At 37.2% G+C, this 144179-nt stretch overlaps 4 protein-coding genes across 6 annotated transcripts; 1 reads left to right on the top strand and 3 right to left on the bottom strand.

Moving 5' to 3' along the window:
* Positions 1 to 9678: 9678 nt before the first annotated feature.
* On the bottom strand, positions 9679 to 14440 carry LOC125241038 (ephrin type-B receptor 1-B). The gene has a single exon (XM_048149317.1). The coding sequence runs from the start codon at positions 14123 to 14125 to the stop codon at positions 11096 to 11098; it is 3030 nt and encodes a 1009-aa protein (XP_048005274.1). The 5' UTR covers positions 14126 to 14440; the 3' UTR covers positions 9679 to 11095.
* A 1313-nt stretch (positions 14441 to 15753) lies between these two features.
* LOC125241040 (rhythmically expressed gene 2 protein-like) lies at positions 15754 to 17627 on the bottom strand. Its single transcript, XM_048149318.1, has one exon. The coding sequence runs from the start codon at positions 17457 to 17459 to the stop codon at positions 16731 to 16733; it is 729 nt and encodes a 242-aa protein (XP_048005275.1). The 5' UTR covers positions 17460 to 17627; the 3' UTR covers positions 15754 to 16730.
* A 276-nt stretch (positions 17628 to 17903) lies between these two features.
* LOC125241335 (selenoprotein K-like) lies at positions 17904 to 24587 on the top strand. Its single transcript, XM_048149752.1, has 4 exons — positions 17904 to 18066; positions 20188 to 20260; positions 22659 to 22736; positions 23254 to 24587. Exons 1-4 carry the CDS (start codon positions 18048 to 18050, stop codon positions 23342 to 23344), a joined length of 261 nt encoding a protein of 86 aa, XP_048005709.1. The 5' UTR covers positions 17904 to 18047; the 3' UTR covers positions 23345 to 24587.
* A 12937-nt stretch (positions 24588 to 37524) lies between these two features.
* LOC125241225 (acyl-coenzyme A:6-aminopenicillanic-acid-acyltransferase 40 kDa form) lies at positions 37525 to 143425 on the bottom strand. 3 transcript variants are annotated; one of them, XM_048149593.1, is made up of 10 exons: positions 143400 to 143425; positions 51402 to 51496; positions 50136 to 50330; positions 49431 to 49538; positions 47686 to 47787; positions 46923 to 47055; positions 45767 to 45859; positions 44594 to 44735; positions 38535 to 38728; positions 37525 to 37667 (listed from the first exon to the last, which is right to left on the bottom strand). In XM_048149593.1, the coding sequence occupies exons 1-10, from the start codon at positions 143407 to 143409 to the stop codon at positions 37555 to 37557; spliced, it is 1185 nt and encodes a 394-aa protein (XP_048005550.1). In that variant the 5' UTR covers positions 143410 to 143425; the 3' UTR covers positions 37525 to 37554. The 3 variants fall into 3 exon arrangements, with proteins under 3 accessions (XP_048005550.1, XP_048005548.1, XP_048005549.1); XM_048149591.1 differs by lacking the exon at positions 143400 to 143425 and adding an exon at positions 128265 to 128367; XM_048149592.1 differs by lacking the exon at positions 143400 to 143425 and adding an exon at positions 66209 to 66334.
* Between the last annotated feature and the right edge of the window lie 754 nt (positions 143426 to 144179).

Genomic DNA, 144179 nt, shown 5'->3' with positions numbered 1-144179 from the left:
AATTATATTATTATTTGTCATGGTATGGTTTTGTATTTGTTATGGTTGACTGGTAGAGAATGCCTTAAGGCATTAAGTCCGCCATTTGTACTTTTTTTTTTCAATTGTGCAATAAAGTTTAAATAAATAAATGATTTAATATTGTTGGTGCCCAACTGCCCATAGGGCACATTTGTCGAACCAAGATTCCTCTACATGCGACCAGACCCTTTAGCACAACTTTCCTTGTCGCGCGCGAGTCCATACATCAAGCGCGACTTCAAGTATGGACTCGCGCGCGACAAGGCAAGTTGTGCTAGAGGGGCTGGTCATACTCGGAAATGCCTTGCTTTCAATTTCAAGCTCCCGCCCCCTTTCTAGCAGCGACAATATATTCCATAGTATCAATATAGAATGGACAATTAATCCTACGTATCTTACATTCGTAACGTACTATGTATCAAAAATCTTAATATATATTTTTTTCAATTTATACTAACTAATCTTTTAAAAATATTGGATCATAAATAACTTGATTTCGACCCTCTAACATATATTATAATCTAGTGTCGATTGCGCATTATGTTGGTGTTATGAAATGGAGGCTACATCTACTCTAAAAGGTAGGTACGTAATGGTGTGTATGTTACGGCGAAACACATTGGGTGCGGATTGAGAGAGCCATACAATTTTAAATGTCTCAAAAAGTCACAAATAATTGAATAAGATTTACAATACACTTCAGCAGTTCGATTGATTGAATTGTTTGCTGATGTTTAGCCAGAAAGTATCTAAAATCAGGTGCTATTTCTTGCAACGTCTGGTAGAAGCATTAATTACCTCAGATAAATGAACTAATGAAACGAAGAAACGGGACCACCACTAGATAGCGCTTACGGAATTGTCAAACAGATTATAAAGGTAAAAGTAAGGCATTTCTTTAATGAATATCGTCTAATCACTCTTTAGTTATGAGAAAAGCTGAAGTGTATCGCACAATCTATAAAAACTGCATGGTGTTTATTACAAGGAAATGTATAGTAAAGGCAAAGATGGACTATGAGTATAAATACGTATGTAAATGTCGAAGAGATCTTTAGTTGGTACAAAACAAAGATGAAAAATGAAGTAAAGTCAGCATCGAATAGCGCGTGAGGCAAAGCGCCAAAAATAAGGACGTCTTCCAGTTTATTTGGCGCTATGGGTCTTCGGTGCTGACTGTACCTACGAAATACCCTTGGAATTCAAAAACTAAACACAAACCAATTTTTTTTTAAATAGATATAGATACGTCATAAACCACAATAAATGTTTTTTTTTAATGGCGCGTAACGATACTGAATTCGACAGTTGCACGGATCAATAGTGGTTAGTGGCCAAATACCCCAGCGCTGCGTAAAGGCACGTACCAAAACCATTGACAATAAAGGACCATTCAAACAGGATCGTCGCAAATATTCCTCTAATCGCCCGATCCTGTTCAAACTATAATTCAATTTCATTGTTGCAAATTTGGTAGAAGGGCTAACAATTTCGAAATATTTTAAAAACGCAAATTAGGTCTGCCCACGATAAGTTAGCAACGATTTTGATAGCCCTGCCTCTGTAAGGGTTAAGTAAACGTCATCATATCATCGAAGTTTGACGTTTAAAATAACAGTTGCACCGGTGAGCCTGTCAAAATTGTTGCAAACTTAACGTCGGTGGACTTTATTTGCAGAATTTACATATCAAGTGGAAAAAACATGAAAAAACTTTTTTTTAATAAGCGTGCAGCGTGTACTGAAAATATAACTGCAATATATTACTACGTTATTGTATTATGTTATGTTATAACGTTTTTTGCTGTATATCGGGATTTCGAAAGCATCGGAATTTCCAATTTCCAATGTAAAATTAAAGTTATTTATTAACAGATATTAAACTCAAGCTTATGAGATTTAATATTTACCAATCGTAAAACTGCACTGATTGAAACTTTCAAGAGTTTTATACTATTATATTTATCAATCGTAAGGGAGATAGGTACTGATGTTAATTCTATATTTAACTGTATACCTCGAAACGTAATAGGAGGTAACTTTAAAAACTGAATGACTTGTACCTTTTAGTAAATAATAAGCTTGTTTGCAATAAATAATTAGTACGTTATAAATCTATATTCCAGGTTGCGTAGCCGAATGGCACAAACGCTCACGAAACGAAACGCTAGTAGATATCTATCTCTATCGCTCTTGCGTATTGGCGAGACAGAAACTGGCATTCGGCTAAGAGTTTCACTATTTGAAAACTCAAAGATTGGAAGAACGCTATAAAAGATTTCATAGCGATACGTTACTGATATAAGTCAAGTGAGCTTTTAGTTGAAGAAATGTCAAGTTTGGCAAAATTGTTATTTGGCAGCATTATAAAAAGAGAAGATCATATCGCTGTAATATTCCTTAGGGCCCTAAAGGGTTTTGTGCGAATCGGGTCCTCAGTGATTCGATTACACGAGCTAATGCGGGCAGCGGGCTCGAAACTAACTGGGACGTGCTAACTCCGATGACTACATTATGGACGCATGGCCAGATTCAATATCGCATGACTGGGGAATAACTTTGAGTGGACACTAAACGCAAGTGCATATTGATTAACTATACGCGTTCAACATCTACACACTTACGCGATCAATAATATCTGGACACGCTTAAAGGGGCATTTTCAGAATTTGGGACCAACCAATTAGCGTAAGTTGTTAACAAAAATTTACTCACTGTCAGTTTTAAGCACGAAATTTCGATAAATTAAGCATGAAATTTCATAAAAATATTGTTTTTGTGCTATTACATAAACTCTAAGCGATAATCTCGATTCAGAATGTGAAAAATGTAAATTTTTAGACAGATTTTATGTTTAATTGTCGTCACAAAACTGACAGCGAGTTAATTTTTGTTAATAACTTACGCTAACTGGGGGGACCCAAATTCTGAAAATGAACTATTATGGTATTGCGAGTCGTGTTCAGATATTTTCGGTCGCAAGTTGTGCGTACATGTAACTGAATGCCTGAATAAGGTGTAAAAAATAGTGAAGAAATGGGGACGAGGAAAAAGTAGCACAATTTTAATTTTCAAAAGGAAAAGTTAACGAATCAGTATTATTAAGAAATTATAATACTTAATGCAAACAAGTATCATCTGTACTAAATAACCATAGCATAAATATCTGTTGTTTTATTCTATTTTAAAACGCCCTCGGTCGATAGCGCCATCTAGGAGTGGTGCCGCAAATTATTAGCTCTCAAATTGATAATTTTTAGAAATGTTTATCGATTCTCAATTATTTGTCTTTAATGACAATTTTTTTATGGGATAGGAGGCAAACTAGCAGACAGGTCGCCTGATGGTAAACGATCTCTGCCGCCCATGGACACCCGAAACACTAGAAGTGTTGGAGGTGAGTTGCCGGCCCTTAAGATGGGTGTATGTCAATGTTTTAGTATGCCATTTACGAAAGCGCTAATTTGATATATACAGAGAAGTGTACATAATGCAGTTATTTGCAATAAAAAATAGCTTCCGAAGACTAGAAAATAAACTAAAAACGGTATTTTTATGAGTAAAACCGAAAATGGAAGACGTGAAAGAATAGTCATAGAATATAATAAGTGATTATGATTATAAGTACTAGTCGATGTATCAATGAAAATATGGTGTATGGAGAGGATATGTGTGTACGTGTTTATTTTTTTATGTTTATCATGTTGGCAGTAGAAGTGCGAATGGATTTTAAATTACTTTCTTTACTACACATGAACAATTCACATTCACAATTAAAAGTATACGGTTTTCCAAAATGGGCGAATGAAAGTATCGTATAAGGGGCGTAGCCGAATGGCATTTCTGCGACGCGAAACGCCACCGAAAGTACCGAAACGCCGCAGAAATGTAGTCTGGCTCTGACGCGCCAATACGCAAGAGCGATAGAGATAGATAGGTACGAAAGAGATTATCGTGAGCGTTTGTGTATTCGGCTACGCACACAGACCAGTAAGAAATTTCTCAGAACACATGGAGATGTCAACAAACATGTGATCTAAGGCTTTCATATTTATTGGCCAAGGTGTGTTTTCATTTTTCCGTTCGACGGAGCCGGGAAATTTGACGCTTTCCGGCCAGAGGACAGAAAAAGTATTTCTTGAAATAAAATGTCATGAAATTGTCCATGCACAGTGTTACATAATATTTCTTTATAGATATATTTATTATTTAATTATTGCTATGTCATTGTATTTAGTATAATAAAAATTTGAGACAGTCACATTATTTACAGGTTACACTTATTTAAACAAAAAGATATATTGATTCAATACAGAATTAGGGCAAAAATACGCTTATATGCTTGCTATGTGTTTAAATCATCAAAATGTGTGAATAACACACATAAATAAAACCGGCCAAGTGCGAGTCGGGCTCGCGCACAAAGGGTTCCGTAGCAGCAAATATAATAAACCAATAACTTAACCAAAATTACAGTTAAATCAACCTATCTCAAAAACTATAAGAGATACTTTGATCAAACCAAAAATCGTTGAAAGAGTTAATTAGCATGCATCACCTCTATTTTTTTTAGAATTTTATACCCCGTAGTTATAAAAATAGAGGGGGGGACATACTTTTTACGACTTTGAGAGCTGATATCTCAAAAACCGTTCACTTTAAGAAAAATGTTTTTAGAAAACTTTATATCATTTTAAAAGACCTTTCCATTGATACCCCACACGGGTATGTACATCGAAAAAAAAATTTTCATCCCTCAGTTACATGTATGGGGGCCCCACCCCAATTCTTTTTTTTACTATTTAGTGTCATAATTTTGTAGCGGTTCATACAACACATATTCCCATCAAATTTCATCACTGTAGTACTTATAGTTTCCGAGTAAATCGGCTGTGACAGACGGACAGACGGACAGACGGACAGACGGACATGACGAAACTATAAGGGTTCCGTTTTTGCCATTTTGGCTACGGAACCCTAAAAACAATTTTGTTTATAGTTTAAAAGCACTAATTTAAAAAATAATAAGATTCACATAAGATCGCCCTTTCGCAAATCAAAAAAAATACCGCGTAATCTCTAAACAGGATTTATAAAGCATATAAAAAAGGGAAAATTAGTCTTGTTTATTAATTATGGCAGTCTTCATAGCTGATTGATGATTGGAGTATACTCTGTCAAACAAGTCTGTCAGTGAATAAAAGAAAACTATAGGTATCCTTTTCTCTAGCACCCTAAAGAAAAGGATGCATATAGTTTTCTTTGTTCTTATTTACTGACAGACTTGTTTGACATAGTATATTTTATAATTATTGCGGTTTTCCATTTTCATCTAAATGAATAACATAACCAGAAATTCAGGATTTCTAACTATTCGCTATGTGCACGACTTTATGCTGTCAAATTAGTTCCAAAGGCCGCCGCTAGCAAATATTGGAAATCTTTTTTTTTTATTGTTATAAATGGGCTCACTCTTGGCCACAGCCCAGCCAAAGGCAACGACGTGGCCTACGATGGAGTGAGTTCGCCCAGAAGATGCCTGTTCACTCTTGAAGGTTGCAGGGTTATATGAGCTCGGAAATATAGCCACTATCAGCGCCACTCTGTCACGTACGTTGCCAATGGTAGCATTTGTGGTTGGCTTACAAAAGGGTCTATTACTGCAGTATTCTGCCACCAGAGGGCAGTTTAAGTACTTTTTTTGTACATAAATAAAATACATAACCGAAATTATTTCTAAATAGGTAGTATTAGATTCAATATTAGTGTGAAACTGACAAATTCGTTAACTCGCTTTCTGTAAAATATGCTTAACCCTTAAATGAATAGTGATGTATACATATATGCTTCATGCATTTTTGACTCTATTGACAGCATGTCAAAGTTTAAAATTAAAAGCGAGATGCAAAGAAAGTTGCGCACACGATTGCAAATATGTAAATGTCAAACTTGTGATCAAGTTACTGGTGTATCAGTTTTGTTTAACTTGAACTTCTGGTGATGTTTTACAACTGAGCATATCGACAGTGATTGGTACTTATTGAGCATTATTATTGCGAGTTTTTAATTCTATCAAAATAAATGCGTTTCTTTTAAATTACAGTCAATATTATAGTAACAAAAAATAGTGATTATATAAAATAAACTTTTTTACATAAAAAAATATTAATTACTGAAATAAGATTAACTGTTCGTGGTCGTGACGTGTAACGTGTGGGAATAAATGTGAGTATAATTTAGTTTTCCCCTCACTAGCTCGGAAACACGTGTTTTGTCCTTTAATACCAGCGGGTAAAACGCATTTTATCCACTAGTGGGTAAAGTAATTTGACCTTGAATAAAGTCAATTTAACTGCTTTAATATTGATAAAAATAGGTGAATCTAGTAATAAAGATGACTTACCACCTGTGGAACTACTGGAAGCAGTGATAAACGCATTTTTTGCGTTGTAGTTTCCTCGCTATAGTGAGGGGAAAAGCTTTGTGTTACACTCGGATGCAAATGTATTTTACTTCTCGTGTGTTAAAAAACTCGCAAGTTCAGGATTCTATTCTCGAACCACTCGCTTCGCTCATGGTTCAACTATAGAATCCTTTCACTTGCTCGTTTTTCAATTCCACACTCGGCGTTAAAATACAACTTTGCCCCCTTGTATAACAAATAACTATTTTACGAATGGGGTTTGTCATGGAACAAAACAGTATTGACAATGTGATACAGTGCTTGCCTGTACAACCAATAGGGAGTATTATTAATCTTCAAAATAATATATTCAATCATATAGATTTGCCTCGAGTCTGAAACCGACACATTCTTTAAAGTCTGTGAAGCTTACTTTCTAGACCGTGTTTTTTTTTGTTGTTTTCCGTTAAATTCGACACGCAGTTAGGTTCATCAGGAACCACCCTGTAGGCACAGTATAATAAAGAGTACTATCGGACAGTATGGCCACTCCCGCTCCCCGCTGAAAGTGTCGCCCACACCCGCTCGGTTACCTCACAGTTACCGCCTGTCAAAAACGCGAACAGTCGATCTGTCATATCTCACATACAAGCATGGAACGCGTTCACCTACACGAGCTTAGAATGTGTGCTAGGAACGCGCCTCTTTCATATATATGATCACCAGTGTCCGAGATGTGATGTAGGTATCGCTTTTCACTAAATTCGAAAAAAAAAGTTTTTTTTTCTTTTCCATATATAATAAATGAATTTATTAGTGTGAATGAGAGGACCTTAATTATAACATTATAGTCAGTGTCAAGTGTCTGACGGCAAAACAAAATAAATAACATTAAGGAAGTGGTAAAGGATGCCACACACTTGTTCAGTAATTACATTTATTTTTCTAATAATTTGATAACCGTAAGAGTTAGGACGATAGTTTCTTAGAGAAATTAATTGTGTTTGACCTAAAGAACCTTCCTTTTAAGTTAACGGAATTTAATAAAAACACGGTGTATAAAAAGTATAGGCATTTCGCTCTGGAGCAAGATACATACAAAGTTATGCAGACTGTAGCAGATATGTCATCTTTGATTTATTGCTCTGGATACAGCTCCCAAGCAAACAAGCAAGCACCGTGTATAAAGCCTGACTGCATCGATACCGTCCCTATCGCACTTATAAATAGTGCAAAAGGGACAACCTGATGTTTTATCATTTATCGCACGACCAGGCTGGCCTGCCAGGAAGATATGAGCATTGTCATTGCGCTGTTAATCTCATAATACTCATACATGTGGTGACGTGACAGTTCAAAATACTATGAAAAACTTAGTTCCCTTGAAATTCCGCAACATGGCGCTAGTCATATTTCCGGTCAGGCTTTAAGTAAAGTAATATACTCTGTCAAACAAGTCTGTCAGTAAATAAGAACAAAGAAAACTATAGGTATCCTCTAGCACCCTAAAGAAAAGGATGCATATAGTTTTCTTTGTTCTTATTTACTGACCGACTTGTTTGACAGAGTTTAATAATTGCGTGTCATTTAAGTTATCTCAAAATACGGTTTATTCCATAGAGCCAATATGTAAGGTAACAAATTAATTTAAGTCACAAATACAAGAATTATATGCTTAAGCTGAGTTTAGACCAGCAAGTTATTGCTGCAAGTTTTGAGTAGCGATGAAAAAAGCCGGAAAATTCCCGGTTTTTTTCCATTTCACTTGTTTTTTTTTTCAGAAATTTATAGAAAGAAACCGCGAAAATTTCGGCTCGTATTTTTCGGAAAAAACTAATGTAGTTTTCAATTTAAAAATTTCGAGTAAAAAGTATGTACTTGACTTTTTAAAGGTTTTGAAACCTTTACACATTGCTTGCAAAAGAAGATTTTTGGGCAAAAGAAGATTTTTGGGCAAATGAAGTTATTTGGCGGCCTGTCATGAACATAACCCAACTGAGTTGGTGGAAAGGGTTATGTTCTACCAAACTGCTGTCAAATATTGCGGTTAGATTGCTCAGTATTCCTCCATCGTCCGCCGCAGCTGAGAGAAATTGGTCATTTTTGGACGGACACATACCAGAGATAGAAATCGGCTATTGCCAGAGCGTCTTAATAAATTAATCTTTATTCGGGCGAATTTGCACCTACAAACGGACTACACCGACCACATGGAAGAAGAAATAACTGAAGTATATGATGAGAGTGACAGTGATTTGAGTGACTAAATAAATACTTATATTCATAATGTGCTCGTTTTTTTCCTAAAAAACCCGAAAAAAAAAAAAAATTTCATAAACTTCTGAAAAAAACATTTGATTATTTCCGGTTTTATCAACGCTAGTTTTGAGACGCAACTATAAGTAAGAGTGAGTGGCAAATATCTGCATCTCTTTCTTGCATATACTTCTGTTTCAAAACTTGCTCGTCTAAACTCAGCTTTAAATTAGACGAAACATTGCATGAACATTTACTAAATAATTCAATGTCATAATCTGGTACAAAATGTTATTTCTAAAAACATATCAGGTCTGTGTAAATAATTTATTATTTAACACTTAATAGGGCAGAAGAATTTCAGAAATTAGTCCAATTTGAATTCTGTCAAATTGTCAAATAAAGTCTAAACTATGGTGGTAAATATATGCCCCCCTGCCCTGCCCTATTAAGGGTTAAGGTATTTCTGTTGTTACCTTACAAATTAGAAAGGAACTAGATTTGAAGATATACAGACATTCCATGACATACGCTGAAATGATTACTTTTCGAAATAACGCGATTCGACAGTGAATTTATTCAAAACTAATGAATTAATTAGTAATAAAATAATCTGTTTTATTAAAATTATCACGGTAGTGCAGTATGATATAATACAAATCGTAGATTTGTTTTTATTTCACATACAATAGTTATGAAGATAGACTTTTCTTGAAATGATGTGTGGAAGTTTGTATGGAGAAAAATGTGTATCTCATTACAGGGAAGTTGGCCATTATCCAGAACATTACTAAAATATAATAAATAAAGAAAATCACTGTCTTTGTTTTATCCCTTGTTATAATATTTAATTTTGAGACTGTATATCTTTCAATCCATTATTATATGTCCGGCGCTTCGAACATAGCATAATTCGCATAGCATATATAAAATAATCTCGCAACAGCCTTAAGTTAGCAGAGAAATACCAGAAGATGGCGCCAGCAACCAAACAGAAAAACAGTAAACTGATTTATTTTTTATTGGTGTTCTCTTGTCTGTGGTAATTATAAAAACGTTCGAATTTCAAACAAATTTGAACCCTGGGCGTAGTCGTACGGAATTTTTATTCAGTTTCCGCACAAAATGGCAGGTGTAAACAAAACTAGAGTACTACACCTGTCAGTACGGACTGAATATAATTTCCGTATGTTGGTGCCTAGGATAACTAGCGTTGGATGAAATCTCGACCGATTTGACCCAAGTACATAGGTATACAATTGTTTTTATAATAGATAATCATTTCCGTGAAATCAATCAGCAACAATCTAGATAAGATTAATAAAAATGCATTGGTGACACATCTTACACGTTAGTCATACATACTATACAGAGACTATTATTTTAAAAGTCTGTGTTCATCCCATTAAAAAAGATGTTATCTATGATTTAGTGGGTCTCTGGCGCCCTCTGATGGCGTCATTCGCAAAGCTGGTGACCATGAAAAGCCATAGAAGCCTTACACTAGTTGGCAGTTTAACTATATACTAGTAACTATTTACAGCTGATATATCAACTAAACGACCATGGACAAGAGTGTTTAAGACTTTAAAAACAAAACAATAAACTAAGTAACTCATTCATTGTATGTTCTTTTTAATAGAACATAGTTATTGTATATCATTTTTACAAGACCATAAACACCCTCGCCAAACGCTCGTCCGTTAAGGCAGACATTCGAGTCGACACAAGAAACATTTACCCTGTGAGCACACAGAGCTACCTGTGTCGTGTATATACCGCTTAAAATAAATTCAGCTGCCTTTAAAAAGTTAAAAAAAAAGTTTAATAAGGCGGACATACACATTCATTTAGAATTTGCGCTTATCAAAAAATATTTACAAAATTAAATGCACGCGGCAAGTTACGTTAAGTACTCGAATTTGATCACATAATATAGTAAATAAGTCATAATATATCATCTACAGGGATTACACTACTTACACATAACATCTTTATACTATGTCCCGATATCAAAAACCATGAATATACAAATACGAACATCGAAATGTGAACCGCGAAATTCTCTAGCTACGATTAATATGTTTGAGATATTTAGAACACAAGCTCTTACTTTGTATTGTACTTCGCTATTCGTAAAATAACTATAATTAATGATTTAATAATAAAATAAAAGATCACAAAAAGAGTTCAGTCGAGAGTAGAGTAGGCCCAGTCTCTTGATATAGCTCTAAAATAAGTATGGCTCTGTTTCGTTGTGGTTAAGACGGTTGCCGGAGTAGGCCGATAGTTAAAGCCAGAAAAATAAATACAGCAAAATAGTTAAATTCTCTTAGCATATCAGTATCATCCTAGCACTACGAGAGTTTTAGAAAAATATACAAAATGCATTTCGAACGATCGAGATCACTTTCACTCACACCAAAAACCCGTAGGGGCCGCTGACGCGGATCTGCGCCCGCATATTTTGGACACTGTTCATAATTTTCTTCTGATGACCCACCAGGGTCACCCCGAGCGACGCCAGCTGGTGCACGGTCAGGTCCACCACGGCGTCCATGTCCGCGATGCCCGCCGCGCGGAACTTCTCGATGTACCGCGACATCTTGATGCATTCCAGCCATTCTTCTACCGACGAGAACTGGATCATGTCTGGCGTGTCGCCCGCAAGAGGGTCCGCCGACCGATTCTGCGCTATTTTACGTAGCGTGTCCGGACAACGTATGAGCTTATCCAGCGTCTTTACGATACTGGAAAACGTAGGCCTATGCGTCCTTTCCTTTTGCCAGCAGTCGAGCATCAACTGGTAAACTGCTTCTGGACAATCCATAGGCGCGGGAAGGCGATAGCCTTTCTCTATAGATTTTATTACGTCCTGATTGCTCCAGTTCCAATATGGTCGCTCGCCGAAACTCATGACTTCCCAGCAAACGATGCCCATGGACCAGACGTCGCTGGCCGATGTGAATTTTCTAAACGCGATGGCCTCTGGGGCCGTCCACCGTACTGGGATCTTGCCGCCGCGGGTTGTGTACGCTCCGTCGGCGGTCGACTCTATTTCGCGCGACAGACCGAAGTCCGCAATTTTGCAGACCAGTTGAGAATTAACTAGTACATTTCGCGCCGCAAGGTCACGATGTATGTAGTTCATTTCGGACAGATATTGCATGCCGGTAGCTATTCCTCTCAGCATACCGACTAGCTGCAGCACGCGGAATTTTCCGTCGTTCGCTCGCAGGAAAGTGTCTAGCGACCCGTTTTCCATAAATTCAGTAATTATCATAATAGGGTTGCATTTAGTCACGACGCCTTGTAGGAAAATAACATTAGGGTGTTCAAATTGCCCCATAATGGATGCCTCGGCGAGAAAATCTCGTCTAGCTCTCTCGGTCGAGCCGGGCTTGAGTGTCTTAATAGCGACGTCTATTTCTTGTCCGCAGCTAGCTGGCAGCTTTAGCTTGCCGCGGCAGACGTCTCCGAATTCTCCGCCTCCGATAATCGCCTCTATTGTGATACAAGAAGCGTCGATTTCGCGTGCGAATTCTCTGACTGCCTGATTAGGGTCTTCGTAAGTGTGGGGGTCAATGTAGGTCCTGGACCCGGTGCCGGCGAAGAGAGGAGTGGTGGCGTTGCTGCTAGTCTTGGCTGGGCGTTCTGGGCCCGTGTATACTTCTCCGTTTCTGTAGTTGAGTGCGTTGCAGTCGTTCGGCTGTTTCTTGTCACACTCGTCGTCGGCTCGTGAGCGTAGGAATAGAACCGTCGCAATGATGGCTATCACAGAGAGTACAACGACGGCCACCATGACGCCGGCGACTAACCTGACTTGGGCACCCTCCTCGTCACCTACGAAGCTTGTCTCGGTCTGCTGCACGGCACCAGTTCTAGTGTACACGACGTTGCTGAACTCCCCCCAGCCTCTCTTCATTTTTGCTCTCACTCTGATTCCATATTCCGTGTCCCTTTTTAATCCTGTTATAATCACGTGAGGCTCTTTCGTAATTTTAAGTGTTGTGTTACCACTTTTCTCAGAATTGTCTTTAGGGAAGCATTTAACTTCATAGCTCTCAATAGTGTCATCTGGATCAGACGAATCAATGGGTGGTGCATTCCAAGCAATAGACAATTTATCACTCTCAGCATTTAAGACCCTAAGTTTTGTCACAACACTGACAGAAGCTTCGGTAATTGCAGTTATTTCAGCTTTCTTTGGTGGTTCACCAGTCAGCTCGGTGACTCCATTTTCAGCAAAAACTTGAAATTTGTATTCAGTCACAGGCTCCAAATTGCTGATGGTAACCTTTGTGGAATTAAGTCCAGTGGCTGCAGGCCGGTACTCAACATTAGGGCCACAATTAGTACAATACACCCGGTATGTGACATCATTCCGCCCTCCATTCTTGTGTGGGGGCTTCCAAGTGAGAGAAATGGAAAACTGATCAGCAATCAGAACAGTTAAATTGTCAGGTGCTGAAGGTGGCTGTGTGCATGGTACATTCTTGGGGTCCTTTTTAGCTCTGTAAAAGCCAGGAACACACTTACATTCCACTGATGCATAAGCTAATGTTTCAGAGTAGTCTGGGCATGGCGCACAGGGATCATCTCCTGTGTAGGACTTGAATTTACCTGGCTGGCACTCGTTACATTCCTGGTTGTGATGGTCAGGTTCATAGCCAGCCCGGCACTTGCAGGAGCCACTGGGCAGAGTCCACTTGCCATCACCTTTGCATAAATATACAGGGGCAGCCTCACCAGGAGCAGTCTCTGCATTCTCAACACAGGTGCCATTGGCCTGTTCTATAACAGTGACTTCTCTTCCAGTAGGAGTGGCCGGGAACCTCGCAAAATTTATAGTTGTCTCCGGGCATGTTATATAGTACACTTTAACGGCAAGTAGTGATATACAAGCACCTTTGTCTCTGAAGGCAAAATAGACACCTCTTTTGGTGACAGCTATGCTTTTCACTTCGGTGTTGATGTCGACCTCGGAATTAGTGTTAAAGCGCCCTTCGCCAGCGGCGATAGGGCCGACTAACTTGTAGCTCTCGGGTTCCCACGGAGGCTGCTCGCGCGTCGCGACGTCGAACTCATAATACAGCAAACTGAAGGTCTCTTTGCAGCTCAGAGCGTTGCCCGGGAACAGCGAGCAATCGCGAATGGTGAACTTTATTTCGATATAAATACGATTGGCGTTCCGTCTCTCTATGAACGGCGTCCACAACCAGTTGTTAACGTTGTGATGCGCCACATCGCACACCACGTACGAACGCCAGTTAATCTGCTTCTCGAAGTTCGTGTATGACTCCTCCAACCACCCTGGCGTGCTCGCCTGCGGCCCGTACGGAAACCTCGTCCACGATAATGTAGCTTCTGTGGTCGTGTCCAAAAGCATCACCTGTTCCCCGCGCGCTCCCCACGCCGCCACAAGGATCACCCACAAACTAATCATCGTGTCATAATAACACGATCCGACGACCGTCCACAACAATGTACAAAAAACAGTTCACTACATAACGAGAGTGTCTCGACACTTCACTAAAAAGGCCCCGTCATTTTGCCTTCGCAATGGAGGATGGGTCGCGATAAAACAACACGCCGCGGCCCGATGTGCGCGCTACAGTTCCCGCGGAGCACTACCATTTACGGATGATCACGAATAATGTTGTTTTAAGTGAGGATTCCACATTTTTAATTTATATTGATCCCAAGTTGCACTCTCTTGACATGGATAGACGCGCAGCAGTTTTCCGTGTTGCCTGCCCGCTGATCACGGGGCCAGTGTTGCCATCGCTACGTCACACCGATGCACAGATAATACTAATTTTCCTCTACCTGCGCAGTTCGAAGCCGCATTCTACGCATGTGCAGCATTATGCTTATGTTGGCTATGCTGTGTTGTGGTGATTTTCATACAATTTAGATCAATGAAATGTAAATATAGCTATTTGTCATACATTGCGCGCTCCAACATTGAACATTCCTTTGTTCTCAAGTTGATATTTTGAGAACTCCTTTCACTTTAGTTATGGTTGCTGACCTCAGGCAGTGTTAGGTAGCATACAAAGCATCCCAAATATCTCATCAGGAATTCTTATGAGCGCTTAATTCACATAAAAAAGTACTTGCGAAATAAACATCACAGGTTTAGGTACTAATAGTTAAGTTGAGATTCGTCATTGCACTTATCTTGCTTTGTTTTTATAGAGGAAATAATACAAAGTGAATCATTTTAATGACTGATTCAAAGATTTTTTTGGAAATTCCATGAAACCTGTAGATTATGAAGAGTTAAACAGCCACTAGACATAATTATAATGTCATTTGCCAGAGCTTACAATAGGGGATACTTATTTTTGTCTGTATAGTGGTACAATTATTAATTGGTCATGGGCATGGGTTTTTGCTTCCTAAGTTTTCGACGCACAAAATTTCTTACTTCCTTTGACACTGAGAATTGGTGTAATAAAAAACCGGCCAAGTGCGAGTCGGGCTCGCGCACAAAGGGTTCCGTAGCAGCAAATATAATAAACCAATAACTTAACCAAAATTACAGTTAAATCAACCTATCTCAAAAACTATAAGAGATACTTTGATCAAACCAAAAATCGTTGAAAGAGTTAATTAGCATGCATCACCTCTATTTTTTTTAGAATTTTATACCCCGTAGTTATAAAAATAGAGGGGGGGGGGGGACATACTTTTTACGACTTTGAGAGCTGATATCTCAAAAACCGTTCACTTTAAGAAAAATGTTTTTTAGAAAACTTTATATCATTTTAAAAGACCTTTCCATTGATACCCCACACGGGTATGTACATCGAAAAAAAAATTTTCATCCCTCAGTTACATGTATGGGGGCCCCACCCCCAATTCTTTTTTTTTACTATTTAGTGTCATAATTTTGTAGCGGTTCATACAACACATATTCCCATCAAATTTCATCACTGTAGTACTTATAGTTTCCGAGTAAATCGGCTGTGACAGACGGACAGACGGACAGACGGACAGACGGACATGACGAAACTATAAGGGTTCCGTTTTTGCCATTTTGGCTACGGAACCCTAAAAAGCACAATGTTGGGTATAAATTTTATTACTGTAACACAAATATAAATTGTATGAAATTAATAGGAACTATTAGATAATTGACTATGTTCAGAATGCTGTGATTCAATTTTATATTTAGATCCAAACATGGGGAATAAAATGGTGTGCATACTCCAGTCAATGAGGATTTTTCCTTTATAAACTACATTTTTTAACTTACATTGCATTTACAGATATGTATTATAATAAATATTCTGCTTTCAGTATATAAATAGATTCTTTAAAGGTACATGTTTAATGTGATGTAGTATTTAAATCATAATAGATAATCACAATAAATAAGTTTGTAGGAAATATTCCATTAATGTCTTACCATTGTAAGATTCAATTAAAAGGACAAGATTTAACAAGTAATTATAACAAGAAATACCAATGACTGTTTGTTGAGTAAGTTTCAAGTTTATAAACTTTACAATATAATTAAATGAATGTGAGAATAACAACTCTGAATGTTTGTATAACAACATTAGCAACAACCAGACAGAAAATATATAAACACTTGATTGTTAACACAAGTATTGTCAAAGTCTACATAACTATACAGCCAAAAGAAAATTAGACTTTAACTGGGATGAATGCAGATAAAATAATACATCCCTGTCCTTATTTAATCCAGCCATCCCTAATTACGCCAGAAACTTTTTTGTAACTAACTACAACCAAAACACGATCATGATCAGATCTTTTTTGAAGGAATATCTTAAATTTTGATTATAATATTTCAAAATCTGAATACATATTTAAGATAACATACATGAGAAGAAATAGAAGGATAAAATGAAATGATAAAGTTGATAATTTTCACACCTACAAGAATAAAGAGAGGTGATCTAAAAATAACAAATTTAAAAGTTTCAAAAAAGTTAATCATCTGTTCTTTAGTGCCAATTACAAATTTAAATTAAAATGCATTAATTATATAAATTCCACTTAAATCTAGTTTTGAATCAGAGCACCAACTCATCCTTTTGAATGGCCAAGTTTAGTGCATTTAGATCCTTGAACACATGCTTCCCAGCTGGTGGTGTCTCAGCCAACTCCGCAGCGACCAGCACGGCGTGCCAGCCAGCTGCCCGCGCCCCTTCATAATCCTTCTCCACGTCATCCCCAATATGGAGACACTGCTCCGGCACCAAATTCTTGTTCAGTTGCATAGCGTGGTTAAAAATATTCTTGTCAGGTTTACTGAACCCGACATCATAAGATGTTACAATAAAATCAAAATGATTACCAAAATTTATATTCTGCAGTACTTCACGAAGTCTGGGATCGTAGTTAGAGATGACACCGACGGATACACCTTTGTCATGCAATAACTTTAGCAGTTTTTCACCACCGTCTGCACGTTTCCAGCATTTTGTAGTTTTAAAGTCTTCTATCAGCCTGTTTGCGATGTCATTGACATTTGTCGATGAAGGCAGCAGTCCTGTAAACGATGATTGTACAAGTTTTCTCCACCACTCCTCCCAAGCTATAGTATTTCTACCGAAATTAGGGTGATCTTTTGACATAGATTTAAAGCCGCCTAACATCTGCTTTTTAACTTGTTGCGCGTCCACAATAAAGCCAAAATCCTGTGCTACTGCTGCATAGTGCTGCCAAGGGGGTACCCGGAACTTTAATATTGTATTTGTAGCATCTAATGTGACCAATTTTATACCCCGGAGGCTCATCATGAATTTTATTTGCCGTTAGTGTTATCGCTTATTGCTAAAGTAGTCTTTAATCTCTTCATCATCAGCAAATACTTCTCTGTCTTCTATTTTGGAAGCGACGTTTTTGTATAAAAGAAAAGCCGAATACTTAAAAAATAGCACGGTACAAAAATAAATACAAATCAGATATTTTTTCATTTTATTTTTTCTTTCATGTCAAAAAGACTATGACTTGAAAAGCTTTCTGCCATAACTTTTTTAATTAATGACAAACTAAATGTTACACAAATATTACACATTTAACAAATAACCGTTTTTTAAATCATATTATGTATTAATTTACATGTGTCTTATAATAATTTCCAAAAATTAAAAAAAATATGCCCGATTTACTTAGTATTAACGAACACAAAATTAATTGCTAGTTGTGAGAATTGTGAGCAATGGAATGGAACGTCTCAAAACTGTCAGAATCATTATCAATCACACAAGCAGTTCTAGTTTTTTACATATTATCTTGTTCTAAACTAAACTAACACGAATTTTATCAGTGTTTGGTTTTAGCGAAATAATAGGCTAATTAAGAGATCATCTTAGTGTGTCAGAGCCATGCCATACATCAGTTCAGGTATTGTAGAGTTCATTTACATTAGTATACGTTTTTTATGTTAAGTTCAATAGAAATTAGGCCACGTCAGTGATAATATTATGGTAAACTCGGTTTCCGAACTATTTTTGATTTAACCTTCGATTTTGTTCTTGAATATCTAGACTTATCTACCCGATGGTATAGCCAGAGGACTATTGCACACCCCATTTTGTTAACAAAATACATAAACATTTCGCCAGACTCATTTGGCTAATGATGTTAGGGATGAAACACCGATTTCGAGTGTGTATGCAATACTGACGTCATATTACAGTCTTACAATCAGTTACGTAGGTGTATTTGGAACAGGAAATTCAAATGAATTATCTAATTTTAATGTACTTGTCAACCTCTATTGGTATTTTAGGTAATTTTTGCAAGGTGTATAAAGCAAATTCCAAATCATTTATTTGTCAAACATACATATGTAACAACATGGTTGGTCTTAAACATATAACAACTATTTTGTCCGCGCAATAGTAGCCTATGTCACTTTCCATCCCTTCAACTGTCTCCACTTAATAAATCACGTCAACTCGTCGCTCCGTTTTGCCGTGAAAGATGGACAAACAAACAGACACACATACTTTCCCATTTATAATATTAGTATGGATATATAGCTACAGAGAACATGTAGTTTGCATTTATTAACTAAGTGTTAACAATTAGTCTTAAAATATACATATGTATAATACAATATTTATGTACAAGTTAAAATGTAAACGATGGTTCCAGCGGTTTCGTAGTGGCGACTTTTCATTATCAGATCAACCTAAGTCTGGTCGACCGGTGAAGATTGATGTAGCCAAATTAAAAACCTTAATTGAAGGAGATCCGAGGCTAACGAGTCGTACTCTTGCTACCGAGTTAGGCTGCTCTCATGTCACCATAGAAACACATTTACACGAGTTGGGAAAAAACTAAAAATACAGTGTTTGGATACCGCACGAACTTGATAGAGATCAACTAAACCGCCGTGCCGATATCTGCATACAACTTCTGTCTTTTCGCCGCACATTCAACTGGTTGGACCATCTTATCACTGGAGATGGAAAATGGGTCTTATATATAAATCACACACGCAAACGTCAGTGGCTAGCTCCAAACGAAAAAGGAATAGAGGCACCAAAAACAGAGCCTCACCCGAAAAAAGTTATGCTGTCCGTTTGGTGGGATATTCATGGTATTATTCACTGGGAACTCCTACCAAGTGGAATGACTGTTACCGCATCAGTATACTGTAATCAGCTTGAAAATTTAAACCAAAAAATCTGTCAGAATCGTCCACAGCATGCTAAAGTTTTTTTCTTACACGACAATGCTCGCCCACACATTGCAAAAGTGACTCGGCTAAAGCTAGGTTGGAAAGTGATACCTCATCCACCGTACTCTCCAGACTTGGCACCTACGGATTACGCATTGTTCAGATCGCTAAGCAATGCCTTGAATGAAAAAAAGTTCGATGATCAAGCCCATCTACGACAGTACATAGCTGAGTTTTTTGAATCTAAACCTAAGAACTTCTTCGCCGATGCTATTCATTCTTTACCAGAACGATGGAGACAAGTAGTAGATAACGAAGGCCGTTATATTTTTGATAAATGATTAAAATAATAAATTAAATAAAAATTACAATATTGGTTATGATTCGCTCATTACTTTCTTACCAACCCAATAATAAAATTTTCTGAATCTGACAGAAAATCTTGCACACAATTTGATTTAGTTACCTACTAAGAACTTGTACAATTCTTTAAAGGAAAAAGTGTTTAGATCTATTATTACTACAGAGGACACAATAATATTATCATTTATGGCAGTGGTTCTCAACTTTTCTTATGTGAAAGTGCAAGCCAGCCAATATAATCCGGAAGTTGGCCAGGAGCCGGAGGTGTGAATTTTTCTATTTTTCCTTTAATTTAAATATACAGAATATTGCTTGCAGACGATTCTGCATGATAAAGAACAAATCAATACTATCAGACTTATGCGTACTGATGAACTCATGAAAAAGTTGGTTTTTGACTTAAGTAACATTTGGCAGACAGCAATTGCTGAAATTTTAGATATGTAACATATATTTTTTTACGGGTGTTCCAGATGGTCAGGTCGGCAAGCGGCCCTTCAGCCTCTATGGAATATTTTGGGCAATTGTCAACTTCTTTTATCTGTTGTAAGTATTATTTAATGTAATTTTAATTTATTCAGTATCAAAGGTTTCAATTGCAGTGTACTTGTACAGGGTCAATCCGCAGCAAGAGTAACATGAGTCACGATTTTATGGCATGTTCCATTTATTTACTATGCAAGCTCAGGTGATAATCTATCTCTAAATAAGTGTTACTTTCCCTATATATGTATAGATCCTTTCATTTGCAGCTGTAGTTAAAATAAACATTAAATGAAGTCGTGACTGACGTTACGTTTAGGTGGACTCACCCTACTGTCAACTATTTGGAACCCTAGGCCACTCTACAACCATGTCAAAATGACAAGGAGTAAGAGATTTCTTAGAATCTGATTTATAACGTCACTATGACATAGTTCTACAGTGGCCTATGATTCCAATTGGTTGACTGTGCATGTGTGTACAGTACACACATGAAAGTACAATAAAATTATAAAGCTATATGATAAAGTGTAGACATGCTGTTGATATTTACTTTTTGGAACAATGCAATAATGAAATAACTTACGAGTATATTGTTTTGTTTACTTACCATCAATTGGGGTGACTTTAGGAAATTTTGGGGTTACTTTGATGGTATTTGAATGGCTTTAAAATTAACATTATTCATTATTTACTGAAACTGTTCATATAACTAGTTAGATCAATAAATATTCTTGTAAATGTACCATAGAAAATCCCGAATTTACTTACAGTATGACTTTAAAATTAAATTTCCAAAGTAGCCCCTGCGTTTTAAAGTCACCCCAGTTGACCGTACATGTTCAGTTATTCTACTCATTCTCATGGAAAAAAATCTAAAATTTAAGTCTCTAGGTATTTACTTTATTTATTCAATTGCACTTACATGCTACTGAAAAATTAGTATACCAGATTAATGTTTGACGACCGGTCTGGCGCAGTCGGTAGTGACCCTGCCTGCTACGCCGCGGTCCCGGGTTCGTATCCCGGTAAGGTCATTTATTTGTGTGATTAGCACAGATATTTGTTCCTGAGTCATGGATGTTTTCTATGTGTATAAGTATTATATATTATATATATCGTTGTCTGAGAACCCACAACACAAGCCTTCTTGAGCTTACCGTGGGCCTTAGTCAATCTGTGTAAGAATGTCCTATAATATTTATTTATTAAAAAAAATAAAAATATTTAAGCATTATTGTTCTGGTTGTGCCCAAACAAACATTGAACCTTCCTGCTGGGGCCCATTTCTCATAACTGAAAGTTACAAGTTACGAGCGGAAGTCTCTTTCCAACTTGTCATATTAGACATTGACAACCACTTGAAATTGTAACTTGTAGTTTTGAAAAATGGGCCCTGGAGTCCATTGAAACCTACCTACTTTCTTGGCGCGATGACCAAAAATGAGTCTTGGGCTCCAACACAAGAGCACGCCACATTACTTTCTGATGGCGCGATACCGCGAGATAGATGACACGTCTTCCTCTAAAAATGAGCACGCGGCACATTACTCCCGCGGTCATGTGCAGAGCGACATCACGCCAGCCCTCGCCGACGCCGAGTTCACGGAGATCTGCCTCCACTCAATCCGCCCAACGACATTTAGGATGGCAGGACTGATAAATATTATACCCTCTTGACTGCCCTATCCTCAACCATCCTTACGAAGTGGCCAAGCCGGCGGAGACGATTTGTTTTGGTCTCAGCTTTTATATTCGGTTCAATTATTAGATGAGTAATTCCAAGTAACAGAGTAATGTAAGTGACCAATTATTTGCATGTTTCTTTATTAATGGTGCATATTTTAATATCAATATATTAGGATTAATATTAAGACATTTAAAAATATTTTAAGCACTCACGTAACCCGCCCGCCTGCCAGTCGCGCGCGCAGAGCTAGCGCCCGCAGTATGCTCTCAACGTGTAGAGGCGGGGTCCTCGGAAATGGAGCGAAACATGTCGAGCGTTATATCGACTTAATGCGTGAGAAACCCGCTTAAAATATTTTTAAATAAAGTCGCCGTCAATAGAACTTGTGAATAATGTAAACAAACCTTGTAGTCAAAATGTCTTTAATTTTCATTCTAACTCATCAGATGCTGGCTAAATCCATGTGTTATTTAATCAATTCATCTCACATTATGATCCTCAACCTTTAAAGTAATAAAATTGTGCTAGAATATTGATATTTTATAGAATGGTTTGTTTACATTGTTGACAATTTCTATTGACGGCGATTTTATGTCTGAGTCTCACGGGAGTTTTATAGTAAAACATATTAAGACTTCAATTTGCATCCTAAATAAATAAACACGCAATGAAGCTTACATTACAGTTACGTGGATCTGCCCAGACAATTTTGGCATTTTTGCGGCTTAATTGAAAATCACAAGCATTAAATAGTATCATTCCAAATTTCAGCTACATGACTCTGATCAACGCGGACTACAACAAACATGGCGAGAAGTACACGCGCGAGTACAGGAGCCCGGGCAGTGGGTATGTATTACCGAAGACCTAAAACTCCGTACTACTCCATACAGACAGATAAAGTCAAAGAAAAATAACTGTTCCAAAGTTCAAAACGATAGCATATGATAAGTAGTTCTCGAGATATTTAGTAATGTGACTGACGGACCGACAGACAGACGATAAGAGCGGCACCGTAAGGTTTACTTGTGTACCCTTTTGGTACGGAACCCTAAAACGTATCTCCGAATCATCAAGAAAAATGTACGGTAGTCTAGATTGTGCTATACCTTTGGTTGATTCTCGGCTAGATGGCGCTAATATTAATATTTGTCAAAAGATATTTAGGAACTAGAATGTGCATTGATCGCCTGTTTGCTATCTTTGTTCCGCGCTATCGACCTAGGGTAGTTCAAATCGATGTTCCACGCACATAATTATATTAATTATATTGCTGCTCCAACCATGATGCCAGTTGTCTTCTTTATATTTTACCGCTATTTGTTTTACTCTGATAATTCTAACATTACACCACCTTTATTCACAGGCCTCCACGCCCGCCCTCCCGTCGTTTCGGGGGCTTCAACTCCGGCTCAGGGCCCGCGCCACCGCCAGCCGGGGGCTGCGGCTGCGGCTAGCGGAGCCCTAACACCAAACAAATGCTTAACTTGACGCCGACTTGCGACTGTCTACCATTCACCGATGCAGATCATATTGAGTTCATACCAAGACCTGTGCCTAGCTATCAATACATCTTAGATCAGCCACCAACAAAAATACAAGTACTCGTTTTAGATGAAATGTCGATTAAGTCACTTTTGGAGTTGAGAAAGAAATTAACCAGTGCTAGTTATGGGACGTTGCAATGCTATTTTTATCGGGCGAAATCGTTACGGCGTAAAAATAGTCTTTTTGACTGTCGTGATTTGTAATTATTGTCTATTATGCACTTTTATCGTTATTTTCATCGAGCTCAAGATAGGGCTATAGATTTTTGACAAGATCTTGTATCTGATGTCATTAGCCGGGTCCACACTGACCAAGCAGCCTCGCGAGGCTTCGCCCGAACCAATTTGCTCGACAAGATGGCGGCCCTCAGTCAGCTGTTCAAAATAGGCTTCTCGATCAGTGTATAACCCATCTATTAAAGAAAAGGGCCTGTTGTGTGTTTAGCCTTAGCATAGGTTAACTATAGAAATTTTGTGTCATACAGTTGTACGTAGGCGTCAAGTTTGGGTCCCTTTTCGTTAGGACCGGTACATTTAGTATTTAGTACATATACAATAAATTAATAGAATCTTACTTCAAGCAAAATAATTAAACCAAGTTTTATGATGTGTCATGGTTTAGTTATTTTAATTATACATATAATTGTTAAGGTGTAAATAACATATAGATGTTTTTAAATGTTCTGATAATGTATGGTATATATCTAATTGTACAAGTTATTATAACTAATTTCACATTTACAAGCTATGTAACAGGAACCGTGGAATTTGTAGTAATCAATTAGGCTTGTATTAAAAAGAAACTAATATTTTCTAACTTACATTCCGAACTCAATGGGGTTAGGTCCAAAAAGTAGGTTTAAAGATATTTATTTTCTCAAAAGAATATTAAAATATTCACTAACATGAGACATGCATTTTAATAATATTGTTTTGTTTTTGTGGCGAGCGTTCACTTAACAACTTAACTCAGTAGATACTTACTAAACTTAAATACTAACAATCTTAAAAATAACAACTAAACATTAACAATTATCATTCATTAGTTTTTGTCGGGTAAACTACAAATAAAGTAAATTCCAACGTTCCCGAACGTGGTAGTGCGGGCCGATGCGGCCGGCTCTTGGCAACTGAGATAATATAAGGCCTACGTATACATTAGGGTGTGCAAACCGGTTAACCGGTTAACCGAAAAACCGGTTAACCGAGACTTTTTGGCCTCTGTTAAAAACCGGTTTTTATAGTCTCTAACCGGTTAATAACCGAAACTGTATTTCTCAAAATTTGGAAAATTAGGCATTAAAAGGTTCAAAAATACATAATTATTTAATGTTTTGTAATAATAAAGATTCATTCATTACGTTTCATTGACAACATTATTATCATACAACTAGGGAACAAATCAAATTATTTTATTGAATATTTTTGATTTGTTGTTTTTGTTGTTGTTGTTTTGGTTTTTTCTTTCGTGTATGATATCTATTTCAATTTAACATTATTATCTGTAATGATTTTATTTTAAAAATTAGTCCCGAGTCTACTCAATTATACATTTTATACAATACAGTAGATTCCGGTTAGTATATTACGACTCCGCAATCTCCGCATAGACCTAACGTCCAACCTCTTACAACGACATAAGCACAGGTATTTATTTGGTTTTCGTATGTGATAGTATGGAAGTACATCCGTTTATTACGACTCCGATTTTAACGACCAGCCGCTTTTTACGACACATTTTACACAGAATCCGTCCATCAAGTCCGATTGCAACGACGAGCGACAACGTTTTTAGTTTTACTAGTAAACTGAGGAAACAAAGCTACTTCCGCCCAAGCACGGCCCCCTGTCTTGCCTACAACAAGTAGCAAGATTACATTGTGGCCACGTAACTTTTTGGAGTATTGCTTTTAAAATTTTAATAATTTGTTCGCCTCGGGTAACTTATAAGCTAAATAGAACCCAATTTGTATTTTTCGATTGCGTATAAACTAGCTTTACTTGAAAATGATGAGCAAGCACGAATACTAAAAAGGACTTTTCTAACTAAACAAGTCACAATAAAATAAGGTATTAATACTATGATGATAATAATAACCTATAAATAAACCTATTGATTGAAATGTTTTAGTAATAGGGATGTAGATATTACTTTTAATTAAAATAAATGAAATTAGTTTTGTACGACATCCGGTTAGTACGACGTAATATCAGTGGTCCCTTGAGCGTCGTTGTAACCGGAGTCTACCGTATATTTCAAACTATATTTTTTAAAAGAAAGGTAAAATGGAGATCTTGGTTTTCTTACATAAATTGCTTGTATTACTAGGGGCTCTGGGAACTGTAGACCTTCGCGACATGCCTAGAAAACGCAACTGACGAATCACATTCAAACCACACAAGCCTTTTTTAGCAATTTCCCCATTTACCAAATTTCCAAAAACTGGATAAAAATGATCTTCATCGTGCAAGTAATACCTGTTACGATATCATCAACATCAGAATTCTTAAAGGTAATGGTAATTATTGCGTAGTACGGTCATTTACTAAAAATCCTCAAAACCGGTTAATAACCGGTTAACCGGTTTTGAAGGAAAAGTCTCGGTTATTAACCGGTTTTTTAAGTTAACCGGTTTTTGCATACCCTAGTATACATACACGGATGTAATGAATCTGGAGGTGACAAAGCGCTTCTCGCGTAAATTGAGCGTAGTTGATTATATTTTAGTGTAAAAGTGGAAATGGGTTATATTCTTATGTTTTATATGTTTAATATTTATTTTTTATGCTAGATTTATTTTTCTGTTTTGTTGTAGGAGGATATGAAATAATAATTTGTATGAGTATGTTCCCTCTTTGTTTTATGTCGATATTAATCTTGTTTTATGTTTTCCATAATTATGTAACAGAATTTTTTTATTATCTATATATTTTAAATTTATAATTTTAGAAATTTTATTGCTATTTTACTTTTTATGTTTTAAGCTGTGGCGTATTTGTTATTTGTTGTTTTAATTGTATTTTGAATGTACGAAATGACGTGGAATCCTTTATGGTTTTAGGCAGATTATTGTACAAATTTGCACCTTCGTACACTATACTTTTTTTACCATAATTTGTACGTGGAGGCCTGAGAACCAAGTCATTAGCATTTCTTAGTTTGATTTTTTGCACGTTGTATTTTTTTGTAAAAGATATTTTTATATGTATTTTTTCCTGAATAATTTTACGTATGAGCAAGCATGTGTAGTAATTATATGTTTGGCATATATTCATTATTTTAGTTTTTTTATAAATTTCATCAGTTGGCGTTAAGGGGTCGTAATTAAACAAGACTTTAAGAGCGTTATAACATTTCGGCGTCGGGCGAAATTAGGTATTTTACCCGCCGCGCGAGCCCAATATGCCGACCCTTTCTAGCACGTCTTATCACTCGCTCGCACTACAATAATGGACAAAACAATCTTGATCCTTTCTATGGAATTTTGATAACAACCACAATCTACTATCTCGATATAAACTTTTGGTTTCTAATAAACATTATTTTGTACGAAAATACGAGAATATAGCGCGAAATAATATCAATTATGTTAAAATTTATTTAAAAAATTAAAGTAATAATTATAAAAGTAGATCCCATCCCAAATATTTGCTTTTGTTATATGATAAGTATTAGATTAAAGTATATATTAATATGATGATAAAATAAGACAAATACAATTCTAATTACTTCAAGGTGGTGCTCAGGGTCTGATGATGGAGCCAGATGGTGGTCACCAATACCAATGAACAATATGACTATACAACTTCGTGGTTTACATGTAATTCTAGCATTTTCACTTTCACATTTCAAGTGCATATACCACGAGTATAGGTTTTCGGGTGTGCTGATTTAAAAATTAATGACCGATTTGGAATCTGACATTGCTGACTGTCACTTTGACACAAAAGTCGTCATGGGTGTCGTCAAATAGGTTTGCGGGGGTGCTGATTCCAAAATTAATGAACAATGTGGAATCTGACATTGCTGACTGTCACTTTGACACAAAAGTCGTCATGGGTGTCGTAAAATTGGTTTTAGGGGGTGCTGATTCCTAAATTAATGACCAATGTGGAATCTGACATTGCTGACTGTCACTTTGACACAAAAGTCGTCATGGGTGTCGTCAAATAGGTTTGCGGGGGTGCTGATTCCAAAATTAATGAACAATGTGGAATCTGACATTGCTGACTGTCACTTAGACACAAAAGTCGTCATGGGTGTTGTAAAATTGGTTTTAGGGGGTGCTGATTCCAAAATTAATGACCAATGTGGAATCTGACATTGCTGACTGTCACTTTGACACAAAAGTCGTCATGGGTGTCGTCAAATAGGTTTGCGGGGGTGCTGATTCCAAAATTAATGACCAATGTGGAATCTAACATTTCTGACTGCCACTTTGACACAAAAGTCATCATGAGTGTCGTAAAATAGGTTTTAGGGGGTGCTGATTCCAAAAATAATGACCAATGTGGAATCTAACATTGCTGACTGTCACTTTGACACAAAAGTCATCATGGGTGTCGTCAAATAGGTTTCCGGAGGTGCTGATTTGAAAATTAATGACCGATTTGGAATCTTGACATTGCTGACTGTCACTTTGACACAAAAGTCGTCATGGGTGTCGTCAAAAAGGTTTCCGGGGGTGCTGATTCCAAAATTAACGACTATTTTGGAATCTCACAGTGCTAATTGTCATTTTGACACAAAAGGAATCATGGGTATAGTCAAATAGTTTTTAGGGGGTACTGATTCCAAAATTAATGAAATGATTTAAAAAGTAATGACCGATTTGGAAACTGACATTGCACAGTACCCCTGGAAACCTATTTGACGATACCCATAACGACTTTTATGTCAAAGTGACAGTCAGCAATGTCAGATTCCAAATTGATCATTAATATTGAGATCAGTACCCATGAAAACCTATTTGAAGACACCCATGATCACTTTTGTGTCAAAGTGACAGTCAACAGTGTCAGATTCCAAATTGGTCATTAGTTTTCAAACACCTCCGGATACCTATTTGACGACACCCATGACGACTTTTGTGTCAAAGTGACAGTCAGCAATGTCAGATTGAACATTGGTCATTAATTTTGGAATCAGCACCCCCTAAAACCTATTTTACGACACCCATGACGACTTTTGTGTCAGAGTGACAGTCAGCAATGTCAGATTGAACATTGGTCATTAATTTTGGAATCAGCACCCCCTAAAACCTATTTTACGACACCCATGACGACTTTTGTGTCAAAGTGACAGTCAGCAATGTCAGATTCCACATTGGTCATTAATTTTGGAATCAGCACCCCCTAAAACCTATTTTACGACACCAATGACGACTTTTGTGTCAAAGTGACAGTCAGCAATGTCAGATTCCAAATTGGTCATTAATTTTGGAATCAGCACCCCCTAAAACCTATTTTACGACACCCATGACGACTTTTGTGTCAGAGTGACAGTCAGCAATGTCAGATTGAACATTGGTCATTAATTTTGGAATCAGCACCTCCTAAAACCTATTTTACGACACCCATGACGACTTTTGTGTCAAAGTGACAGTCAGCAATGTCAGATTCCACATTGGTCATTAATTTTGGAATCAGCGCCCCCTAAAACCTATTTTACGACACCCATGACGACTTTTGTGTCAAAGTGACAGTCAGCAATGTCAGATTCCACATTGGTCATTAATTTTGGAATCAGCACCCCCTTAAACCTATTTTACGACACCCATGATGACTTTTGTGTCAAAGTGACAGTCAGCAATCTGAGGTACTACATATTCGTAATCTGAAAGTAATCAAGTCAATAATTTCAGTTATTTTGAATCGACTATGATTCCGAATTATTGGTAATAGTAATGATTGTATAGATGATTAGTGATTCCTTTACATGTAATGGTAATTTACCGTTTCACTTGATTACATTACAAGTAATCTGACACCCAGTAGTGTCAGATTACAAAGTAAAATCAAGTAATCGTGTAATCCGGAATCGATTACGATTTCCCCATCTCTGGGTTTAGTTATATGGTTCATTGGTACTGGTGACCACCATCTGGCTCCATCATCAGACCCTGAGTACCACCTCTTGTCAAAGGTCTTGTTGAGACGAACCCAACGAGCCTAAACACGAAGTCGTTTACTTACATGGTTCACTGGTACTGGTGACCACCTTCTGGCTCCATCATCAGATCCCGAGTACCATCTTGATGTGTCTTATCATCTTGACCGTATTGTAATTTTCACATTTTTATCATCACAACGTTGTAATACTTTAACATTCAAACATAACAAAGTATTACAAAAGCAAATATTTACGGATCTAGGATCAAATTCGTTGGTCGCTGTTTACACACACACAATGCGAGGATAGCCCGTGTAGAAACAAGGCGTCCGACCCACACAACAATAAATATTCTCGACGTTTGCGATGAAAACTCGGAGACCAAAGCGACATACGTCTTACCTGCTCGAGCTCCGGCGCGGCACTGAAATCGCAGGCGTCCGTCGCCGGTAAAATAGCGACAGGAAGGCTAGTTTTCAAAAAATTGGCAAAAAATCATGATAAAATATTATAACGACAAATGGATAACAGCAGTTTAAGCACATTGTGCAGATTATTTATATACTAAAATAACTTCGATAACATGTAGATTTTCGGAGAAATGATCACTTGTTTCGATGTATTTTCAAGACAAAATTGAGTTCGTTTTACTTTCAATTTCTCAATTTCAAAGGATTAAATGATAAATATTGTTTAATGGGCCTTAAGTACAAGATATTTGGAACTTAAATTTACCTCATTTATGAGAGTGATCTTATCAAATTGTACATAATAAGAGCTCCGAATTCTGTGCTTCACGCGGTTTTTCCTAAACGAGCATCAGAAAAACAATCATTACTAATTGAAAAAGCTTTTTTTTTCATATGTTTTTTATTTAACCGACAGTTAATAAGATGTTCTAACTGAAACAAGTACTTTCACTGTCTTTTAGTATGAGTAAAGTGTACAATTTTGTCGATAAATATTGTGCATTTTACAATATATCGCCTTTTTTTGTCATAGCGCTCTTAATTAATTTATTTTGGGCTCTTTGGACTGTGTTTATTTGAGTAGTTGCAGCCGTACCCCATACCTCGATCAGATAGTCGATATGTGGCTTTACGAGAGAATTATATATAACGTAGCGCACTGTATTCGGTAGACACTTCGCTATACAGCGTAATGCTCCAGTAAGTGAGGTAATTTTTCGTTTAATTTTTTCCAGGTGCGGTTTCCAGGAAATGTGTTTGTCTAAGATAAGACCTAGGTACTTCTCACTATCGATTTGTTTTATTTGTTGTTTGTTTATGGTCAGGGGCTGGTGGTAATCAATTTTTTTGTTTTTAGGTGTGAAAATTATGTAATTGGTTTTTGCGACATTTATTGTGAGTAGATTATTTTGAAACCACTTGTTCAGAATATCTAAATCAGTTTGGGCGTCAGAAATGATGTCTTGTATGGAGTTGCCGAAATAAAAGAGACTGGTGTCGTCCGCATAAAGAGTTGCTTCCCCTTTGAGGCCAATTTGGTGGATGCTATTAATATAAATTAGGAATAGAAGTGGCCCTAAAATTGAACCCTGCGGAACACCGTGTGTAACGGTAAAGGGCTACTTTCATGTTCACCAACTTTAACAACTTGCTTTCTTTCTGAGAGATAAGATTCGAATATTTTCAGCGCGACACCCGTGATTCCAGCGTCTCTCAATTTCTTCAGTAGGATTTCGTGACTGATAGTATCAAACGCCTTTTTTAGGTCATTAAAGGTCAACAAATTTTTCCATTTCTTTTTTAATATCCGCAAGTTCGCTTAGAATGTCTGTACTGGAGTTCTCGTGCTTACGCTTGACGCTGCGTAACGTAATATTTGAGTCATCAGTAAATTTGACTTCCGCGGACAAGTTTGTTTGTGAACCGCCCGGGTCACTTCTAGTTGGGGAGTGAAACGTCGACATGATCTGTGTCGTATACGTGAAGCGCTCGGACTGCACTGGCGACTCGACGATCAAAGGACGTAACCGGAAGCACTGCTTTTAATCTTTTTTAAACTTTATGTATAGTTGTGTAAGTGTCAAAATAGTTTAAAGGGAATTTAATATTTAAAATAAAATTTTGCAACACGTCTGCACTGAACGCTCACCGCGCGGGCCTTATAAAGTCTTAGTATATGCTGACTAATGACTATAGAAATATACGGTTTTTTCTTTTGCCTTATGTGGCATTCTATGCCTAAAGAGTCCGTAAGAATTATCTGTAGTACGGACGAATTTCTGTTAGAACTTCTTATGATAACGTCTTTTTAACACATGGAGGACCGTTCTGTAACGGAAAGCCACTTATTTAATCGTATTAATTATTACATTCTCAAAGTGGATTTCAACTTCTTCTGTTAGAATCATAATTATAATATACTAGATCTTATATTTAAATCCTTAAGTGTAATATAATATTAATTAAATAAAATAGTCAAAATGTACGATTGTTTTAACATTTATCTTCTTTTTACCTGTAAATTATTAGCCACATTGGTGAATCATTTTTAGCAAAACTCCCGTGGGACTGAGACTTGTCCCATCAAAAGCGAGTTAGGGCCCATTTAGACGGTTCGAGTACTCGCATACGAGTTTTATTACATTGCGGTATTTGATGGCTGTGCAAAATTGTATGTAACCTCAACAGCCCGCAATGTAACTAAAATCGCATGCGAGTTCGCACGCCGTCTAAATAAGGCCTTAGCTATGAGCTATCGGCGAAGAGGAACAAATGCCGTGTAAATAAAAGAGAGAGCGAGCGATTTATTATAACAAAGACATATGTAACTCCGTATAGACGGATAAAGTCTAAGAAAAAAACGTACCTCAAAGCCATAGAGAAAAAGGTACCATGGCCTAGATGGCGTTACACCTTTGGGGGACGCTCGGCTAGATGGCGCTAACATTTATTTTGACATTTTAACACATATCATATCAAGCTATAGAAATAGGATGACAGCGTAAGCGAAATGATAGGTCTGTGAGCCACCTGTGAGCTAAGCATATGGGCCAAATTGTCAACTCTGACGTTCAAAAGTTGTAAGCCTGTGTCGAGAGATGGCAGTCTATGCACGGTGATTACACATTTTACTTTGACAGTAACTCTCTATAATACTCGATCCTCTTTGATTATAGTTTGAGCTTAGCGATTAACTATAAAACAACATCGCGTCTCTTCTCTTCTATTTACACAGAAGCGAAGCGATATCACCGATAACTCATTTATGGAAAGGAATGGATTCATTAGGAAAGACAAATTAATACAAAATATTATGCTAAAATACTTTTATTTTGAACTACAACACTACACACATCAAGTCATAAGTTAAGTACTCTTATAAAATAATAATTATCTTATTACAATATTGGTAACTTTCGTCGATATCTACTTACGTATACTAAGTACGTTATTATAAACAATTAGGCGATTAACACTCATTACATTAATCTTGTTGAGAGTGCACATTTTTCTACGGTTTTCCTACAACTTTAACCTTTTGTAATATGATACAAAACGTTTCACGCTACATGAAAGTAAAAAAAAAATAGAAGACAACCAAATAAAATAAAAAAAACATTAGTCGCTAATAGTATTTTATGCAACAGGCGTTTAAAGGAGGTCAAAAAAGACGAGTGGCGTGGGTAACAATTTGAGGCGAAGTACTTTTTGACTCAGTTAAACACCGTTGCATACAATACTTTTTCTACGACCATGCACTTAGTTTTCTTAAATAACTTTCGTGAAATTCACACTGTTTCCTGTATTTTGACGCAAAGGTTTGCACTGTCAGCTCAGCTGCCCAAAGCCTTCCCGCGCACGCACGCAGTATCGTTATGACAATGCGTTGCCATGGTTACAGAGCCAAACAATGCGTTTTCAGTTTTTTCGATACTGCACGCATGCGCGGAAAGCCGGCGGACGCTGGATTTGCGGAATAGACTTTTATGTAGGGTTTTAAAGATCTATGCACGACCCTGTAAATGACGAATAACAGTTCGGGAGTAGAAAAAATAGGTTTTCTGTGCGGAACCTTTTCGCCGCCATTGACTTGATATAAATTCTTACGTTCCTCTATTTGAACCCTTTCGCCGCCATTGACTTGACATGAAGTCCGAGCATTTGGTCCAGTCCACACGACACGACTTGATATCAAAGAGGATCGAGTATTATAGAGAGTTACTATCAAACTAACATGTGTAATCAGTTAATCACAGTTAGTGATGTGCAAGTTGCGGAAACTTTCCAAAAAAATCTTAAATTTCTTGAAAAATTCACGAAACTTTCACGAAAAATAAAGGGAATTTAAATTTATGAAATGGAAAGTTTCTATCCATACAATTGTCCATACAAAGTATGGAAACTTTCCGAAGCTTTCCTATGTGAAAATTTCAGAATTTTGGAAACTTTCCGTCGGCACATCAGTAATCACAGTGCATAGACTGTCATCTCTCGACACAAGCTCAAAACGGTGCCCGATTGATATTCCGAAATAAAATACGCCGATTTTCGTTACGCCGACAACGATTCGCCGACGTCTGTTTTGGCCGAATAACGATTGGAAGATTCTCATTTCGCATAATATTCGTTCGTAAACGGAGTCGGTAAGCAGAAATTTGATACGCCGATTTACTTTTCGTCGATTACTCATTTAGTAGTTGTAAAAATTAGCCGACAAAAAATTGGTCGAAACACAATAGGTCGAGTGATCATTTGGTATTTTTTTTTGTGAGTTGGCTGGAACTTGCGTACAAACTATTCTACTGATTCAAAAATCTAATTGTTAGATCATTTATAAGAGGAAGTCAAATTTAATTCAACTACTTATTTATAATCCTCATGTTCTGATTCTAAGGATTAATTTGAGTAAATTACGTATTGTTGTTTTCAGCTCACCAAATTTTTACTTTAAAATTTTTTTCACCACACCAACTGGTAAAGGCTCTCTTTGCTTCAGATCTTCTTTGCAACAGATAGCAAAATTGTATTGTAGCCACAAGAGAGCAAAGTAATTTCATACAAATTTTAACTTGATGTCTTAAGCTGGCTGGTAGATTTTACCTATAAATGATGATTTTGAATAATAAATATTGGATAAATTGATGGATTTGATTTAGTTTGATGTTTTATAGTCAATATTTTGTTGATGTTGGTGTGTTGAAAAAAATTGTGTTTCACTCGGTGGCAAAGTTTCTTTAACATTCGCGCCTTGAAACCCTCGCAACGCTCAAGATTCAACTTCTTGAACCACTTGGTACGCTCGCGGTTCAATATTGGAATCTTTCGCTTGTTTGGGTATCAATTTTGGCATGTGCGGTTAAACATCAACTTTGCCCCCTTGTAAAACAAATAACTATAGTTCTCCTATTCGGAAATTAGCAATTTTCTGTTCAAGAATATAATGTAGCCAGTATATGTAAATTATTACCGCAACTAAAAGAAGTACATTGATTAAGAAAAAACGTGTCTATTAAGTGCGTATTTTTTTTACAACAGCGATAATTCATTCATTCGTAAATATTTTAACAATGTATGAAATGTGAAACGTTATTCGACTAAACATGGCCTAAACGAAAATATTACTTTGCTAAATGAAAAATGTCCAATAATAGTTCGGATAATTTGCACAGAAGCGAACTGAACTGTATGTGAACCAAGATTCTACGTAACGTTATTCGACCAAAAGTGACAGCGATAGTTTGATTATTCGGCTAAATGGCATTCGGCGAATCGTTGTCGGCGAATCAATAATCGGCTAAAAAATTGTCGGAGAATCATTAGGTAGCCGCTCAAAACTTTTAAACCTCAGTTTTAACAATTTGGCCCATATTGTTAGCATGATATGTGTTAAAATGTCAAATATTAATGTTAGCGCCACCTTTGACGACCGGTCTGGCTCAGTCGGTAGTTACCCTGCCTGCTAAGCCGCGGTCCTGGGTTCGAATCTCGGTAAGGGCATTTATTTGTGTGATGAACACAGATATTTGTTCCTGAGTCATGGATGTTTTCTATGTATGTAGGTATTTATCTATTTAAGTATGTATATCGTCGCTTAGCACCCATAGTACAAGCTTTGCTTAGTTTGGGGCTAAGTTGATCCGTGTAAGGTGTCCTCAATATTTATTTATTTATTTTATTTATTTACCTAGCCGAGCGTTCCCCAAAGGTGTAACGCCATCTAGGCCACCGTACCTTTTTCTCTAGGGCTTTGAGGTACGTTTCTTTCTTAGACTTTATCCGTATATGTCTTTGCTTTGCTTGATATTAAGTTGGAAAATTCAAAGCAAAACACACCTTCAGTGGACAAGACAAAGTTGACAGTTGACGTGCAATTTGCGATACAGTGCGTGCATGCGATGCGCTTGGCGATGGTAGCTCGCTATTACTTTTTTGACGTGGCGGCGAAAAGGGTTAAAACGTTCTAGTTAATACGATGTAAGTGTGTGAATCGCCATCAATTATTTATTATTTAAGAATCCATAGGAGGGTGTCGCTATTACGCTATTAGCTAAAACGAATATTTGCATTCTTCATTCTTAATTAATTAGGTTAATACTTCATATTATTAAATTAAATATAAACATAAGTTTTACGCGATTAAGTCCCGTTTTAATTTAATAATATGAGTGAAGATCGTGTTAGTTTAAATTAATATATCTTATTAAATGGCCCTCTTTAAAATACTATTTTTTTTAAATAATAGTTTGTTCGATATAATTAACACATACAAAACCTTCAGGAATAGAAAACAAGGGATACCTACCAACCTATGAGTCGTGTTCGTACCCCTTAGCAGCGCAGTAATATCTGGCGTATTCGTACAAAATAATGAGAAAACTAATTTCCATATAAAGTAGGTACAGTCAGCCAAAAAAGTGGTTTACCACTTTTCGACCTTATGTGTTTAAAAATAGAATCCAAAAGTGGTAAACCACTTTCTTGGCTGACCGTACAAAAAAATATAAAATTTTAATTATTGTAGTTCGTGGAACTTTTAAAATGCTTCATTCTTCCTTGATGAAAATAAGATGGGCTTGTAGCAGAACATTGGAGTGATACTCACATTTTCAGTAATATCGGTATCCCATACAAATTATCTCTAAGAGTTTTGAATGCTTCGCGGTTATTTTCATTAGACTTATATTGACCGGGATATACACCGTGATTACCTTTTTGATTTTTGTCTCCTTTTTTGGTTGTTGCCGAGCTCCCGATATTACGTCTATATCCCGGTTAATATAAGTCTAATTTATCTCTAGTTCAATAGTCTACACTACACAAAGGAATAATAGAAGCATTCCAAGAGAACTTCCCTAACGAAATGCGATTTTTCTAATACTTCAGGCCCCGTAGCCGAATGGAATTTGTGCGACGCGAAATGAAAACGAAACGCCGCGAAGGGTAGTCTGGCTCTGTCGCGCTAATACGCAAGAGATAGATAGCTACGAAAGAGATATTATCGTGAGCGTTTGTGCATTCGGCTACGCACACAGGGTACGTAGCAAAATGCACAAATGCTTACGATTATCTCTATCGCTCTTCTGTATTTGCACGACAAATCCAGACTGCGTTACGATCGGCGTCTAGCGTCCAAGATTGTCATTTCGGCTATTATCCCGTACTTTACGGATATAAATGAAGTACGAGTATATGCCATACAAAAAGGATTTCGTAAAGGACGTTCTCGTTGAATGCACTAATAATCAATCGCACACATAACACAACAGTATAATAAACATACATCGGGGTTTTGGGAGCGGGAATGAATTCGTGTATTTATAACTCTGAAATATAGATTAAACTATGTATCTGGCTCCAAATGTACCTAAAAATGTTAAAGTAATGTCTGTTGTTCATCGTTTTCACCCTTTTTAGGCTAGTGTAAATCATTCCCGCTCCCAAAACCCCGATGTATGATAATAAACGATCGTCTATCCAGTCCGTGTCCGGTCCGCGTTCGGTCCGTGTTAGGTCCGCGTCCCGTCCGTGTCCGGTCCGGTTCAGTTGACTTCGCTGAGCCGGGTGAACCGGATGGGCAGCACGGCGACCGGCTCCGACTCGTTAGCTTTGCCGATGTACATGCTCCACGTCCGCTTTTCAAGGTCGAAGATACCTGAAACAAATGTACGTAAAACTTTTTTCTGACCTTTGCCGACAAAAGCACATATCTATTCTATTCTATTGACATAAGTATGACGCTACTTCGACGCCGATCGAAACGCTGTCAAACGTAAGCATAATCTGCGCTAAAGGAAATAATATTCGGTTTAGGACTCCATTGCGCAGATAAATATTTTAGGACAGAGATAAAGCCTCAGATCATATTATAATTTATATCTATATCCTCGCATTTGCCTCGGTGATTCATTTACATGTTGTCTGAGGCTTATGCGTGTTTGTTTACCTTTTCCAAGCAATGAGTCCCACTTTGTTTAAATTGGAAATTTTGCTTTGGTGGGTCAGATCAGAGCCCATTCAACATTGGGAACTTCACTCATACGCCAAAGACACGGGCGCAGGCAAAGTAATGTTAAACCTTACTTGAAATACTAAAACTTACTTCAGCATACAGTATAAGTTCCGTAACACCTTTTTTTGTAGTCCATGGGGGCCATGGGGCTATGAGCACAACTAGGTAGGTATACGTATTTAGAAGTTCTTGGCGTTCAAGAGGCTGAAGCTAGGAACAAATTATGGAACGCGTCACACGGATGCGGCTGACGACCGCGACTGATAAGTGTGCACAGTACCTCTATTCTCCCTGGTGCACAGTCTTAAAACATCCTGCACACCAGATGTCGTCCGGACGTCCACCGTGCGCTCAATGCCACGTCCACGGCTTACGTTGATATGATAGTTTGCACAATTTAGTGTATATTATGCATTATCTAGATCGCGGAAGTGGACGGCGTCCGCCGGACGCGTCCCATATTTTGTTCCTTTCTTAATTCTCATGTAATTTATTTAAGGTGTCACATACCAGTAGCTATAGTCTTGACGACGGCTTCGGGTCTGTTCTGCCACACTGAGAAGGTCTTCCCTTCAGCGTCAGACAGGATATCCGCCACGTCTTTCCTAGTCTGTGGCGGCGCGTGTTTTTGTATGGCGCAGAGCCGGGCCATACTGCTGTCCACTATCATGCCTACTACTTCGGTCACGTTCAAGTTTTGGTAACTGGAATTATAAATGAGAAACATTAGATAAGCAATAATGAGTTCACTTAATATGCAAATTACAGTTTAAACTTTTTAACGCCAGACGAATGCCTGCCCCGGACGCCAGGTGATGGCGATTATTTAAGCGAACTGTACTTCAAGTTCGCTTTAGGTATATCGAGTCCTGCGTAATTAAGACGCTACGATACCCCTCATTTCTCCATACAAACGCTCTCGCCTGTTTCCTCTCTGGTTTTTGAAGCTAGATCAATGGTTTTTTCAACACAGACTTTTATTATCAATATCTGTGTCGGACCGTTTTGCTTTTTTTGATATTTTTGTTTTAAAAGGAATTAGAGCCTCTCAAAGTTGGCCAAAACGGCTTAATTGAATTTGCCAGAAAGAAAGGCGTGGTATTCAAAACTGAGATCAATTATCCAAAAAAACGAAACGGTCCGACACAGATAATTTCCTTGTCATTCTGATTTCCAAATTTCGTAACGATTGGTTAAGTTTTGGAGGAGGAAACAGTCGAGAGCGGAACCTCGATTTTTGCAGTTTTTACGCGGGATTTCGCGCCTGAGCTGCAGTTGTCCCTATCGCACCAAATTTAGGGGCGGGGCTAAGTTTTTATATACGTACACTGAAATAAAGTGATGGGAAATACTCGACATCTAATGTCGATAATCTAGTGATGTGAAAAGTTATCGATATACTACGTCGCAATATCGACATACCGTGTTTGACGAACTTTTTAGTTAGAAATACGTACTATTACATGTTCATATTTAAAATTGGTGGTCCAAAAAAGACCAGTCTGCTCCGAGACCACGGGGACAATGCCGTCCATGAAACGACGGAGGTTAGTGTTTAAAACATAGTAAATACGCGATTAAGTCCCGTTTGCAATTTTAAATATGTGTAAAAATCGTGAAAGTTTGAATCTGTATTATATATTCTGTGGAAATACTAAGTCCATATTTTTATAAGTATAGGTACGTAACAATTGCATACAGGTATAGGTTTATTTTATACATGCATAACTTTTCTCGTCATTGGTTTATAGTATGAATTTTCTGAGATGCACTTTTCGCTTTTGCCCTAATCTGTTAAACAAAGGCCTTTGTTTCTGGTTAGCTCCCGTTTAAACGGCACGTGCTATAGTCTCAGTGTAGTTAAAAAGCAACTAGGTATCATGATAGCAATAAGGTTCAAATCCATAAAAAGCCCTTTCGGAGATAACACGTTTTGTCATCTTCAAAAAAAGTTACCTGCACACTGCAAACTGTTTAATAAATTTGAACCTTATTGCTATCATGATAGTTGCTTTTTAACTACACTGAGACTTTAGCACGTGCTGTGGAAACGGCAGCTAACCACCGCGAATAATAGAAACAAAGGCCTTTGTTTAACAAATTAGGGCAAAACCGAAAAGTTCATCTCAGAAAATTCATACTATACTAGTAACAATTATAAAGTTATGCTGTATTTTACGATAGATTCCACGAATATTAGGCAACTATTTTGTATTCGGTCTTTTCAGCCATTTTGCCGAAAATTTGGTATTCGGTCATCATTGTTTATTTATTACTATTCTGCCGAACACCAATTAGGTAAGTAGTTATATTAGTCATATTATATGTACTTATTTACACACAATAAAAACAGACATAATATTAATAATTTAAGTCATGTTTTAAAATATTTAAAAAAATGATGGGCCTTATTTAGTAATACATAGTTTGTTCAGGTTGGTACCAGTACCTGCCCTTAATAAGGCCCAGTGCTTATATTTCTTCTAAGTTTTATCAATCATGCCGTTTTGTATATTTTCTTCGCAGACATAGAATCACAAAATGCCCTAAATAGTTACTTCTCTAAATAAGGCCCATCGCTCGCTTCTTAAGTTTTATAACTTTGTGTAAACATTGTGTTCATGAATTCAATCATCAATTTTTGTGATAAGTATTTATACTACGGTCTGTCGTCTAAAACACATTTATTCAGGACTATGCATTTAGGATATGGTACTCTAAATTAGAGGGGTTCAAGTCTTAACAAGCAGTGCGTCAAGGTCAATGTGGTCAAGATATGCAGACTTTATCATATTAAGTTTAAAGGGACAAAATTAGGTACTTAATTAAAGTAGTGTGGGGTAGCCTGCTGTCCTACGGGGCAATATATTATATTATAATGTATTGTGTATCATAAGTACTGGGCGTTTGCGGGGTCGCCTTCCACTCTGAGGCCACCTCTCAAATACTGGCGCTGACGATAGCTCATCTTTGAAGATTATATCCGATCCATCTCTATTTCCGCAACGCTACTTCTTGGGTATCGAAGGTTGTGAACATGTGGACACATGGGCGGCATGGGCCTTATTTCATACCTGCATCAAATAAGACCCATAGTTTTTCTGTTTAATAATACTTACTTTTTACTTTTTTACTTACTGCACGAAATTTTTGAACCATTTACACTTATCAAGTTATAAAATGTACATAACATTTCGAAACTTAATAGCCGGGCCTTGTTTGCACAAGCAACATTACATAATTATGCCCTTAGTAGGTAGATGAAATGAGTATTACCAACGTTTTAATTCTGCGGTAACAAAAATGCTTTGCCGAAAAGTATAAATAAGATCTAAATAATAAAAGTATATAAAGTATCTATACGTTTAAATAGCCTAGGTTTAAATTTAGCTGGCAAATTAGTTAAGCATTTTTATGGTTGGTATGCATGTTGGTAACCACGAAAAAATGCACATTTTATTACATTATGATTATGGTAAGTAATTAAATAAATATTGGGGACACCTTATACAGATCAACTTAGCCCCAAACTAAGCAAAGCTTGTACTATGGGTGCTAGGCGACGATATAGCGCAGGACACCATCGCGAGCGCAGACTTCTGGCCGAAAGGTGTGGTTTTTCGGCGATTCCGGGGCAACTTGCCGAATCCTACACCGGGGCAAACGACGCAACGGAGCCACGCTGTTACGTCATCGCCCAAATAAATTGTTTAGTTTTAAACTTTATTGTTTGTTTTTTTTTTTCATGTTCTTACCTACTGTTTTTTTTTCTTTTTGTTATCTAAGTTTCGTGACGCATTGGTTTTACTGTAATGTCATGTAAACATGTTTTTACTAATAAATAAATAAATAATACATACTTAAATAGATAACATACATACATACAATCACGCCTGTATTCCATAAAGGGGTAGGCAGAACACATGAAACTACTAAAGCTTCAGTGCCACTCTTGGAAAATAAGGGGTTGAAAGAAAACGAAACTGTGACATTGCAGTGACAGGTTGCCAGCCTCTCGCCTACGCCACAATTTAACCCATATCCCATAGATAAATACAAAACCATACTTAAATAGATAAATACATACTCAGGAACAAATATCTGTGCTCATCACACAAATAAATACCCTTACCGGGATTCGACGAACGACGAACGACGACGGGAACCGAAGACAACATTAAAATTAGGTAGTTAATTAAAGTACTTTGAAGTAACCTGCTGTCCTACGGGATAAATATTATAATATATATAGGTATCCGTATATTTTTATTCTTTTCCTTCCGGCGACCGTCCTTTGTCACCCATGTTTCACAACTAAAGAGTAAGACGAAATTGACGAGTGAAGATGCTCTGACTGAAACAATTACTTTTCATATTATTAATGTTTACCATTGACACACAGAGCACAATCTCATCGGTAAATATTGTAAATTTTACTTTATTTCGACGTGCGTTTATCATAGCGCTCTTGAATAATACGATTTTGTAAAGAAAATATCTCCTAGATACATACTATCAATTGTGTCGCTTAGTTTCAAACTTGGGTACTTAAATCCATTCTGCTTTAAGATTGAACATATAAAAAATATATATTAACCTTGTAGCAGAATGGATTTATCCAGGTTTGAAGTTAAGCGACACAATTACGCTTAATTCGGTATGTAAATACCTTATTTTTTGTTAAGTTACTGATGGGCCTTATTTCATACATGCAGCAATTTGGGAAAAGTGCACCTACTTAATGCACAATTGCACATGGACCCAATTTTTTGACCCATTTACACTTATCTAATTATAAAATGTACATAACATTTTGAGACTTTTAACCGGGCCTTATTTGTATGTAGATTACAGATGCCCTTAGTTGGTAGATGAAATGAGTGTTATATACGTTTTAATTCTATGGTAACAGAAATGCTGATATGTAAGTATAAATAAGTTTTAAATAATAAAAATATCAATCAATACGTTTAAGTACCGATACCTAGGTTTAAATTTAGCTGGCAAATTAGTTAAGCATTTTTATGGTTGGTCTTGTTCTGTGCTAAACCTTGTATTTCTAATGCTAGGTAGGTAATATGTATACACAACCCTAGAAAATTAGAAATATAAGATGCATATGTAGCTTTCCATCTGAAAAAGGTCCTTATGCTTTGGCAGATTTTTTGTTAGAATTCTGCTAAAAAGTTCTAATTACCTTGGAACATAATCCGGTGTCTGGTAAGTATAATAGGTACCAAATTGTTACCTAGTTAAATTTTCCTGCGCTGTCACTTCTGTCAAACATGTGCAAAAAAAAAGAATAAGATTCACATACATTTTTGGTAGGTAGATACTGTCAACCAATTATGTAGAATCCTAGGCCACTCTAGAACACCGTCCTTTATTTGCTACAGAAGTCAGTTTTACTTTTACTGTGAAAGGGTCTAGATTGGCCTATGACCTAGGATTCAGATTAAGGGCCTCTCTGTGGGTTCCACCCCCGTCAGCGCGACGGCGATAAAGACCTAAAAATCTCAAATTTGAATTCGTGCTTCGGTATCGTATCCTCTTAAGTCTTTATTGTATTGGCGAAGTGAACTTCATATGTAGTTTCTGACAGGTTGGTGGGCGACACTGATGAACTTGAATTAAAGTTGCTGGCGCGAAATCTACAGCTCACAAAGCCACTAGTATAAGATTGTTTTTGAGTGTAGGTATTATTTGACCACTTAAACCTTTTCTTTTCAATTGTTCACTAGGCACTGGATGTTGAAATAATAGATGAAAATTTCTCGGAATTTCAACACCTCTTCCACCCTTAGCACTCGCCTGAGTCATAAAGCCCCACGCTGACCGAAAACTACCCCATCCCTTCTGTGTGTGAATTCCTCAAATCTTGAATGCCTATCAAACTGCTATGTTGATTGTTTTTCGAAATAAATCTCGAAAATCGAATGTCACCAGTTCTGGACGTGTTTGGGCTCTTTCTTCTTAGAATCACGAACTGGGGGCCGATTTTTGAGTCTCACTGTTACTAAAATACCGGTTGAAAACGGTGACTTGCCTATTATTTTCAGTGACAATTTTCTGAATTCGAACGCGTGAGACTCAAAAATCGGCCCGCTGATTCGATCCCGACGATAAAAAAGTGTGTCCCAAATTTTCCATACAAAATTCGAGTTTTCAATACGCCACGCTCGCTAAAATCGTGCCGTAAAGGAAAAAAAATGAGGACACATTTATTTATCGTCAGGATCGAATCAGCTCGTGATTCTGAGAAGAATGAGCCCAAACACGTCCAGGCAGGCAGTTATGGTCGCGCGATAAATGATAAAACATCTGGCCGTCTCTATCGCACTTACTAATAGTGCGATAGGGACGGCCTGATATTTTTATCGTCTATCGCGCGACCATGCTTCCCGTGCAGATGGTGAAATTTGATATTCGAGATTTATTTTGAAAGACGCCAGACATTTATCACATTTACCTCATTATTCATAAACGTTCACTAAACTTATCAAGCCGATAAAAATCGTCTGTCTCTTTCCGACGTGTTGGTGTGATAGAAAGGGACAAACGATACTCACATGTTAGTGTGTGCGAGGGAATCCCTCTCGTACTTGCGAACGCTGACGGAGGAGTATCTGTTGTTTAGGTCCGGAGCCACCTCGGCGTTGTAGAGGCGTCGTGCGCCCCAGGGTTCCGACCAAATCATGTTGATGTTGAAACCTGAAGGAATACGTTACTATAGCCTGTCAACCAAACTAAAGTGTGGTATCCCTATGAAACGAACAAAAACCAGCAATGTACGTCGAACAGCCACAGATATTTTTTTTTCAAGGGCCTCGCTCCTTCCTTACGAATTAGATAATGTATTAAAAAGGGACGGATATGTGCTAGTTATTTCTCTTTTTGGTAGGGTGGAGATTTCCACAGATAAGATACAAATGACACGCGAATTTCCACCGATTTTCAAAACTAGTGTTGCTAGCCCGCGATTTTTCAAATTTGCCGCCTTTTTCTAGTGACAAGATTTGGTTGACGGTCTATAATATCAAAGAGGATCGAGTATTATACATAGAGAGTTACCTACTGTCGAAGTAAAATGTGTAATCACAGGGCATAGACTGCAATCTCTTGACACAGGCTTAGAACTTTTGAACCTTAGTTTTGACAATTTGGCCCATATTCTTTGCTATGTGTCAAAATCTCGATATGTGTCAAAATGTCAAATATTAATATTAGCACCATCTAGCTGAGAGTACCCCAAAGGTGTAACGCCATCTAGGCCACCGTACCTTTTTCTTAGACTTTGTCTGTTGGAGTTACATATGTCTTTGCTAATAATTATAGTGTAGCTTAGCGAAAACTTAAAAGTGAAAATGGGCCATTTTTTTTCAAAGTTGTCCACCACTAGTGGCATTTTTTACGCGATTAATACTCAGAATCGCGAGGTCTTTCGATCCTGATAGGAGAAAAAAAATATCCCAAGATTTCCATACATTTTTTCGAAACTTCCATTCCATTAACGCCTTACAAAATGTATGAATGCGACATAGTAGACCAATTTTCATGAAAAATGGCTAAGAACACTCCCGACAACTCAGCTTTCAGACAAAAAAAACTAAATCTAAATCGGTTCATCCGTTCGGGAGCTACGATGCCACAGACAGACGCACACACAGACAGACAGACAGACACGTCAAACTTATAAGACCCCGTCGTTTTTGTGTCGGGGGTTAAAAATACAAAAACCTCACCGTTGCCAGCTCCAAGTCCATCATCCCGCATGATCTTCTCGGCTTCAGCGAAGTTTCTGGCCGTCAGCAACGCTCGTGTGATGAACACGCGTGCTGAAACATAATAGTTATTTGTTATACAAGGGGGCAAAGTTGTATTTTAACGCCGAGTGTGGAATTGAAAAACGAGCAAGTGAAAGGATTCTATAGTTGAGTTCGAGAATAGAATCCTGAACTTGCGAGTTTTTTAACACACGAGAAGTAAAATACATTTGCACCCGAGTGTAACACAAAACTTTTCCCCTCACTATAGCGAGGAAACTACAACGCAAAAAATGCGTTTATCACTGCTTCCAGTAGTTCCACAGGTGGTAAATTATCTTTATTACTAGATTCACCTACTTTTATCAATTTTATAGCAGTTAATTTGACTTTATTCAAGGTCAAATTACTTTACCCACTAGTGGATAAAACGCGTTTTTACCCGCTGGTATTAAAGGACAAAACACGTGTTTCCGAGCTAGTGAGGGGAAAAAAAATAACTACTAAAACAGTCAACGCGTACTGGAAGAGCCATCTCGTGGTCAATATCGGAAACATAAACTTGCTTTGGCGTGAAGTGTCAATGTGCAAGTACTACCATCTGCCGGTTCCATACGTTGAGTTGTGCCACAGAGGGTGTTCTATGTGTTGTGCTTAGGAGGAAAGTGCTGCCATCTTGTGGCTAGCAAAATTTTTGCTTCCGATGTAGCTCGCTTGCACGCTCTAGTACTTGAGATATTTAGAATGATTGTAAAGAATACATATTTTGGTTACACTCTGCCAATTAGAAAAGCAATATTAGCATTTTTCTGGCAGATAGGCACCGGAAATGTGCAGTGACTGCAGAATACCTCCTACCTATACGTACATGTAGGTAGTTAATTGGTCCATGGGGGTGACTTGTACCACAGTATAAAACCAGTAATAATTCTTCTAACAAATTTTGCGCCGCGCGGTTTGTCCTTGAGTCCTTGAGTAGCGCTCTGCGCGAGCGAGGTGCAGAGAGTACATGTGGGACCGGAATGATGCCGGTCGCGTCAGTACGCGCTGCGTGGCGCTGCCAAGGTCGCGCGCGGCGCGTGCGAGAGAGCCTAATACCGATCGCGGGAGATTAACACACTGTCCTTGTACTCACGTGTGCCTCCAGGCTTCAGTCGCAGCGGGCTGAGTGTGTTGATTGAGAATACCAAGCCGTGTTCATTGAAGCCCATAGTGTAACCTGGCATGTTGCCTGCGTAGCATAGGGACGAATACCGCTCGTCTACTGCCTGAAACATATGAACATGAGCATTCAACATAAAACTACCGTATTGAAATAGTTATTTGTAAAACAAGGGGGCAAAGTTGTTGCTTAACTGCACGGCCCAAAATTGATACCCGAGCAAGCGAAAGATTCCAATATTATATTATAAATAAATAAATATTGAATCGCTTGTGTAACGAGTGGTTCAGAATGTGAAATCTTTAGCGTTACGAGGGTTTCAAGTTTCAAGGCACGTAGGTTAAACAAAATTTGCCACCGAGTAAAACACAAAATTTTTCACCACACCAACATTATAACCATTGTAAAACATCAAACTAAATCAAATCCATCAATATAAAATCTTAATTGGTTCATCCGTTCGGGAGCTACAATGCCACAGACAGACACACGCAGATAGACAGACAAACAGACAGACACGTCAAACTTATAACACCCCGTCGTTTTTGTTAAAATTTTCACATAGGAAAACTTCGGAAACTTTCCATACTTTGTATTGACAATTGTGTGGATGGAAACTTTCTATTTCATAAATTTAAATTCCCTTTATTTTTCGTGAAAGTTTCGTTAATTTTTCAAGAAATTTAAGATTTTTTGGAAAGTTTCCGCAACTTGCACATCACTAGTACTAACTCACCCCATGTTTCCTGTCCTCTTCAGTGGGTGTGACGTGCGCTGACACTATGTACCAGTGGTTGAGTGTGGACGAGAATGCGTCTTCATTGTGTCCCAGAACCGTCTGTAATAGATAAATTAACAATATCAAAGAAGATCGAGTATTATAGAGAGTTACTGTTAAAGTAAAATGTGTAATCACAGTGCATAGACTGCCATCTCTCGACACAAGCTTAAAACTTTTAAACATCAATTTTGACAACTTGGACCATATTCTTAGCTTGATATGTTATATATTAATATTAGCGCCATCTAGCCGAGCGTCCCCCAAAGGAGTAACGCCATCTAGGCCACCGTACCTTTTTCTATATGGTTCCGAGGTACGTTTTTTTCTTAGACTGTAGCTGTCTATACGGAGTTACATATGTCTTTGACAATATCAGTACCTATGTAAAAAATATAAAAGTAGGTACGGTATGAGGACCAGAGATCGCCTTGGTTTTACTAGAATATGCAGGAGCGCAGAGCAATAGAGAGAATGCACAAACCATTAGGGCAAATCGCAATTGCATTGGGCTGTGATGCGGAGGGATGAAAGTCATAATATGATGAGACAGAAATGTACGTGAAACTGGAAAGTAAAAGGCAAAAGCGTCGCAACGCAAGGGAGGTCAGCTAAAAAAGAGATAGGTAGCCATATACATTTTTTTCTGGGTTGCAGTTGTTACCCCTTGTGGCGACGCTCCCGAAGATAAATGGAAATGTTTAAGTATATGGACTCGCACAATATTTTATCTATGAAGCTACTAGCTTTTGCCCGCGGCTTCGCTCTCGTTAGAAAGAGACAAAAAATAGCCTAATATGTCAGTCCCCATCCCTTCAGCTATCCATATCTCCACTTAAAAAATGACGTCAATTCGTCGCACCGTTTTGCCGTGAAAGACGGACAAACAAACAGACACACACACTTTCCCATTTATAATATTAGTATGGATGCATGCTAGTTTTTACAAGCTTTTATTCAACATGCCTTGTTAGTGCGTTTTCACATTATCCGATCCGATATCGGATGTAGGACCGATATCTCATACATTACAGGCGCCATCTTGGATTTTTTCCATTGAAATCCTTCCGACATCCGATATCGGATCGGATAATGTGAAAACGGTCTTAAGTACCTAGTATGTTAGTTTGGGTCAAAACATAAAAGCTAATGACCCAATTCCCGATTGAGCTGAAATTTAGCACACATATTATGTAAATTATGATGATGATGACAGATGTCAGATACCATAGATCAAGCAAACTCATCTACTTAGCGTGTCAAATGAACTCAGTGAAATCCACTGAGTTGTCCGTCTTTAATCGCAGCTCGCAGCTTTCGGGCGTCAATTTTTGTAAGTTGAAGTCAACCAAAACATAAAAAATGCCTCGTTACATGATATTCAATTGCAACAACACAAAAATTATTAACAATCAAGAGCCTGAGACATATTTAAAATTACAGGCAAGAAACAACTTCAGTACAAAATTTGACACGCTCGGCCCCTATACAAATAGATGAACTTGTTTCTTCTATCTAAATATAGTTCTGTGATAGAGCAGAAAGGTGGTCATAAACACTCGGCTATACGTCGTATCCCCATCGAGTAAGGGGTTTTTAGAAACGTCTCGGAGAGCAGTAGATGACTGTCGAAAAAAAGGTACAGTCGGCGATAAAAGCTTGTGCCAAAAATGAATTTTGCAAAAATACTTATTTATACTAACGTAGTCATCAGTGTTGATTCCGATGGACGTGCAGCCGCCGTGGTCTGGCCGAGGCGCGTGCTCGTCGTTGGCCGTTAGCACAATGTCGTCGCAGTGGAGAAGGAATATCTGAAACCGGTAAATTATTAAGACTCTGAAGACGCTCGTTTCATTGAGCTTGATACGAAGCGTCAGATACGGAAATCTCGGCAGAAACCCTCCTATAATTACACCTATACAATGGTTCTGGATAACTTTACTGCCCCACGTGCGACAGAGTTTTCAAGACCAAGCTCGGCTTTGCAAGCCATGTCCGAGCACACGCTCGTAACGTAACTAGCTAGGGTCGCTGTTGCCGATTACGGCATGGATAGTATATAATAGATTATGATTGTATGACTGTCAGACAAGGACATAATCTCTTCAAGGACTAAATCTAGGGGTAGGTACCTAGTATAGCTCTGATTCATATTGTCTTCTCTGTGTCTTAAACTAAGTACTAGGACTAAGTCAATTTGAGCTGAAGAAACTCCTCCAGAAACTAAGTAATGACACGAAAGATCTATAAGGGAGTCTGAGTTGAGAGCCAATCGCAATTCCTCTGACCTTTTTAACGTTCGTTAATCTTGTAAAAAGAATGTTTGGGATCTATTCGAGCTCCCTCTGATCTTCTTCACCTTCAAGAGTATTTATTGAAGACTGTCTTCTGTGTCTTTGGAGACTCACCTTGTAAAATGGCACTTGGGACCCATCCGCGATCCCCTGAATCTCCTTCACGTACCACGGGTACCGCTGCCTCATATTGGCGAGTGTCTTTTCGTAGGCAGCGCGGCCCTTTTCAGTGGCGTATTCTTCTTCGAACGGCAGCATTTCGAAGTGTCGCTTCACGAACGCTTGGATAACCGATGCGAAGGTACGCCCCTGGAATTTGTTAACAGTTGATGTATGTTACTCAAGTCAATAAAAAAAATATTGTGCACATACTCGTCTATGGTCTTGCCTATTCTGAAGGTATGATACACACACTGACTAAAAGTTAGTTTTATGCTGTAATTTGTAAGACCATCAAATAAGTTATAATATATACATTTAACGCCATCGCCACATAAAGTTTCTTCTTAAAGCTTCCAATATCAGATTTTGGATGATTTAGGAAGAAAACGGTCAATACGGTTAAGTGTGTCTGGCCTTCACATTTTGCCTTTTTACTCATTGTCACAGGTGGGTTTGCGAGTTCATACTTTTGCTACTTTGCTACTCACGATTAGTGGTAGACGTATTGAACTCTCAATAAACACTGATCGTTTTTAAAACAGGCCAAATGTGAAGGCCAGACACATTTCCGTCGCAATATTTATTGGCGTCAACACCCGAGTGCGATCTGATTGCATGGCGATGGGCGGCTGTGAGAAAGGAATGCTCGAGGTTTTGTGAGGTTATGGATGCTAGGCCATCGAGTGTAATGTGATGTACTTAGTGTTATATTGTGTACCTATCTAATTATATACGTTGTTATGTGTTATTTAAGTTTCAAGGCGTATTAGCTCACTGTAATGTCATGTTAACGTATCGACAAATAAAATAAATAAAAAAAATTCCGCCTATGACACACTTACCCTTATCTCTAGATCCGTCAGAATCGTGGCTCCTAGGACCAAGGTTCCAATGACGAAATAGAAGGAAATGACACTACAAATCCTCTAAAAATTGTATCGGGTCATATTGCGAACATCCTGTAATTCTGTATACCATACCACACCTCGGACACTGGCGATCAAATATATGAAAGAGGCGCGTTCCTAGCACACAGTCTAAGCTCGTGCAGGTGAACGCGTACTATGCTTGTATGAGTGAAATATCACAGGTCGACTGTTCGCGTTTTTGACAGGCGGTAACTGGGTAACCGAGAGGGGGTGGGCGACACTTTCAGCGGGGAGCGGGAGTGGCCATACTGTACGATAGTACTCTTTATTACACTGTGACCATACATACCTGGTCATAGCCAATTTCGTAGTGAGAGCCCTGGAGGTACAAAACGGGCACGGCGTTTCGCCGGACGAGATCCGCCGCCTGCGCTCCATTTGCTCCTGGAATGAGACAGAATCGAGTTAAAATCAGTGCGACGCCAAACGGCTCAGAAATGTAGACTGGCTCTGTCGCGCTAATAAGCAAGAGCGATAGAGATAGATAGCTATGAAAGAGATATTATCGTGAGCGTTTACTGCATTCGGTTACGCACACAGGGTACGTAGTACTACGTAGCCGAATGGCACGTTCACGAAACGAAACGCTCAGTACTCCTTGTTAACAATTAAATTAATGGTTAAAGCTTACCGGCGTAAAAGTCTGTCTGACGTGTTTATTTTCGCCTTACAAGGTTTAAATGATGGGAAAATGAAGTTTTTACAAAACATTTGCTGGGGTATACCGTTTGGGGAACTTATTTATGTTTGATAGCGTCTCTAGGATCAACAGTACTATGAAAACAAGCTAAAATTTAAAAGAGTTTTCTAATCGTAACACGTTACGGTCCTTATAAGTAATCATGAGGTGGGGTAAAGATAGGAGGCTGTAAATTGAATAGATATCAGCGCCATCTGTATATTTTGCGTAACACTACGTTTTGCAGTGGACAAGCTCGTCTAGTCTAGTCCCATGCAAAGCTAAAATAGTTGTCTCGATTCCTGCAGGACTGTTCGCTTTCATCATAACATACAGCGGTACGGTTTGAAAAAGAGCTGTGTCATTTAAAAATCATAAACAATTCGTAATAATTACTTTTCGTTGGTGAAATGTGTTAAATTGTGAGTGACAGTTGGTAATTAGGGTTTACATAAATTATTATGAATATTGTCTAAAGGCAGTAAAGACACGAACCTTTTATGTCGAAAAAGTGTATTTAAATTTCTGATGTTCTTCGGAAAAGACACCGACGGTTTGAATATTAATCTGTAATACTAAATAATAAGCTATTTTAATCAGACGAGTGATATATGGACAGAGCCGGTTAATTAAAAAGGAAACAGTGAAGAAGATTTATCAGTGCAAATTCAGTGTTTGGTATATTTATACAGTTTCCTGCATCTTTATATTGAATAAAACAAAAATAGCAAAATGACAGCAATCGATAATGATGGCGATAAAATACAGTACTTTGCGACGTGCTGTTTGTGTCGAAGCAAACTCGTCGGAGAAAAGTCCAGTTTGACTCATGAAAAAAAAATAAATGGGAGAGGGGTAGCCAAGAGGCTGCTGTGTTGTATGAAAACCTGCCATCGATATTGAAGAACCCAAAAGTGATCGTTAACATCCCTACGGAAAATGCTTTTGATGCTTTAGGCAATCTCGACAGCTCTGAGGGAGAATTAAGCGAGAACTCCACAGATGATGACATTTATCATGACGCCGCAACTCACAAGCCCTCAGGATTTGAGCCAGATTTCCAAGAAATAACAGCGTCATACCTCGAGCTGAGCTGTCTTCGGAAGAAAATATTGAAGATTCAAAAGAAGTGTCCGGAGGACGAGGAAGTACGTACCTTGCTTGCTGAGAACCACGCTCTGGTCTTGAAGATTAGGTCCCACGAGGCTACAATTAATCGAAAAATCGATGCTTGTGAAATGAAAAGGTTGTGCCGTAAGAAGTTGCCGAAGCAAGTGCGCTTTTTGCTGCCAAGTCACAACGACGGCAGTGCCGTCGCAACGGCGGTTACACATCTGTAAATGACCGTTAATCTTATCTGCAGATATTTTTTGAAATAATGTTACCTACTTCCATAGACTTAGAATAATACTCTATGCCTACTTCAACGTCTTTAACAAAGTGCAATGTCTATTTACTTATTAAACAGTGTGAGAAAAAAACCTGCAAAGGTATTGATAGTTAAAGAAAACAAATACCTACCTACCAAAAAGTTAAAAAAAGGCTAGACGAAGTTTGGAAATGAGACATACATATAATTACGTGGTAATCTATTTAATTTTCTTGTAAAATTTTGGACAGATAACATGTTTTATAAAATATGCATTTTTGGTTCGTAAGATTACCAACAGATGGCGGTAGTAGTCTTTACCACTGCCACATAGTAGTGCAGCGCTTTCGTATCAATTTTTACTTCACATGTTTTGTGAACAATATGTGAGGCTAAACGGAGTAAAATATTAATAAATGGGCCATTCATATTTATTAAAGTTTTTGAAAATAGTATTCATTGTATTCTTGTGGACATCTTTTATTCGCTTTCTGTGTTGTATTTTAATATAAGCATTTGTTTTTCCTTGTATCGCTGTTGATGCCCTCAATAAATAAAAAAAAAAAAACTTTAGTAGTGTAGAGTATTTACGTAAATGTCTTAAATGTTGTTTGTAATGGTAAATTCAAATTGTAAATTTTAAGAGAAACTTTTGTATGTGTTAGATTAATTACCTGTATGAACTATAACTAAGGTATTTTGTTAACATTTGTTTTTACATCTCGATTAGTTGTAATTATCTTCAGTAGGATTCATCTATGGACTTTATACTTTTTGGACAAGTTTCCACGACGCGACGTTTTTAACCGCCGCCTCAAATCTCTCAAGGAAGGTGGTTCTCAATTCGTCTGTATGTTTTTTTTTAATGTTTGTTTCACGATATCTCCTTCGTTACTGGACCGATTTTGAATTATTATTTTTTGATTGAATGTATATGCATACAGATTGGTCCCATTTTTCTCAGAACCCAGTTCTGATGATGGGATCCTGCAGAAATTGAGGAAACTCCTCAAATCTGAAAGGCTCACATATGGTGATTTTTGTGTTTTTGAAGGAACAGCATGCATTTACGTACGGAACAGTGACATTTGGTGCAGTGGAACTGCTGATGATGGTCAGAACGGAACTCCTCAAATCTGAACGGCACACTTATAGTGACTTTGGTATTTTTATAAGAACAGCATGCACTTACGTCCAGAACAGAGACATTTGGTGCAGTGGAACTGCTGATGATGGTCAGAACGGAACACCTCAAATCTGAACGGCACACTTATAGTGACTTTGGTATTTTTATAAGAACAGCATGCACTTACGTCCAGAACAGAGACATTTGGTGCAGTGGAACTGCTGATGATGGTCAGAACCGAACTCCTCAAATCTGAACGGCACACTTATAGTGACTTTGGTATTTTTATAAGAACAGCATGCACTTACGTCCAGAACAGTGACATTTGGTGCAGTGGAACTGCTGATGATGGTCAGAACCGAACTCCTCAAATCTGAACGGCACACTTATAGTGACTTTGGTATTTTTATAAGGACAGCATGCACTTACGTCCAGAACAGTGACATTTGGTGCAGTGGAACTGCTGATTATGGTCAGAACGGAACTCCTCAAATCTAAACGGCACACTTATAGTGACTTTGGTATTTTTATAAGAACAGCATGCACTTACATCCAGAACAGTGACATTTGATGCAGTGGAACTGCTGATGAAGATCAGAACGGAACTCCTTAAATCTGAACGGCACACTTATAGTGACTTTGGTATTTTTATAAGAACAGCATGCATTTAAGTTCAGAACAGTGACATTTATGTGTTATGAGATTTGTTATGTTTGTTAAGCATATTGAGATTTCAAGTCAAATTTGGTTAATCTTCGATTTCTTACAATCGGATTCATGAGGAATTGAGGAAACTCCTCAAACCTTAACGTTATACGTATATTCATTTGTGTTGCCATCAAATAATTAAAGCATTAAAAGTAGTATAAAAAAATACCTACACATTTCTACATAATCCAACATTCGTAAGTAGCTTTCACCAGAACTCCAAAGGCGGCGATTTTTTTTTCTTAAAAATTATTTTATTACGATTACATAATTTATTTGATGTGTAATAGAAGTTTTCACCACACTAACTGTTAAGGTCTCTCTTGATACTTCGACAACGGATGAACTTATGATCCCTTCATACGATAAGAAGAACAACGGATGAGAAATATAGTTGTATTTTTAACCCCCGACGCAAAAACGACGGGGTGTTATAAGTTTGACATGTCTGTCTGTCTGTCTGTCGTTCTGTCTGTCTGTCTGTCTGTCTGTGTGTGTGTCTGTCTGTGGCATCGTAGCTCCCGAAAGGATGAACCGATTTCGATTTAGTTTTTTTTGTCTGAAAGCTGAACTAGTCGGGAGTGTTCTTAGCCATGTTTCATGGAAATCAGTCTACTATTTCGCGGTCGGGGGTTTTTTCAAAATTTTAATTTTGTGGTTATTTGATATAGAATACGATTTCGAATTAGGTATAAATGTTTTCTTATTTAATTTGTGAACTAAATTTATTTTGAGGTTTTACAGTACTATTTTCTCGTATTCGTATGGTGAAATAGTACATTACGATACAAGTGCGTAAAAAGGAAGTTCGAAACGAGTGGCGATTAATTAAAACACGACCGAAGGGGGTGTTTTAAATCGACACGAGTTACGAATTTCCTTTTAGCACGTATATCGTACGACGTTTTTCAGTACAGGGGGCCGATTTTTGAGTCTCACTGTCACTAAAATACCGGTTGAAAACGGTGAATTGCCTATTATTTTCAGTGACAATTTTCTGAATTCGAACGCCGTGAGACTCAAAAATTGGCCCCCAGATGACCCTCCGAAGTTTCGACCTGGCATAGAATGAACCACTTCTCGCACTAGTGCGTAAAAAACAACAACATCTGTACTGAAAAATATTAATTCAATCGGGGGTATAATTTGTTTAACCTTCGTGTACTGAAACCTTTGCAAATCTCTGGCTTACTCAAATAACTATTTTCATATGTATATTAATGACTTAAATTACTAATGTAGTGTTATTAAACAAATTTATAAACTGTTAATTCTATAAGAAGTAAAAGTCAATTAACTTATTGTTGTTACGTGATACCAACGAGGATCGAGTATTATAGAGAGTTACTGTCGAAGAAAAATGTGTAATCACAGTGCATAGACTGCCATCTCTTGACACAGGCTTAAAACTTTTGAACCTCAGTTTTGACAATTTGGCCCATATTCTTAGCTTGATATGTGTTAAAATGTCAAATATTAATATTAGCGCCATCTAGCTGAGCGTACCCCAAAGGTGTAATGCCATCTAGGTCACCGTACCTTTTTCTGTATGGTACCTACTGAGGTACGTTTTATTCTTAGACTTTATCTGTCTATATGGAGTTATATATGTCTTTGGTGATACTGATAGTGATAACAAAGTTTTAAACTGTTTGTTAGTTATTTCAAATGATGATATGATATGCATTAGAAATTTTTCGAAATTATATGTGGATCAAATGTTTTGCAAATAAATGTTACTGGATAGAAACTATGAGTTTAAATCAATAGAAATCATGAGTTTTCCTATTTTTGCATATTTTTTAACTTTTTATTTTACAGACAAAAAATAAAGTTGGACTATGCTATGTAAGTGAGCAGCAATTTTGATAGCCGACAGAAACGCTTTTTAATTTATTTTTTCTACTCCCGAACTGTTATTCGTCATTTACAGGGTCGTGCATAGATCTTTAAAACCCTACATAAAAGTCTATTCCCCAAAGCCAGCGTCCGCCGGCTTTCCGCGCATGCGCGCAGTATCGAAAAAAACTGAAAACGCATTGTTTGGCTCTGTTACCATGGCAATGCTTTATAACGAACGATACGGCGCGCGTGATGGCTTTGGGGAGCTGAGCTGACAGTGGCAATCCTTTGCGTCAAAATACAGGAAACAGTGTGAATTTCACGAAAGTTATTCAAGAAAACTATTAAAACCTAAGTGCATGGTCGTAGAAAAAGTATTGTATGCAACGGTGTTTAACTGAGTAAAAAAATACTCGTGTTACATAAAATACTATTGAAAACTTACGTTCATTTTCGAAATAATTTACGCAACTATGGGAACAAATCAAATTATTTTTAAGAAATATTTTGATTTGTGTTTTTTAAGTAGTCAGATGTATAAATTAAAAATCGAAATAAGATGTCATATATTAAAGAAAAAATGACGAGCACCACCAGTGGTGAAGGCCGGATTCGAACCAGCGTCTTTAGCAATCCGGCGTTCACCACTGGTGGTGCTCGTCATTTTTTCTTTAATATATGACATCTTATTTCGATTTTCGAAATAATTTGTTTATATTTGTAATTTTTGACGGGTCGTGGAAGGCCCCACCCAGGTCAACCCAGGTATTCACTTTACCGCTCTAGGGCGGTAAAATTTCTCATTACGTAGGTATCAGTAGGCAGGCAGGCATGTATAAGTAATAACACCGTTTACGAGCGATGTAATGAAAAATATTGACAAAAACAAGCCTTCGTCCGTCGTATGGTTGCCAATTGCCATGTAACAATTAGCTGTCATAAAAACGAGCGATTATGACAGCTTTGACTAATTCCACGTGTGTGGCAACGTGATGTCAGTGTCATTGTCATGATAATTTCAGTGACCATACCACGAGTCATTGTCAATGCCAATATTCGCTAACGTCTGTGTAAGCACAGTATAATAAAGAGTAATGTAAAATAATAAATACCCTATAATGGACGGTGATGCCATTATGGACAAAATTATCACAAATCCTTAAAAATAAGTATCTAAATTTAATTTCTAAAAACTGACGGCATTGTACCACAAACAAGAGTCATAGAGCTGCTTAATATTGAAGTTTCATTTAATTCGGTTATTGCTGAACGATTTGGCGGCAAGATAAAAGTCATCAGTTTACATAAAAAATATCACGACGAATTCTTAGTAAGTAATGTTGTTAAGAGAGTTGAGTTCATGTATAAAAAAATAACACTCGGTGTAAACTTGAATGAGTTTTACTTACTACATTAACCATGAGATAAGGTATAAAACATACTAGTTTGTTACTCCAAAGATATAAAGAAATAGTGTTATTTTGCGAGTGTCCATAACTGGAACCGGAAAACTGCCTACCTCCTATGATGGACAAGGAACAGTTTACGAAACCAAAATTTACAAGAAACAATCCTATGTTAAAATAACCTAAACTAATTTTATTTGGGGTATATAAAATTGACTAATTAGGTATCAGCTGGCTTTAAAAGTAAAATTTTAAACTTATTTCACTGTCCATAATGGGGGATCCATTACTGGAGAACTGCCGTCCATGATTGGAGAAAAAGCACCTCATTTTAATTTGTTAACTGTGAAGAAATCAATAGGAGTATCTATTCGCAATACGCTTAAAATGTACAAGAAGGATAAGACATTCAAGTTTTAATACGCTTAGCTGTAAAATTTATACATGTATCGATATCGGTGAAATATCAAAAATAGCCAAAATTTTATCTTAAACTGTCCATGATTGGGTCCATTACCTTACTATCGAACAGTATGGTCACTCCCGCTCCCCGCAGAAAGTGCCGCCCACCCCCTCTCGGTTACTTCACAGTTACCGTCTGTCAAAACGTGAACAGTCGACCTGTCATATCTCACTCATACAAGAGCATTTTCAGAATTTGGGACACCCTAATTAGCGTAAGTTGTTAACAAAAATTAACTCACTGTCAGTTTTGTGACGACAATTTAACATGAAATTTCTATACAATTATTGTTTTTGTGTTAATTAAATAAACTTTAAGCGATAATCTACATTCAGAATGCGAAAAAAGTAAATTTTTAGCCAGATTTTATGCTTAATTGTCGTCACAAAACTGACAGCGAGTTAATTTTTGTTAACAACTTAAACGCTAATTGGGGGGTCCCAAATTCTGAAAATGCCCACAAGCATGATACGCGTTCAACAAGAGCTTATAATGGGTGCTAGGAACGCGCCTCTTTCATATATTTGATCGCCAGTGTCCGAGATGTGGTAAGGGTCTCCTCAAACATATCGACCGAGTTCCCTATTCCTGTACTCCTAACAGGTACTCAATTTTCTGTATGTTATTATTTTTTTATTTTTTATTTTTGTTAATGTTTGTTCATCGATATCTCCGTCGTTACTGGACCGATTTTGAAATTTTTTTTTGATTGAATGTATATGCATACAGATTGGTCCCATTTTTCTCAGAACCCAGTTCTGATGATGGGATCCTGGAGAAATCGAGGGAACTCCTCAAATCTGAAAGGCATACATATGGTGATTTTTGTGTTTTTAAAGGAACAGCATGCATTTACGTACGAAACAGTGACATTTGGTGCAGTGGAACTCCTGATGATGGTCAGAATGGAACTCCTCAAATCTGAACGGCACACTTATAGTGACTTTGGTATTTTTATAAGAACAGCATGCACTTACGTCCAGAACAGTGATATTTGGTGCAGTGGAATTGCTGATGATGGTCAGAACGGAACTCCTCAAATCTGAACGGCACACTTATAGTGACTTTGGTATTTTTATAAGAACAGCATGCACTTACGTCCAGAACAGTGACATTTGGTGCAGTGGAACTGCTGATGAAGAGTGAGCCGCCCCTGGTTAGAGTTCCGTTCTGATAATCATTCTCATCTGTAAGTACTTCAGAATCATCCAGATTTCAAAATTGGTTCAGAAATGACGGAGATAATCGAATAACAAACATTAAAAAATATACAGACGAATTGATAACATAATCCAACATTTGAAAGTATTTATCACCAGAACCCCAAAGAAAGGCGGTTTTTTTTTTCTTAAAAATTATTTTGCGTTGTACTTTCCTCGCTATCGTGAGGGGTAAAGTTTTGTGTTACACACAGGTGCAAATGAATTTACTTCTCGTGTGTTGTAAAACTCGCCTAGTTCGGGATTTAATACTCGAACCACTCGCTTCGCTCGTGGTTCAACTATAGGATCCTTTCACTTGCTCGTTTTTCAATTCCACACTCGGCGTTAAAATACCTACTCGTACAACTTTTCACCCTTGTATAACAAATAACTATTATCATAATTTTTTAGGGTTCCGTAGTCAACTAGGAACCCTTATAGTTTCGCCATGTCTGTCTGTCCGTCCGTCCGTCCGTCCGTCCGTCCGTCCGTCCGTCCGTCCGTCCGTCCGTCCGTCCGTCCGTCCGCGGATAATCTCAGTAACCGTAAGCACTAGAAAGCTGAAATTTGGTACCAATATATATATCAATCACGCCAACAAAGTGCAAAAATAAAAAATGGAAAAAAATGTTTTATTAGGGTACCCCCCTACATGTAAAGTGGGGGCTGATATCATCCCAACCCCAACGTGTGATATATTGTTGGATAGGTATTTAAAAATGAATAAGGGTTTACTAAGATCGTTTTTTGATAATATTAATATTTTCGGAAATAATCGCTCCTAAAGGAAAAAAAAGTGCGTCCCCCACCTCTAACTTTTGAACCATATGTTTAAAAAATATGAAAAAAATCACAAAAGTAGAACTTTATAAAGACTTTCTAGGAAAATTGTTTTGAACTTGATAGGTTCAGTAGTTTTTGAGAAAAATACGGAAAACTACGGAACCCTACACTGAGCGTGGCCCGACACGCTCTTGGCCGGTTTTTTTTATTAAGGTCTGCCAACAGCGGTTACAATGATACATGGTTAGGTTAGGTATACATGCATTAGCATTTTAAGCTTATTGCACAACTAATTATAGGCAAACACCACTTGTGTAATCTTAAATTAAATTAACATTGAGTAGTTAAAAAACCGGCCAAGAGCGTGTCGGGCCACGCTCAGTGTAGGGTTCCGTAGTTTTCCGTATTTTTCTCAAAAACTACTGAACCTATCAAGTTCAACATAATTTTCCTAGAAAGTCTTTATAAAGTTCTACTTTTGTGATTTTTTTCATATTTTTTAAACATATGGTTCAAAAGTTAGAGGGGGGGGGACGCACTTTTTTTTCCTTTAGGAGCGATTATTTCCGAAAATATTAATATTATCAAAAAACGATCTTAGTAAACCCTTATTCATTTTTAAATACCTATCCAACAATATATCACACGTTGGGGTTGCAATGAAAAAAAATATCAGCCCCCACTTTACATGTAGGGGGGGTACCCTAATAAAACATTTTTTTCCATTTTTTATTTTTGCACTTTGTTGGCGTGATTGATATACATATTGGTACCAAATTTCAGCTTTCTAGTGCTAACGGTTACTGAGATTATCCGCGGACGGACGGACGGACGGACGGACGGACGGACGGACGGACGGACGGACGGACGGACGGACGGACGGACGGACGGACAGACAGACATGGCGAAACTATAAGGGTTCCTAGTTGACTACGGAACCCTAAAAAGGAAACTGAAACATGCTGTAGTTTTACGATTTGGAAACATAAACTGCACTGAAGTACTTATTACATGCGAGTATACATGTGATTATACGGTTAACATGTTTGTCACTGACCTTTTCCTTATTATATTAAATTAACAGTATTATCCTGATAGAAAGGTTTTATGCAGACAGATCAGCTTTTAATGTCCATAAACAAAGTTTTCCTCATGTTGCTCACGTTTAGGAATCCCTGATAAGTTTTCCTTTGCATAATTTCTCTTATGTAAGGACATTTCCCTGATAGTAAACCAAAACCATAGAGGAAAATAAGGGAAGCGTTGTAACTCCATTCATCAGTAAATGCGGGTTATTTGTATAGGCATAGTTAAGTGACATCTAGCGACAATCACGCGTGAAATAGCGTACTAGGTGGCAACTGTGTCTCGTCGCGACGAACGAAAAGTCTAATGCTCACCAATTTTTAGCTAATATTACAATAGTATTAATCAGTATTCTGTTTTCAATTCCTTCAGCTTGTAATATACTTAAGTTGTAAACTGCGGGCAGATTTTTGAGTCTCACGCGTTCGAATTCAGAAAATTGTCACTAAAAATAATAAGCAAGTCACCGTTTTCAACCGGTATTTTAGTGACAAAATCCCGTATGCGAGATTCAAAAATCGCCCTCCTGTTCTAATATTACATTTTTGGCAGACGAGACACAGTTGCCACCTAGTACGCTATTTCACGCGTGATTGTCGCTAGATGTCACTTAACTATGCCTATACAAATAACCCGCATTTACTGATGTATGGAGTTACAACTCTTCCTTATTCCTCTATGTAATAAACATAAAAATTGCATAACTAAGCTTTACGTACCTAAGTAAAAGCTAGGCTATGCAACCAATGTGCCAATCGCTGGGGCTAAGATAACTAAAAGTTTTGTCTCTTTATTAGTTATGACTGTTTTATGCACAGATTTTATATAAGATTAAGAATATAATAAAGAGAATATAATGATTATCTACTTACTAGCTTTTGCCCGCGGCTTTGCTTGCGTTAGTAAGAGACAAAAAGTAGCCTATGTCACTCTCCATCCCTTCAACTACCTCCACTTCATCACGTCAATTCGTCACTTCGTTTTGCCGTGAAAGACGGACAAACAAACAGACACACACACTTTTACATTTATAATATTAGTATGGATTTACATACTTCATACTAAGAATTTTACCTCGATTTTTTAGCGCCACCTATTAAATACTATCATAACTACACCGATGATGCCTACAAAATTTACTTTTCTCAAACATACAATGAAATATTGTCTTTACGTTCCTTAAAATGGGCTGGGAAGTATCGCTTTTTGGGCGCAACAACTCGAGAGGACTGTAAAGGGATTTCATATTATTTTTCAGGCCTAGGCCTGCAAAGTAACTTTTTTTTATAAAATATTGTCCTTTAGAGCATTTTTTTTTATTTCATTGTATGTTTGAGAAAAGCACTATACATGCCTCGGCGTGAAAACGGATTCCCGGCCTCTGATGTAATGTACTATTTATCAAAATGTGTATTGACGTGATACTCATGATTTTAAAATAAAGAAATATGCCATTTGTTCTTATAAAAAATAAAAACACGCCAAAACAATTGGGGAAAATATGATTTTGGCCACTTTCAGGCTGCGAAACAGTGCCATCTAGTTTTGAGCCTAAAAGCATACATTTCAGTCGTGCGCTTTATTGTACGGGCTTTGTCAATCCTGTAAACGTCATAATTTACAATAAATTTGACAATTAAAACGACACTTAGGTCACACCTCGGACACTGGCGATCAAATATATTGAAAGAGGCGCATTCCTAGCACACAGTCTTAGCTCGTGTAGGTGAACGCGTACTATGCTTGTATGAGTGAAATATGACAGGTTGACTGTTTGTTTTTTTGACAGGCGGTAACTGTGAGGTAACCGAGAGAGGGTGGGCGGCACTTTCAGCGGGGAGCAGGAGTGGTCATACTGTACGATAGTACTCTTTATTATACTGTGCTTAGGTACTAAGCGCTGCAAACATAACTTGGCATGTTTATCACATTTCGCCCCGTATAGAGTCAGACCAAGCGAAGTTAGCAGCGATTTTGATAGCTTGCCTAATGTTTAAGTAAACTTCATACTTTACATTAAATTTGACGATTTTAATGACACTTGCTTGAATCGCTGCTAATATAACTTGGCATGTTTAAGAGGCTACAGGAGCGAAAATGCTAAAATGGAAAGGAGCCCTCCTTTCAATTTTTTTTTTTTTTTAATTTATTTAGAAATCAAACAGCCTTTTACAAGTACGGTTTACAAAAATATATATAAATCTAGGCCTAGAGTTTCCTACATTACTAGATGGTTAAATTTAAGTAAAAATAGTTAACAAAATTACACACGCAGTAGTTGAGTAGGTACACACGCAAGGATGCATTTTATAAAATCTACTTAATGAAAAAATAATACAGTTAACAAGAAAACAGTAATTGCCGAACCTTGTTCTTGAAACTGGACAAATTATGAGCAAAAATATCAATATTATTAATCGAATTATTATAAAAGTTACAAGTGCGCCTAAAGAAAGAGTTTTTAGCATACTGTGTGCTACAGGAGGAAATAGCGAAAGTAGGTTTAGAACGTGAGTGGAACCGAGATATTTTGAAGGAGATATTTTCTAATAAAAAGGGGGAGTCAATGTGATTATTAATAATTTTAAATAAAAACAAAACATCAAGATAGGTTCTTCTTTTTTCTAAAGGAGGAAGACTATGCCTAGCCGCAGACGAGAGATAATCAGAGTTATATCGTCCAATTCTATAATCAAGGGACTTACAAAAAATTTTTTGAATCCTTTCAAGCCGAGACTTATGAATACCATAGTGTGGAGACCAAACAACACTGCCAAATTCTAATATACTTCGGACGAAGCTATAATACAAAACTTTTAACGCAAATGTACCATTGAATGGTTTACTAAAACGCAAAATCATTCCTAATTTTTTATATGCTTTAGCCACGATATTATCTAAATGTTCATTAAAGGAAAGTTTAGCGTCCAGAGTAATTCCTAAATCGCGAATCGACGAAACACGCGAGACACTGCTACCACTCAATTTATAATCAAAAGTAATTGGGTTATGTTTACGGGTAAACGTGATAGTGTAGCATTTATCAGCATTTAGAATTAAGTTATTTTGCCGGCAGTACTCTGCAAACCGTGACAAATCAGATTGTAATGCAACACAATCATCCAGATTTTTAATCGTTCTATAAATTTTTGTATCATCTGCGTAAAGTATGTGGGATGAAGATTGAAAGACAGTACCCATATCGTTAACATATAAGACAAATAAAAATGGCCCCAGATGCGAGCCCTGAGGAACACCTGAAGGGATGGGTAGAAATCTCGACCTATAGCCCTTAAGTGCGACCGCCTGGCTTCTATTACTTATATATGATTTTAACCATCTGAAGAGGTCACCGTGTATACCGATCTTAAAGCTTCTGAAGTAAAATAGAATGATCTAATTTATCAAAGCATTTCGAAAAATCGGTATACACGGCGTCCACCTGATAACCGGCATCCAAAGCATCAATAATATGTTCAGTATAAGTAACTAGATTAGTGTCCACGCTTCTACCCTTGAAAAAGCCATGTTGCTGCACAGAAATGTCTCGGGAGACTAGAGCCGTCATTTCATTCGTCACATTCGTCACAATTTGCGAATTTTAGTTAAATATACTAGTGTTATCAACTAGATTTATCGAAAAAAAAATTGCCCCTACAGAACAACTCAGTTAAAAAAGATATTGCGAAAAAATCTTTAAAATCGAGGTTTCGCTCTCAACTGTTTCCTCCTTCATAACTTTATCAATCGTAACGAAATTTGAGAATCTGAATAACAATGAAATAATCTGTGTAGGACCGTTTAGTTTTTTTGGCTAATACCAATTTGGAATACCAAACCTTTTTTGGTAATTTTTGGACTCTAGCGTCTTTAAAAATAAGAACATCAAAACAATCAAAACGGTCCGACACAGATAAAAAAAAAAATCTGTGTTGAAAAGATCATTGCTCTATCTTTAAAAGCCAGGGAGGAAATAGTCGAAAGCGTTTGTATGGGGAACGACCCCTCCTGTATCGTCTTCAGTAGACTTCAAAATTTACATTAAATTTGACGATTTTAATGACACTTGATTGAATCGCTGCTAATATAACTAGACAATACATGTTTAATTGTTTATCACATTTTGCCCCGTATGTGAGTGTGTACGGGAAAACGTCCTACTTTTTCGATTTTTATAAAGCCGGTTTGTCAATTTATTCATATAAAGATACAAGTAAATCTCGCCTTAATGGTAACCGACAAAGTGGGACGTTTTACTAAACACACGTGAGACAATTAGAGTCAAACCAAGCTAAGTTAGCAGCAATTTTGATAGCTCGCCTAATGTTTAAAAGCTTCATAATTTACAATAAATTTTACGATCTTAATGACATTTATACTTTCAAAATAGCGACCAACTAAACTTTTCACGTTTACCACAACCAGAACTCACCACTATACTCCGGCATTATAAATCCAAAGGGCAAACTTCGTGCGACTGCGACCTCTGACGCGCGCGCTCCGGCAGTGCGGCGGAGAGACTGCGCGAGTTTATGTAAACACCGGTATTAAAGGCAAGCTGCGCGGGAGCACTGCGTTGAAAAAACCGAGTGTGAGTTGGACTCGCGCGCTGAGGGTTCATTTGCCACGGCTCATGGGAACCTGGGGTCCGCTTTGACAACTAATCCCAAGATTTGGCGTAGGCACTAGTTTTTCCTTCCAACCCGAAGGGTAAACTGAACCTTATTGGAATTAGTCCGGTTTCCTGACGATGTTTTCCTTCCCCGAAAAGCGACTGGCAAACATCAAATGACAAATGTGATGAATGTCGTGTAGGGATAACGACTACATATAAAAAATGGCATTCTGTTTAGTCCGTCAGTTAGATCGTCCAAAAATACTGACCACATATTTTTCGCTTTTTCTAATTAATGAAAAAATACAAAGATATAGAGTATCAAAGTTCCGGAGTGGGGGCTTGTGAGGTCACTTCTAAGTAAAAATTGTACCTAGGAGTGACGTCACGCGAAACTTCAACGCACTGTACCGTCGTCATTTTTCGTTTACGAGAAAAAAGAAAAAATACGTGTCTAAAATTCTTTGATAATCTAACTGACGGACTTGACAATGACTTTGATGTTTGATTAAAGTCCTGTCGCACTAATTAATCCATTTATTATGCAAGGAAACTAAAAAAGCATGTGCCGAGAGATGGCAGTCTATGCACACTGCACAGTGATTACCAGGGAGCGTACTTTTCATGCCGATGACATTAATCTGACGTCACGCTCCGTATAGGGTGATCCCAAATAGTTTTATTGTAAATTATTAATCATTAGTCGTCAATCATTTTAATCGTGTGCAAATTACTTCAAATACAGTAGTCCATTTACATGTGGCATAAATAATACCTACTTGAAATGTAAACGTGAATAAAATTATTTGATTTGTTTTTATACATAAATTTAATTAAATAGTATTGTTAACAACACATTACAATAAATACGTAGAAAAGAGAATTCCTCTGTAACGTAAAGCACACCATCCTTCTTGCATTCATTAAAATTTTATCTATCATCTAAAAGATTAGCTCGTAAGACAGACTTGCCAGAAAAATCTAAACAAAGTATAATTGTATACAGCGCCATCTATCGATGAATTGCCTAATTAAATAGCGTAAAACTACGTAACCTAAGTACGCTGTTGGCTTTTATGATCATAATGTTTGAGCCGTGTTATTAGACACATATTTTTTACATAAGAACGTTTTCATAACCAAGAGGACTTTCGAAAAAAAATAACTAGAAAAAGTAGATTTTGTAAATCATTTTCGCATTTCACGATACCATGTATATGAAAGCCTGAAAGGGAATTTCATAAATCCTGATATAAATAAATAAATATTATAGGACATTCTTTTCTTACACAGATTGACTGAGCCCCACGGTAAGCTCAAGAAGGCTTGTAAAATCGCCGTCAATAGAAATTGTCAACAATGTAAACAAACCATTCTATAAAATATCATTATTCTAGCACAATTTTTTTACTTAAAAGGTTGAGGATCATAATGTGATAAGAATTGATTAAATAACACATGGATTTAGCCAGTATCTGATGAGTTAGAATGGAAATTAAAGACATTTTGACTACAAGGTTTGTTTACATTGTTCACAAGTTCTATTGACGGCGACTTTATTGTGGGTACTCAGACAACGATATATAGACAATGATATATAAATATATACCCCCTTATTCATAAAAGTACTCTAAAGTTATCAAGCCGATAAAGTTCGTTTGTCCTTTTCTATCACACCAATACGTCGGAAAGGGACAAACGAACTTTATCGGCTTAATAACTTTAGAATACGTTTATGAATAAGAGGGATATTATTTATGTATTTAGGTATACTGGGTATACTAATAAGAGGGATATTATTTATGTATGAATGCAATACATTCATTTTTAGGGTTCCGTACCAAAAAGGTACAACAGAAACCCTTATGGGGCGACTCTGTCCGTCTGTCACATTCCTAAATATCTCCAGAACTACTAATGCTATCAACTTGAAATTTGGAATAGTTGTGAACACTGTGAACCTCTACAAATAGAAGGTATAATTTTTTTTAATTTATTAATTTTAATTGTAGAAAATGGCCAAAATGAAAGGGGGGCAAACTGTAAATTTCAAGTTACTAGGTCAAGTGGGGTATCGTTAGAAAGAGCTCAAATTGAAAGTAAATAAACTATTTTTTATAATTTTTTTGTTGTGGAAAAAAAAAGAATTTTGAAGGAAAATATTAAAAAAAATACCGTATCATCCTGTGACCCTCCTTGCGTTACCCCGGAGCCTGGGTCCGCTTTGACAACTAATCCCAAGACTTGGCGTAGACACTAGTTTTTTTTACGAAAGCGACTGCCATCTGACCTTCCAACCCACTTTATAAATATATGTAAATACTTTCTTCTTAAGACTCCGGAAAAAATATCTGTGCTCATCATGAAAATATTGAATGCTGCAAACCAAGATGCGAACCCAAGACCATGAGGTCAGTCAGGGTCACTAACGACTAGTCGTCAAATTTGTATCCGTGGTACCTAAGTATTTAAAATTATTTTCGGAAGTCTAAATAGCACTTCAAATGCTTATAATTTCCATAAATGGTGCAAAATAAGTCTATAAAAAACTAGTTTTAAATTATAATGTAGAAGTTTGCAAGTTTGGGTTTATTTTATTAGATAAAAGCTTTACGAAATTACGATATATTTAATATTTATACATTCGCTGGGCTTAGTTTGAATACTATGAATTATGATAATTTATGATCATTTCCGAGTTTTCCCAATGTTAATTAATTCTCTACATCTGTTCTAAACTCCCATGGTCATACATATAATCCAGTCATGTTACTCGATGTACATTGTACATCCATATTTCCATACTAATATTATAAATGGGAAAGTGTGTGTGTCTGTTTGTTTGTCCGTCTTTCACGGCAAAACAGAGCGACGAATTGACGTTATTTTTTAAGTGGAGTAGTTGAAGGGATGGAGAATGACATAGGCTACTTTTAGTCTCTTTCTAACGCGAGCGAAGCCGCGGGCAAAAGCTAATATATTATAATCCATACTAATATTATAAATGGGAAAGTGTGTGTGTCTGTTTGTTTGTCCGTCTTTCACGGCAAAACGGAGCGACGAATTGACGTGATTTTTTAAGTGGAGATAGTTGAAGGGATGGAGAGTGACATAGGCTACTTTTTGTCTCTTTCTAACACCCCACTTCCCTAAAATAGAGGGTTAAAGTTTGTATGGAGCATTCCGCAATTTTCGAATTTAACGCGAGCGAAGCCGCGGGTAATAGCTAGTAATAATACAGACGGTCAACTAAATCTTGGCACTTGGCACGGACGAAGGCACAAATCTAATTTTTTTTACTAAATCTTCGCCCGTACGTACGTTTCAATCAATTTTTGAGTGTTTTGGCGCGCCGATGATTTCGCCTACGTCAAGGTTTAGGAAGGCACACGTTTTACGAAGAAAATTTGCTATGAATGTTATTTTACATGACTTTTGTCCTTCCCAAGTAACACATATTAAAAAACGTCAAAAACATATAAAAATAGAAGTTTAGTATGCCTTAAAATTTGACTTAACCCAAATATTTTACACTTAATTAAACAAAGAATTTCCGCAATTTTGGCAATTTTGTAAATCATAGAGTAACAAGCATTCGTAAACAACAATAGGTACATAAAAACGAATTGTGAACAGCATCCCTTGAAGTTAGTTAAACTGAAAAATATACCAAACATGTTGTGAGCATAAGCATAAATTAAATATAACAAGATCATACCATCCCATACATTAAAATGCGACCGCCTACGAACGCGCTTACACTCCACCACACATAGATGGCGCCACAAAAAATACCTTGTTGCCACCGATTATTTGTAGATTGGCATTAAGTGTCAATTCCGAGCCGTAAATCTATGTCAAAAGTGACACTTAGCGCCATCTACAAGTATAATCGAAAGCTACAAGACATTTTTTTTGTGGCGCCATCTATGTGTGGTGGAGTGTAAGCGCGGTCTTAGGCGGTCGCATTTTAATGTATGGGATGGTATGATCTTGTTATATTTAATTTATGGCATAAGAGAAATTATATAAATAGGTACTCTAAATAAATATGATGTAAGAAAAATCTTGGAAGTCGCGTTCCTAATGATCATAGTCCAGACAGAAATTAATTATGATATAAATAGGAGCAATTCTAGGGCATAATGTCAAATGAAGATATTGAAAACATATTTTTTGACGGAAAATTCCAATATGCGAAGTAATAGGTAAGTAGCTTTATTTGACGTTCATATGCGCATTGTAATATGCCTACTTGAAAAATAAATATTTCATTTTCATTTTCATTTTTCATTTCATTTTCATTTTTTTCATTTTCATTTCATTTTCATTTTCATTTCATTTCATTTTTTCATTTTCATTTTCATTTTCAATGATGAGGGTATATAGAAGTGACGCCTCCTTTATCGTCTTAATAAATGAGGCGTCACTTCTCCATACAAACGCTCTCGACTATTTCCTCTCTGGATTTTGAAGATAGAGCACTGATTTTTTCAACCCAGATTAATATTATTTTAATCTGTGTCGGACCGTTTAGATTTTTTTGATATTCTTATTTTTAAAGACGCTAGAGCCCATCAAAACATTTCAAAAACGGACTTATTGGTTATGGCGCAAAAAAGGTTTGGTATTCAAAATTGGTAACAGTTAGCCAAAAAACGGCCCGATACAGATCATTTCATCGTTACTCAGATTCTCAAATTTCGTTACGATTGATTAAGTTTTGAAGGAGGAAACAGTCGAGAGCGGAACCTCGATTTTTCTACTCTTTTAACTAAGTAATTCTGAATGGTCAATTTTTTTTGTTAAATCTAGTTGATAACACCAGTATATTTTAAATAAAACTCCCAAATTGAAAGGCATCCTTTCCATTTTAACATTTTCGCTTCTGTAGCGTCTCCTTGCTCAAGTGGGTTCAGGACATCCCTGTTTAATGCATTAGGCCGTTTTCACATTATCCGATCCGATATCGGATGTCGGACCGACATCCTACATCCGATAAACGCTTCCGATAGTGTCGGATGTAGGTCCGATAAAACGCATTGTTCCAAATCAATGAAGTATGATTTTGTATCAAAAAACATTAAAAAAAAATTTATTTAATAGTTATAAGCACTATATTCCAAATATTATATTGTAAAATTCAAATAACGAGCATAAAAAATACTCAGAGTTTCAGGCAAAATAATAGTTATTTGTTATACAAGGGGGCAAAGTTGTATTTTAACACACGAGAAGATACATTTGCACCCGAGTGTATTTAACACAAAACTTTTCCCCTCACTTTAGCGAGGAAATTTGATTTGTTCCCATAGTTGCGTACGTGACTAGAAGTATAGGTATAGCGCCATCTCTCGGTGAATTTACTAATTTGCGCGCATGTATGGTATGTTGGTTTTTCAGGGAAAAGCACCTGTTAATACAGACATTTTTTTTCTTTCAACGCTTTTCATGTGACAGATTATTGCAATATCCGATATCCGCACCGACGAATCCGGTTTGGATCTGTTCATCTGGAAAACTCTAGACGGCTAGTTTTCTGTCTCACTGATAACAATGAGGGTAGTTCGGGAAAAGAAAATATAATAGCAAAAATATGAAATTACTTGCCTTTTTATACAGGGTGAAATACCAGTAAATAACCTAACCACAAAATTAATAGTTATTTGTTATACAAGGGGCAAAGTTGTATTTTAACGCCGAGTGTGGAATTGAAAAACGAGCAAGTGAAAGGAATCTATAGTTGAACCACGAGCGAAGCGAGAGGTTCGAGAATAGAATCCTGAACTTGCGAGTTTTTTAACACACGAGAAGTAAAATACATTTGCACCCGAGTGTAACACAAAAACGTTTATCACTGCTTCCAGTAGTTTCACGGGTGGTAAATCATCTTTATTACTAGATTCACCGACTTTTATCAATTTTAAAGCAATTAATTTGATTTTATTCAAGGTCAAATTACTTTACCCACTAGTGGATAAAATGCGTTTTTACCCGCTGGTATTAAAGGACAAAACACGTGTTTCCGAGCTAGTGAGGGGAAAAATATTGAAAAAACCCCCGACCGCGACATAGTAGACCGATTTTGATGAAACATGGCTAAGAACACTACTCCCGACTAACTCAGCTTTCAGACAAAAAAACTAAATCTAAATTGGTTCATCCGTTCGGGAGCTATGACAAAGTAGGTACCAGTGCTGGACAGTGCACCAATGCGTGGAGGGTGTCATCTATTCAGTAATTTATATAATTTAATAATTTATCGATTTAAAATGAGAACGTAATAAATACGTTTTTGTGAAATACCAAGAAAACTATGGACTATTATTACTACTAACACAAATCCGACATGTAAAGGAAAGTAGAAACATAAAATATACTAAAGAAATCAACGCTTCATTGTATCCTTACTTTTGCCTAGATCCAACGTTAAAAAATGATATTAAATTGGTATAATATTTCGAGTGCCTGAATACATCGAAAAAGACGATCGTTATCTTTTAATACTTATCCAGAAATCTAGATTTATCACTTAGAAAAATATAGTGTTCGTTGAATTGTGCTTTATGAGAAGAGTTTCTTCGGTGTCTACTTGATACCTACAACTATTAGAAAATAATATTTGTTATAAATAAGTTTTTCTCTTTACTATGAATAAAACTTGAAGCGATTTATAATTTATACCTATGACAGTTCGTTTTTGTACTTACATTTTATATAAACATCAACTTGGTCGTCGACTTAGGGATAGGGGCTGAGATCCGCGTTCCGGGTCGTATCTGGTGCAGGGGATTTCGTTGGCTATACAGCGTGGAAATGCTGCTAGTGTGATGGGAACCTTTGGGCCCGGTACGACTCGGGCGGGTCCTAGTTAGATTGTGCGTATGTTGTTGTTGCAATAACCCACATATGGGTAAATGACGAAGCCTGTTGCGGATAACTTTATTGTTTGTGTGTAAGGACGACGCCTGGTTGCTGATTTATGGCTGTAACCTCATGACGAAGCCTGCGTTGCGGATACTCGGTTGTTAAATATTTACTGTTATTTTTGTCCAATAATGAAATAAAAATTAGTCCATTTAAACATCAATAACAAATGGACCAAGTTAATCTGATAAGAATATTTTTACAGTATTTTGATTAGTCTGAACAAACCCTCACAAATCAAAACAATAAATGTCAAAATAGTATAATGGTCATGGAATCAGTAATGTTGTGGTATAGAAAATGCGTATTTATTATTAGTTTTCAAACATTTTTTTTATCATTGATTTTCTATAACACAGACTTAATCTCACATATACAAAAATGCTTATGTAGTTATATGTAGTGAGTAATATGTATACTCAGACTCAGACAACAAAATAATTATGACATAGACATTTTATTAATAATAAATATTACACGTTCATCAATTATTTAACAGCAATTAAATTAAGATTAACACAATTTCAGTCTAATTACAATTTCGAATATTAAAATGAAAAATGCATTAGTTGATTACATTTATGTCCTTTCAGATTTAATATTGTCTTCGGTTACCGCGATAGTTACTCATGACGGGTGAGTCACCCGTTGACCACGAACGCTGTAAAGTGTTCGAAACGTCAGGATGAATTTTAAATTCATTATACGAGATTTAATCCGTGTCCATAGTTTTATTTCATTCAGATTTGTGAAATTGATTATTATACATAATTATTATGTAGTAATTTACATTTATACTAGAGATGCACCGAATATTCGGTTACTATTCGGTATCCGGCCTATTCGGCTCTTATTTTAAATTCGGCCGGATACCGGATAGTGACGTATTATCCGGCCGGATACCGGATGTGCTATTTTTGATTGAATGATTTTGGGGTAAACAAATTAAATGTAAAAATAACAGTTACGGTATTCATACTTATAATCATAGCCCTTTATTATTAAAAAAATAATCATTTAAACAAAAACTTCGGACTCCGTGCGAAGTTCATTACGAAACAAGTCAAAACCTGCACGACGCGCCCGCTCCCTGCTTAAATTGTAGGTAAAATTCTGCTGTCCGAATATTCGGCGGCCGGATACCGAATATTCGGCTGATGGTTGGGACGAATATTCGGTATCCGGTATCCGGCCAAACAACTATTCGTTGCATCTCTAATTTATACATAGAAAACATCTATGACCCAGGAAGAAAATACATGTATTCATCACATGTCCTTACCTAAATTCGAACCCATGACAGTTCACATGCAAGTAGTCGTTTAGTTACTTATTATCTTCATTGATATTCATGGTATATACATAATTACTTGTACATTAATCCAACTGAGTCTTTACCTAATTAATTACAATCATTACAATGTACGCAGCCTTGGAAATGCCGGACGCCAGATGTGTCGCGTCGCCGTAGGCGCATACTGTACGTCAAATTTGTCAAATTACTCAATAATCAACACCATTGGTTTCACCTACAGGGGGACCCTGTAGGTAAAAAAAAAACTGTTTAAGGTAAACGTCCCAATGGATGACACTGACCCAATGTATGACTATTTCACAGTTTATTTAAAAAAATAAGAAAACGGTTAACGGTATAAACAAGATACAGGACTTAATCGATCGTCAGCGTTATCTATGAATTTTGTTTTGAATTTGTGAATGATAAGTTTAGTAATTTTTATTCTGTGGGGTAGTTTTTGCAAGGAAGTGCATCTAGCTGGTTGTGCGTCGTAATTTTTACTAAATCTGTTAAGAAACTGCATTCGAAAAGTGGAAATAAAAACCAGGATTTTGAAGTTACTGGTAAAACATCATTATAAACTGTTTGATGATACATTAAACAATTGATTTAGTATATTGAAAGTAGCTTATTTTCCTTACTTTAGTATTTTAAAGACATGTCATTAACTGGAACAAATTTTTAGATTTTACTATTGTATGACACCCGCGTCATTCATTGGCACAAAATGTAATTTCACAAGTTTTTATTTTAACAATAAATTAAGGAAGTAAAACATACGTATAATATACCCTGTAAAAATAAATGTTCCATCTATCACGTGAGTAGTGTCTGACATGGGTGTCATACACTCTTTTACTATGGATATACAGTGAATGACAGGTACGTATTTACATGTCATTCATTAGGTCTAAAGTATAGTGTCATACACTGGTTACAGATATAGATAAATAAAAGTAAAAATGCCTCCAAACTCTAAAAATATAGTTTAGATGACGTATTAAAGGCATTAGACGAAGTATCGAGAGGGGTAGCTGTTGCTACAGCAGCTAATAATTACGGAATTACCGTATTACACTGTCATACATTAGGACAGCCTATTTTTTTTTCCATAGTCATATATTGGGACATACGAGTTTTCGCGTGTTATCCATTGGTACAATTTCAGGTCTCAAGGGAAACTGAAATTATAAAGAAATGTTATTACTATTATACAATGTTATGTTTCACTGACATAAAGGAAGGATTGGTTCATAAATCTGCATACACCAGTAGTCTGTATGGGTGACATAATAAGTAGTTTTCATAGAAAATGTCTCAAATCCCTCCTAATAGTGTCATTCATTGGGACGTTTACCTTATTTCAGTCATTTTTTATAGAATTTTACAAACAAAACTCTTAATCTATTATTATTTAGATTCTAATTGAGTTAGGTCTAATTGAGATCATGCATTACATTACAGTTTCAAAGTTAGTATTATAATAATATACTTACATTTTAACTACATTTATGTCAATTCAGAGATTAGGTAAATTGTTCAGCAACATACTTTTATATGACTTTACTATTTGCTTATCTGTTCTATTTTCTACCAATGGTGTTGATTTCATATATACAAAACTTGGTACCTACTAATATTGACTACTTATGTCCCAATTCACCGATTCTTTTTTTTTCAAATATTAAACTGGTATGAGTTAGTGAGATACAAGTTTTATACCACTTTTAAAAACTACTTATTCTCATAAAAAAGAAAAATCGAATCGATATCGATCGAACCGAGAGATCATTCACAAGGATTAAATAAAATAATTTGTTAAAATAGATATTAATATAGTAAAGTCGCCATCAGATATATTGGAGCGGCTGGGGTATTCAAAAATATCAGAAATTCAAACACGCACTTATTTAGATATAAAATTGTTGTGACCGTGTAAGTATTAAATGGTGCAAAATTATATCTTCAAACCAAATTCGGGGAAATTGTTCCCTTTCGTCTTAATGGTTCTCGTCCATTATTATTATTTATTTACAAATATAAAGCAAACAAAAACAAACATTAATTCTTGTCCTAAAGGTAAAACACCACCCACGCCCTCGATTTCACAAACTAAGGATGTACTGACAGAAATGTTATTGCAAAAAATCAATTTCCGAAATAATGATTAATATCTGTTTACACTGGATCGATAAACACGATAAATCAAGCACGGGCGTAGATCATCGATCAACGCGTGTCGTGTCGTGCGCTGCGCCGGCGCAGATCCGGGCTCGTGACAACAGGGGCTTTATCCAGTTCACCACGGCTATGGGTACTAACCACTAAGAAAGGACTCCAGAATATTTCAAGATTTTTTATACATACGGAATCTAGACAATATTTATAGGGCAAACTCCAAAATTTTAGGAGAAAATCGATCGACCAATGGCATCCTCATTGGTAAAATTGTGTTGTTTACTAAACAAATCAGTATATTTAAAAAAAAAACAGTAAATTAGATACTATATATTGATTTAGAACGATTTAGATACGGGACTTAATCGCGTAAACACTTACATTTTAGGCCCGACGTTTCGAACATCACATTATGTTCGTGGTCACGGGTAGATTAAACGTCGGGCCTAATATAAATGTAAGTGTTTACGCGATTAAGTCCCGTTTTGTTCTAAAATTAGATACTATTTTAAATTGTGGCGTTACAGATTGCCTTACTTTTGTTTTTATGATATAGTTTTATTTATACTGAACTCGTCCTACAGGACAACAATGGCGAAATGTTTAATTATATATCGATATAGAGCGAGAGTGGTCAATTGGTCATACTGTACGATAGTACTCTTTATTATACTGTGCTATTGCATTGTCATCTAACTTGCCCCCTTTTTTTTTTTTAAATACTACGTCGGTGGCAAACAAGTATACGGCCCGCCTGATGTAAAGCGGTCACCGTAACCTATGGACGCCTGCAACTCAAACAGTGTCACATGCGCGTTGCCACCCCATTAGAAACTTGTACATTCCCTTTTGCTGTGTTAAGTACACAGCAAAAAGGAGTGTACAAGTTCCAAGAAGGGTTCGGGTTGCCGACGACTCAAAGGACAATAAACGGAACAAGTTAGTTCCGTAAGTCCTCCCGTCATCAGCACACCGCACCCTCGTTGAGCTCTGGCAACCTTACTCACCGACAGGAACACAACACTATGAGTAGGGTCTAGTGCTATTTGGCTGCGGTCTTCTGTAAGGCGGAGGTACTACCCCAGTTGGGCTCTGCTCTAGATTCGAACGAGACGATATCCGCTGTGCCCTACCTTGGTACGCATTTATTCAGCTACATTGTTGGTAACCGAGAAAAGGGTCATATTGAACTTACTAGATATGTGCTTATAGATTATCGTACAGTCACTGGCATAAATAAGTGATGATTTGTATACCTATCTTGTCACATTAACGTCGTGTTTGAAATGTCATACGGAATCGTCAAATGATTTAAAGCGGCAAGGTACAGAAATCATCACTAATTTATGCCGGTGACTGTAAATATTAATTATGTACCTACTCAAATAACAACCATAACAGATTACTTGAATAAAAAAATTAAAAATTTAAGTTCTGATCATATTATTAATTAAAAACCATATCCTTCGTCATTACATTGATGTAAATGGTATATTGTATTCAATATATTTTTCGTGACTTTGACATTTTTGTTATGAAATCGTTTATTTGCGACGGAATTTTCCTTGTTTACACCGGTGACATTGTATGACTTTCATTGTCAGGACTTTCTAAGCCTTCTTAACTTACTTAATTAATTAGTTCTTTTCTCAATATAGAATTTCAGTAGCAAATTCTATAATAATATATATTATGAAAGACATTTGATATTTTATGAGTTTAAAAACTATTCTCGTATCAACCACCGGTACGCCTATATTGAAGTATAGTAAACACCCCAATAAGGCCGGTTCACACGTATTAAGTTGTCAAGTAATTAACTTAATTTTAAGCGACTTAAAGCGTGTAAACAATCAATTTAGTAATAAGTTACAAGTTAAAATTTAGCGTGCACTTAAGCAAGTAAATTAGAATTTTGTCTATTTTTCGGTTAAGTGGGTGGGCGTGAATTTACCACTTGACACGTTTGGACAGGCACAATTTAGATAAATATTAGTTAATTGTATAAGTTTGGCGGAGCGGTTGCAATCGTATGTTCGTGAGTGAACGATATTTTTTGAAAAATGTTGAAGTGGTCGGAAGACACTAAGGTAACGGACCCAATCATGGACAGTTTAAGATAAAATTTTGCCTATTTTTGATATTTCACTGATACGTTAAAAATTCTACCGCTAAGAGTGTTATAACTTGAATGTCTTAACCTTCTTTTACATTTCAAGCGTATTGCAGAATAGATACTCCTATCGGTTTCTTCGTAGTTAACAAATTAAAACGATATGTTTTTTCTCCAATCATGGACGGCAGTTCTCCAGTAATGGATCCCCCATTATGGACAGTGAAATAAGTTTAAAATTTTGCTTTTAAAGCCAACTGATACTCAATGAGTCAATTTTATATACCCCAAATAAAATTAGTTTGGGTTATTTTAACGTAGGATAGTTTCTTGTAAATTTTGGTTACGTAAATTGTTCCTTTTCCATCATAGGAGGTACGCTTTTTTCCGGTTCCAGTTATGGAAACTCGCAAAATAACACTATTTCTTTATATCTTTGGAGCAACAAACTAGTATGTTTTATACCTTATCTCATACTTAATGCAGTAAGTAAAACTCATTCAAGTTTACGCCGAGAATTATTTTTTTATTATTTATTACATGAACTTAACTCTCTTAGCAACATTACTAAGAATTCGTCCTGATATTTTTTTCAGTAAACTGATGACTTTTATCATGCCGCCAAATCCTTCAGAATTAACAGAATTAAATGAAACTTCAAAATTAATCAGCTCTATGACTCTAGTTTTTGGTATTCCGTCAGTTTTTAGAAACTAATTTTAGATACTTATTTTTATGCATTTGTGTTTTTTGTCCATAATGGCATATATCACCTTCCGTTATAGGGTATTTTACGTTACAGTGAAGTTTAAGTTGCAGTAGCGCTATATTCATTTCTTCTGCTTATCCACTGCTTGAACGCGCTGTTGATCGTCCATCTCGGGATGACTAAAGAGCTTAGCTGTTTACAACGTACAACGTACAAACGATTACTTAAAATTAAGTCGCTTAAAATTAAGTTAATATTTAGTTAATTACTTGACAACTTAATACGTGTGAACCAGCCTATAACCGAAGTGGTACCAGTTACCAGTCATGGGATGGGATATAAAGTTTATTACCATCCCATGACTGGTACTGACTGGTAGTCCCTGTACAATATGTACCTATTTGTCATCAGATTTTAACCGCTGGCAACATTTGATTTGACCGTCTGCTTTGTCCATTACCGGAGCAAAACCTCATAGTTTTAAATTGCTTATACCATTGACATCCATTGCTGTAAACGAAATAATAATAGGACAATCAACTTATAATATGCATAAAGCGATAGATATTTTTTAATACAGTTGCTCAAAAAGTGCCCGTTTTTTGGCTGTTTAGCGTGCGAGAAGTTGTATTTTACGAACTAGTGCGTAAAAAGAAGTATACGTTCCATTTTACGACTACTTACCGAGCTGTTTTCATATTAGTCTAGTTTACTAAGACAGAATAAAACTATAAACATACTATTAAGTTCCTAATATTTATAACGTTAATTTTCATATGTAATTGTTTACTTTTAGTCATGCTAAACATAATTTATAAAATGGTTTATACTTTGAAAATTCGGTCATAATGAGTCGTGTAAACATAATAGGATTGGAACGAAACGCGTCTTCTACTGTCAAAGTAGAGGCGTCTACCATGTTTTAACTGAATGCACGTACAAAAACCTCAATATGTTACGCGATTTGTCATAATTATTTTACGTTATTTGCAATACGTCGGGGCATAAATGGATCGATTAAATTAAAATGTGGTTGTACATTAAAGAATCGTCCCAAATCGTAAATGTTTATGTTTTTATGTCACCCCATGAAATAAATTATGTTAGATGAATAGCAAACTCGAAAATATGCACGCAAGTTTAAAAGCTTCAAAAATACGCCTTTGAATTGTCAAATAATCCGTCAATGTCCATGGGAAAATTGATAGTTCGGATTGTTTTATTTCGTTGTAGTAGTGTTTTTCGCACCTGTATTAAAAAATGTCATTCTTCACTCGTCCCGAGGACTCGCGTGCCGCTCGTGGCAAAATGTCTCGGGACTCGTGAAGTAATGACATACTTCTCGCACTTATAACGAAATGTACTATTAAAGATGTCAGTCAATTATCAAACATACTCAAAAAGTTCGCTTTAATAATAATATATGTCCTTGTCATAATAGATCGATCGCAACGCCGGGCCGTGCTCGCCGACATCACCATCCCCCATGATGAGAATCTCGTGAAAGCCGAGGACAAGTCCAGTAAGTACCTAGACTTGGCTTACGAGATAACCGCCATGTGAGATGTTGATTCGACGATCATTGTCCCGATAGTCGTTTCAGCGAACGGTCTCATAGCGAAGAGTCTCGACCAACATCTCGAGAGACTCTCGCTAGGTGGTTGGATCAAGGGTCAGATGCAGAAGGCGGTGATCTTGGACACGGCGCGGATAGTCCGACGGTTCCTCTCTCTGCGGCCCTAACCACCGGCACCTGGGCACCCTAGGTTAGGTTTTTTATAATATGTTTATATGTTTTTATATTGTTTTGTAAGTGTTTTTTTATTTTACTTTTATACTCATATTGTAAAAAACCTAGCTTAAGAGAAAAGATAAATAAAGGAAATAATATAGGTATGTCCCATTATTGGTGCCATAATAATTTTCACCTGAATGAGACTCGCTTGGCAACTCAACCATGTGGAATTCGTTTTTCTCTCATAATTGGTTCCGTTGACAAATAAACTTGTTCAAAGTTAACTTGTTGAAGCTTTTACTCTGTTTTTATCTTTTACGATTTAATACTGGACTGACAAAGCCCATACAAAAAAGCGTACCCTTGAAATGTATGGGCGGCCTTTTAGGTTTAGAAGTTAAAACTAAATGGTGCAGTTTCGCAGCCTGAAAGTGGCCAAAATCATATTTTCCCCAAATAATTTTGCGCGTTTTTTTTTTATTTTTTATAAGAACAAATGACATATTTCTTTATTTGAAAATCACGATATCACGTCAATACACATTTTGAAAAATGTATTTAATAGGTGGCGCTAAAAAATCGAGGTACGATGATTAGTATGAAATATGTAAATCCTATATAAATAATCCTTGCCTTGAATGAAATTCGCCAGGGCTAGTCAACCATCGGGAATACGTCTATAGGAAACGTGGACTACAAGGTCGAAAATTTGAATTTATCTAGGCTCTAGAATCCGGGGCACTAGGCACCGTGGGTCCTACAGTCACGATCGTTCTCATTATGACTCTCTAGTGCATAACATTGCATGGTAATTTGATTTTATATAGCGAGTATAAGCCACAGATTCCATATATACCTACCTACCATATATCAAATCAGGCAAACGCACTTACTAAGAGTGTCAAACGAAATCAGTCAAAACTTTGGTCAGCTTTCGGGCGTCAATTTTTGAAGGTTGAAGTCAACGAAAACATAAATAACGCTTTGTTACGTGATATGATATTTAATCTGTTATATCCACCCACACCTCGGACAATGGCGATCAAATATATGAAAGAGGCGCGTTCCTAGCACACAGTCTAAGCTCGTGTAGGTGAACGCGTACTATTGAAATTGTGTGAGTGAAATATGACAGGTCGACTGTTCACGTTTTGACAGGCGGTAACTGTGTGGTAACCGAGAGGGGGTGGGCGGCACTTTCAGCCGGGAGCGGGAGTGGTCATACTGTACGATAGTACTCTTTATTGTGCTGTGGCAGGGGCGTGAGACGTCGAGTCTCCAGTCTGGACAAGAGTCTCAAGACGCCTGGATTCACCTTTATATGTATTTTTATTTTTTGCTAAAAGCTTGCCCTATATTTAGACATTACTTGTCCGCGTCTGGTCGGGTCGCTCCATTTTGCAATGTCCTTCACTTCACTTCCTTGCCACGTTGACATTAACACTGGTTAAGTAAATGCCTAAGTTAACCAGTATGTTATATCAAAGAGGATCGAGTATTAAAGAGCGTTACTGTCAAAGCAAAATGTGTAATCACAGTGCATAGACTGCCATCTCTCCACACAGGCTTAAAACTTTTGAACCTCAGTTTTGACAATTTGGCCCATATTCTGAGCTTGATATGTTTTAAAATGTCAAATTTTAATATTAGCGCCATCTAGCTGAGCCTACCCCAAAGGTGTAACGCCATCTAAGTAGGTCACCACTGCTTTATCTATATGGTACTGAGGTACGTTTTTTTCTTAGACTTTATCCGTCTAGATGGAGTTATATAGGTCTTTGGTTATATTGATATAAAGTATTCGACCCATATAAAGTATAGTCCAGGTATTTCATGTCAGATCGAAACTTCAAAAGTGTAAGATACTCGCCCTTAGAGGGAATTCGTCTGGTGTCGCTTTAAAACACTCCCTTCGGTCGTGTTTTAACCTTATCGTCTCTCGTTTCGAATTTCCTCATTTTCGCATTTGTATTGCAATGTACGGAAGCGGGAATCGACTTAGTCTTATGTAATTTGTAACAAAATGGATTGAAAAGCCGATCGCTTTGCCCGGGTTATTCGCTATGCCCGGACTTCCCCTGCGTATCGAATGTCGCCCCAATAACTTGCGGCTACGGTCGTAGGTATCGATGTGTGCATAACAAAGCAGCACAGCAGTATTTCTCAAACTACAAGGCCAAGGGGTTAAATAGAATAGAATAGAATAGAATAAACATTTATTCGTGAACACAGACAAGACAAAGAAAACATAATAACAACAAGACAGAAAGTAATGAAGTGCCACGAAATGGCCTCATCTCAGCGTGTTGCTGGTGACTTCCAGCGCTGATCTTCCGATGAGACCATCAAGTGAGAAAGATTCACGGAGGGTAACAGACAGAAGAAATGCAAAATATATGTGATACAAGAAAAATGGACTACAGTTAAAAAGAATAAAATTGAAAACATTACAAGAAAAATAACAACAGGCTGTGATATAAGAAAGATCTAAGTATACAAAAGAATAAATCAATGTTATATAACATCAGACGGTCCGGTCTGGGCTAGCGCGTGGTAACCCTGTCTGCTAAGCCGCGCTCCTGGGTTCGAATCCCGGTAAGGGTATTTATTTGTGTGATGAGCACAGATATTTTTTCCTGTCATGGATATTTTCTATGTATATAAGTATTTGTATATTAAATTAATATTATATATATCAGTAAGTCTATATGCATTCCATACATCTTCCATACATACTTACGACAATTTTCTTTTCATTGACAGACGAAGATACAAGTTTTTTAAAAAGTAGTGACGATATATCGTTGTCTGACTACCCATAACACAAGCCATCATGAGCTTACCGTGGGACTCAGTCGATCTGTGTAAGAATATGCTATATAACATGTCACACTAATTATTTGTTCGACAATTACAAACCATCATCTAAATCCACATTGCGGCAGGCTTCGTCAAACAGATTTTATTTATAAGCACTTAATTAAACAGTATGTTCGTGCGCGTTTATGTTCTGAGGGCGCTGACATGTTCCAAAAATTGGAACTTACAGATGATCATCCTCATCCTCCTTGCGTTATCCCGGTATTTGCCACGGCTCATGGGTCCGCTTTGACAACTAGTCTTGACTTAAATTAGAGCTTATTGGAATTAGTCCGGTTTCCTCACGATGTTTTCCTTCACCGAAAAGCGACTGGCCAATATCGAATGGCATTTCGCACATAAATTCCGAAAAACTCATTGGTGCGAGCCGGGGTTCGAACCCACGACCTCCGTAATGAAAGTCGCACGATTGTTTTTCAGTACAGATTGTGCCTTTTTTACGCACTAGTGCGAGAAGTGGTTCATTATATGTCAGGTCGGAAGTTCGGAAGGCCATGTGTACTGAAAAACTTCGTACAATACACGTGCAAAATTGGAATTCATAACTCGTATCGCACTTGTATCGTAGTATACTATCTATGGCTGCATCCGCTTCATTACCTACAGTAAAAATAAGGATTTTATTCTTTACGTACATTGTACCTACACTCACACCCCAATGAGTTTTTAAGTCACTTATTTGAGAAGGAAAAGATCGTGAGGAGACCGGTCTAATCGCTGAAAAACTTTTTACAGAAATAAACTTGACTGCAATCCAAGCAATATTCTCGTCCGGGAATTTCTTACATAGAAATAAGGATGGATGGAATCTCTAGAAATTCTCCGTTGCAATAGAGATTGAAAGTTTCGCATAGCGTACGGACTGGTTCGCAGTCTAGGTCGGAAATGTACGAATCGCGACAAGGTACAGTCACCGGCATAAATATGTGATGATTTCTATAGTTTGAAATGTCATACTTAATTGTCAAACGATTAAAAGTGACAAGGTACAGAAATCATAACTAATTTATGCCAGTGACTGTACAAAATATTCTGGTGCCGTAGCCGAATGGCACTTCTACGACGCGAAACGAAATAACACGCCGCGAAAGGTAGTCTGGCTCTGTCGCGCCGCGCTAATAGGTACGCAAGAGCGATAGAGATATACCTACGAGAGTTTCGTTTCGTGAGCGTTTCGTACGCTGGCCTCGCAGCCAAATGGCATTTTAGCGACGCCAAACGCCGCAGAAATGCAGTCTGGCTCTATCGCGCCAATACGCAAGAGAGATAGAGATAGATATCGTGCTATGCATACAGGCTGCGTAGTACGTAGCGAAATGCACAAATGCTTATGATAATACTAGCTTTTGCCCGCGGCTTCGCTCGCGTTAGAAAGAGACAAAAAGTTGCCTATGTCACTGTCCATCCCTTCAATTATCTCCACTTAAAAAATCGCGTCAATTCGTCGCTCCGTTTTGCGGTGGAAGACGGACAAACAAACAGACACACACACTTTCCCATTTGGGCCATTTTTTTCAAAGTTGTCCACACCACTTTTTTTTTGATTTGGAAATTTTTATATGGTTTCCACTCAAAACCGTGAGCTCTTTCAATTCTAATAGGAGAAAAAAAGTGCCAAGGCTTTTTTCCCATTCCGTTACCATTTTTTCATACATTTTGTATGGCGGTAACGGAATGGAAGGTTCGAAAAAATTTATGGAAATCTTGAGACATTTTTTTTCCTATTAGGATCGAAAGAGCTCGCGATTCTGTATTAATCGCGTAAAAATACCCATGTTACAAAAAAAGTGGGGTGGACAACTTTGAAAAAAATGGCCCATTTATAATATTAGTAGGATCTTCTCTTCTGTATTGACGCGACCGAGTCAGGCAGCGTTTCGTTCGGCGTCTAGCGTATACGACTGTCATTCGGCGAGGCCGGATACCTAACCAACGTAACAATCGCTTACGCTTTGTGTATCGTAACTAGCTTTCATTATCGTTCCTCTGTAGTGGCTCAAGTGGCGCCACAGAGCTAAAGTGCATTTCTATCGCCATCTACTACTACTTGGCCACACTCCTCAAGTGGCGCGACAGAGCTATTTAAGCGGTATGATCAAGCGCTCGGTTGCGATTTCAATGTTTTTCATACGAAAACCCTCTTAAAAACACCGTTCACGAGACAAGAAAAGTTTGCAATCGCTATACAGCTATCGCTATTGCTAACTCAAATAAGATCTGTCGGTAAGTGACGGTTACATCGACGGTTAAGCCAATTGCGTGTCATTCTATGCAGTAATTAAAAAGTCATAATTTCAGTCGCATTGTCATCTTGATGGAATTATGAAAGTGGATCTGGATCGTGAGTAATTACTTAATTGTCATTGGAATCAAGGCGTTATAGGAAATATGAATTTGTGATGGGTCGATTGTACTCTAAGGTTAGGGTTAGGCACGCTACTTTGTTTACAAGGCCTGGGTACTTTTTAAGCGACTTCAATAAAAAAAAAAATAATACTTATGTACTTAAGTCAGTCTTAATAATACTTATGTACTCAAGTCTCCTTCATGTGTTAACCGATTTGGTAATTTTGATCATTACAGGAATTCCCATGAACATTTCGATTATTATTCAACAATAAGTCAGTATAAAACTTGACGGTTTTTTTTCCAAAAATTTTTTATTTTATTTTTTTATGTTCAAGTTCCAGTCAAATTATATCCCGATGACGGAATCCATAGAGTAGTAAGTATAATATACATCGTGTTTTTTTTTGTTTTCCGTTAACTTCGACACGCATTTAGGTTCATCATCAGAAACCACTCTGTATATCAGTTTTTGTTAAATTCGAAAAAAACATTTTTTTTCATTTCCATACATAATAAATTGATTAATTAGTGTGAGAGGACCTCATAATCATAACATTAAAGTCATTGTCAAGTGTTTGACCGCACATGTCAAAACAAATAAATTAGGAAGTGGTAAGGGATGCCACACACGTGTTCAGTAATATTTTTTTTTTAGATAACCGCAAGAGTTAAGAGGCTAGTTTCTTAGAGAAATTGATTGTATTTGAACTAAAGAATCTTCCCTTAAAGTTAACGGAATTCAATAAAAACATGGTATATAAGGTGTTACTTACCAAATTAGTTACGGATATTTTTATAGCTGAATATTAGCTCTGGCGCTGCGCTCCTGGCGTATATTTATGTATGAAACATCATAGGTTTTGTTATGTTTTTTGCACCAGTTACATTTGTCCCCCAGTCGGGATTTGCCCCGCTATACCTTATTTTGTTATTGTAATTTTAATTAAAGACAACTAAATGAATAATTGTTCGACAAAGAACCGTTTAAAGACGAATTCGAGACCAATTTTTGCTTTTTTATTTTCTATTGAGATAATATATAATTTACTTGCCTTACTAAAACTAATAGTTTGTCTTTAAAAACTGCGCAAGTACCTAACGCAAGCCATGGTGGACAGAGGAGACCCGATGATCCCATGACGCCCTCGCGAACGGCACAGAGGGCGAAACGCGGGAGTGGGGTATAGTGGGTAAACCTCTTTCTCTCCCTCTCGACAAGAGAGGGGGCCGAAGGAGGGAGTCCCACACACCCCCCCTATCAAGGCCTTCCCGCGGCTGGGGGGACAGTGCGTAACGCATTCCCCACTCCGACAAAAAAAGTACCTAACGCCGTGTCTTGCGTGGGCGACCGTCGCCGTCGCGTCTCATACTTCCATATCGATAAGATTTGATTTCGTATGCGTCGCATCGCCGTCGCGCGACCGTCGCTCACGCCACGGTGTAACACAAGCAAGAGAAAAACATCTCAGTATTACGATTAACGTTCTAGGAAATGTATCTTCCTAATAATTTCATAGATCATGCATTTCCAATAATAATTATGATGTGGTTACAGATCGTGCAAAAAAACCCTCACGACTCGTAATAATAGGTATAAATAATATGACCACAGAGTATGACGATTACAACTTGTTAGAGTGATGATGAACTCAGGTCTATATGATTCTAACCTTTATATATATATTATGTATGTATTGATATATTTATATATTGGTTAGGTACTTATTTTGTATTTTATTTATGTACTCTAGTATGTAATTTATTTAATAGTGTCATTTTGTATTTATGTAGTTTATATAATTGTTAGCAATATTTTGGATTACTTTTGACCTTTATTGTACCTACTCCTGTAAGTTTGTCTATCTTACGTACTGGAACGATCCTCTCATCTTCTCCAAGGTTAGCTGGAAGAGATCCCTTATAGGGATAAGCTCGCCTTTGTATCTCTATTCCTACAAATTGTATATAAACTGTTGTACACAATAAAGTGATTACTACTACTACTACTACTAACCTGGGGGCCGATTTTTGAGTCTCACTGTCACTAAAATACCGGTTGAAAACGGTGAATTGCCTATTATTTTCAGTGACAATTTTTTAATTCGAACGCCGTGAGACTCAAAAATCGGCCCTCTGGTTAGAATCATATAGACCTGAGTTCATCTTCACTGTAACAAGTTGTAATCGGCCGGCTGGGGGCCGAATTTTGAGTCTCACGGCGTTCGAATTCAGAAAATTGTCACTGAAAATAATAGGCAATTCACCGTTTTCAACCGGTATTTTAGTGACAGTGAGACTCAAAAATCGGCCCCCTGTGCCACCTGTGGTATATTTTTGACCCCCGACGCAAAAACAACGGGGTGTTATAAGACTTATAAGTTTGACGTGTCTGCCTGTCCGTCTGTCTGTCGTTCTGTCTCTCTGTCTGTCTGTCTGTCTGTCTGTGTGTGTGTGTCTGTCTGTGGCATCGTAGCTCTCGAACGGATGAACCGATTTCGATTTAGTTTTTTTGTTTGAAAGCTGAGTTAGTCGGGAGTGTTCTTAGCAATGTTTCAGGAAAATCGGTCCACTATGTCGCGGTCGGGGGTTTTTCAAAATCGTAATTTTGTGGTTAGGTTATTATATAAGTAGTAGGTACATTTACAGATTTTAAGTACTAATTTCATTCCACGTTTTTTGAATTGCAGTCAGATATTTGTATTTCCACAACATGGCTATCATAACTTTATTTTTAACCCGTTAATCGCTAATTAATGTCATTTGATATTTGCCAGTCGCTTTTCGGTGAAGGAAAACGTCGTGAGGAAACCAAAATAATATATATATAAATAATAATTCCCTTATTAGGCCTAGTTACCCTTCGGGTTGGAAGGTCAGATGGCAGTCGCTTTCGTAAAACTAGTGCCTACGCCAAATCTTGGGATTAGTTGTCAAAGCGGACCCAAGCTCCCATGAGCCGTGGCAAATGCCGGGATAACGCAAGGAGGATGATGAATAGCTAATTCGTTTTCTTTCAACCCATTATTTGTGTCGCTTAACTTCAAACTCGGCTAAATCCATTCTGCTAAATGGTTGATTCTTATGGTTGATTATATATATTACTAGCTTTTGCTCGCGGCTTCGCTCGCGTTAGAAAGAGACAAAAAGTAGCCTATGTCACTCTCCATCCCTTCAACTATCTTCACTTATAAAATCACGTCAATTTGTCGCTCCGTTTTGCCGTGAAAGACGGACAAACAAACAGACACACACACTTTCCCATTTATAATATTAGTATGGATACATAATCAACCTTCAAGCAGAATGGATTCCATATCCAAAATGAGGTTTTGAAGACCTTCATTTTTTGTAAGCAATTCCAAAAAAGGAAAGTTTCAATAGACATTTTTTGTAGCTCAGCATCATGGACTCTATCAGCCTACCAATTTTTATCAAAATCGGAGACATGATCCAAATGTACAAACTATTCGAGAATTGCTGAGTTAAGCGACAAATTTGCCAAAAGAGTGGCACTTAAACTTGAGTAGTTTCATTTCAGCTAGCTGCTAATATACCTTGTCATGGGATACAGGCCCCGTAGCCGAATGGCGTTTCTGCGACGCGCAACGCCACCGAAACGCCGCAGAAAGTTATTCTGGCTCTGTCGCGCCAATGCGCAAGAGCGATAGAGATAGCTACGAAAGATATATTATCGTTAGCGTTTCGTGAGCGTTTGTGCATTAGGCTACGCACACAGGCGTTTGTACTCGTATGTTACCTAAATAAAATTCTGACAAACGCTAATCCGTCAACGGTTTGCGTAAATAAATCAATAGTTACGCGGAAATATGACAAAGGGTAATTTAGCCTAATTTGTCAGCAAATAACAATAATGAGGCTCTGGTCGAGAAACTGACCGGGGCTAAGTTATGAGAAGCAAGAGGATTATGAAAAAAAAAAAACGAGTGCGAGCTCAGTAACGCCTTCACTAATGATAGTAGGTATCATAATGAAAAAAAAAAAAAAACACCGCAGGGCGATTTTTGAATCTCGCATACGGGATTTTGTCACTAAAATACCGGTTGAAAACGGTGACTTCCTTATTATTTATATTATTATTCAGTGTCAATTTTCTGAAATCAAACGCGTGAGACTCAAAAATCGGCCCGCAGTTTCGCCAATATCAAAAATCTATAAAAAAATACACTCGATGCTAACTCGGCTGTCCAAAATCAAAACCTAGCAGGGGACGTGTATTTTCAATGCACTTGCTAGGTTTTGATTTTGGACAGCCGAACTGCTAAGTTAGCTTGGGCAGACTGCTCATGTATCTATTGTTTTAATACAGTTCAAAAGTCAAAGTTAAAACGCAGTAAGTCTATATGCATTCCATAAATACATACTTTACTACAATTTTCTTTTCATTGACAGACGAAGATACAAGTTTTTTTAAAAGTAGTGACGATATGTGGTGCTTTATTTCGTGCACTGCATAAAATATTTTTCCCCTCACTAGCTCGGAAACACGTGTTTTGTCCTTTAATACCAGCGGGTAAAAACGCATTTTATCCACTAGTGGGTAAAGTAATTTGACCTTGAATAAAGTCAAATTAACTGCTTTAAAATTGATAAAAGTAGGTGAATCTAGTAATAAAGATGATTTACCACCTGTGGAACTAATACTGGAAGCAGTGATAAACGCATTTTTGCGTTGTAGTTTCCTCGCTATTGTGAGGGGAAAAGTTTTGTGTTACACTCGGGTGCAAATGTATTTTACTTCTCGTGTGTTAAAAAAACTCGCAAGTTCAGGATTCTATTCTCGAACCACTCGCTTCGCTCGTGGTTCAACTTTAGAATCCTTTCAATTGCTCGTTTTTCAATTCCACACTCGGCGTTAAAATATAACTTTGCCCCCTTGTATAACAAATAACTATTTCACCACACCAACTAGTAAAGGCTTTCTTTGCTATTCGAAAACAGATAGCAAAATTGCAATTTATCCACAAGGGGGCAAAGTAATTTCATACAAATTTTAAGTCGATGTCTTAATCTGGCTGGTAGATTTTACCTATAAATGATCATTTTGAATCATAAAAATTTAATAAATTGATGGATTTGATTTATTTTGATGTTTTATAGTCAGTATTTTGTTCGTGTTGGTGTGGTGAAAAATTTTGTGTTTCACTCGGTGGCAAAGTCTGTTTAACCTTCGTGCCTCGATACCCTCGCAACGCTCAAGATTCCACTTTTATATCACCAATTTTATTTTATAATATTGAAATCTTTCGCTTGCTCCGGTTCAATATTGCCACGTGCGGTTAAAAAATAACTTTGCCCCCTTGTAAAACAAATAACTATTTCACCACACCAACTGGTAAAGGCTTTCTTTGCTATTCAAAAACAGATAGCAAAATTGTATTTTATCCACAAGAGGGCAAAGTGATTTCATACAAATTTTAACTCGATGTTTTAATCTGGCTGCTAGATTTTACCTATAAATGATGAGTTTGAATCATAAATATAGAATAAATTGATGGATTTCATTTATTTTGATGTTTTATAGTCAGTATTTTGTTCGTGTTGGTGTGGTGAAAAATATTTTATTTGAAGTAAGGTACAGCGGGGCAAATCTCGACTGGGGGGAAAATGTAACTGGTCCATTTTTTCCATGTTTTACAATGTTTGCATTATTAAATAGAGCGTCCACCGGTTTAAATAGTAGACGTGTTCAGTGGATACAGTAGAACTCAACATCATAGTGTAATATTTAATGGAAAAAATGGATTAGTTACATTTGCCCCGCTGCGCGCTGTACCGTATAGGAAACTAGCCTATTATGTACGTGAGAGTGTGTCATATATTTATTCAGCCTTCTTTTTGTACGACATTATTGCCGTTGACTGTACTATGTGTAGCCGAATGCACCAACTATCTATCTCTATCGCTCTTGCGTATTGGCGTGACAGAGCCAGACTACCTTTCCGCGGCGTTTCGATGGCGTTTCGCGTCGCAGAAATGCCATTCGGTTGTAGTTGCAGAGCTGCACGGGAAGCATGGTCGCGCGATAGACTATAAAATATCAGGCCGTTCCTATCGCACTTACAATTAGTGCGATAGGGACGGCCTGCTATTTTATCGTCTATCGCGCGACCATGCTTCCCGTGCTGGTATTGATTATCGCGTTGCGCTCACTACTTGTGAACGACCTTGTTCACGGTCTAGGGCGCCTGTTTATAGTGTTCATAACGACTGTTGCGGGCGTAGCACACTAGTGTGATAATAAATAAATAAATAAATAAATATTATAGGACATTCTTACACAGATTGACTGAGGCTCACGGTAAGCTCAAGAAGGCTTGTGTTGTGAGACTGTGGATGCTCAGACAACGATATATATAGTATATAAATACTTATATACATAGAAAACATCCATGACTCAGGAACAAATATCTGTGCTCATCACACAAATAAATGCCCTTACCGAGATTCGAACCGGCGGCGTATCAGGCAGGGTCACTACCGACTGCGCCAGACCGGTCGTCAGATAGGTCGTCAGTGATATACCTTATCACGGTGCGTCTCTGTCGCACTTACAAATAGTGCGAAAAGGACGGCCTGACGTCATAGGCTTTAAACACGCGACCGTACTTGACTGCGAATAAAATAAATAAATAAAAAATGTATAAGTATGAAACATTGAGAAAAAAGTATGCTCGTTTCGTTTCGGCTCGGTTTGGTGGGCCATTTTTTTCAAAGTTGTCCCCCCACTTTTTTTTTGGTTTTGGAATTTTTTATGTAGTTTCCACTCAGAATCGCGAGCTCTTTGATTCCTAATAGGAGAAAAAAAGTGTCCTAAGGTTTTTTTCCCATTCCGTTACCATTTTTTCATACATTTTGTATGGCGGTAACGGAATGGAAGGTCTGAAAAATGTATGGAAATCTTGGGACATTTTTTTTCTCCTATCAGGATCGAAAGATCTCGCGATTCTGAGTATGAATCGCGTAAAAATACCTATGTTAAAAAAAAGTGGGGTGGATAACTTTGAAAAAAATGCCCCAGGTACGGTCACCGGCATAAATAAGTAATGATTTCTATACCTTGTCATATTAACGTCTTGTTTGAAATGTCATAAGAAATTGGCAATCGATTAAAAGCGACAAGATACAAAAATCATCATTCATCACTTATTTAAGACTGTGACTGTAGGCTGTGAGCACTAATTAGTAATAGCTACATATAAAAAAATAACACATCGCCATCATCCCCCTTGCGTTATAACGTATGTTGCTGAACAATTTACCTAATCTCTGAATTGACATAAATGTAGTTAAAATGTAAGTATATTATTTTTCCCCTCACTAGCTCGGAAACACGTGTTTTGTCCTTTAATACCAGCGGGTAAAAACGCATTTTATCCACTAGTGGGTAAAGTAATTTGACCTTGAATATAATCAAATTAACTGCTTTAAAATTGATAAAAGTAGGTGAATCTAGTAATAAAGATGATTTACCACCTGTGGAACTACTGGAAGCAGTGATAAACGCATTTTTTTGCGTTGTAGTTTCCTCGCTATAGTGAGGGGAAAAGTTTTGTGTTACACTCGGGTGCAAATGTATTTTACTTCTCGTGTGTTAAAAAACTCGCAAGTTCAGGATTCTATTCTCGAACCACTCGCTTCGCTCGTGGTTCAACTATAGAATCCTTTCACTTGCTCGTTTTTCAATTCCACACTCGGCGTTAAAATACAACTTTGCCCCCTTGTATAACAAATAACTAATAATACTAACTTTGAAACTGTAATGTAATGCATGATCTCAATTAGACCTAACTCAATTAGAATCTAAATAATAATAGATTAAGAGTTTTGTTTGTAAAATTCTATAAAAAATTACTGAAATAAACAGTTTAATTTTTTTTTAACGGCATTTTGCCACGGCCCATGGGAGCCTGGGGTCCGCTTTGACAATTAATCCCAAGATTTGGCGTAGGCACTAGTTTTACGAAAGCGACTGCCATCTGACCTTCCAACCCGAAGGGTTACTAGGCCTTATTGGGATTAGTCCGGTTTCCTAACGATGTTTTCCTTCACCGAAAAGCAACTGGCAAATGTCAAATGACATTTCACACATAAGGTACGAAATGCTCATTGGTATGAGCCGGGGTTCGAAGCCGCGACCTCCGGAATGAAAGTCACACGCTCTTACCGCTAGGCCATCAGCGCTTCTCAATTTTAACAACATCAGTTAAAACTTATGGCCTGGCTCAGTTGACGACCGGTCTGGCTCAGTCGGTAGTGACCCTGCCTGCTAAGCCGCGGTCCTGGGTTCGAATCCCGGTAAGGGCATTTATTTGTGTGATGAGCACAGATATTTGTTCCCGAGTCATGGATGTTTTCTATGTATATAAGTATGTATTTATCTATTTAAGTATGTATATCGTCGCTTAGCACCCATAGTACAAGCTTTGCTTAGTTTGGGGATAAATTGATCTGTGTAAGGTGTCCCCAATGTTTATATTTATATATTTATATTTTAAAGGTTTTAACCCAGTATTGACAGATGGCAGTCAACGTAATGTGGACTACATTTATTTTACTCTATAATACTCCATTAAATATTTGGGTATAATGAAGTAAGTACGAAACCGAAAGTTGTCACATTATGCATATCGTATGCCTATTTGAATGGCAAGATAATCGAAGTTGTTCGAAAAAACCGGCCGCGTAGCATCTGACCTTGCTCACGGTCTAGGCTACTCATTTATAATCATTATAATGTAAATAAGGCTTACTGGATGGGACCAATATATGTTTTACACAACACGAGTTTGGTGGTGCTCCGACATTGGCTGTTACAAATGTTATAAGTACTTATTTATTTATTAGTAAAAACATGTTTACATGACATTACAGTATAACCAATGCGTCACGAAACTTACATAACAAAGAAGAGAGAAAATAAAGAGAACAATAATAAAATTAAAATTAAACAATTGATTTGGGCGATGACGTCACAGCGTGGCTCCGTTGCGTCGTTTGCCCTGGTGTGGGATTTGGCAGGTTGCCCCGGAACCGCCGAAAAACCACACCTTTCGGCCAGAAGTCTGCGCTCGCGATGGTGTCGTGCAGCGGCCGCGGCACGCGCACAACGAACGACTTATAACACGGTGTGAAAGGGACAGCGAAATGTCATCGCGCTGTCCCTCTCACAACGTGTTATATAACATTTATAACAGCCGGGCATTTTCGCGAAAAAAGGGCTCGTGATTGTGAGTAGGAAAAACATGAAATTTACCTAGCTTAGAATTTTTTAAATCCCCGACGCAAAAACGAAGGCGTGTTATAAGTTTGACGTGTCTGTCTGTGTGTTTGTCCGTCTGTCTGTCTGTCTGTCTGTCTGTCTGTCTGTCTGTATGTCTGTCTGTCTGTGTGTGTCTCTGTCTGTGGCATCGTAGCTCCCGAACGGATGAACCGATTTAGATTTAGTTTATTTTGTCTGAAAGCTGAGTTAGTCGGGAGTGTTCTTAGCCATGTTGCCCATGTTTCATGAAAATCGGTCTACTATGTCGCGGTCGGGGGTTTTTTCAAAATTTTAATTTTGTGGTTAGGTTATTTGGTGATTGTTCTCGCGAAAATGCCCACAAATGTTTATTTTTTTCCTACTTTGGCGTTTACTCCCTGCCAATTTGCACAAGGTGAATTTGCCAATGTCAGTGTTATACAGATAACATGGTGTGACAGGGACAGCGTAATGCCATCGCGCCGTCCCTCTCACACCGTGTTATATAACATTTATAACAGCCATTGCGGCTCAAAATAATCCAAAACCAAAAAAAAAAATGCGGGAGCACCTTACTATTTGCCGTAATATCTTTGGTCTTTATCAGGAAGATGAAAGTAAATGCTATTTCAATTTTCACATTATTCGGTCCGATAAAGGACCGATATCCTATACAATTAATATATATTATATCCTGAATATTAAAGACGCCATCTTTGATTTTTGTCTTTGACATCATTCCCACATCCGATAATCGTCCTTCTACGTCGTCGGATTTGTAATGTGAAAGTGTAAGTGTTAATTAATATATATAATTAATTATTACTACTACTAATTAGGCGTAATATTATAATAGGTAACTTGACTGTACTTAAAATAATATATTTTATACCATGCACGAAATAAAGCATCAGATAATTATAAGAAAAACAGGGATAGAAGTTATTTTAACTCCAATTTATATTTTATAAATCAGATAGAAATATATAAAGTAAATCAGTTGATCGTGACGTCATTCAATTCGATTTTATATTCATTCCATATTAGCAAGTCGTTCAAAATCGTTTTGACAGTTCTTAAAAAGAAGCTGATTTGACTACCTTTTTTGGAGAAAAAAGTAGCTCTAGAATCTTTAAAAAGCAGAATATCAAAAAAATCAAAACGGTCCGACACAGATAAAAATAATAACAATCTGTGTTGAAAAAATCATTATAAGTTAAGCGCTTCTTCTTTTACAAGCATTTATTTACTTTCACTTATCCCGTTGTCTGTCTGTAATCAAATCTTTCAAGTTAGAATTGACATCCACTTCCGATTGAACTGAAATTTTGCACACATTCCATTCATTTTTGTATCCTTTTTGCTGTGTACTTAACACAGCAAAGGGGAGTGTTCAAGTTCCTAATGGGTGCCGATTGGATGCGAGAGGAGGCCTTTGCCCGAAGAGGGGCGCTTTAAAGGTTGCTATAGATAAATAGATAGATAGAAATGAAAATTATATCAAGTGAAATTTACTTATCATATCCAGTCTAAGTTAATTTACATCCGTGGTAGCCAAAATAGGCTTAGCGAAAATGATTCCGCAATTCCTAATTTTAGCCGTACCTAGTTAGACAAATTGCACAAAAGTGAGGTAGGTAGACCTTGCAGGTATCGTTGCCACGAGTGAGACACTGACTTATTCGCTTGTTAAGACGCTACAGGCGCGAAAATGCTAAAATAGAAAGAAGCCCCCCTTTCAATTTGGGAATTTTGGTTAAATATACTAGCTAGATTTATCTAAAAAAATTCTATTCAGAAAAACTCAGTTAAAACATACTTATTGCGAATAAATTTTTGAAATTGATGTTCCAATCTCGACTGTTTCCTCCTTCAAAACTTTATCAATCGTAACGAAATTAGACAAATTGAGAATCTGAATAACAATGAAATAATCTCTGTCGGACGGTTTTGTTTTTTTGGCTAATTGTTACCAATTTTGAAAACCACACCATTTTTTGCGCCATAATCACTAAGGCCGTTTTTGGAAATTTTTGATAGGCTCTAGCGTGTTTAAAAATAAGAATATAATATTATGACATTTTAGTCTTAAAATGGGATCAATTAATATGCTGTTAAAATCTCTCGCAATGCGTAAACGTAATAAGGGCGATAAATGAAACCAGGCATATAATTGAATATTGTTATCATAAATTAAGAGGTGTTTTTGAGTTACTCTTAATTTTCAGCCCATAATTATTTTTTGAAGAATTTCCCAGCAGCAATGTACTGTAAACGTGGTTGCGATGACAATCAATAAATAATAAATAAATAAATATTGGGGACACCTTATACAGATCAACTTAGCCCCAAACTAAGCAAAGCTTGTACTATGGGTGCTAAGCGACGATACACATATGTACTTGAATAGATAAATACATACTTATATACATAGAAAACATCCATGACTCAGGAGCAAATATCTGTGCTCATTACTCAAATAAATGCCCTTACCGGGATTCGAACCCAGGACCGCGGCTCAGCAGGCAGGGTCACTACCGACTGAGCCAGACCGGTCGTCTGAATCAATGACAACTGTCAACGAGCGTTTAACGCGAGTGTATTTGCATTACGTTGCGGGCCGAATTAATTTGTATGGATAAAAAAAATATTTCAATTTTAAGTAAAAGTAATTCCATTTTTTATGTCCTATATACTCACCACCGTTAAGAGGTTCGCCCGTATTAGGTTTACACCCTGTATAATTATCTCAGTCAGTAGTTCATCACATATACCTATATTTAAAATCCACACAATAGTGCGACAGCGTAACTAACAATAAAGTTTGCTGTATATCCAGTAAGGTTGACATGCGATTGGACATGTAGCTATTTTCATACTGAAGGACGTACCTAACGTTTGAATAGGGCTCTTAATGTCATGTGTCGTCTTTATGAAAGTGCTGACTGAGAGATGTTTTACAATAGAGGAACTTGCCTGTCGTTAAAATAATAATAAATTACAATAAAATTGCGGAAAAAAGGAAGTACTAAACGCACAGATGTCATATATACCATAGATCAAGCAAACGTATCTACTTAGCGTGTCAAATGAACTCAGTGAAATCCACTGAGTTGTCCGTCTTTACTCGCAGCTTGCAGCTTTCGGGCGTCAATTTTTGTAAGTTGAAGTCAACCAAAACATAAAAAATGCCTCGTTACGTGATATTCAATTGCAACAACACAAAAATTATGAACAATCAAGAGCCTGAGACATATTTAAAATTACAGGCAAGAATCAACTTCAGTACAAAATTTGACACGCTCGGCCCCTATACAAATATATGAATTTGTTTCTTCTATCTAAATTAAGTTCTGTGACTAAACGAGTGGCGATAAATTAAAATGCGATCGGAGGGAGTTCGTTTTAATCGACACCGGGGGCCGATCTTTGAGTCTCATTGTCACTAAAATACCGGTTGAAAACGGTGACTTGCCTATTATTTTCAGTGACAATTTTCGAACGCGTGAGACTCAATTATAACCAACTAACCTAACCACAAAATTAAAATTTTGAAAAAACCCCCGACCGCGACCTAGTGGACCGATTTTCATGAAACATGGCTAAGAACACTCCCGACTAACATAGCTTTCAAATAAAAAAAACTAAATCGAAATCGGTTCATCCGTTCAGGAGCTACGATGCCACAGACAGACACACACACAGACAGACAGACAGCCAGACAGACAGACAGACAGACAGAAAGATACGTCAAACTTATAACACCCCGTCGTTTTTGCGTTGGGGGTTAAAAATCGGGCCGCAGTAATCGATTTAGAATCGTAGAATCTAGAATGACAAACCTTCACCTTTTGTTTGTGAAAATAATAAAAAACAAATGTCATGCTAAGTGAATCAAATATACCAGTAGCATTAATTTATTACAGATACGACGAGTTGAAGAAAACAGCAACAAACAAGTTACAGGGTCATTAACATCATTATAATTATAATAAACAAGCTTATCAGGGTCATCAGATAAATGTTAGCTGTCATTGTCATTTAAATTGATGAAAAGGATAGTGATAACTTTATCTGGTAGATTATGACACAGTTTTGTTTGCTAAAAAATGACTGAAATAAACAGTTTAATTTTTTTTTAAATAACCTGTTATTATGTTACATCTATTAAGGGCACAACGGACCATTTGAACAGACTGACTGAGCTGTACTGGCCACGCGTGATCAGTTTATTTAAATAAATGTAATAAAAAAATATGCTACATAAATTAGTGCCATCCATACTTAATATTATAAATGGGAAAGTGTGTGTGTCTGTTTGTTTGTCCGCCTTTCATGGCGAAACGTAGCGACAAAATGACGTTATTTTTTAAGTGGAGATAGTTGAAGGGATGTAAAGTGGCAAAGGCTATTTTTTGTCTCTTTCTAACGCGAGCAAAGCCGCGGGCAAAAGCTAGTATGGTTATAATTAAAAAAATACATTAAAAAGTCACAAATATAATATGAAATTTGATAATTATATAGAACCTACATTTTAGTCAGTTTACTGCCTGGTTTTGTTGCAAGTCTTTACAAAATTTTAATTTTTTTTTTTAAATTATCTATACTTATAAACTTTTTCAAGTCTTGAGTACTTCGTTGTGTCGTTTAAAATAACACTTGAACCGGCTAGGGTGTCAAAATAGTTGCTAATTGATCAAGGACTGGCTCTTCTTATTAGTACTCTACTTACACAACCAAAAAAAAACAGCAACACTTGGAAGCCTTGGACACGTTTTCTTTGTATAAGAATGACATTTTTCAGTTAAAAAAAACAGGTCTGAATTTACCAATATTTTTGTACGTCATTAAATAATTATTTTATTTCTGTTAATGTTCCAATCCCCTCTTAATACACCACTATAATTTGTGTCACGAATTATCTGTGGTAAATAAGACATTTAACTAACCGTGTCAGTGCTGCGAACGTGAACGACAAAGTTACGTAATTATTCACCTTACATGACAAGAAATAAAAAATATTTTAGAGCCAATTTTACACATGTCTGACTTAAGGGGCTCCACACGGTTTTCATCGATTTTTGAAAAGTTTTGAGTTGAAACTCCTAAATCTGTACAACAGATAGAATTATAAGTCTAACGGCCATCGGTTCTTCAATCTTTTACCTCTATTCGGAATAGCCATATTTAAAAAAAAAAAAAAAAACTTTTTTTTTAATGTTTTTTTTTAAATTTAATAAGAATTAATTCTTTCAGTTACTGTATTTTCTTTATTGTATATATTTCTATTGAATATAATGATAATGAGATATTCGATAGAATCGAAAGAGGCCACAGTACTGGCTGTTGAAGGAATACTGTCATATTTTGTATTTGGTATAGCAACCGATTCTTTGATATGTTTGTTTACGTTTTGTAAGTCAGTCGGTCAATAACAGTTCTCATGTAAACATTGAATAAATTCCTGGTGTACACTTTCTTGGTTTCCTTATATAGATCTCTGCTATATAGTGTTAGACCTGTGGGATATCCCCCACAATTTCTACAATTTAAAATCTTAAATAACATAATAATACATTAAGTAATAATAAACATGCTCTAAAAAATACTTTTTCGAAATTTGATTTTAGGGAAACGTGTCACATACGTGAAATCGACATGTTTGGATTTACCTTTAACTTTTCTAAAAATTCAAGAGAGATTTTAATTTTAAAGTAATTAAAAAAAAATTATGACCAAAAAACCAGTTTTTGACCCTAAAATTGTTCAACTTTGATGCCAAATATCACGGAAACAATGAGCTGTGAAGGAATTACTAACTTGTTCCGTATATTGTCCTTTAGAGTCATCGGCAACCCGAACCCTCCTTGGAACTTGTACACTCCTTTTTGCTGTGTACTTAACACAGCAAAAGGGAATGTACAAGTTTCTAATGGGGTGGCAACGCGCATGTGACACTGTTTGCGTTGCATGCGTTCATAGGTTACGGTGACCGCTTTCCATCAGGCGGACCGTATGCTTGTTTGCCACCGACGTAGTATAAAAAAAAAAAAATAAAAAAAGAATTATGGGATACTATTTTGCTTAAAGACGATATACGCTTTAGGAACTATCATCATATCAATGGATTCAAATCGAAGGTTATTGGCGAAGGAATGCCTCTTAAGCTCTGAGCGCTATGAGTTAAGCGATTTTCTAGTAGGTGACCTATTAGATATTCCTTTCCTTTGGTAGATCTTAGTGTAAGGCCTCGCCTGAGTGGACGCATGTGGAGCGTATGGCGGGGCGTGCAGCGGAGCGGGCGAGCGTGCATACAATCTATGAAGCGTCGACTCAGCGCGAGTAGCCGAATGCACAAACGCTCACAAAACGCTTACGAAACGAAACGCTCGTAGATATCTATCTCTATCGCTCTTGCGTATTGGCGCGACAGAGCCAGACTACCTTTCGCGGCGTTTCGTTTTCGTTTCGCGTCGCAATAATGCCATTCGGCTACGACATCAGGTCACTGACATGCACGCTAAGCGCTCCGCCCCTCTGCACGCTCATATTGCACTCAGGCCTTACGGCTCAGCCACGACATTGGTCTAAGCGCGACAGCGGTGAGCGGCGGCCATACATTGGAGCGAGACACAGCGATGGGACTTTTCATTCGCACGTATGTCTGCCGCTCACCGCTCTCGCGCTTAGACCAATGTCGTGGCTGGGCCGTTACACTACTTAGTTTAATTTTTTTAAGCAGCAAAGTGGGCCGAGTTTTATAAACGTATATCAATATGCGGAAACTGGAAAACGAAAGATTGATAATGCTTGGTAAAGTCCTTGAATTTGAATTTTTTTTTGGAGGCTGTTTCGACTTAACAAATATGTAAGCATTAATCAAGAGCAAATATATTAGTATAATAGTATCGACACAAAAAATATGGTGATCCGTATGATTAAACTCGCCATGGTTTTTTAAGCAAAAAATATTTAATATTGAATTTATATACCTAGTGTCCCTAAAACCAAAGCCAAAATGAAAAGGGGTGATAGGACATCTCCTTTGCTGCCACATTGAGCGCATTTGTCTTTAGTGAAAATGTCATCGTTTTTGGGATATTGACAAATTCGATACCTGCTGTCCGCTTTTCATTTTTCATTTTGGCGTTGGTTTCAACACAACGTTTACAATTTAATTGGTACGATAAAAATCACGAAAATACCTAAGTAATTATTATTTTTTTAATTTAAATATTTTCCGTATTAATATTAGGTAGTTTTGAATTTAATTATTTCACAAAAGAAAATACGACCTACAAGCCGTTCCCTACAAGCCAAACAGACTGACATTATTGACTTAAAAGTTTGCCATGTTTATTAAACAAGCCAAAGGTGTGTTATAACTTAACCACAAAATTAAAATTTTGAAAAAACCCCCAAATCTACCATTTGCAGATGATACCTAGCTACTACATCCATACTAATATTATAAATGGGAAAGTGTGTGTGTCTGTTTGTTTGTCCGTCTTTCACGGCAAAACGGAGCGACGAATTGTCGTCATTTTTAAGTGGAGATAGTTGAAGGGATGGAGAGTGACATAGGCTACTTTTTGTCTCTTCCTTACCCCACTTCTCGAAAATAGGGGGTGGAAGTTTGTATGAAGCATTCCGCAATTTTCGAATTTAATGCGAGCGAAGCCGCGGGTAAAAGCTAGTAATGTTATAAAATGCAAAACAGCGAATAATCTCTCTCTCGATTCTACTTTGTAAACTACCTACCTAATTCGTCTTAAGACGACCACGCCCTAGGTCAAACGATGGCGTGTTAGTAATGATTGGTTAAGCCCTAGATGATAAGGATGAGATCAAGGCCTGGCCTAGATTTAGATACATCTAGAGCTAGGTCCAGGTTGAAGAGAAATGCTCTAGGGTTCCGTACAACCAAAGAGGATCAAGTATTATAGAGAGTTACTGTCGAAGTAAAATGTGTAATCACAGTGAATAGACTGACATCTCTCGACACAGGCTTAATACATTTGAACCTCACTTTTGATAATTTGGCCCATATTATTAGCTTGATATGTGTTATAATGTCAAATATTAATATTAGCGCCATCTAGCCGAGCGTCCCCCAAAGGTGTAACACCATCTAGGCCTCCTGATGTATGTTTTTTAGACTATAGCTACCTTTGGTACTACTTAAAACCAAAACAAATTTTTTTTTGGAACAATGGCAAAAATATTATGATGGCCTTTTTTATACAAAAAAAAAATATTAAGTAGGTAACTTAAAAATGTCAGGTCGTGAGACTCGTGAGACAACATAATTCATACAGATGTCGTATTGTGATGTGAAGCATTATGTAATTTTAGCAATATCACAAATTGAAGTAAAACGTCTTACATTTTTCTTCTAAAAAAAAATAGTCGGTCCATACAATGTACAGTCAACAACACAGCTGTGAATACAAAGTGCCAAAAGCATGTATACACACTTTAATGTACAGGCAATAAAGTTCTGTATAGATATTTTTGGAACTGTCTGTAGTCACAGCTGCGTTGTTGACTACATGTAGGTAACTAGGTACATGTACTTAACCAGTCTTTGTTCCCATCTCTATTGTTTGATCCTCAAAAGAAAACGAATGGAAGTAAGTACATATCGTCAGTACTTTGAAAAAATCTAAGTCTATATGCATTCCATACATACTTACTACAATTTTCTTTTCATTGACAGACGAAGATACAAGTTTTTTTAAAAGTAGTGACGATATATCACACTTGCACTCATAATAAAACTGCGCAAGCTACGTTCACACAGAGCAATTTTTCGCGTATACCGTGTACGAGATTTTATCGAATATCGTAGTGACAGTAAAACTTGGTCGCGGGTTCGAACCCCGGCTCGCACCAATGTGTTTTTCACTTATGTGTGAAATGACATTTTGATATTTGCCAGTCGCTTTTCGGTGAAGGAAAACATCGTGAGGAAACCGGACTAATTCCAATAAGGTCGTAGTTACCCTTCGGGTTGGAAGGTCAGATGGCAGTCGCATTCGTAAAAACTAGTGCCTACGCCAAATCTTGGGATTAGTTGTCAAAGCGGACCCCAGGCTCCCATGAGCCGTGGCAAAATGCCGGGATAACGCAAGGAGGATGATAAGTAAAATTTGTATGGCTACTCTATAAATCGATCACACGACGTCCATGCGAGAAAATCTTATATGCGAGACATATTTTTTACCGCGTACCGTAGGGTCTTGCCACCGGAGATCGATGCGAGATTCTCACAACGACTTTATAGAATGCGATGCGCAGTGGCGCTTATGTTTGCTTTTATTTAAAACTTGTTATTAGTAACGTCTTGTCTTGCGTGGGCGACGGTTGCGCGACCGTCGCGCGACCGTCGTCGTCGTGTCTCACACTTCCATATCGATAAGGTTTGATTTCGTATGCGTCGCATCGACGTCGCGCGACTGTCGCCCACGCAAGCCACGGCGTAAATATGTTAGTTTGGGTCAAAACGTAGAAGCTAAATTTGACCCACTTCCCGGTTTCCGATTGATCTGAAATTTTGCACACATAAATGTAAATCACGTGACAATGCAATATTATGGTAACATGGAGCTGATCTGATGATGGAACAGAAAGGTGGTCATAGGAACTCTATTATGAAACGTCGTGTCCCCATCGAGTGAGGGGTTTTAGAAACGCCTCGGAAAGCAGCAGATGACTGTTGAAAGAAAGGTACAGTCGGCGATAAAAGCTTGTTCCAAAAGAGCATTTTTTTTTTTTGCCAATATTTTTTTTATTGTTTTAGGGAATTTTAGGTCAATTGTACTCAGAATCACGAGTACTTTCAATCTCACTGGGAGACAAAAAATGTCCCAGAATTTCCATACATTTTTTTTTACTTTCCTCTTTTGTTACCCCATACAACATGTACGGAAAATGGTAACAAAATAAGGAAAATTTGTATGGGACAATTTTTTTAACTACTTGGATTGAAAAGGCTAGTAATTTTGAGTAGAAATAGCATTTTTTTTTTCAAAAATATCACACTTCATAAAAGTGGCAAAAAAAAAGAAATGCTCAAAAATGAAATTTTTGCAAAAAAAACTTATGTTGATTCGTTCACACGGACTCACTGGTTTCTCGTATACGTAGTGTTTGCGATGTCGTTGGCGAAGGTCATGTTGAAGGACGGATGGAAGATTGCAAACGGGAAAAATTCGAATGTGCCTAGCAGCAGTGTGTGAAGGGCTGTCTCAAAACCGCATACGAGAAAATTTCGTATCGAATAGTCGCCGTGTGAACGTAGCTTTACTCATCCACACGTTTTAACCCCGACGCAAAAACGACGGGGTGTTATAAGTTTGACGTGTGTGTCTATCTGTGTCATAGTAGCTCCCGAACGGATGAACCGATTTTGATTTCGTTTTTTTGTTTGAAAGCTGAATTAGTCGGGAGTGTTCTTAGGCATGTTTCATGAAAATCGGTCCACAAGGTCGGGGGTTTTTTCAAAATTTTAATTTTGTTAATTTAAAAGATGGCGGGACGACCTTGACGACTTCCAAAATAACTGGCCGGAAGTAACGGAGAATCGGGAATTATGGAGAGCCAGGGGAGAGGCCTTTGCCCAGCAGTGGGACACTCCAATAGGCTAAGAAAAAAAAAAAATTAAAGCTACGGAACCTATAAACTTGCCAGCCAACTCCCGCTTCGCCGAAATATTAATTCATACACTATGATGTGCAGGCGCAAGGTCGCACGCGATCGCGGCTGCCTTGTCAACGTTACTTTATACTATATTTGCAATAAGACCGCCTTTTGCATCTGATTATTTTTTTTAAATTAAAAAATGGTGTAGTCAACTTAGCCCCAAACTAAGCAAAGCTTGTACTATGGGTGCTAAGCGATGATATACATACTTAAATAAATAAATACATACTTATATACATACTTAGAAAACATCCATGAATCAGGAACAAATATCTGTGCTCATCACACAAATAAATGCCCTTACCGGGATTCTAACCCAGGACCGCGGCTCAGCAAGCAGGTTCACTACCGACTGAGCCTGACCGGGAAATATATGTTTTACTTTTAAAAATTGGACGAGGAATGACTGACTTCCTTCTGTCCTCGAAATGATGGCGACTATCTTCAAATTCCCGTTTCATTAAATTATAAATTATAATCATACTAGCGACCCGCCCCGGCTTCGCACGGGTACTATACCTACATGTAAACCTTCCTCTAGAATCACTCTATCTATTAAAAAAAACCGCATCAAAATCCGTTGCGTAGTTTTAAAGATTTAAACATACATAGGGACATAGGGACAGAGAAAGCGACTTTGTTTTATACTATGTAGTGATAGTGATTATAAAAAACGTGAAAATCAGTGTTGTAAATATCACAACTATTCCTATGTGTTCATCACACAAATAAGCATTTATTGTGTGATGAACACATATGCCTTATCGGGATACGAACCCAGGACTTCACAGGTAAGATCATTCGTTTTTTTTGTTTAAACAGACTTTAGGTCTTACTGAACCGCGATCAGTTTCGATTGAAATAGCTGTCACTTCATTCATTCATTTGACGACCGGTCTGGCCTAGTCGGCAGTGACCCTGCCTGCTACACCACGGTCCCGGGTTCGAATCCCGGTAAGGGCATTTATTTGTGTGATGAGCACAGATATTTGTTCCTGAGTCATGGATGTTTTCTATGTAGGTATTTTATTTGTATATTATGTATAATCATATCGTTTTCTGAGTACCCACAACATCGTAGGACTCAGTTAATCTGTGTAAGATAGTCCTTAATATTTATTTTTTATTTATTCTCATAAGGATAAGTTATACATGTTTATGGAAGTACGTACATATACATATATGAAAGACGAAGTGGAAGGCGGAGGCAAGTATTTCCTAAACAGTATTTTACATAATTTATGTAAACTCATTACCAATTCGATGAATGAAGTTGACCATGTACACTCACGAGCATTTAAATCGAAACGTTTTTAATAGTATTTTTATATAACGTGACCCGTTTTTATTCAAATAACACGTGATTAGACCAAGGACACATTTTATTATGTTATTTTGTGTCAAATCCATTTCATTACATCTTGTTGATACTTCCTTTTGGAAATCCGATACGGAAGTAAAATTAATGCAGTGTATTTTGATGTAATAATATCAATATATTATAATAATTATCATACATTTCAAGTTTATTATCGAACAAACTGACCTAGTACCACCATGCGGTTAATGACTTAACCTCTTGAATGCCGCGATTATATTTTTCATTATGGTTTTCTTGTAAGCGGATCTGGTTTCCGGCATACGAGTTATTAATAAAATAAAATGTAAATATGTAAAGGTAAGAATGAATAGATTATTTAGGTGGTATAATATTGCGGCCATTTGAACATTGTTCAGAGAATTAGATTTAGATAGAACAAGTTCATTTATTTGTATGGCGGTCGAGCATATGTCAGTTTTTGTACTGAAGTTGTTACTTCCCTGTGACTTTAAATATGTCTCAGGCCCTTGAGTAGGATTCATAATTTTTGTGTTGTTGCAATTAAATGTCACATAACGAGGCATTTTTAATGTTTTTGTTGACTTCAACTAACAAAAACCGGCCAAAAGTGTGTCGGGCCACGCTCATTGTAATTTTCCTAGAAAGTTCTACTTTTGTGATTTTCATATTTTTTAAACATATGGTTCAAAAGTTAGAGGGGGGGGGGAAGCACTTTTTAGGGTTCCGTAGCCAAAATGGCAAAAACGGAACCCTTATAGTTTCGTCATGTCCGTCTGTCCGTCTGTCCGTCTGTCCGTCTGTCCGTCTGTCACAGCCGATTTACTCGGAAACTATAAGTACTACAGTGATGAAATTTGATGGGAATATGTGTTGTATGAACCGCTACAAAATTATGACACTAAATAGTAAAAAAAAGAATTGGGGGTGGGGCCCCCCCATACATGTAACTGAGGGATGAAAATTTTTTTTTCGATGTACATACCCGTGTGGGGTATCAATGGAAAGGTCTTTTAAAATGATATAAAGTTTTCTAAAAAACATTTTTCTTAAAGTGAACGGTTTTTGAGATATCAGCTCTCAAAGTCGTAAAAAGTATGTCCCCCCCCCTCTATTTTTATAACTACGGGGTATAAAATTCTAAAAAAAATAGAGGTGATGCATGCTAATTAACTCTTTCAACGATTTTTGGTTTGATCAAAGTATCTCTTATAGTTTTTGAGATAGGTTGATTTAACTGTAATTTTGGTTAAGTTATTGTGCTTACACTGAAAACGATGGCTGAACCTTATAAGATAGATCAAAAAATATACTACAGTATTGTACACCTATATATACCATATATAGGTATATATAGGTGTATTACCTATTGTATACCTTATATTTGCTGCTACGGAACCCTTTGTGCGCGAGCCCGACTCGCACTTGGCCGGTTTTTTTTCCTTTAGGAGCGATTATTTCCGAAAATAATAATATTATCAAAAAACGATCTTAGTAAACCCTTATTCATTTTTAAATAGCTATCCAACAATATATCACATGTTGGGGTTGGAATGAAAAAAAATATCAGCCCCCACTTTACATGTAGGGGGGGGTACCCTAATAAAACATTTTTTTCCATTTTTTATTTTTGCACTTTGTTGGCGTGATTGATATACATATTGGTACCAAATTTCAGCTTTCTAGTGCTAACGGTTACTGAGATTATCCTCGGACGGACGGACGGACGGACGGACAGACAGACATGGCGAAACTGTAAGGGTTCCTAGTTGACTACGGAACCCTAAAAATTGACGCCCGTAAGCTGCAAGCTGCGATTAAAGACGGACAACTCAGTGGATTTTACCGAGTTCATTTGACATGCTAAAGTAGATACGTTTGCTTGATCTATGGTACATATGACATCTGTAATCATGTTCTTGTGTAGTCCGCAATTGACAACGTTTCAAAATTTTCAATCTCCCTAAATCGAAAACCATTTCGAGATATACGCTTGTAGATCACAAAATTTTTCAATTTTTTTTCCGTATTTTTAGTATAAAGAAATCTTAAAAATAGTTTAAAGGGGAAGTGACGTCAAATAGCTGATTTAGAGCTGCCACTATACCAAAAAAATCTTCCAGTTGGGATGTCACTTGAGTTTGACAGTAACACTTATCACAGTTCGTAGCAAAGATATTAAAAATTTCATGGCTTAGTCTATGGTTCGTAGTCATTCACTATGGGTTGACAGTGACACTTGACAGTCAAACATACCGGACTGTTTGAGCTGACTGTTAAAACTTTTTTTTTAGAAATGATTTTGTCGTTTTCTTAGGTGTCTGAAACAACACATGTGACTTCACGAAGCTGTGTCTTAACGTTTGTAACTTACGCTCTTTCTGCTCGAAGTAGTAATAAGAAGGGATTTTCCACAGAACTTAATTTAGATAGAAGAAACAAATTCATATATTTGTATAGGGGCCGAGCGTGTCAAATTTTGTACTGAAGTTGATTCTTGCCTGTAATTTTAAATATGTCTCAGGCTCTTGATTGTTCATAATTTTTGTGTTGTTGCAATTGAATATCATGTAACGAGGCATTTTTTATGTTTTGGTTGACTTCAACTTACAAAAATTGACGCCCGAAAGCTACAAGCTGCGAGTAAAGACGGACAACTCAGTGGATTTCACTGAGTTCATTTGACACGCTAAGTAGATACGTTTGCTTGATCTATGGTATATATGACATCTGTGGGATTTTTTCATTAAAATAGCAGTTTTTGGAAAAATAAAAAAATACGTGATCTTTTAGTATTGAGTTCTTACAAACCAAACAATAAAAAGTAGTACTCAAAAATATGAAATGTTGTCAATTGTTTGACGTGCACGTCGCACGCCCCGCCCCGCTGCACGCCCTATAAAAGCGTGCACTCAAAGCCTTACACTAATATACTTAACAGTCTAGTTACTTTATTTAGCTGCAAACACCGCCCCGTAACCGAATGGCATTTCTCCGACGCCAAACGAAAGCGATACGCCGCTGGCTCTGTCGCGCCAATATGCAAGCGCGATAGAGATAGATATCTACTAGCGCTTCGTTTCGTGAGCGTTTCGTGAGCGATTGTGCCATTCGGCTAGCCACCCTGAAGCCCTTGAGAAAACTAGTGTTTATATTTCTTGAAAGTACTGAAACAGAAATTACAAGTCCCTTTCAGGGGCGTTTAGCTCCAGTGGAACAGAAATTTCAAAGCAACTGGCGACATACAGGATGGTTCAGGAGACGTGAACAGAATCAACCGTACACATTTAATTTGATAGGTACCTATGTTTGATTATAACATTACGATACAAGTGCGAAAAAGAGGAAGTTCGAAACGAGTGGCGATAAATTAAAACACGACCGAAGTGTTTAATCGACAAGAGTTACGAATTTCCTTTTAGCACGAGTATCGTACGACGTTTTTCAGTACAGATACTACAGATGGCACTCCCAAGTTTTGACCTGACAAGAGATGAACCACTTCTGGCACTAGTGCGTAAAAAAGCGGCATCTTTACTGCATACATTTCGTAAAATGCTATTTTTGTAATGAGATTAACATCATATTTTAAATATTTATTTATGATGATCATTAACTCTGAAATAATATCAGTTATTTATAAAACATGTCTTAAAAATACACAAATAAAATAATTAAGTATGAATGCGGAATTCATAATTTTTCTTGAACTATCTGTTACGTTTTATTGAGTTTGGGTTAGTTTTGTTCACCTCCCATAAATCATCCTGTATTTGGAGGTTTACATCAGTTCCAATAAGCTTATTTTCCAAGACGGTAGTTTTGTTATTAAGTATTTATTGAATTAAAGTTCCATTAGTTTTAAAGGATCTTATAAGGTCACACACTAACCGTTTCAAGATTTTATAGAGGAAGGCACTGGTCCCACCGCGGGCTAGTAAGCTATGAGCTATCGGCTATAAAAACGAACAAAGATAAGCACTCCCGTGCAAATAAAAGAGACACGCGAGATTATAAACATAGCCGTGTCTATTTTATTTGCACGGAAGTGCTTATCTTTTGTTCGTTTTTATAGCCGATAGCTCATAGTTTACTAGCTCGCGGTGGGACCAGCCAGTACCGAAAGGGGACGGCCGTTCTTCTGTATAAACGTATTATTTTTAGACCACGTCGGTGGCAAACAGGTATACGGTCCGCCTGATGGAAAGCGGTCACCGTACGGTAACCGTTAGTGCATTTTCACATTATCCGATCCGATATCGGATGTCGGAAGGATTTCAAAGGTAACAATCAAAAATGGCGGCTCAAATGTATGGGATATTGGTCCTACATCCGATATCGGATCGGATAATGTGAAAACACACGAACCGTATACATTTTCTAATTGATAATGATATATGGAACTTTTTCGAACTTCTGATTATTCTGGGAATAAGAGCGAAACAAAACATTTGATAATTACACGTATGTCAAATACAAATATCGTCACTACTCTAAAAAAAACTTGTATCTTCGTCTGTCAATGAAAAGAAAATTGTAGTAAGTATGTATGGAATGCATATAGACTTACTGCGTTTTAACTTTGAGGCACAGCGTGAGATACGAGATTTTTTAAAAGTAGTGACGATATGTATTGTATGTTATGTAATTATGTTGCTTCCTTCATTATGTTGTTCATTAATTTCGGTACTAATGACCAAAAAATATTTACCGTAATATATAAGATTCTGAACTACATACATTGATTTTATTGAAATCAACACGACTTGTGTTCCAAGAAGTTTTCTATTATTACAATTCCAAGTAAAAAGTAGCACTTTGTTTGTTTATTCGTATTTTCTTGTAACTTAATTGCAAAATGCGTCCTTATCCTTATCTTTGACCTGTGTAGAAAATAATAGTACCTAAGTTTATTGTATTCGTAAACAAACAATATAAATAATAACAATACACCGTGTTTTTATCGAACTTCAGCATATAGTTAGATCCATTATAGGAAACAAAATTGTATATTTAAAGTTTTCTTAAATTCGTATATTTTTCTAAATAAAATCATACATCCTGTGATAGATGTTACATCAATTGCTATTGAGAAACGTGCTTTACAATTAACTCTAATAATAAGTAAGTTTCAAAACTACACTGAGAGAAAATACAACCAGTTTTCATGTTCGTTCAACAAGTTTCTTGGTTAAAATAGCGCCTACGTGCTCTTTGGTTCAAACAACAAGCTACTTGTCATTTGAATCGGCAATATATTTGAATCAACAAGTCGATTTTATAAAAACAACCTTACACATATTGTTTTAAACATACGTTTGGCTGATTCAAACGGATAAACCGCAACAAGTCGAACTTGTTAAATTCACAATGCAAATTTCTCTCAGTATATGACAGCCCCGATTCTCAACAGGAATTGATGTAACATCTATAGCAGGTGAAATGTGGTTTAAAAAAAATACGAATGAATAAAACTAAATATGCTATTCTGGTTCCTATAATGGACCTGACAACATTTCATATTTTCGACTACTACTTTTTATTGTTTGGTTTGAAAGAACTCAATATTTAAAGATACACGTATTTTTTATGTTTTCCCAAAAACTGCTATTTTAATGCGAAAATCCCTTTTTGTTACTACTTCGAACAGAAAGAGCGTAAGTTATAAACGTCAAGACACAGCTTTATGACGTCACATGTGTTGGTTCATATACACAGTGGGGCCTGTAACAAAGGCGAAGAATTCAACTGTAGGCTATTCTCCTTATACTGATCAACATTTGTTCAGTGACTTTTAAAAATTATGAAGTATTAATTTTGTTTTCCTTCAGCGAATAGCGACTGGCAAATATCAAATGACATTTCGCACATAAGTTCCGAAAGACTCATTGATACGAGCCGGGGTTCGAACCCGCGACCTCCGGATTGAAAGTCGCACGCTCTTACCGCTAGGCCACCAACGCTTTTTCTAATACCGTCCTAATGTATCTACATAATTACTTAGGTATTAGTAGCTTAAAATCTGATCCGTTAACTATTCAAATCTCTTAAATTTAGCAAAAAAATGATTTCTCGACGGGGAATCACATAAAAAATAGCATACCTACCGGTTTTGACCTCAGACAAGCAAGGTGGATGTAAGGTAAAATCAAAGATATTATAACTCCGTATAAGATAAGCAATTAAGCCTGAAAATAAAATTAACCACTAATAAAATGTTCTTTTATTAAATTAACCGATGTTTTTTTGGCTCAGGATGCCAGCGCCAAATCCTTGAAATACGCCTCTGACAGCCATCAAAGAGATTTGCCTTAAATATAAAAATTTACTGTTACGGCCGTTACGGGTACCATACTACAAAATAACGCACATTTATCGATAACTATAAATATTAGGTAGGTACTGTACTGGGTTTGTCGAGCCCTAGAAATGTTTTTCTTTGTGTTGGTAGCAGTGACATGACGTCACAAACGTAAAAAAAAAACGCTTGCATGAGTCGGTTCGAGGCTTGTTCGAGAGTGCCGACTCTTAAGTTGTAGTTTCGTGTGCTCTGCCTACCTCTTTATGGGATACAGGCGTATGTATGTATGTATGTATGTACTTACTAGGATGTCCCAACTCATGTCCTATTTTTGAAATTATTACAGTTAACTTAAAGTCAAGTATTCCCGATGAACTACAGTATGGGGTTCTTCAAAAAAGGAGTGTACAAGTTTCTAATGGGTCGGCAACGCGCACGTGACACCCCTTGAGTTGCGGGCGTCCATAGGTTACGGTGACCGCTTTCCATCAGGCGGGCCGTATACCTGTTTGCCACCGACGTGGTATAAAAAAAAAAAAAACTATAATGATATTACATATATTATTATAGTTGAGTCGGAACTGCCATAGAGTATCCAACACTGAAAAGTTAGCACTTATAGTTTAGTCTGTGGTGTCCTAATTGACAGATTACAGTCGACGAGTAGAAAAACGATTTTTCATTTCATTTACGTTTTTCATAATTCAAATTATCAAATCTGAGTTTCTGATGCACGGTGACAAAAAAAAAGACAAATAGCCTCTAAACTCCGTACTCTTTGGTAGCACTAAAAATGCGTGTTGTTTTTGTAACTAAATACAAAAACTTTGAGCAATGCCCCCACGAATAAAAACCAAGCAAACGACTCTTCAAAACGGTTACTCATTAATAACCATTATAATTATCAACTATAAACAAGTATAGAGTATTCCTATATGGGGCTCAAGCTATATCAGACTATCTTTAAGATAGTGTGACTAAATTCTAAGGACATTTCGGTTATAAGTGCAAAGACTTATTTTAGGAATAAAAGCCTGGACTAATGGGTACGACCGCTTGTACGTACAAGTCAGGTTTCTATTTTTCTCCATGGATAATAAAACCAAGGATGATTTATATACTTAGGATTGACAATCTATACACAAAGAATCGTACCTCAATTTTTTAGCGCCACCTATTCATAATTACTCGAAACTAGACCATTTTTAGGGTTCCGTACCAAAAAGGTACAACAGGAACCCTTATGGTGCGACTCAGTCCGTCTGTCTGTCCGTCTGTCACATTCCTAAATATCTCGAGGACTACTAATGCTATCAACTTGAAATTTGGAATAGTTGTGAACATTGTAAACCTCTACAAATAGAAAGTATAATTTTTTTAAATATATTAATTTTAATTGTAGAAAATGGCCAAAATGAAAGGGGGGCAAACTGTAAATTTCAAGTTACTAGGTCAAGTGGGGTATCGTTGGAAAGAGCTCAAATTAAATGTAAATAAGCTATTTTTTATAATTTTTTTGCTGTGGAAAAAAAAAGAATTTTGAAGGAAAATGTAAAAAAAAAATACCGTTCCCCCCCTTATCTCCGAAGTTTACCAACGAAAAATTATGAAAAGTTTAGTAAACATTGGTTTTATTACAGGAAAAATATAATCGTGTTTGTATTTTGAATACTTTTTTTTTAATTCACAAAAAACTTTTCAGATTTTTACTTTCAATTTACCCACCCTTGTGGATGTATATCGTACTTCAAATTAATACGAGGTGTTACGTAAACCATCTTCGGTCCAATAAAGTAAAAACTGTTTAAATAAGTTAACATTATAAAGAATTATCCCTGAAAAACTAGGTCGCGCAAATTAGTTAGCAAATTGACCGGGAGATGGCGCTATACACTATAATACTCATTAGTGCCTATACTTTTGTCTTCTAGTCAAGTCATTAGAGTTATATGAAAATATGAGATTATTTTTACTAGGTAGTTTGAAAGAAAGTTTGTACGGAACCCTCGGTGGGCGAGTCCGACTCGCACTTGGCCGGTTTTTTTTTTATTATGTGTATTGATGTGATATCGTGATATTAAAATAAAGAAATTTGTCATTTGATCTTATGAAAAATAAAAACACGCAAAAATATTTGGGAAAAATATGATTTTTGCCACTTCCAGCCTGCAAAACAACGCCATCTAGTTTTATTCCTAAAAGGCCCATACATTTTTTGTACGGGCTTTGTCAGTCTTGATAAAACATTAGTACATTACATCAGAGGCCGGGAAAATGAGGATTTCCGGCCAAGTGGGTATATACGTGCGAGCGAGGCCGGATAGGGATACGAGGCCGGGAATCCGTTTTCACGCCGAGGCATGTATAGTGCTTTTCTCAAACATACAATGAAATAAAAAAAAATGCTCTAAAGGACAATATTTTTTATAAAAAAAAGTTACTTTGCAGGCCTAGGCCTAAAAAATAATATGAAATCCCTTTACAGTCCTCTCGAGTTGTTGCGCCCAAAAAGCGATACTTCCCAGCCCATTTTAAGGAACGTAAAGACAATATTTCATTGCATGTTTGAGAAAAATATATTTTTATGCCATTTGATGTAGTGTAGGTATATTAGCAACATAATTATACTCTGTCAAACAAGTCTGTCAGTAAATATGAACAAAGAAAACTATATGCATCCTTTTCTTTAGGATGCTAGAGAAAAGGATGCCTATAGTTTTCTTTGTCCTTATTTACTGACAGACTTGTTTGACAGAGTATATGTACTTGTTCTCGTTTGATGAGTACTATTATTTTTATAGTTACGAGTATGTAGTAGGTACATTGTACATAGGACTTTAAAAATATTATTTGTATAGGTTTTGTTTATAACTTATTTTTTTTTATAATATAGTAATAACTAATAATATTGTATACTAGCTTTTTCCCGCGGCTTCACTTGCGTTAGAAAGAGACCAAAAGTAGCCTATGTCACTCTCCATCCCTTCAACAATCTTCACTTAAAAAAATCACGTCAATTCGTCGCTCCGTTTTGCCGTGAAAGACGGACAAACAAACAGACACACACACTCCCTCATTTATAATATTAGTATGGATATTATGGATAGGTGCCCGTTATAACTATATTTCATTATTACTTAATCGCAAATATGCAATCTGATCATAATAAACAAAGGTAAAGCGAAGTGTCAAAGTAATACTTTGACCCTTCGCTTTGATTATCCATAGCCATATCCATAGTCCATAGTAATATTATAAATGGGAAAATGTGTGTGTCTGTTTGTTTGTCCGTCTTTCACGGCAAAACGGAGCGACAAATTGACGTGATTTTTTAAGTGGAGATAGTTGAAGGGATGGAGAGTGACATAGGCTACTTTTTGTCTCTCTCTAACGCGAGCGAAGCCGCGGGCAAAAGCTAGTAATTATATATTTTCACAAAGTAAATAAAAATCTCAGAGGAAAATAGGAACAATTTTGTATAGATTAGCTGACACCTAATATCTTCTTGGCGATAATGATAATAAATGTTATATGTCAGAAAAAAATAATTATGACGTTATCGAGGCGTTTTAAACCGGTTGTTCATCACGTTTTTGCAAACGTTGATATTTTTTTATATGGACAACATTAAAATATCGACACATTTTAGGATGTGAGTGCCAGTCATATGTACAGTCGACTACAAAGAGATGTATCCATTTTTTCACCTTATTACAATGCAATAAGTTGAAAAATGTTATTGGCTATGTTAATGGTTCCTTGTGTCATAAATTTCTTTTTTGTGTTGCTGTTGATGACCCAAATAAAAAAAAAAAAGTGGCTACATCTCTTTGTAGTCGACTGTACTCGTAGTTACGATAAATGGACAGCTGACGCCATTTTATTTTATCTTAAATTTCTTTTTTCAATAGTTATGGTGGTAAGCACTGGAAAAATATGTTCTAAAATAAAACATTCGCTTGCAAAATATAAATTCGCTTTTCGCTGGCACAATAAGCTAGCTAGACAACTGCCTAGAGATCCTAGATGTTTTTTTTTTAGATAAAACATTATACACCGCGTTTTTTTTATCCGTTTATCGGCTTATCAACAGAAATACAACAATAGTATAGTATGTAGAGTTATGACATTATTTTTTAAGAAATTAATCGTTTTTAACTTAAAGAACCTTACGCAACTATGGGAACAAATCAAATTATTTTAACAAATATTCTGATTTGTGTTTTTTTTTAAGCACCTACTGCTTGCCCTGAGTTGGTCAAAGACGCCTAGTCTTACAAAGATGACATATAGAAGAGAAATTTCGACGGCTTCCGCCGTGGCGAGGTGGCCTAGGGGTGATGGCGTTTGGCCCGGATTGCTAAAAGACGCCGGTTCGAATCCGGCCTTCACCACTGGTGGTGCTCGTCATTTTTTCTTTAATATATGACATCTTATTTCGATTTTTAAAGAACCTTCTTTAAATTTAACGGAAATAATAACACACCACACGGTGTGTTTGAGTTGAGAACTTGCGTGAAAAAATGAATTATTTTTCTTAACCACCGAGGCGTGCTGAATTACGTAGGTGTACATATATACAAATTGTTCAAGGCCGGTCAAACAATAGCCATATAATCTTCCTATTATTGGCTAATTTTCAAGTCCTTAGTAGCCAAAGTGGAAAATAAGTGGACAGTTTGACAATGCTATCATCCAACTCAAGTATGATAAAGTAAAATTAGATAAACACTCCTAAAATACATGCAAGCACATTAAGCACAGAGTACATATTAAAATAAACATTCAGTAGGCTAGTTTCCTACTAGTCAATTCAGCTTCCTTTTAAGAACTGTCGAAACGATTTGCTAATATGGAATTACCTACTAAGAAATACTGAGGACGGACGAGTGACGTCACGGTCAATTCATTTATTTTATATGTTTCTCTTTGACTTATTAAATAGAAATTATGTTTAAACATAAGTACTATCCATATATTTGTTCTAATTTTGTGGTGCTTTATTTCGTGCACTGCATAAAATATTTTATTTTAACTATGCACTGCTGGGCACATACAGGCCTCCTCTTACAGGTGTAAAGCAAATAAAAGATATAAATAGGGTAACATAGTTTCTAAGAGGGGATGGAATAAAACAATACAACGTATAAAGTACGAGTATTACGGTCAAAGTATAACGAACACTAAAGCCTCCGCTACACATGAGCGTTTTGAGAGCGCGGAGTGAGCGGGGCGCGATGAGAGCGTACCGCCAGCGCCGCGCCTCGCTCACGCCCCGCTCACGCCACGCTCACGCCCCGCTTACGCCCCGCTCACGCCACGCTCTCAAAACGCTAATGTGTGGCGGAAGCTTAACGCTATGAGCATAAATGTTGAGACAACGCTATAGACGTAAAAGCGTGTACAAGCTTTGGACGTGTAACTGGCGTCCATAGGTTACGGTGACAGCTTTCTATCAGGTGGACCGTATACCTGTTTGCCACCGACTATGTACATAGATGTAACCGATCTCGACTGTATAGGTACCTAATTTATTTATTCGAAGGTATTTTTCTAGTCGCTAAGGAGAAAATAATTAGAACAAGGGAAAATCCCTTTTCTATCTTTAGGAAGAATAGTAAACATTCGTCTTTAGCTAAAAATGTTAATTAAGGTAATTAAAAAAAAAACATTGATTACACTGTGGGCCCTAATAAACATCGTGAGCGTCAGAATGGCGGGTGTACATCAAGCAGTGGTATATGTCAGGAGTTAGTGCTAGCAATGTGCCAAATGTGCGCCAAAATTCGAGCAATGTGCTCTTTGAACTCCAGAGATATTTAAGAAATTAATGACACCCGCCATTCTGACGTCAGGTTGGCGGGTGCACTTCCAGTTCTAGCTAATGGCTGCCTACTCAAGGGTGAAAGTACTGCCTAAGGTTAGTGCTCGCAATGTGCTTCCACATGTATGAAACTAATTCAGAGAGCCGTTGAAGAGTAATATGGGATTGAATAAATTTGGCAATTAAAATGAGTTCCTTAATAATTTTTTTCTAAAAACCAAATTTTTTGGAAGTTTTTCTTGTCACATTTTGACATCTATCAATGACTACTGTGAGACTATGCTCCACAATTGCGCATCAGCGCCGTTAAGAAGACCTTTTCTACTGAGTAACAATACCGAAATGTTTTTTTTTTAATTGGCAATAACTCTAAAACTAGACGAAATCTAGAAAAGTTTATATGACATTTTAGTCTTAAAATGTGACCAAGAATATGCCGTTAAAGTTATATGGGTTCCTCTCGAGCACCTTGTATACATAGAAAACATCCATGACTTACGAACAAATATCAGGAATAAATAAATGGATTCGGGATTCGAACCCGGGACCGCGGCTTAGCAGGTAGGGTCACTACCCGCTAGGCCAGACCGACCGGTCGTTTGGGGATTTTGTGATTTATTCGTTATAAAAAGGGAAACAAGACTAAAAACAAATAATTAAGGACGTGGGATTATACACGAAAAAATTCTAAGAACGAAAATTCGATTAGAATCTATACTGGAACACAGATCAAATAATACTAGTACAGATACCTAATCCCATACTAAAAATGGGCGCCGTCCTAAGTATTCTAGACCTGTAGGCTAAATTTAATCCACACTCAAAGAGCTAGATGGCGCCAGTAGCCACGCGTGGCCAACAAAACTCTTATCAGTATCCTACGTCGAAATAGTCATCAAACTGCAACATCTTGCGACATCTGTTTTAGCTTTCACGCACTAAACCTATAACGTCACATGGACGTTTAAAGTCGAACATTACTAGATGGCGTTGCCGTGCGGCTTGTATGTGTGCTCGCCGCGTACGTATAATATACTCGCTCTGTCCGCAACACATGCAAGCGGAATTGAATGAACGAGATCCGCGGCGCCCACGGAAGTATAACTAAAGCATGGAAGCCATGCTAAAATAAGAGCTCGGTGACATGTATCTTACTCACACCACACTATTACCTTTTTTATATGAGCGAATGAGACAATATTCCACAACTTCTTTCGTTTTCTCGAAGGTTGTCCCTAAATGCTGATGTCAAAACGGACCTGGGGTCCATTTATTATACGGCAAAATTAAATATACGTTTGTCATTTCACACTCGGTCTCCATCTTTGACAACTGTACATAGTCGTATTATATTGGTTCGAGTTTTTAGCGCGACTTCAATGGTCGTCTTGACGATATTTATTTATTTTGTGAGGATTTCTGATAGATCGTGGAAAAAATAGCTCAGTGTATATTTGTGATAGTTCCAAGTTTCATTTCTGACTATGGCTTGTGTGATCAAGTGTTGCAAATCACATTCAGGAAGAAAAGAAAACACGCAAGAGGTTATATCATTTCATCGGTAAGTTTCTTGAGTTTTTGATAATATTTATTGATACGACCTGGCAGAAATATAAATGTACATATTAGTAGTTTATACAATTCAAATCTTATTCAATTCTGTATAGATTTTTGCATATTTTTTGGAAGTTTTCTCAAACTCGGAAAGGTTATGTTTTTTAGCATAGTGATGTGATGTGTTTTATCGACCTTGCAATAATAACCTATCAATATTCATACCTTACAAACGCCATCAATGATTATTGTTCTTTGTTATGATTCTCTTGTTATTTAGCTATTTTACAAATTCAACTTTATATATTTCTTAGATTTCCGAAGAAGAAGACCGGAAACACGAAGTTCAAGGTGCGATGCTCGCGGTTCCTTTACTCCCAAGACTCCACCAAAGGCCAAGAAGCTGAAATGGAGCAGGCCCCCAGATGTCTCCCCAGGTGTCTACCTTTGACAATTGTACATAATCGTATTATATTAGATCAAATATCTCGGCGGTCGTCTGGCCGATTTTTAATTTAATTGTGTTTATTCCTGATAGATAGTTGATGATCCTGCTAAATTCTTATTTGTGATGTGTTCAAGTTCCTTGTGTGATTATGGCTTGTGTGATTAAGGACTGTAATTCACGTACATGGAGAAAAGAAAACTCCCAAGAACCTGCTGTGTTTCATTAGTGAATTTCGGTCAGTTATTGATACTATTATTTGTAGGATCTAAACAAAGCATAAAATACGATCTTTTTATAGTTTATATAATAACTACTACCATGTTAAATTCTGTTCTGAAGTTTCTCCAAACTGTTTTTAGGTCATGTTTTTGTACTAGTGATGTGTCATTTTTATCGACGTCCCGACATTAACTCTATTGACATTCTTGCATTGAAAAGGACATAAAAATGATTAATGATAATCAGGTATCACAGACTGGGTAAATGGTAATGTAACATTTCTAGTGAATTAAACTTATAGTATTTTTTAGATTTCCAGAAATTCTCAAACATTATTAAAAAGAAACTAAAAATAGGTGAAACTATTGAAATAATAAATTTTGGTACCTACACTGCCGTTTTGTTTTATTTTCTATTTGATAGAGAAAATATTACTGAGGTAAGTATAAGTAGATTCTTGAGTGGTGGACTAGAAATTAATAGAGGGATGCTACACGAATTAAATTACTTAGGTCTTTGCGTAAGGAGAAGAGAAGAATGTATTTATTTGTTTTATACTCGTATCTCCCATCTTCTATTTTTTACAAACTATTTAGGCCGATATTACACTATCATAGAAATATAGTCATAGACAACATGCCGTCCTTTTTATTCACGTTACAGAAAAAGGGAGGCATACAGACCTATGATCAGAGATATAGGTATGATAATGTAATATTAGGACTTGGTAAGAGAAGAGAAGTGACCGTTTATGTAGGTAAGTACATAAACAAACCATTTATTTGCAATCAGTAGGTACGGTTAGCCAAGAAGGCAAGAATGTATGAATATATGACTTTCATAGCCAAAAAGCCACATAATAATCCAAATGAAATGTTTATATCAATATTGTATGTTTTCGTTACTTTTATATATATAACGTTTATATTATTTTTAAGGTGAGAACGTAAGTAAGTGCATATTTTATCGATAATTGAATCGACAAAGTAACATCCCTAGCTAACACAAAACCAGGGACCACCTACCAAAAAGAGAAATAACTAACATATATCCATCCTTTTTCAATACATTATCTAAGTCATAAGGAAGTCAAGGATGAGTATATGCATTTTACACGAATTTTTATTAGGGGGGCTTGGCGGCGCCCCACCCCGCGCCCCACGCCCCGCGCCCCGCGACCACGGCGCCGGCGACCTTGAGTTGAGAGGCCCCAGCCCCCGACCAAAGGATGCATTGATTAGTTAAAATTTAAAGCACTCGAAAGCAGGCGCGTAGTTAATTAGAAATATGGAAAATTGGAAATGAATATTATTATGTAAGAAATACATAAGTATAATAGCTAAAAATGTACATGTAGTAAACATAATGAACAAAATGTAAAGTACGTATTTGATAAAACATTTTCGAGAGTAATATTTTTACTCATAAAATTGTGCAAACACTGCAAACTTAATTTAAACTCCGAAACTATTTATTTTCTGAAACATGGTATGAAATGTTGTCATTACGTCCTTTTAAGTTAAAATATGCTTCCCGGTACCACAACATTATTATTATTATTATTATTAGGAGCCTGTTATATCCCACTGCTGGGCAAAGGCCTCCCCCCTCTTTTTCCAATCTTCCCGATCTCGGGCAGTTTCGGGCCAGTTGTTAAGGAAGCAATCCAAGTCGTCCCGCCATCGCCGGCGGGGTCTGCCGGATCCTCGCGTTAGGCCGGGTTGCCACTCTGTGGCAATCTTAGCCCACAGCTCACTCGGCATGCGGCAGACGTGTCCAGCCCAGTCCCACTTTAGCTTGGCCGCTTTCCGAGCCACATCGACAATTTTTGTCTTGGAGCGCAGCGCAGTGTTCCGGATACGATCCATTAATTTTACGCCTAATATGCTGCGCTCCATAGCTCGCTGGCAAACCCCGAGTTTGGACCTCTGAGACGCTGTTAAAGACCAAGTTTGTGCACCGTAGGTGAGAATTGGAAGTATGCACATGTCCATGAGTCTCCGCTTGAGTGACAATGGGAGATCACCTTTCATCAGATGTTTCATGTTTTCTTTCACCACAACATAGTGTAATTTAAAAATACAGATATAAAATTAATACTTCGCAAATAAATTACGACTATAAACACATAAAATTATTAAAACACCAAGACCAGACAATTTACCAGACAAAATTGACCAGACAACAGACCAGCTGATGTGGCGACAGGTGTATTCAATATATTGTTAATAAATAATTATATTTGTACAATAATAATGTTTTAAAATGCTGTTGCGCTTCGCGCGACGCAAGCGCGGCGTCGCGTCGAGGTCTCGGCCCACTCCGCCGCAGATCGGCGACCGAGCGCGCATTCGTGTGCGTTCGGAAATCCTAGCCAGTCGGCAATCGTCGCGTCTCAAGCTAGGAACACACTACGCGGACGTCCGTCGTAAATCGACCGCGGACGGGAATCTGGACAATGGAAATACACATAACCGTGCAAACTATCGGTCGACGGACGCGGACGTGGCCTTGAGCGCATGGACGTCCGATCGAAATCTGGCTCGCTGGATCTTTTGTTCCGTGCACACTGATAGGTCGCGGTCGCGGTCGTTTTACGACGGACGTCCGCGTAGTGTGTTCCGAGCTTCATACTTCCATATCGATAAGGTTTGATTTCGCATGCATCGCATCGGTCGTACATGTGGCAAATGTCGGAAGGATTTCAAAGGCAAAAATCAAAGATGGCGGCTTCAATGTATGGGATATCGGTCCTACATCCGATATCGGATCGGATAATGTGAAAACGCACTAACGGTTAATGCTTAGGCCGTTTTCACATTATCCGATCATTCCGATCCGATATCGGGTGTCAGATCGACATCCTACATCCGATAAACGCTTACGATAGTGTCGGATGTAGGTCCGATAAAAAGCATTGTTCCAAATCAATGAAGTATGATTTTGTATCAAAAAGTATTTAAAAAATGTTTTATATTTAATAATTATAAGCACTACATTCCAAATATTATATTGTAAAATTAAAATAACGGCATAAAAAATACTCAAGAGTGTCAGGCAAAATAAATAATTTTATATTCAATTATATCTACTAAAAGATGATAAAACTAGTATCCGCAATTCGGACATCGATGCATTACAAACTTTTTTTTTCAATGGAAATTGTTCAACTAATTTGAATTTCAAGCTAGGAACACACTACGCGGACGTCCGTCGTGAATCGACCGCGGACGGGAATCTGGACAATGGAAATACACATAACCGTGCAAACTATCGGTCGACGGACGCGGTCGTGGCCTTGAGCGCACGGACGTCCGATCGAAATCTGGCTCGCCGGATGTTTTGTTCCGTGCACACTGTTCGGTCGCGGTCGCGGTCGTTTTACGACGGACGTCCGCGTAGTATGTTCCTAGCTTCAATCATTGGCAGCTGTTTAATAGACGACAACGACATTTTTGTCACGCACACTACTACAAACGTATACCTACATTATTAACGCACACAAACAAATATTATCGGCTGACAGCTGAATATTCTACGAACACGCGAGCGGGAGCGAGGCATCGATTTAAACTTCCCTAGATACACTATCGCCTACAAATTCGACACTCAAAAGTGTCCGATCGCTTAGTTGCAAATGTGTGCGTCTAGTTGACAAACGAAAACTTCGCAATGTAGTAAAAATTTTTTTACAAAAACAACGTTATTTCTTAGTACTTAGAGTTCAATTTCAAATGCAAGCAATTGGCGGTTATGACATTAATGAATGTGATCATCGCGAAAGCCATAAAATTTTATGACCGCAGATCGCAGGTGTGCATATTTTTAAACAAATCTACGTCTTATTGCAACCAACATAAGTTTAATTTCGTTCGCGCTGCAACAATCTAAACGCCATTTTTAAATTGGGAACGAGGATGGACAGAGGCATCATGGGAGTCGCGCTATGAGATGAAAGGCGAGAATGAGGAAATTTGCGGTATTTTTGCGAAAAACTGTTTAAAATATATATATATATATATATATATATGTGTGTGTGTGTGTGTGTGTGTGTGTGTCTGTCTGTCTGTGTGTGTGTGTGTGTGTGTGTGTGTGTGTGTGTGTGTGTGTGTGTGTGTGTGTATGTATGTATGTTTATAAATAAATAGATATTGGGGACACCTTACACAGATCAACTTAGCCCCAAACTAAGCAAAGCTTGTACTATGGGTACTAAACGACGATATACATACTTAAATAGATAAATACATACTTATATACATAGGATACATCCATGACTCAGGAACAAATATCTGTGCTCATCACACAAATAAATGCCCTTACCGGGATTCGAACCCAGGACCGCGGCTTAGCAGGCAGAGTCACTACCGACTGAGCCAGACCGGTCGTCTAATATATATAACATATGTGTGTGTGTGCGTGTAGTGAGTGTATGTGTAGCGATTATGTGAAGGTAAACAGTTGAGGGATTGTATGTGGTGTGTGTGAGGGATGGTGCACTTGGAGAATATGAATTAAGTAGCTATTAAAACAAAGAAGAATTGAATGATGACATTAATTTATTATTCTACGTAATTTCTTTCAAAGCTTTGTGTGGGTAAATCTTCTCTCCGCTCCTCAGCTATAATCTTGCGCCATTTTTCCCTTTCAACGTCTTGTTTTGGGAATCTGGAATAAAAACCTTTTTTATTACTTAAAAACGAATTTGCTATTCCCGGGTTGTTTCTTTTTATAATTAAAGTAATTTATAAGATATGTATTAATATTATTGAATTGAAATCATTTATTTCAGACTTATTGGTCCATAATAATAAATAAATACATACACTAATAATATGAAATAGGCTTCTTTTACAAAAAATATAAATTAGCGACTCCATCATTCCATTTTTAACTATGTTCCACTTCATCCATCTTTTGTCGCCGTCCGCTCATTACTAGTATAGCGCGAGAGAAAGAGACAAACAGCGTAAGACCAAATCAAGGAATTTACTTTAATTATTCTAGAAAATAAATGTTTTTAGTAAGTTAGGAAGCCATTTTGGCCACAAATGCATAACATTATAAAATTATTAACAATTACTTACCGGAAGTACGATACGTCATCCTTTTTTAACGTATATAAGGTGTTATTTTTGCACTTTTTTACGGAGCACTTAGGCATGTTGCCGACACGGCGGATGAAGCGCTACTGACCGCCCAATTGTGCTTAGAACATTTTCAAGCACAATTTGCTGCGGACACATTCTAAGCCATGATGGTGCATCTATGGAGCGAGGCTGCCGCGATTTAGGTGACGCAATCATAGACTAAAAAGTTAACCGCGCAGATGTGCCATTTTCATTGTTCCTTCTAATGTGTTTCACCTCTAATAGATTTGCGAAATATATTTATTTCAATTTGGAAAATTATTAGGTAACTATACTTACTACTTTATGAATTATGTTACTATAATATAAAAAAAAAGTTTATTTGTTTATTGATTGTTAATAGTTATTGAGTAAAATTGTATTTTTAGCACGCTCACTTTTTGCTGTTTTCTTTGGCCTGGTCATGAAAAAAGAGAACAATGGATACGTTTTGTCCAAAAAAACTGACCGCACTATATATATATTATTATATATAAGTATATATTTACTGGAATAAGACCCCATTTGTTGTTAAACAAAGAAATATAATAAAAAAAACAACTCTGTACTATTTAATTGGGTATTCTAACTAAGGCATGAAGCAAAAGTTCATTTTAATTCACTAATTATTATCACAATGACAATCTACTTAAAGTATTTTGCTAGTAATAAAGTAAGATAAATTTCAAACAATATTTTCGCAATTTATTTATTCATTGTTATTTTCCCGATAAAATAAATCATTATAGTAAGTATGTAGTATATCTTGAATTGGCAAATATAATATATGTAAGTAAATAATATCATAAAATGAAATACTTGGTTAATTCGATATTGCAATCAGCTTCAGCTTATTGTAAATAAAACTATTATTTGGTCAGTCGCTAGAATATATAAAAAAAACTTACCTATAGCAGCAACGAAGAGTGAAAATAGCAACAGAGACATGCTTTCAACGAACGCTTAGAATGAATTAGATGTACGCGGGCCGGGTATATACCCATATTGCCTTGCACAGCGTACAAGGAACAGTGGTACACTGGCAAGTATTAAGAGTGTCTCATCAACGGAACGAAAAGCGTTTAGCGTATCGGAAAAGAGATGTGACGTAGAACGGTTAACTTCAGCCGGCGTAGCCGAATGGCACAAACGCTCACGAAACGAAACGCTCGTAGATATCTATCTCTATCGCTCTTGCGTATTGGCGCGACAGAGCCAGACTAACTTTCGCGGCGTTTCGTTTTCATTTAGCGTCGCAGAAATGCCATTCGGCTACGGCACCTGTTTCGTAGCTATCTATTTATTACCGTGTACGTGTTTGCCACCGACGTGGTATAAAAAAATCTATCTCTATCGCTCTTGCGTATTGGCGTGACAGAGCCAGACTGCATATCTGTCGGCATCTGGCGTCGACGATTGCCATTCAGTTATGCCGGCAGAATCCACCAATCAGTGTCGATATAATTATGATTAATGGATTTTGAGTTTGCAATCAGAAATACCGGGCGTTTCAGTACCGCCGCCTGGTGAAAAAAAAAACGAATCAACATTTTTATTCAACACACCCATGTCAAAACCATCTAGTCGTTTGGGCTGTACAAGTGTACAGGCGTTCCAAAGAAATAGACATACATACGCTAAAAACTATAGGTACCTACCCTTCTTCTAACGCACTCAGACAAAAAAGTACCTTAACTTCAAAAAGCGACGAGCAAAATGTATGTGTCAAGAATCGTGTGGACTGTTAGTTTTTATTCTGTGTCTTTTTCTGTACATAAACAATACACCAATAAAAAGTCAGAAAAACGAGTTTCAACGAAACGTCACTTTTAATATCTAATCTATACCTGAGTGGCTACCATTCGTTTTTAATGCAACAAGAGAACAAATAAAATAATTGTTTAAAATATAGAAAAATATACTAGCTATTGTCCGCGGCTTCGCTCGCGTTAGAAAGAAACAAAAAGTAGCCTATGTCACTTTAAAAAATGACGTCAATTTTCGCTCCGTTTTGCCGTGAATGACGGACAACAAACAGACACACGTACTTTCCCATTTATAATATTAGTATGGATTATAAGTAAATGGGAAAATGTGTGTCTGTTTGTTTGATTACAATGATTACGGTTCCTTGCAAGCAAATTTTATAATACCATATTCCTAAAACGTCGCAATGCCAAAACTGTGTTGTGGGTACTCAGACAACGATATATATATAAAAATACTTATATACATAGAAAACATCCATGACCCAGGAACAAATATCTGTGCTCATCACACAAATAAATGCCCTTAGCGGGATTCAAACCCGGGACCGCAGCGTAGCAGGCAGGGTCACTACGGACTGCGCCAGACCGGTCGTCGAAATACATTAACAACATTACAAACTTATCACCACAGTATATTATATTATGTACGGTGACCAGTCAACCAATTGGAACCCTAGGCCACTCTACAACCGTGTCAAAATGACAAGCAGTAAGAGATTTCTTACAATCTTACTTATAACGTCACTATGATATAGTTCTACAGTGGCCTAGGGTTCAAATTGGTTGACTGCACAGTAACGAGTGTAACGACATAATCTCAGTAGGCCTAGCACATGATTGCCGCGAGAGTATGTCGCCGCGAGATAGATGACACGTCTTCTTCTAACTGTACTAATGACATAAGGACGGGTAGTCTATCTCGCGGCGACATACTGTCGCGGCCATCATGTGCTAGGCCCTACAGCACACATGGAATGAAAAGACAACTCACCATCAGGATTAGCCATGACAAAACCCCTTAGCGCCACAGCGCTAAGTATCGTTATAAAGGACAGTATTATTTGCCATAATACAGAGGAAAACGGCATTCCCGAGCTACCTATCGGAATGATGGCTATAGACTAACCATAGATTCTTGGAGGAAAAATAATGGTTGCAGAATAACCATAGATTGGAGGCTGGTCAGGGGAAAACTATTAGTGGCAACTTGGCAAGAAGAAACGGTGACATTTTAATTAGGTACGTTAAGACGATACGATACAGGTCAATTCTCCATACAAACGCTCTCGACTATTTCCTCCCTGGTTTTTGAAGATGGAGCAATGATTTTTTTCAACGCAGATTATTATTATTTTTATCTGTGTCGGACCGTTTTGATTTTTTTGCTATTTTTATTTTAGAAGACGCTAGAGCCAATCAAAAATTTCTAAAAACGGCCTTTTTCAATATGGCTCAAACAAGGTGTGATTAGGGTGTGCAAACCGGTTAACCGGTTAACCGAAAAACCGGTTAACCGGGACTTTTTGGCCTCTGTTAAAAACCGGTTTTTATAGTCTCTAACCGGTTAATAACCGAAACTGTATTTATTTCTCAAAATTTGGAAAATTAAGCATAAAAAGGTTCCAAAATACGTAATTATTTAATGTTTTGTAATAATAAAGATATATTGATTACTTTTCAATCTTTTCATTGACAAAATTATTATCTGTAATGATTTTATTTTAAAATTAGTCCCGAGTCTACTACCGAGTATACATTTTATACAATACAGTAGAGTCCGGTTAGTATATTCCAACTCCGCATAGACCTAACGTCCAACCTCTTACAACGACATAAGCACAGGTATTTATTTGGTTTTCGTATGTGATAGTATGAAAGTACATCCGTTTATTACGACTCCGATTTTAACGACCAGCCGCTTTTTACGACACATTTTACACAGAATCCATCTATCAAGCCCGGTTGCAACGACGAGCGACAACGTTTTTAGTTTTACTAGTAAATTGAGGAAACAAAGCTACTTCCACCCGAGCACGGCCCCCTGTCTTGCCTACAACAAGTAGCAAGATTACATTGTGGCCATGTAGCTTTTTGGAGTATTGCTTTTAAAATTTTAACAATTTGTTCGCCTCGGGTCTAATCTTATAAGCTAAATAGAACACAATTTGTATTTTTCGATTGCGTATAAACTAGCTTTACTTACAAATGATGAGCAAGCACGCATACTAAAAATTACTTTTTTACAATAAAATAAGGTATTTAATACTATGATAATAATACCCTGTGAATAAACCTATTGATTGAAATGTGTCAGTAATAGAGATGTAGATATTACTTTTAATTAAAAGAAATGAAATTCGTTTTGTACGACATCCGGTTAGTACGACGTAATATCAGCGGTCTCTTGAGCGTCGTTGTTAGGGTTTGCAATATCCGCCGATTTTTCGGATCCGGATATTTCGGATCTTAAAATATGACGGATCCGGATATCCGGATATTTCGGATAAAACGGATCCGAGTTGAAAAGTTAGCTTTTTATAGGGGTTTCGTCAAATCAAAGCTGCTGTTACTGAAATAAAATAATTTTAACTCACAAAACGACATAAATATAGTGTATTATTGTGTCATTAACTTTTTAGACAAACTTTTTAAACATAATTAATGTCACTCTCATTTTACAGCATATAACATTAAACAGTAGGCCAATATTTTTGTTTAACATAAGATAACAGGGTAATTTAGTGTTCACTAATACCTCCATATTTACTGGGACGTCAATCTTCTGTAACCACAGCCAATACATCCATGCAGAAGTAGGAAAAAAAGTTAAAATAATCGTTGGACCAGGGAGTGACAATATGTAACTACACAAAAAGTATTACACTTGTAAAATATGTCACACATATTTAGTTATCATGTACCAATTTCATGAAATTACGCTTCAATGCCTACTTCCTGAACCTTTAATACTCGTAGCTCATTAAATCCGGCTGTATTAGAACAATCTTCCATTATTATATATATAAAACTAATAGAAATCGGCTGAGTGGTTCCAAAATACTGTGGAATGAATTGTCGCCAGCGGTATTTCCGGAGAAATAAGACCTTCAAGAAAAGAGCGTACAGCACTCCCAGCTTAAAGGCTGGCAACGCACCTCCAATCCTTCTGGCGTTTCGGGAGTCCATGGGCGGGAGTGATCGCTTACCATCGGGCTACCTGCCTGTTAGTTAGCCTCCCATCTCATAAAAAAAAAGTGGCTTTGGATTCAGCCTATAACATTTTTATAAAAGTAATTAATTTCTCTTTAAGCTTAAAAGCATCCATTTCATTCGTTTCTGCTTATATACAAAATTAATAATTTATCGTTATTCCTGTCGGGATGCATCCAGTTAGTAACGACTAACGACGGCAGTTTTAAAAACGATGGTTTACTGTTCATTTCGTTTACTTAAGAAACATTAAGTACTTAATACATATTAGTTTCATAGATTCTTCGCATAGCGTAATGTACCTAACCTAACAACTTGATATTTGGGCTGGGTGGCGCTAGATGCGGCAGGCTGGGCTGACAGCTGATGTGGTCGCGTTCAATGTAATGTAGTTGATAATGTTTTATTAAAATTTGTGTTCTGTTATGTTTTCCTTTTTTTCCCGTTTTTTGTGATTTATGTGTATTCTTGGTTTTTTTATGTAAATAGTTTTATTTTTTCTGTCTCTTTTCTTCATTTTCTTTTTCTTTTTATTGTTGTGTGTTTGTTATCTGTCGTGGCATCACCGAATGGGCCCTACGGAAGACCAGCGCTGGCTTCCAGCTAGCATTATGCTGAGTTGGGTCCATTTCGTGATGCGCACTTACTTAATGTTCTGTTCTCTGTTTTTTGTCCTATTCTTGTGTGTACATGTACGTACGTGTTTGTGAGCGTCATGAATAAATGTCTTTTATCTTTTATCTTATCTTTATCTTTATATTTTGTAGTATTTGAATGAAATAAAAGTGAATAAACATTTTAAGCTACAAAATACACGAAATAATTCATAAGTTTTATTCGAAAACTCTTTCTGGTGTGGATCGATGGCCATATTTAACGGATCCGTATTATCCGTATTATCCGGATCCTATGAGTCCTCGGATCCGGATCTCAAATTCAACGGATATCCGGATAATTCGGATATCCGGATATCCGGATCTCAACTCGTTGTAACCGGAGTCTACCGTATATTTCAAACTATATTTTTTTAATTGTTTCTGTTAACATGTTTCATGTGCTGTTGGTTTTCCATAACCGGTTAACCGGTTTTGAAGGAAAAGTCTCGGTTATTAACCGGTTTTTTAAGTTAACCGGTTTTTGCATACCCTAGGTGTGATACTCAAGATCGGTAACAATTAGCCAAAAAATCTAAACGGTCCGACACAGATCGTTGTTACTCAGATTCTCAAATTTCGTTCCGTTTAAATAAGTTTTGAAGGAGGAAACAGTCGAGAGCGGTTTTCGGCGGGACCTCGATTTTAAAGATTTTTTCGCAATATCTTTTAACTGAGTTGTTCTTAATGGACAATTTTTTTTCGATAAATCTAGTTAATAACACTAGTACCTATATTTAACTGAAATTCCCAAATTGAAACGGGGACTAGCTCCTTTCCATTGAAAATGCTAATTTTCGCTCCCGTAGCGTCTTAAGAAATGAACAGGCGTTAGGAAACGATCGTCTAAGCTAAGGGAATTGTTACTCAATGATAAATCCTTGATTAAAAGTAATTAGGTTAATCAATATGGCGTAAGAGGTTTTGAAGTATTGGAAATGTATATTTCATAATAGCTTTCATTCATTCATTTCATTATAGCTTATGCACAAATGCCATGAAATAGTACATTACGATACAAGTGCGTAAAAAAGGAAGTTCGAACCGAGTGGCGATAAATTAAAACACGACCGAAGGGAGTGTTTTAAATCGACACGAGTTTCGAATTTGTACAGATGAGCCTCCAAAGTTTCGACCTAGCATATAATGAACCACTTCTCGCACTAGTGCGTAAAAAAACACCATCTGTACTGAAAAAATCATTAAACTATATGGACCTCATAATTTCAAGTAGGTAATCGAAATATGTTCAACTAGATTTTGTCCGAGGCTTCGCGTTAGAAAGAGACAAAAATTAGCCTATGTGACTCTCCATCCCTTCAACTATCTTCACTTAAAAATCACGCTCAATTCGTCGCTCCGTTTTGCCGTGAAAGACGGACAAACAAACAGACACACACACTCCCCCATTTATAATATTAGTATGGATGTTATGCCCAACTATGGACACGGAACACATGTACCACACGACTTTAATTAAAGTACGTGAAATTAACCTGCAGTCACAATTGCCCTCCTGTACCTTATTAAATATGCAGACATATTGTAATCAAATATTTAAATGTCAAAGCAGGCAAAAAAATAAAAACAGTGCCTCATTTTAGACAAAACAGAAAAATAACATAAAACTCACCTAATACGCATAATGTAGCCTTGTTTTCAAAAACATAGACCCCGGGCCCGTAGCCAAGAATACAATCGGTGACGCTCCGTGGCGAACGATACTAAACTTGCTCTGTTTCACCAATACGGCAGACCCTTAGTGAGACAAGATAAGTACGTAGTGCGGTCCAAAAGTTTCCGGCCTAACAAAGAAAGGGCTTACATATCTTTACAATTTAATTTTTATTTTTTAACATAGTCTTCCTCTGTCACAACGCACTTTTCGTCACAACGTACATTACAAACGGTTGATTCAGACGCGAGTACCAACTATTTATTAGGCAACTGAATTATTATTAGACAGGGCAATAAGCGTCGCGACCTTCTGGTCCCGCTTAATATAAAAAGAAAAGAAACCATCGACACGAGAAGAAGAACTGAATTATTATATTGGAAACAATTTAAGAGGTACAGTTTAATAGGACACCGGCTATTTAGTCTCGAGAACGATCGTACTCTTGGTTACACGCCCTGGTATATATCTGTGTGACGTCAACAATACCGGTCAAACCCGATTTCAACCAGAAATTTGATAGGTTTCCACATAAAATACCAAATAGGCCTCTCTAATAGGTCGAACGGATTAAACTAAGCCCTCGCTAACTAATTGGATAAATTATGCACTATCCTGTTTGTTTGTGGTTAAAATAGACACAAGCGATAGCTTTTATGATACGGAATCATAAACGACATATATTATATGACATACAATAAAGGAATAGTGACCTGGCAGGCCCTACTGCACTATTTGTAAGTACGATAGGGACGGCCTGATGTTTTATTATTTATCGCGCGACCACACTTGCCTGCCAGATCCAGACCTATTTATTCCCTATAGTGTAGTATTTTTATAATTATTTTTCGGAACACAACTGTTTTGACGGAGCTACACTGGTATTTGTCCTTCGGCTTCGGGCATCTAAAGCACACCTCGGACACTGGCGATCAAATCTATGAAAGAGGCGCGTCCCTAGCACACATTCTAAGCTCGTGTAGGTGAACGCGTACCATGCTTGTATGAGTGAGATATGACAGGTCGATTGTTCGCGTTTTTGACAGGCGGTAACTGTGAGGTAACCGAGCGGGGGTATATAGGCGGCGCTTTCAGCGGGAAGCGGGAGTGGCCATACTGTACGATAGTACTCTTTATTATACTGTGTCTAAAGGTAACCTACCTATTACCTGGCCCTTAGGTACTAACAATAAGTCTATTGGGAAGAAAATTCCCAGTGGTTCAACTGGTAAGACTAGAAGGAATAGCCATATACATTGGTTTGTACAGGGTGCATAATTATCATAAATGTGAGTGTGCACGGGAAAACGTCCCACTTTGTCGATTGCTATAAAGCCGCTTTGTCAGTTTATTCACATAAAGATACAAGTAAATCTCGTCTTAATGGTAACCGACAAAGTGGGACGTTTTACTAAACACACTCACAAATTGTAACAGGTATCATAAAAAGAGCGCAAGATTTGAATTTGCCGCCGTTTTTTAATTTTAATGCAACAAAAAAAATACATTTTACAAGAATCTTTTTTTTAATTAAAATTACAGCTTAGGTGATGAGTGCCGTGTATAAATTTTAAATGTAGTTTTTATGTTAATTTGCTATGTAAATATTTTAAAAGAACTGTATTAGGGTTCCGTACCAAAAAGGTACAACAGGAACCCTTATGGTGCGACTCTGTCCGTCTGTCTGTCCGTCTGTCACATTCCTAAATATCTCGAGAACTACTAATGCTATCAACTTGAAAATTGGAATAGTTGTGAACATTGTAAATCTCTACAAATAGAAAGTATAATTTTTTTAAATATATTAATTCTAATTGTAGAAAATGGCCAAAATGAAAGGGGGGCAAACTGTAAATTTCAAGTTACTAGGTCAAGTGGGGTATCGTTGAAAAGAGCTCAAATTGAACGTAAATAAGCTATTTTTTAAAATTTTTTTGTTGAGGAAAAAAAAAGAATTTTGAAGGAAAATGTAAAAAAAATACCGTCCCCCCCTTTATCTCCGAAGTTTACCAACGAAAAATTATGAAAATTTTAGTAAACATTGGTTTTATGATATATATTACAGGAAAAATATAATCGTGTTTGTATTTTGAATACTTTTTTTTTAATTCACAAAAAACTTTTCAGATTTTTACTTTCAATTTACCCACCCTTGCGGATGTATATCGTACTTCAAATTAATACGAGATGTGACGTAAACCATCTTCTGTCCAATAAAGTAAAAACTGTTTAAATCGGTTAATATACGGTATCTATATACTCAGCGACAGTCAAGCGGCACTCAAAGCCTTCACATCGCCCAGAGTTACCTCTAGACTGGTATTAAACGGCATCCAAGCTCTTAACAAGCTTGGAAGGCAAAACAAGGTGCAACTGGTATGGATACCGGGGCACGAAGGCTTCATTGGCAATGAAAACGCTGATGAACTTGCCAAGGCCGGATCTGAAGACAACTTCATAGGTCCGGAACCTTATGTGGGCCTTTCACAAGGAACCATCAGAATGGCTATGAAAGACCAAACAAAGGCTAGTCACCAAAAAGAGTGGGATGCCCTGGTTGGTCTGAAGCATTCAAAGCTCTTTATGCAGAGGGTAGACTCTGGATGGAGCAAAAAGCTAGGGAAGCTAGGCAAAAGACAACTCCAAATTATAACGGGGGTGTTCACAGGCCATTACGGGGTCAAAGGAATTTTGGCCAAGATGGGACACGCCGACAACACTGATTGTCGCATGTGTGGCGAAGAGGAAGAGACCGTCAGACATTTAATGTGTGAATGTCACGCCCTCGCCAGACAAAGAATGAAGAACTTTGGAGCAGGCTACCTGGCACCGAAGGACTTCAGAGAGCTACCCATGAGCCTCATCATCCGATACGTGGAGATGGTCGAGAAGCTCCTGAATAGCTGAAGGATCTTAGGATCGTAGGGGGTAATTGCACAAAAGATCCCGATGGGTCGAAGTGTATCCGTAAGGGCCCCCGCAGATTTAAGATAAGATAAGATAAGATAAATGTAGTTTTTATGTTAATTTGCTATGTAAATATTTTAAAAGAACTGTATTAGGGTTCCGTACCAAAAAGGTACAACAGGAACCCTTATGGTGCGACTCTGTCCGTCTGTCTGTCCGTCTGTCACATTCCTAAATATCTCGAGAACTACTAATGCTATCAACTTGAAAATTGGAATAGTTGTGAACATTGTAAATCTCTACAAATAGAAAGTATAATTTTTTTAAATATATTAATTCTAATTGTAGAAAATGGCCAAAATGAAAGGGGGGCAAACTGTAAATTTCAAGTTACTAGGTCAAGTGGGGTATCGTTGAAAAGAGCTCAAATTGAACGTAAATAAGCTATTTTTTAAAATTTTTTTGTTGAGGAAAAAAAAAGAATTTTGAAGGAAAATGTAAAAAAAATACCGTCCCCCCCCCCTTTATCTCCGAAGTTTACCAACGAAAAATTATGAAAATTTTAGTAAACATTGGTTTTATGATATATATTACAGGAAAAATATAATCGTGTTTGTATTTTGAATACTTTTTTTTTAATTCACAAAAAACTTTTCAGATTTTTACTTTCAATTTACCCACCCTTGCGGATGTATATCGTACTTCAAATTAATACGAGATGTGACGTAAACCATCTTCTGTCCAATAAAGTAAAAACTGTTTAAATCGGTTAACATTATAAAGAATTATCCCTGAAAAACCAGGTCGCGCAAATTAGTTGGCAAATTGACCGGGAGATGGCGCTATACACTATAATACTCATTAGTGCCTATACTTTTGTCTTCTAGTCAAGTCATTAGAGTTATATGAAAATATGAGATTATTTTTACTAGGTAGTTTGAAAGAAAGTTTGTACGGAACCCTCGGTGGGCGAGTCCGACTCGCACTTGGCCGGTTTTTTTTTTATATTAATAGACAGCCGGATTGTTTCCAATATAATAATTCAGTTGCCTAATAAATAGTTGTTACCTAATCGCGTTTGAATAAACCGTAGCCGTAACGACATTAAAATGCTACCCCATATTGAAATATTTTGAGGCCGCATTGTAGTCGCCAAACTATTATTTTTAATACCCTTTTCTATTTTTTTTTAACTGCCGAAATTTGATTATTTAGTCGACTGGTTAAATACGTGTCAAAAAAATTATTTGACAGCAGCTTGTTCAATATTTGTAAAAATGGTGGGTTGTACAGAACTACGAGTTATCATTATTGAACAATATTTCAAAAGTAAGTTTGGTGGAAACAGAACATTTCGTACAAAATATGGTCGTAATCGGAATAAGACGTTAGTGTGATTTCGCCAATTGTGAGCAGATTGGTGCAAAATTCAGTGAGAGTAATTTCTTTATGGCCATTCCAGTATGTCTATGATTCAATAAGTACATGTAGGACTACTCATGCTTGGAGTTGGTCTAAGGCGCTCGGAATTTTATGGATAGCATAATATCTACATGAGAGGGTGAGCCAAGTGGTCATATGAAGTTAAGACATACCTGTAATTCTAGTCAAGTCTTTATAAGTACGAGAAACATGAGATTATTTTAACTATTGAGTGTGTACGGAACCCTCGAGGGGTGAGTCCGACTCGCACTTGGCCGGTTTTATTTAAATTACACGCGGGCGGCGCGGCGCGGGCGTCCGTTCCGCGTCTTACGACTTGCGTCGGCGTCGCTTCTGTGTGGATCACGGCTTACGCGGCTATATTCATATACCCTTGTGTATTTTACGCCTAACCCGAAGCCGACTTGATTTCGACATTGATGTATAGTCATACTTGTTATAGAGAATTTTTGGCCAAAAACTGCACTTTTTTCCGAGAGATTTTTTCCGAGGATATCGAAATATCCCTTAGGAAACCGAGCGTAGCGAAGTGTTTTATGAAATTAAAAAAATTCTATCTTTTTATTGTATCGTCCGATTTTGACAAAACGTATCTCAAATGAAAGGTATTGTTTTATGTAATTTAAAAAAAATTGAAAAAAATAATTATTATAAAAAAGTAAGAAGAAAATTAAAAAAAGTAAATTTACGTCTCGCACTGAATAACTTCAAAGAATGACAGACAAAATGTACAATGTCGATATATGAGTTTTTTAAATCAAAAACAGATAAATTCATAGTTGAAAACTAAAGACCGCATCGAAATCGGATTAGCATTTTTTAAGATACAAGTTGCCAAAGTTTGTCAGATCAGAAATAATATATTTCAAATCAGAAATCCGCGCGTCAAATGTCAGAAATAATATATTTTTCTTACACAGAAAAGTACATAGTGACAGTACAACTCAAAATAAAATAAAAAATTCCGAGGATATCATAATTTCATCCCTTAGGACGACGAGCGTAGCGCGGTCTGTTACGAAAACCGAAAAAAAAATCTAATTTTTTTGTACGTCGTCCGATTTTGACAAAACATATTTCAATTGAAAGGTATTGATTTATGTAACTTAAAAAAAATATTGAAAAAAATTGGGAAAAAAATGTAAGATTGTTTTAAAAAAAAAACTTAAATTTTCGTATCACACTGAATAACTGCAAAAAACGGTAGACACAATGTATAATATCGATATATGAATTTTTAAAATTAAAGACAAATAGATTCATGATTATAAACTAAAAACCGAATCGAAATCGGATCAGTAGTTTTTAAGATACGAGTTGTCAAAGTTGGCTTAGTTTGTTTATATGGTCGCTTATAAATTCCTTAGCTAGAAAGTCAAAAACATTATATTTTTCTTACCATTATATCACCTTAACTCGTGAAAAGGTGAGAAAATGTACACATATTTATGTACTCGACTGTACCCATAACTAAAACATAATAGGTTTATTCCCTAGTTGAACGATAAAATAACTTTAAATATTGTTCTCGCATTCGACTTAAAACTTAGGTATAAAAATATTAACTCAACTAGGTATAAATTATATAAATATTTCACTCGCTACGGGTTGGTCTATTAACTTTTCTGAAATGAAATTGTTTATAAGCTATTCGCTTTTGTTTAGTTTCTAATGTTTCTGTAGGTTTTGTCAGTTTGTATGGTTAGTTATAAGTTGCCAGTGTCAATTAAGTTTAGTTCGGATTATATAGGTAATAGGGTGTTAACAAATTAGTCAAGGATATTTTTACGGTTGATAGTACTCCGCTATTGGAGTATATTTTATGTATGAAACATTACAGGTTTTGTTATGTTTTTTTTGGAGAAAACTAGGAAATAAATTTACTACGTTACAACACCCTGTTCTGTTAATAAAATAGTGAAATGAGACCTCTCTAGACACTGTTAAACGTAACATAACAGACAGTGTTAAACATCCTGACATGCAATTACATTAAAGGGCATGACTATTTAGAAAATAAATTATAATATCTATGTTTTTTGTTCGGTAAATAAAAGCAAAAATGAAAATTTTGTTTTAATTTGTAGTAAAAGTTAATTGTTTTACATACATACATACACATACGCCTGTATCCCATAAAGGGGAAGGCAGAACACATGAAACTACTAAAGCTTCAGTGCCACTCTTGGCAAATAAGGGGTTGAAAGAAAACGAGACTGTGACATTGCAGTGACAGGTTGCCAGCCTCTCGCCTACGCCACAATTTAACCCATATCCCATAGTCGCCTTCTACGACACCCACGGGAAGAAAGGGGATGGTGAAATTCTTCACCCGTCACCACACAGTTAATTGTTATGATGTTAAATAACGCCCCTTAAAATATCCGTGACTAATTTGGTAACACCTTATTTATCGAACGCCTAATGTATGTCAGTACATGTAATCCATACTAATAATAAAATTATAAATGGGAAAGTGTGTGTCTGTTTGTTTGTCCGTCCTTCACGGTAAAACCACAGTATAATAAAGAGTACTATCGTACAGTATGGCCACTCCCACTCCCCGCTGAAAGTGCCGCCTACCCCCTCTCGGTTACCTCACAGTTACCGCCTGTCAAAAACGCGAACAGTCGACCTGTCATATCTCACTCATACAAGCATGGTACGCGTTCACCTACACGAGCTTAGAATGTGCGCTAGGAACGCGCCTCTTTCATATATTTGATCGCCAGTGTCCGAGATGTGGTAAAACGGAGACATGAATATATTTTATTTTTTAAGTGGAGATAGTTGAATGGATGGAGAGTGACATAGGCTACTTTTAAAGCCGCGGGCAAAAGCTAGTTACTCTATACCGTAAGGTTTACATAAAGTACAGTTGAGTTCAATAAATGTGTGAACATTTTTTCACCTTATTACATAGAGTTAAGGTGAAGAATTGTACCTACACACATTTATGAACTCGACTGTATATAGCAAAGGGCATCGAGTCACAATGTATTTGACACTGACTGTACAAGATTACTACCAAAATTAGGACGACGGGACACAAGTCAAGGTCTCCTTGCCAAGGAGTAATGCCTGCTATTTTCGTTTTAATACGACGGTTGACGCGATTTTTTATGTGGAGATAGTTGAAAGGACATAGGCTACTTTTTGTCTCTTTCTGACCCCCCCACTTACCTAAAATGGTGGGTGGACGTTTGTATGGACCATTCCGCAATTTTCGCGAATTTAACGCGAGCGAAGCCGCAGGAAAAAACTAGTTTAGATAATACACGTTACCTTGTAATACTGCTCTCGTTTACAATGGTTATCCTTACACAGATAATGCTCAAGTTTTATTTGTATTTCGCATGGCAATGTTCGTTTTCGTCAGTAATAAGTTTATGTTTAATACAAGCTTGTATAGCGGACTGTATCCTTCTTTCCACAGGCAACGTAGGGTTTCTCCAAACTTGAAAACGAAACGCCGCGAAAGGTAGTCTGGCTCTGTCGCACCAATACGCAAGAGCGAGAGAGATAGATATCTACGAGTGAGCGATTCGTTTCGTGAGCGTTTGTGCCATTTGGCTACGTACCCAGTACAGCACTCTAGCGGGAACGATTCTACACTACATTCCTACGCTTATCTCGCTTATAATCGTACCTTCTCGCTTGTCAGATGCCGCGCGTACCCTGTCACATCATGCGGCGCTGTACGAACAAACCTACCTATACCAAAGTATAATAAAGAGTACTATCGTACAGTATGGCCATTCCCGCTCCCCGCTGAAAGTGCCGCCCACCCGCTCTCCGTTACCTTACCACCTCACAAAAACGGAACCAGTCGATCTGTCATATCTCACTCAACAAGCATGGTACGCGTTCACCTACACGAGCTTGTGTACGTAGGAACGCGCCTCTTTCATATATTTGGTAGTCATAGTTCGAGGTGTGCCTAATAGATTTGTGCCTGCTCGTAGTGCTCGTTCACTGAAAAGATCGGTCCCAACTAGTACGATCTCTGAAGTGTACTAGTTCGTTCTTTTAGGACATTTAGTACAGTAGTACACGGAGAGCGAGAGACAAATTGTGCATATGTGGCGTACAGACCGTACAGTACCGCTCGCTCGTACTAGCCGGGAGCTGATCGGCCGTTTTCGCGCGTTAGTCGGTTCTAGTTCGGTTGCGGTCGGATAACACGGATCGCTATGCTGTCATTGTCACTCCTCGGCTCTTCGCTCCCATTCTGTTGCGGTGTGAGTGTACTAAATGCACTAGAGAGCAGAATCATTTGGGAGTAGTTCGGTCTAGTACAGTGCAGGGAATCGTGTCTTTCGTACTATTAGTACATGTACTACACAAGCCTACAGCCTAAACATTACTCAAAATTAAAACACTCACCCGTCGCCATGTTGCCCGTCAAAAGATCCGCGCGAAACTGTCTCGAACGCCAGGAAACCATTGTAACGTATAATTGTATTACCCTTATCTGTTTACGAGCTAATCTATTTACTTCGACTGTCAGACGATACTCGACATTGCGACTTAAGTATTAAGATGTAGGTCAGAGATGGAAAGTATATAAGCTATTAACGGCTGAGTCAATATAATAATCATTTGTGTGAACTATACTTCGCCGTCGTAAAATCTCGTAAGCTGAAATTTTTAGATATCATTCTTGTAAAATATGAAGAAATATGTAAAGAAACCTCCGATCGCACAGGAAGTGGCTCTGCAGAAATGGAGATGGATCGGTCATACCCTTCGAAGAGGAGCTACCAACAGCGCCAGTATCGACTTTGAGTGGCGGCCTCAAGGATGAAAGCGAGCCCAAAACGCCCCGTACACACTACACACCAGTGTGCGTAGCAGAATGCACAAACGCCCACGAAACGCTCACGATAAAATCTCTTTCGTAGCTATCTATCTCTCGCTCTTGCGTATTGGCACGACACAGCCAGACTACCTTTCGCGGAGTTTCGTTTTCGTTTCGCGTCACAGAAATGCCATTCGGCCACGGGGCCTGGAGGCGGAGCGTTGAGAACGAGCTGCGCGGTGCCAGGTCGAGCTTGGTGCTTGGTGCGAGCAGCCAAGGCGGTGGCTCAAGATAGAAAGGCGTGGAAGGATCTTGTGGAGGGCCTGTGCTCCTGGGGTGTCCTAGGATAATCAATCCATGTGGGA

Source organism: Leguminivora glycinivorella, chromosome Z, assembly GCF_023078275.1.
Source record: "Leguminivora glycinivorella isolate SPB_JAAS2020 chromosome Z, LegGlyc_1.1, whole genome shotgun sequence".
Taxonomy (NCBI): domain Eukaryota; kingdom Metazoa; phylum Arthropoda; class Insecta; order Lepidoptera; family Tortricidae; genus Leguminivora; species Leguminivora glycinivorella.
The sequence above is the reverse complement of the archived record's forward strand: the minus strand, read 5'-3'. Positions and strand labels throughout refer to the sequence as shown.

Bases quoted from the DNA above. Each gene is read 5' to 3' on its own strand.
- LOC125241038 (XM_048149317.1), bottom strand. From the start codon at position 14,125: ATGATTAGTTTGTGGGTGATCCTTGTGGCGGCGTGGGGAGCGCGCGGG.
- LOC125241040 (XM_048149318.1), bottom strand. From the start codon at position 17,459: ATGATGAGCCTCCGGGGTATAAAATTGGTCACATTAGATGCTACAAAT.
- LOC125241335 (XM_048149752.1), top strand. The intron at 20,261-22,658 runs GTAAGTATTATT...TCCAAATTTCAG, and splicing joins GTCAACTTCTTTTATCTGTT to CTACATGACTCTGATCAACG. The intron at 22,737-23,253 runs GTATGTATTACC...CTTTATTCACAG, and splicing joins TACAGGAGCCCGGGCAGTGG to GCCTCCACGCCCGCCCTCCC.
- LOC125241225 (XM_048149591.1), bottom strand. From the start codon at position 128,304: ATGTCTCTGTTGCTATTTTCACTCTTCGTTGCTGCTATAG. The intron at 47,056-47,685 runs GTGAGTTAGTAC...CATATGTTTCAG, and splicing joins AAGAGGACAGGAAACATGGG to GCAGTAGACGAGCGGTATTC. The intron at 45,860-46,922 runs GTGAGTACAAGG...ATTATGTTTCAG, and splicing joins ACTGAAGCCTGGAGGCACAC to CACGCGTGTTCATCACACGA.